The sequence below is a fragment of the Cyanistes caeruleus genome, chromosome Z (genome assembly GCF_971803275.1).
Source record: "Cyanistes caeruleus chromosome Z, bCyaCae1.hap1.1, whole genome shotgun sequence".
Taxonomy (NCBI): domain Eukaryota; kingdom Metazoa; phylum Chordata; class Aves; order Passeriformes; family Paridae; genus Cyanistes; species Cyanistes caeruleus.
Window position 1 is genome coordinate 6,482,842 of NC_141732.1, and position 110,850 is coordinate 6,593,691.

General features: G+C 45.9%; 4 protein-coding genes and 2 long non-coding RNA genes across 8 annotated transcripts; 4 read left to right on the forward strand and 2 right to left on the reverse strand.

Annotated features, from left to right (window-relative positions):
* Positions 1–2,277: 2,277 nt before the first annotated feature.
* Positions 2,278–3,460, forward strand: LOC147648040 (uncharacterized). 2 transcript variants are annotated; one of them, XM_086867852.1, is made up of 4 exons: positions 2,278–2,470; positions 2,570–2,752; positions 3,015–3,082; positions 3,215–3,460. In XM_086867852.1, the coding sequence occupies exons 1-4, from the start codon at positions 2,344–2,346 to the stop codon at positions 3,425–3,427; spliced, it is 591 nt and encodes a 196-aa protein (XP_086723978.1). In that variant the 5' UTR covers positions 2,278–2,343; the 3' UTR covers positions 3,428–3,460. The 2 variants fall into 2 exon arrangements, with proteins under 2 accessions (XP_086723978.1, XP_086723979.1); XM_086867853.1 differs by having other exon boundaries at positions 3,227–3,459.
* Positions 3,461–5,167: 1,707 nt separating this feature from the next.
* LOC147648041 (uncharacterized) lies at positions 5,168–7,829 on the forward strand. The gene is made up of 8 exons (XM_086867859.1): positions 5,168–5,212; positions 5,389–5,529; positions 5,724–5,900; positions 6,023–6,178; positions 6,338–6,439; positions 6,806–6,908; positions 7,178–7,234; positions 7,511–7,829. Exons 2-8 carry the CDS (start codon positions 5,527–5,529, stop codon positions 7,708–7,710), a joined length of 798 nt encoding a protein of 265 aa, XP_086723985.1. The 5' UTR covers positions 5,168–5,212; positions 5,389–5,526; the 3' UTR covers positions 7,711–7,829.
* A 16,457-nt stretch (positions 7,830–24,286) lies between these two features.
* LOC111943184 (serine/threonine-protein kinase PAK 3-like) lies at positions 24,287–32,783 on the forward strand. 2 transcript variants are annotated; one of them, XM_086867857.1, is made up of 12 exons: positions 24,287–24,461; positions 24,625–24,770; positions 25,217–25,384; positions 25,707–25,821; positions 27,210–27,273; positions 27,969–28,017; positions 28,768–28,880; positions 29,481–29,681; positions 29,849–29,963; positions 30,420–30,616; positions 31,958–32,095; positions 32,515–32,783. In XM_086867857.1, the coding sequence occupies exons 5-8, from the start codon at positions 27,215–27,217 to the stop codon at positions 29,653–29,655; spliced, it is 396 nt and encodes a 131-aa protein (XP_086723983.1). In that variant the 5' UTR covers positions 24,287–24,461; positions 24,625–24,770; positions 25,217–25,384; positions 25,707–25,821; positions 27,210–27,214; the 3' UTR covers positions 29,656–29,681; positions 29,849–29,963; positions 30,420–30,616; positions 31,958–32,095; positions 32,515–32,783. The 2 variants fall into 2 exon arrangements, with proteins under 2 accessions (XP_086723983.1, XP_086723982.1); XM_086867856.1 differs by having other exon boundaries at positions 24,287–24,770; positions 29,481–30,616.
* Positions 32,784–36,636: 3,853 nt separating this feature from the next.
* LOC147648042 (uncharacterized) lies at positions 36,637–41,416 on the reverse strand. The gene is made up of 2 exons (XR_015280352.1): positions 40,083–41,416; positions 36,637–40,011 (listed from the first exon to the last, which is right to left on the reverse strand). It is a non-coding gene; the product is annotated as an uncharacterized LOC147648042 (long non-coding RNA).
* Positions 40,527–54,999, forward strand: LOC147648043 (uncharacterized). Its single transcript, XR_015280353.1, has 2 exons — positions 40,527–40,867; positions 53,077–54,999. It is a non-coding gene; the product is annotated as an uncharacterized LOC147648043 (long non-coding RNA).
* An 11,934-nt stretch (positions 55,000–66,933) lies between these two features.
* Positions 66,934–81,156, reverse strand: LOC147648044 (RNA polymerase II elongation factor ELL2-like). Its single transcript, XM_086867832.1, has 11 exons — positions 81,041–81,156; positions 79,815–79,999; positions 77,600–77,666; positions 76,098–76,339; positions 73,913–74,037; positions 73,407–73,497; positions 71,759–72,080; positions 69,711–69,777; positions 67,896–68,067; positions 67,419–67,463; positions 66,934–67,281 (listed from the first exon to the last, which is right to left on the reverse strand). Exons 4-11 carry the CDS (start codon positions 76,110–76,112, stop codon positions 67,180–67,182), a joined length of 939 nt encoding a protein of 312 aa, XP_086723958.1. The 5' UTR covers positions 76,113–76,339; positions 77,600–77,666; positions 79,815–79,999; positions 81,041–81,156; the 3' UTR covers positions 66,934–67,179.
* Positions 81,157–110,850: the final 29,694 nt, after the last annotated feature.

Below are 110,850 nucleotides of genomic sequence, written 5' to 3' on the forward strand. Positions count from 1 at the left end.
CGCACGGGCTTTGCCAACGGGAAACTGCCCGCCTCCGCCCGTGCCACCCGCAGAACCCTCGGCCGGCGCCAAAAGCGCCACCGCCGGCCGCCGCAGAACCTGCTTTCTCCAGCGCCTCCGAGCTGTCCCAGCTTCTTCCTGCTGTGCCGCGAACAAAAGCGCAGACATCCCCGCTGCAGCCCGTCGGCGCGGCGGGGGAGGGGGAGAGAGTCAGCGCTCAGCTCCCCTGCGCCCGGCGCGTGGGCCACCGCCGCCGGAGAGGCCGAGCGCGGCTCCAGAGCGCGGCGGGCCACCGCCGCCGCGGCGGGGGGAAGGGAAACAGCAACCGCGTTCCCCCTGCGCCTGCCCGCCGCCACCAGCTGGGGTCCGGCCGGCCGCCGGCCGACCGTGGGCGGAGGAGCGGCGGGGAGAAGAAAAGCAGCAGCTTTGCTTTCCCCCTGTGCCTGCCCGCCGCCACCGGCCGCGAAAACCCCGAAAAACCCGAACTCAAACCCAAATCTAAGGCCGGGGCCAGGCCCGTGGCAAAGATCGCCCCCCCCCGCGCGTCCGAAACACCGGCGAGAAAGCGCAGGCGGGGGGGGCCGGCGACCTCGCTCTCCCCGCGCGTGCGCGGGATGGCTCGCCCTCACGATCCCCCCGCACTCCAGCAGGGAGGTGCGGGAGGGAGAGAGAGCGCTTGCCGTGCTCCGCTCCCGATCTGAGCTCTAGCAGCAGCCCCCCCGCACCCATAAAGGTGGCGGGGGGAGAGAAAGACAGCGGCAGGCCCTCCACCGGGACCTGCTGCACCAACCCAAAGAAATACCTCGACGAAGTCTGTCAACTCCAGCGGCCTGAGCCGTGCCAGCGTCCTGCAGTCCCTGCGGGACCCAAAACTAACTCATTTTGTATCTTTTGAATTTTGTGTTTACAGAACTGACAAACAGCCGTGAAGAGATGGTAACTTCAAGTTCCCTAAACCTTCCTGAAATTCATGAACTACTGTTCAAACCCGATGAACAATAACAACAACCATGAAAACTTTATAAATCCCTCAAAAATCCCTCAATTGTATTTAAAAAAAAAAAAAAAAAAAAAAAAAAAAAAAAAAAGCGGGATAAGAAGAGAGGATCAAATTGCATATAAATTGCATTGTGCATTGTTTTTATCACTTTAGTATTCTTTCAAACTACTCTATTGACATGTTAGACTGTCAATTCGAACAGACTAACAATGTTGTATATAGTTTTGTATAGTGTGTGTATTAATTCACTGAATTAGAAATATTAGACTCAACCATCAAATCCTTGCAAGAAGAACAAATCCTAAATACCAAAACATAAACCAAAATTCTAAATTAATTCTAAATCAGCATCCATTCCAATTTCTAGTAAAAGAAACCTCTTGTGCTGTGTTTGTTCCTTTTCTGAAGAGCCCAACAGAAAATTACAAACACAGTACATTTTTTTTTTTTCCTAAGCGAAAAAGGTGAATTATGGATGCTAAATCTGAACCAGAGTGCCTGTAGTTATTGCAGGCCACATAGCTCTCAGGCCTGACTGAAGCCTAGCCTGGGAAATTCATGAGAAGGAATTAAAACAATTCTCAGAGATACTAAACAGCCTTGCAGGTGTTGTTTTGCAACCTGTTGTTTCTCCTTGCAGGAGACAGTCAGGGGGGGCAAGTGCCCCTGACCAATGATGGTGGTGTAGTACTTTGTTAACCAATAAGAGTTTCCTTTCTGTACTTTTCCACGTATCTGTCTATAAGACAGGGCTAAAGCAATAAACTAGGAATTCTCCTGTCGTGACTCCCATGAGAGTCCATGGTCGTTCCTTTCTAGCCGTTCCCAATCGGAGCGACACGGTGGAATGGACAAGAGCTGGTGGTGACAAGATCACACCAGAGTGCTCGGTGCATGCAATGAGACAGGACATGCCAGAGCAGTGCTGTGAGGAGCCCCCGCACAGCACACTCATTTGTGTGTGACCCGGAGCTTCTCTGAGCCGTCATTCCTGCAGGTGACCTCGAGGCCAGACTGCAGGACTGGTGACCTGTGGCCTTGCCGAGGCTTATCTTCTTAAGGTGCCCTCGAGGGCAGACAGTGGGACTTGCTGCCTCGGAGCTTTTCTGAGGCATTGCCCATCCCTGCAGTTACTGCCCTTGAGACCAGGGCACAATCCTTGAGGAGGAGCCTCCTGTCCTTGTGGCAGGAGCCCTCAAGACCCGAGTGCAGAACTTGCTGTCCTGCAGTCTTGCCAGGACTTGAGTCTTGCAGGTGCCTTCCAGGCACAACTGCAGGACTCCCTGCCTCGGAGCTTTTCTAAAGGCATCTCTCTTGCAAGTACCATAAATCCAGGCACTGCCATGGAGCAGCGACCCCCAAGAGTTCCCAAGCTGGCCTGGGTGCAGGAGGAGGAGGAAGAAGACGGCCCTGGAGCTGCCCCAGAGGTAGAGACTGAAGAGATGCAGGAATTCCAGCCGCTGGAGGAGGGTGAGTTGCAGAGTTTGGCCTTAGGACTAGTGCCTGTTGCTAGCTTGGCCGCATCCCACTGCATGCCATGCCATCCCCTGGTGCTGTTCCTATGGAAAGGATGGGAGAGTGTTGGAGAAGATCTGGAGCAGCAACCCCCGAGAGTGCCCAAGCTGGCCTGGGTGGATGAGGAAGAGAAGGAGGAGGAGGAGGAGGAGCAGGAGGAGGAGGAGGAAGAAGGTCGTGGAGCTGCCCCAGAAGTGGAGACTGAAGAGGTGCAGGAGTTCCAGCCACTAGAGGAGGGTGAGTGGCAGAGCTGGGACAAAAGGCTGGTTGCCGCATCCCAACCCATTGCATCCCATTTCATCCCATCCCACCCTATCCTGTGGAGACACACCCAGGGACAGGACACAAGTGGGGCTGGGGCTGCCCCTCCAGCAGTGGCCGTGCTCCATCCCCTGGGGCATCTCGGGGCTGTCCCTGCCTGGGGACAGCCCAGGGCTGGGCTGCGTTCTCTGGCCACTCCTGCAGCCCCTCAGCTCTGGCTGCTCTCACTCTTTGCCAGATGCAGCCGTGGACCAGACACAAGAGCGGGACCTTGCCTGTGGCCTCTTCCACAAAACACCTGCACAGGTACCTGCAGCCATCCCCAACTGGGCTGGGCCTGCTGGCACTGCTCAGCTCAGCACCATGCTTGGAACACTCCATGCAATATCCCTCTCTTCCCACCCTTCCTTCTCCTACCCAACATGCAAATTCATCAAGCGCATTTGGCAGGAAGAGACCAGCGTCATGGGCACTGGGTCCATGGAAGATGGTGACGTCTACACCAGCGACACCAGTGCTGCCATGCTGGAATTCATTTTGGAGGAGGGTGTTTCCATTCCAGAGCAAGTAAGCAGCCTGTGGCCAGGGTTTGATCCTCCAGGGATCGCTTGGCCTCCCAAGCCACGCCTGCTGATCACTCTAAGCCTTTGAGGCCATTGCAGCGTGGTGACAAGGGAAGCACTTCTCTGGGGAAGCTGGGGGCATTCCTGACTCCCTCTGGCAGCTTTCCAAGTCTCCCCTTGTGCTTTCTCCAGGTACCTGCCATGGTGAGGTACATCCACCAGTGCCTCATGGCCAATGAGTCTGCTGACTCCAGGCTGGGCAGGACCCTGCTGGATCTGACCGAGGCACAGCCCGCTGACGTGGTCATTGCTCTCCTGCGTGTGGCCCCAACGTGTGACAGGTACGAGGCCCATGTGCCCAGAGGGCTCAGGGCTCCCCAGCACATCAGCTTGCACAGCCTGGCCCAGGTGTCTGACCAACAGAGAGTTCCAGGGTCCTGTGTATCTGGGACCTTTCCCAGCCCTGCTCCATTGGCCCCTGAGCCTGCTGCCATGCCATGTCCCGTCAGGGCCCTGTCCCCACAGGCTGGGTTGCCTGGGTGCCGCTGCCAGCGAGGGGCAGCGGGCAGAGGCAGAGCTGGCAGCCAGTTCAGCTCCCCCTGACACTGCTGCCCAGGCCACGGGGATGTGTCTGAGATCCCCATGAGACAGAACTGTCACCCCACAGAGCTGCAGTGACCATGTGGAAGACCATCATGTGCTCAAGCAGGACTGAGGAGCCAGTGATGCAGATACTCCTCGATGTGCTGAGAACCTGGCCAGAGCACAGCAAGTGCACCTCTGATGGGGACAACACGGGTGTCTTTGCTCTGACTGTGAGTTTCTGCAACTGGCCTTTGCTCACCCCATGGCTGACCGCCTCTCAAACAGCTCTGTTTCCTCCTTCCTGCACCGCATCTGCCTGCCTCAGGCACTGGGCTGAAACCTGGCCTAGGGGCAGCTTCAGGGGCACCAGGCGTGGAGCTCCCCAAGGCTTTCCCCTGGCCTTGCCCTGCCGCGCTCAGGCCCTGCCACACAGATACCTTGGCACTGGGCACTATCCCTGGGTGCTTTGTCCTCTGCAGGCAACAGTGGTGATGTGGAAGTTCCTTCAGGTGCCCTGTGTCCCACGGGTAGTGAATGTGTATTTCCCCCGCCTCTTTGTGCATCTGCTCTTCCAAGTGTTCTTCAGCACTTTGGATATATCAGAGGATCTCAATGCCTTCTGGAAGGGATGCCAGGAGCAACACGGCCTTGCCACCAGCCCCTGCAGGTGCTCCATCCCAGTCCTCCTGTCCCTGCCATGTCCCCAGGGCAGGAGCCAGTGCTCCCAGTATGACCTGGGCTTTGCTGTGCACACAGGTTTGCAGTGCAGACCCTGAAGTCCCTGCTCTGCCAAATGCGCTGTAATGAAGTGGTGTTGTCAATGGAACGCAAGTGTGGCTGGGACACGCTGCTCTGTGCCGACACCCACCACTATGCCGTGGGTCTGCTGGCCAGGTGAGACCCCTTCTCCCCACTGCCTCTGGCATTTGTGCCCTGTGCCCAGGCTGCCCTGTGTCTACAGTCCCAATTGTCGAGGGCCAAAGGGCCTCATCACCAAGGGATGACCAAGGAGACTGGAAAAGGCTGGGAGAGGAAGGCTCCCATGAGCAGTCACCTCCCAAAAGGCTCAGATCCCCTTGCAGGATCATGGTGAAAGATCAGGACTTTTCAGTCATTCCTGGGAGATGTTTGTCCCTCTGGCTCATAGTCTTGGTTACTTTTTCACCCTGGAAGGGAGATATCCTGTGTCTCCAAACGCTTGTGTTCCCGGATTGCTCGCTACCTGCTCCAGGTTCGTAGCACACAGGAGGCACGCTGGGATCTGCCTGCCCTGGCATTCCTTGTGGAGGTGAGCCCCATGGCCAGAACTGCCTCCCTTCAGAGCTGTCTGCCACCTCTCTGCCCTCTCATAGCTGCAGCTGCCTGGGACGGTGCCCATGCCCTGGGCTGCCGCCTGGGCCCTGTTTCCTGTGTGGTTCCTGCTCCTGCCGGCTGGCTCCCCTGTCACTGTCCTGTGCCTTTCAGATCCTGGACTACCTGGACTTGAGTGAACGTGGTGCTAACAGGCTCCTGGAAATCTTCTCAAGGCACCTGAGTAGCGAGTGCAGGGACAAGCGTCATCTAGCACTCAGAGCCCTTTTCAAGCTCAGTGATGATTCCTCAATGGTGAGAAGTGGGCAGTGGCAGAAGCTGCACTGGGGAACAAAGTCACTTGGGCTCGGCTGGGCTTTGGGCACCGAGGCAGCTGCTGGCAGCTCTCTTGCCTTCCGCTTCAGCTGCCTGAGTGCTTTGGGACAGGCCTTTGGCCTCTTGGCCCTGTGGCAGCAGGGTGGCATTTCACAGACTTGTCTTCCACACAGAATGAAAAGATGTGGAGCCTGACTGAAAGGCTTGTGGAGCTCCTGCGGGACGCAGATGGAGAAATAGTTAGGATGACAATCATGGTACTCAGCTCTGTAGTCTTGGACAAGGAGATGCTGATACCCAGCCCCATCGCCCTGCAGCTGGCTGAGGTGCTCCCACCACTCTTTGACCACGTAAGGCTCTGTGCCCCCAGCCAAGACCACTGGCTGCTGCCTGGACACTTGGTGCACCAGGCCTGTGCTCTGCTGAGCCCCGTGCCGACAGGGCTGAGGTTTTTCCTCTTCCTTCCATATAGAATAATAGCCAGGTGCAGCTGGTGTCCATACTGCTCTTCCAAACGTTGGTGATTGTTTTAGTTGAAATGGAAAAAGAAGCCCTGGAGACACAAATGTGCCAGAGCCTGCTGCCACTCTTCTTCCACTGCCATGACGAGAACCAGCGTGTAGCAGAGGTGAGGACTCCCGGGCTGCTGCTGTCACCCGGGCAGGGGGCTCGGCTGCCTCCTGCCCTGGCACCTTGCTGGCTGCAGCCTCCTGCAGGCCTTGGCACACGAATGCGGGTCCTGTGCCCTGGCTTGTGGGGCCATCTGCGGGTCTCTGCTGCTCTCCAGGCCTCTCAGAGAGCACTGCTTAGCATGGCCAAGTTCCTGAAGAGGAGAGATCTTGGAAATCCCGTGAAGAAGGAGAAACTGTGGAAGTTCGCTGAGGTCCTGGTAAGGACGGCCTGGAAGGCCCAGCCTTAGCCTGGAAAAGACCCGTCTCCGGCGCTCGGTGTATGGGGCTGGCAGCTGCGCCCCTGCCCAGTGTCGCAGCCGGGGGCCGCACGGCTTCTTCTCCAGGCTCCTGTGGCCCCGAGCCGGCTGCCTATGGAGCCCCGAGCCACTGGGGCTGCGGGTCGGGCCGGCACCGCGGCTCCCCGGGCAGCAGCCGGCCCTCTGCCCCCTCCAGAGCCCGGCACCAGCGGCTGCTGCCCGGTACCTCAGGGCTGGGCGGCCACGGGAGGCCGGGGCTGGCCGCAGACAGCGCCCGGCCGAGGGGCAGAGCCCGCGCCAACCCTTCCCTCCTGCCTCTCTCTGCAGCTGGCACAGGACGAGAGCCGAGCGGCCGAGCACCTGCACCGGGCCCTGCCATACCTGCAGAACCCACAGGAGCCCCTGCGAGCGGCGGCCATCAGGTTCATCGGTGAGCCACGAGCCCGGGCTCCCTCCCCGCCCCAGCTCGGCCCCGGCCCCGGCTGCTGCTGTCCCGGCAGCGGCCCCCGGGCCCGGCGCCCTGGAGCCCCGGCTGCTCTCGGGGCTGCTGCCGGCCTCTGGCAGCCGTGCTCTTGGGCTGAGTCAGGATGCGGCAAGGGCTGAGCCCTGCCGGGGCGGGAGGGCGTGTGGCCCCAGGGCTGGCAGCGCCGCTGGCAGGGAGCTGTGCCGCCGGGGCCCTGACAGGCTCTGTATTCCCAGGGATTGCCGGGCGGCTCCTGATGGGGCAGAAGAAAGAGCTGCAGCTCATTTACCAATGTGAGTGAGGGCAGCGGGCTGTCAGCGGGGCTGGCGGGGGGAGCTGCAAGTCCTGGCCTGGCTGCGGAGGGCTCTGCTCAATGTGCGGATGAGGGGCAGCGTGGGCAGAGCACACCGAGATTTCAGGGGCACGTGGGGTGCTCATGGTCGCAGCTTTGGGCTGTTCCCCTTGGTCCCTGCTCCCTCTTGGCCATGGCAAGAGCCAGCTGGGATGGCTCTGGCAGGGGGCTTTCCGGGGGCCCTTGCAGGTCTGGGATCTGTTTGTCTCTCTTCCAGCCCTTGAAGACACGATGGATGACAGCAGCCTGGAGGTCGGAAGCCTGGCAGTTCAGACGTTGTGCCTGCTGAGGGCAGGAGACCCCGCTCCGATCTCCACATTCCAGAGGCTGCGAGATCAGCTCCGCAGGGCATGGAGGTCACGGCCTCCTCTATCGGACCTCAGCTGGCTGTGCTGCTGGAGGTCTGCAGAGAGCTGATCTGGCAGGCTCTGTCTGCTGGGGCCACATGAGCAGGCAAAGATTTCCCTTTTTTTCAAGATTGTTCTTTTCTTCTTTTTGTTTTTCTTTAGTATATAAATATAGGATATGTTATGTTAGACAGACTCCCAGGAGCTTTCTTTTGCTGCCCATGGTGTACCAGGGTATAGCGGAAGAGGGGGAAAAGGGCTTGTGCTCGGCAAGCTGCCCAGGCGTGGAATGGTGCGGGGAAAATGGCCAGAAACCCTTGGCTTCTGGTGTTTTTGCTGAAGGCACAAGCCCTGTCCCAGCCAGGAAGTGCCATCTGTGTCCTTGTGTGTGTGCTGGTTGGTTTGCTGAGGGCTCTGTCATGATCTGCTAACACAGGTGGACCTCATGAGAGATTCGTTTGATCTCTCAGTGCAAAAGGACACAAAGGGATTTAATTTTAAATCACAGTAATGGTGCACTGCTGTGGCGGGGTGGATGTCGGGGGTGCTGCGACCTTCCTGAAAAAGGGTCCTGACAGGACGGCTCTTAGTGGCACTGGCATGTTCCTCTCCTGGCCTGGCAAGTGATGACTTGCTAAGCAGCAGCTCCTTCCCAGGCAATGCAGGGAGAAAAAGGACTAGAGCTCTGGCCAGCAATTACCACAGAGAAATCAGCCTTTATTAGTGCAGGGCCCCCTGCCAAGGGGGCTAGCACAGCAGCTCCACTCAACTGGGGAAAAAAAACCAAAAAAAAAAAAAAAAGAAAACAAAACCCAAAAAAACCCCCAGGGTTTATATAGGGAAGAGGCAGGGGAAACTTGGATACAAGTAGCAAGGTGGAATGGCAGGGAAGAACACCAATGGGGTACAAGAGTTTAACATGTAACACCAAAGGGTTTCTGGCCTATGATGAAGATCTGCAGGGGATCACCAGCACTCGATTCCTCGGCCCCCACAGTGCACTTTTATTTTAGTGCCAACAACAGGAGTTAGAGCTGCTATGGTTTTTTGAAGGAGAATTGCTCTAGGTTTAAGTGATTCTGGAAGGCCTCAAATTAAAGGGCTCATCATTTCACAAGTAATTGCATTGGTGATTCATAACCAGTAGTTGATTTTCTGTCATGTATCATTTGCAAGCAGGCAGCTTTGTGCATGTCTTCCAGTAGTTGGTCAGGGGTACCAACTATAGCTATAAGTCTCCTCTTTCCCAGGGGTTAAGCCCTGCTGCCCAATAAATTGCACGGTGAGTTAGGGACCACGGGTTACATCTGTCTCCTGCTGTTGAGAAATTGAGATGGCTTCTTCATCTGTCAGTTAAATCTGATCTCCTCCAGTGAGAGATAATCACAATACATATTTTGTCTCTGACTCGTGAGGGAAATGCTTGTACGCCTTTTTCAACTTAGCCAATTCAGTGGCAGTGTACAGGATTTCTTCAGTGGTTGTATGCGGATCAATATCTTCATCATTGATATCATTATATTCTGTTTTGATTAAAGGTTTCCAGCTAGGACAGCAGTGCTCCCCACAATTTTTCATCGGTTAGTTCTTTTTGAGGGTAAATTTGATTAATGAGAGGGGTTTCTCTCTCCTCTGTTTCTTTTGGTGAGTAAGCCCACTTTGAATTTTTAACACATCTCTTTGGGCCACTGGCAACAGGTGGATCTCATTCCTTTCCTCATCTAATTGTTTTTGCAAAATTTCAACCAGGTTTTGAAGGGAGTCTATAATAGTTCTTTCCTTGCTTCTTTGCTTAAAGCGAGTTTCTATAGCTTCTGTAAGACAAGCTCCCAAAACTGAGCAGAGTATATATTTTTGCCCCGTTTAAATTTTGTTTCATGTTGTAAGGAACATATTCTATCAATTACATTTCCCAAATTAAACCAGTTATTAAGTGCACACTCTTCCCCTCCCAGAGAAGGTCTGGCACTGTGTTTTGCTAATAGGGCATAAAATGCAGCTTTAACTTCTGCACTGCCATTTTCACTCATTTTTACAAAGGGAAAACCACTGCAGGGAGGTATCAACTTAAGTTATGCACACACACAGCTTTTGCTGTATCACCCTTTGCTTCCCTGTGTGGGTGACTGTCGCCCTGAAAACTCAGCTTTGGAGCTTGTTGACATAGTTTCTAAAGAACTTTCCCAGGACAGTAACTATAAACATAGATATGTATGCATTCCTTCTGTTACACGTCTCTTATGGCCAGTGTGGTTGGAAAGGTGTTATGCTGACTACCCAATCCCTGGCCATGGTCAGAAAGCTATAAATTGTGAGAGAAGAAATAAAGTTTGCTTCTTCTTCACCATCTCTTGAGCTGTGTCTGTGTGACTTATTTCGTGTCCGACAGTGACAGGTGATGAGACCAAATCTGCTTGGGAAGCACTCCTTCAGTTTAAAATTCTTGTTGTCTCTTTGCTACACCAAGCAGTCAAAATTCATACACAGCAACAAGAAAAAACAGTCCCGCCCTTTTGCACTGAGATCTTTTGCAGAAGTCTGAAGACAGAGCCCTCAAACGAGTGTGGGGTGATTTTCACCTAGGCGTGTACAGTTTGCGGGAAATTCGAGTTTCCCCCCTTTGTTCACTCTTTTGGGAGTGTCGGGCTAGGTGCAGCTGGAGCGAAACATCCTTCCCCTAATACAGACTGCACAACAAAACCTGCAGCCTCTTCTGTCTGTCAGAAATGCTGTCCATGCCACCAATTTAAATGTCATGATCTGCTAGCACAAGCAGGTGTCATGAGAGGTTTGTTGGATCTCCGAGTGCAAAAAGGACACCAAGGGATTTCAGTTTAAATCACAACAGCAATAATGCACTTTTATTTTAGTGCAAGTAACATGGGTTATGCGATAGATGAGAGGGAGAGAAAGAGAGGGGGAGAGAGGGATAAAGAGGCAAAGTGAAAAGCGAGAAAAAGGGGGGGTTATGGCTACCAACAGACAAGACGGGGTCACCGGTGTCGTCTTCTGTGGGGAGATCTCTCTCAAAGAAAGTAACTTAGAAAGTCACTTTTACAGTCTGTTTCAAAGCGAGGGGCAGCTGGCCAAGAGGTGGGGAAATTCCTATTAGGAAATTCCTATAGGCTATTGTGATCAGACCTGTTGCTCTGGGAAGCAAGTGTAAATACAGAATAGGCCACTCCTTACAAGTCCCTTGTTGAGGTTTTAAAGCAGCAACTAAAAAATCACTAGAAAACTTCCTTATTACTTGCTGTGAGATATGGATTAGAACAAGAGCAAAACAGGATTAGAAGTTAAAAGGAATAAAAGTTTATTAACAAAACTACAAGAATAACAGAACCAGAATAAAACTTCCAGAAAACCCAACTCTCTCACTTTTTTCTCTTTTTCTCTCACTACCCAACTATTCTCTTGTTCACATGACAACACAGAGACAAAAAACTTTGGTGTTTACAACAATCTCAATTCTTGCTATTGTGATAAGCAGAGACCCTTTTGTTTGTCTAAACATGTAGATACGATGCTTTGCAAAACTATGCTTTGTGGAATCAGGATGAGGTTGAAGGTTGCTACTGACGCTTGCATAAATCACCAACAGCCTTACGAGCTTTCTTGAATTCCAGAAAGTCACCAAAGATAAGCCTTAACAGAAAACAGTGAAGAAAGGTCAAAAGGATAAGATTGAGAAAGACCTATGATCTTCATCTCGCGACCACCAGAAGGCAGAAGAAAGACCCCCTAGCAACCGGAGACACATGCGCAGAGATGCCAGAGAAAGGACACGTAACCCGGAAGCCGGGTTAAAAGGGGGAGTACGGAAACCAGTTCGCGGAACAGGAACTCTCCTGCTCCCCTGTCGCCCACCGCTGATCTTTTGCTTATTGCTTGCTTGCTGTAATTAATAAAACTTTTCTCTGATTGAACCATATCACTCTCTTGAGTGAATTCATAACAAATTTGGTCCCGTGACTCGGATGCAATCTGTAGGACAGATTCTCGGCACTACCAGGGGGGCGCCCTGCTAACATTTAGCGGCTCGGAGGACCGGTTTCTGCCTCGGTTGCACCGACAAACCTAAATTTAAGGCAATAAGCAAATACGCAGGACTCGTGAGTATTACGGGAACTGTTCAGTCGGGGTTGGGATCCCGGAGTGTGGCAAAGTGGTGTGTGTGTGAGAGGGGGACTGGTAGCCAGATTCCCCAAGCGAGAGCGGACCCTCAGTAGTGCGGTTCCCATTAGCCCACGAGGGCGTGGGCCACGAACCAGGGGAAGTGAAAGAGGCTGTGTGATTTGAAGGCACTCCGGAAGAATGGGGCAGGGGAAGAGCAAGCACCCTGTATCTATTAAACTCCCACCGGTACCTAGAGATAGTCCATTGGGTTTTATACTAGATAATTGGAAGCATTTCCCGGGAACAGAAAATAAAGATAGGGCAAAAATGATTCACTATTGTGTAGAAGTATGGGGAGGAAAGGAAATTTCAAAGAATGTATTTTGGCCTATATTTGGATCAACCGAAGATTGGGCTAAACAAAAATTAAATTCCTGGGTAAATAAAAAGATCCCCTTTAGCTCAGAGGAAAGTGCTTATGCAGAGATCTGGGTAGTAAATCCCAAAGTTTTTATATTTGAGCTGACAGAGAACTCAGGGGAGGGGAAGGGAAAGAAAAAGAAACCCCGAAAAGAAGACACTTTGATAATACCCCCCCCTCCATTTGTACCACCACCACCACCACGAGCTCCTCCCCCTCCAAACCCCAAGGAGGAGGATTTAGACCTGCCAGAGGTGGGGCCTGTTACCAGGAATAGATCCAGAAGGAAACAGGAGAACCTATTCCCATTAAGAGAGATGCCAATGGGTGGCCCCCAAGCTGGAATAGGGTTTATATCTGTCCCTCTTAGTTCGGGGGATGTTAGAGACTTCAAAAAGGAAATGGGGCATTTCCTGGAAGATCCATTGGGGGTTGCAGAAAGAGTTGATCAATTCTTAGGACCCAATATGTACACATGGGAGGAATTACAATCTATCCTGAATATTTTATTTACGGCAGAAAAGAAAAACATTATTAGAAGGGAAGGAATGCACATTTGGGATGCTCAGCATGTCCAGGGACCACTGGCAGATGTAAAGTGGCCCCTCCAAAATCCCCATTGGGATCACCAAAATCCAGCGCACAGAGAACATATGCAGGATTTGAGGACTATTATAATTCAAGGAATTAGGGAGGCAGTCCCGAGGGGTCATAATATTAATAAAGCATTCAATGAGAGGCAAAAGAAAGACGAAACTCCTACGGAATGGTTGGAAAGGTTAAGAAAGTATTTTCAACTATATTCCGGAATGGATCCAGACACCCAATTGGGGCAAGCACTGCTTAAAGCACAATTTGTGGCAAAAACCTGGGAGGATATTCGGAGGAAGATAGAAAAATTGGATGGGTGGCAAGACAGAGGTTTGGATGAGCTTTTGCGGGAGGCACAAAAAGTGTATGTTAGGAGAGAAGAGGAGGCTCAGAAGCGGCAAATTAAGATGATGGTGGCTGCTGTGAGAGAGAGTAGAAATCAAAGCTGGAAAGGGAAACAACAGAGACCGATCAGAGATTCAAATGAAAGACAGAACACTAAAGTTTGTTTTTATTGTGGAAAGAAAGGACACTTTAAGAGAGAATGTAGGGTGAGGATCCAGGATGAAAAGATGTTCAAAGAAGACTAGGGGGGGTCAGGGACTCTTTATTCTGGGGACCCGAAAACACCAGAAAGAGCCCTTGATAAAGTTAAAAGTGGGTCCCCAGCACCAAGAAATAATATTCTTGGTAGATACTGGAGCTGAGAGATCAACCATTCAGTTTTTACCTAAAGGATGTAGTATATCCAAGGAAACTGCCACGGTAGTGGGGGCAAAGGGGGAACCCTTTGAAGTGGGGCTTATTAAAGATGTGGTGATAGAATCAGAGTCAAAAATTGGGTTGGGACATTTTTTATTAGTACCAGAAGCAGATGATAATTTGTTGGGACGGGATTTAATTATTGAATTAGGAATACATTTAGATACAGTTGATAAGGAGTTGAAGATAAGGCTATGCCCTTTAAGAGTAGAAGATAAAGACAAAATAAACCCAGAAGTGTGGTATACACCTGAGAGTGTGGGACGGTTGAGGATAACCCCATTCTCGGTCACTATTAAAAACCCAGATATCCCAGTTAGAATAAAACAATATCCCTTGTCACTTGAGGGACGAAGAGGGTTGAAACCAGAAATTGACAGACTGTTAAGTAAGGGACTATTAGAACCATGTATGTCACCTTTTAACACACCCATATTGCCAGTAAAGAAGCCAGATGGGACTTATCATTTGGTACAAGATTTAAGAGAAATTAATAAACGCACAGTAGCACGGTTCCCCGTAGTTGCAAACCCGTACACGTTACTAAGTAAGCTGGGACCCAACAGTTTGTGGTACAGTGTTATAGATTTAAAAGATGCATTCTGGGCCTGTCCTCTTGATGAGACTAGCCGAGATTATTTCACATTTGAATGGGAAGATCCAGATACGGGGAGGAAACAACAACTGAGATGGACAGTATTGCCCCAGGGATTCATGGAATCCCCCAATTTGTTTGGGCAAGCATTGGAGCAGATTTTACAGGATTATCAGACAGACCCAGGAGTGACCTTGATACAATATGTAGATGACTTGCTTTTAGCTGGGAAAGAGGAGGAAGATGTAAGGAGAGAGAGTATTAAGTTGTTAAATTTCCTGGGTTTAAAGGGATTGAAAGTATCCAAGGCAAAACTCCAATTTGTAGAAGAAGAAGTAAAATATTTAGGACATTACCTTAAAAAGGGGGAGAAAAAGATAGACCCTGAAAGGATACAAGGAATTCTGTCAATACCGGTTCCCAAAAATAAAAGGCAGATACATCAAATCTTGGGGTTAACAAGGTACTGTAGACAGTGGATTGAAAACTATAGCAGCAAAGTTAAATTTTTCTATCATAAATTGACACACGAGGAATTAATGAAATGGAGTTCAGAAGACACAGAAAAATTCCGGGAGCTACAAGAAAGTTTAATTCATGCTCCTGTCTTGAGTCTCCCAGATTTGAGAAGACCCTTTTATTTGTTTGTAAATGTGGAAAATGGAATTGCCTTTGGAGTCCTGACTCAGGAGTGGGCAGGGAGAAAGAAGCCGATAGGGTATCTATCAAAGATCTTGGACCCCGTGAGTAAGGGCTGGCCAACTTGTCTGCAAGTAGTAGCAGGATGTGCCCTACTGGTGGAGGAAGCTAGGAAAATCACCTTTAATAGCAATTTGAAGGTAATGTCCCCCCATAACATTCGGGGTGTATTACAACAAAAGGCGGATAAGTGGATTTCAGATGCTAGACTTCTAAAATATGAAAGAATTTTAGTTGAGGCCCCAAACTTAATATTAGAAACCACTACTTTACAAAACCCGGCTGCATTTTTGTATGGAGAACCTGAAGGCGAACCTTTGACACATGACTGTATAACTACAATTGAGGAACAAACCAAAATTAGACCTGATTTGGAAGAAGAGGAATTAGAAAGCGGAGAAAAGCTGTTTGTGGATGGGTCCTCCAGAGTAATAGAAGGAAGGAGGAAAACAGGCTATGCCATCGTACGAGGACCTGATTAGCAAGTCCTAGAATCAGGTCCATTAGACAAATCTTGGTCAGCCAAGCCTGCGAATTGTATGCAGTATTAAGGGCATTGAAACTACTAGAAGGAAAGGAGGGGACAATATGTACAGATTCCAGATATAGTTATGGAGTGGTGCATACGTTCGGTAAACTGTGGGAAGAAAGAGGTTTAATAAACTCCCAAGGGAAAGATTTAGTTCATCAAAAACTCATAATTGCAGTATTAAAAGCCCTGAGAAGGCCCAAAAGGTTGGCAGTGGTTCATTTAAAAGGACACCAGAAGGGAATGGACTTGAGGAGTAGAGGAAATAATGCCGCCGACCAGGAGGCAAAACAAGCGGCATTACGAACCATGGTCCTAAAAGAAAGAGGGGGGGCATGAAGAAATTTTGAAACATAGGGATAGTGACTTAAGAAGTAGATTTACTGAGGAAGAGAGGTTAAAACTCCCAGAGACAGGAGCAATAGAAAACCCAGAGGGGAGATGGTTTCTCCCAGATGGCCGGGAAGTACTACCAAAAGCCATAGCTCAAAGAATATTAGAAAAAATACATCAAAGGACACATTGGGGAGCACAGGGGTTAACAGACTATTTTGCTGCAAGGTATATGAGCACAGGTATTCAAGACTTAGCTAAGCAAATTACTAGAAGCTGCCTCCCATGTTTAAAAACAAATAGGAAAAATCTCAGAAAATTACCGTATGGAGGGAGACCCCTGGCAAAAAGACCCTTTGCAAATATTCAGATTGATTTCACAGAACTACCGAAGGTAGGGAGACTTAAATATCTCCTGGTCCTAGTAGACCATCTCACTCATTTCGTAGGAGCTTTCCCAACATCTAGGAAAACTTCACGAACAGTTGTAAAGGTGTTATTAGAAGAAATAATCCCTACATAAAGAGTACCAGAGACAATAGACTCTGACAAAGGTCCCCACTCTACATCAAAAATAACTCAAGAGGTGGCAGAAGCATTAGGAATAAAGTGGGAACAACACACCCCTTGGCACCCTCAAAGTTCTGGAAGGGTAGAAAGGATGAATGGGGAAATAAAAAAGCAATTTACCAAGCTGGTGATGGAAATGAAATTATCATGGGTTACGTGTGTTCCACTAGCCCTTCTGAATATTCAAACCCAGCCAAGGGCAGATTTGGGAATTTCCCCTTTTGAGATGTTATATGGTATGCCCTATAATATAGAGGAAGTTCAAACACATCCAAACGTGAGTGATCAATACATCAATAAGAACTTAATAAAATTAATGAAGTTCAAAAGGGCATTGTGGGAAAAAGGGACGATAGCTCAAACACCACCATTGGATTTTATATTACACCAGGTACAACCCAGAGAGTGGGTGCTGATAAGAAGTTGGAAAGAGAATCCCCTAACACCGAAGTGGGAGGGACCGTATCAAGTCCTACTAACAACTGATTCTGCAGTCCGAACGGCAGAGAAAGGCTGGACACATGCCAGTCAAATAAAAGGACCTGTGAAGCCACCAAAAGCTAATAACTGGGAAGTGGTTAGCCCGGCTGGGGATTTGAAACTTAAGATATCCCGAACAAAATAATATTTAAGAACTATTAATAGAAATTTATGAATAGTAAACTCCATAAAGGTTTTTATATAGAATATAAGATACCCCCATCTAGTGGTGAGGAAATATATAATAGAAGTGTTAAAATAAGCTGTGCTGTATGTCAGAATTGTCACCCTTTTGTTTGTTTTAAATGTATAATATGTGAAGAACATTGGTGGACCCACTGTCATAGAGGCTACCCACCGAGAGGGGTGTGTAGATTTTGCTACATTGCCCAGAGGAGACTCACTGATTGGGCCCTAATAACCAGAACACGGGCAGGAGAATTTGAAACAGGATCAGAGAAGTGGTAAGCCATCTACTCAAAAGGAGTCAATTCCTTGTATTATTGTTACCATCCAAACAAACCTGCGCCTTTTGTAGCAAATATAGTAGGTGGGTTGTGCAGACGGTGGCTCCAGGAATTGAGGTGTAATACCCCTTTAGTAAAGCATAAAAGTTAGGAAAAATACATACAAAGATTCAATAAACGGAGTAATCTCCCTCCTGAAGAGTACTCTTGCTGCCGAGAAGATGGTACACCCCATGTCCTGCGGAAACCGGGCTGACGACGGGAGAGGCAGAGGAATAACGAACTGTGGAGGGAAACACTCCAATATACATGGGACCAAAAGGTCATAGTACTGGAAATGCCACAAGAATGGGAATGAGACAACCCAGCGAAATAATTTCTGGGGAATCCAAATTAACACTTTACAAAAGAAAAGCCTCTATTATAGTAGGGGAAGACAATGCTCATTAAAGAAGTCAGTAACATTTATAATCTTAATCAGCACATTTAACATTTGCACAAGTAAGACTCACGAACCCTTCAATTGGTCCTTAATCCGATGGGAGGACCAGGTTATTATCCAATCACAGATCACCTCTGGAGACCCTAGCTTTCAAGTTACACTGGACTCTCTCATTAAGTAGAAGGGTATTAGTTATTTCCCGCCCAGGCATAAGGTACTATATATGTGCCCAGCTTCTAATCCAAGCAGAGGGTATTGTAATTATCCCGGCGAATTTTACTGTAGATATTGGGGCTGTGAGACAATTTCCATGAGATGGAAAGTACAGAACCCAGATAAGTATCTAAAGGTTGAACGAGGTCCACATGGATGTGTAAAGCCCTGGATAAGCCCCTCAGGGGAAATAACATATATTAGAACTTGCAAATTTCACTATATTAATATCACACAATCCCAAGATCCTGGGTGGTTATTGAGAAGAACCTGGAGTCTCAGAGTATGGGAACCCATAAGGGATCGGGGAGTGCACATACTCATAAAGAAAGAGGTGGTTCCCCATGATTCGAGATCTGTTGGACCAAATCCAGTGGTGTGGGGAGCAGAAGACCCCAAAGTAAGGGATCAGAATAACCATTCAGAAAAACTAGAAAATAGCACCCAAGTATTAACCACGGTAGAGACACCCCAAGAATATGGAAACGAGGCTCTTTGGAAAATTCTGCAAACTACCTTTAAAGTGTTAAATGATACACACCCAAATTTAACTAGAGAATGTTAGTTATGTTATAACATTAACCCACCCTTTTATGAGGCCATAGGCTCCATAGCAGAACCAAAGAGAGTAAATGGCACCTATCCTGCTGCTTGCTTATAGAAATTGGGAAGGGAAAACACCCCAGGAATAACATTATCTCGAGTCACTAGAAAAAGGAAATGTGTGGGAAATGTGCCCCCAGATAAGGATTATTTATGTCAAACAAAAATATTGATTAATGACCCTCGCAAGCCAGCTCAGTGGCTGATTCCAGCACCTAATATTAAATAGGTTTGTAACACTTTAAGAGTAACCCCATGTGTTTCTATAACAGCCTTTAATGAAACCTATGAATTCTGCATACAGGTTATAATAGCTCCCAAGATTATTTATCATTCTGAAGAATATATGTATACACAATACCAAAACCCAGAACACCATTTGGTGAAGTGAGAACCCCTCACAGCACTAACAGTAGCCATTTTGCTAGGCATAGGAGGGGCTGGATTAGGAACAGGTGTAGCATCCTTAGTAAATCAGCACCAGGGGCTCAGAGAGCTTAGAATTTCAGTAGATGAAGATTTAAGAAGAATTAATAAATCTATAAAAGACCTCACAGACTCCCTAGACTCACTGGCTGAAGTGGCCTTGCAAAATAGAAGGGGATTAAATCTATTATTTTTATGACAAAGAGGCCTTTGTGCTGCCCGTAAAGAAGAATGCTGTGTATATGTAAATAAAAGTGAAATAGTAAAAGAAACCATAGCCAAATTACAAGAAGGACTGGAAAAGAGAAAGAGAAAATAAGAAATGCAACAGAGTTGGTATGAATCTTGGTTTAGTTACTCCCCCTGGTTAACTACTTTGTTATCCACCATAATAAGGCCGCTAATTTTACTAATTTTAGTACTTACTTTAAGCCCTTGCATTCTCAATAAAATTATTAACATCGCAAAAAACAGGTTAGAAGCAGCTCACCTTATGTTAATACAAGCTAAATATGAAGCCTTAAAGGGAGAAGAAACAGAAGATTATTTAGAATTAAGTAAAAGAGAACTACAAAGATTTAGCAAACAAAAGTAAGGAATAGAAAAAGGGGGGAATTATGATAGACAGAAACTCTTTTGTTCACCTAAATATATAGATATGATAGGATGCTTTGCAAAATTGTGCTTTGTGTGTAAAATCAGGAAGAAGTTGAAGGCCGCTAAATCGTTGAGGCTCGCATAATAATTAACAGCCTAGCAGAGATTCCTGGAATGCCAGGACAAGATAAGCCTTAAAGGGAAAACAGTGAGAAAAGGTCAGCAGAGTAAGATTGAAGAAGACTTGGAGCCTTCGTCCCACGACCACCAGAGAGCAGAAAACGACCCCCTAGTAACTAGAGACGCATGCGCAGAGATGCCGGAGAAAGGACACGTAACCCGGAAGCCGAGACACTTAAAAGGAGAAACACGGAAGCGAGAAGCGCGGCAGTTCCGTGGACCGGGAATTCTCCTGCTTCCCTATCGCCCAGCGCTGATCTATTGCTTATTGCGTGCTTGCTGTAATTAATAAAATTTTTCTCTGATTGAACCATATCACACTTTTGAGTGAAATCATAACAGGAGGGACTTAGAATCCCATTGCTATCAAAGTGGATGATTTGTCTTTAGTTGAGCTGGTTGTAGAAATAGAGCTGAATAGAAGTAAGGTTATAAATGATAGGTAGCTGCCTGTCCCTAACACTACTATCTGTGCACAGAGCCCAGAACCAACAGCAGACTCTTCTCTGGCTCCCTCTGCTCCTGGAGAAGAGGCCAAAAAGGAGCAAAATGACCAAGAGCCTCCAGCTCGTCCCTAACACTACTATCTGTGCACAGAGCCCAGAACCAACAGCAGACTCTTCTCTGGCTCCCTCTGCTCCTGGAGAAGAGGCCAAAGAGGAGCAAAATGACCACGAGCCTCCAGCAGTGGTCACACCCCAGCCTGAACATTCGGAGACTGTAAGTGCCACTTCTGGCTGGTGTTGTCTTTAGTACAAGGTAGAGCTGCAAGTTCCTCAGCAGCCGGCACTTGCTGTTGGTAGCTGAGGCTGCTGAGTGCTGGAGTCGTGCCAGCACCTAGCAAGTCACCCCAGGCAATGGCAGCTGAAAAATGACTTTGGATCTGTCATGTTTAGGCCCCCAATTGCTGGGATTCTGAGAGGGGCCAGCCTGAAGCATGAAGGCTCCCTGTGCCCAGAGGAGGGAGCATTTCAAAGACACTTTGCTCAGCCATGTCACATTCTGGAGAGGACACTATGGTCTGGAGAGTCCTGTGCCCTACAGACTGGCCAAGTAGCTGCAGGCACAAAAGATGTGGCTCTGACCACACAAGTGCTTTGGGCTGGTTTGTCTCCATGGCCTTCTTGGGTGTGCTTACCTGGGAGTATTTCAGAGACACACTGGGGATGTGAAATTTCTGGGGAAAAAAAAAATCAGGGATTTTGATGCCTTTGTTGCTGGGTTGTTGTTTTGCCTCTTCAGGCAGAGCAGTCAGTAGCAGAGCTGACAGGTGCTCTGAGCCCACGTCTCTTCTGGCTTTTGATAAGCTGCAAAGAGATGATTTTGTGGTCCATGAATCCATGTGGGGCCACTCTTCTCTTGTGTGGCAAAAGACACAAACTGCACAGTTCTGAACCCTTCTTCTGAGGCAAAACCAGGGACTCCATATGTCTGTTGAGACTTTTCTTTCTGAAGTCTGCAGCTTTGAAAACTCCCCTGGAGCCTGGAGGCTGGGATAAAGCCGCAAGTCCTTGAGTGCTGTCTTGTGTTGCTAAGAACAGGAAAGGCATCTCCAAATTCTGGATGGTGTCTTGAAAGTCAAATGTGCAACTTGGTGCCTGAGCAGCTGCCTGGGACAAAGCACCCAGGGGTGTCGCTCAACAGCAGCTGAACGTGAGCCAGCTTGGGCCCAGGTGGCCAAGAAGGCCTGGGGCATGCTGGCCACGTGTCAGCAAGAGTGGGGCAGCAGGAGCAGGGCACTGAGTGTCCCCCTGTGCTGGACAGCGCCGTGGTGCTTCAAGTCTGCTTCAAGCAGACTTCCATCAATCCCGATATGACAGTGCTCACCACTTGGGCCACTTTCCTGCCAAACATCCCCTCCCTGCAGCCAAGAAGATTAGACCCTGGAGTGGGTGACAATTTCATTTTTTGCTTTGTTTATTTGTCTATTGGTTTGATTGTAAAAAGGACTCTGTGTAATTTCTCCTTCTGCAGCCATTAAAGGTGCTTTGGCTCAGCCCTTCCTGCCCACTTGCAGCACTGGAAGAAACTCTGTTAGAATTTGAATTTGGAAGATGGCAGTTCTGGAAAATGCAGTATTTTTGCAGGAGAACACATAGTTTGGGGTGGGGATGTTGGGGCAGAAGGAGCTGTTCTGGTGCCAGGCCAGACAGCAGGGCTTGCACATCACTTTCAGGTGAACAGTGCCCATGCCTTTTGGCAGCCCATGGTTGATCAATAGGTGTTGTGTTTGGGAATTGAGCAGGAAATCAATGGCCTTGCATTCCAGCTGGTGCTGAGAGATCAGAGAGGCTGGGAGGGGCTGGGCTTCATTTCTGGTTGCAGCCACTTCAGCACCATCAGTGTGCTTGAGTCCAAGAGAAGAACTTGTCTGAGCACAGATGCACAAAGACTGCACTTCCCAGAGCAGTGCTCTGCGTCTGACAGCAAAGCACCAACACAATCCAGATTCTCCAAGAGTGTGATTTATTGAAGCAACAGGAGAGCAAGTTCAGCACTGCTGCTGATGGGGGCACTGGCTACCGAGTGTTGATGTGTGTAAGGATAGAAAATATAGTAAGAGAGTTTATAATAGTGAGATCTAGCTGTCTATCTATCTATCTATCTATCTATCTATCTATCTATCCATCTATCCATCTATCCATCTATCCATCTCTCCATCTATCCATCTACCTATCATCTATTTGACAGATATCAAATATTCCATTTGAATTTTCCCATCTCTGCTCCAAAGCAGTTGGTGGTATAAAGGTCACCTAAAGGTATCCCTTTGAGGAGAGGAGGACAGACAGGTTCCATTAACTGATCTGGAGCAGGCAGAGATGATTCCCCCTGCAGAGATGGTTGTTTTTTCCCCTCACAGCTCTTTTCCTCCTCCACTCTCTTCTGCTGTGAAACCTTCTTTTTATGCAACAAATTGCTGTATGTCCTAAGGGAGTGGAACAATCTCAAGCTCTAGGTGGAGTTTGGAGACTTTGGTCATACATGGATTACATTACACATGGTTTCCTTCACTGGCATCCCTCGGGGTGTGTCAATTCATTTGTTGATGGGGCCTTTGGAGGATCTCTGTTAGTGCTGTTCAGAATTCTCAGCTGACAAAAGAGGGAGGATAAACACCTTGGTCCTCTTCCATATACTCAGGTGGCCATAGGGGCTCCCTGACCTCCATCAGAGGATCAAATTGCACACATCCTTATCTCCTGAACGAGCAGGATTTCTAACAAGAGTGTAGATGTCAGAAAGGCAGGAATGGTGGTGCAGGCCTGAAGAGAACATGAAGTCCACAAGTGTCTCTCACAAGGGATGAAATCACACAGGAAAACACCTGCAGAGCCAGGGTGGAACTGTGGGACAGGGCTGAGTGTGAATGACTATGGAAAGACAAAGAGGACAGAGCAGAAGGGGAGGGAGGCCCTCAGCAGACCCTTGAGAAATGGCACACATTTCCTGTCAGCTGCCCAAGAGTCTGTTGGGGACTCAGACCAAGCTGAACCCAGATTGTACTGCCAGTATCACTTTGGAATCTGTGTCTCCCCATGGGCAGAGAACAAGCCAGGAGAGCATCAGCACAGTGCTTTGGGAACGTGTGAGCCCATCAGTGTTTGAGTCTTGGCCCACAAATGTTGTGTGGGGAGTTGAAGGCCATGTTCTCTTGCTTTCTGTGCAGGTTGTTCTGGAGAAAGAGCAGGAGCAGATTGATTTGTCAGAGATGCCATGCCAGACTGAGGGAGAGCTGTTCCCAGGCCGAGAGCAGGAAGAGCAGCTTGGGCAGCAGGTGGAAGAGGCACTGGAGAATGGCCAGGTAAGCCTGACTCAGCAGGTGACAGAGTGCAGGGCAGGAAGAGGGGCATAAAACACAGCTCTTGGGACTGAGGAGGCCAGGAGTCCTAGAAGCACTGAAAGCACAGAGCCTTGTAATCTGCAGAGATCAGCTCTGGGACAGGAGGGTTACAGTGGAAGCAGAGGTGATTAAGTAGGCAGAAAGAAGCGACTGAATGAGTGTGATTTTGAGGCTGAAAGAGGGAAAAGCTGAGCCTGATGGCAGCTCCCAGTCACTTGTTCTCCATTTGTGTATACAGAATATCAAAGCAGAGCCACAGGCAGAGTTGCCTGAAGCTCAGAGTGCCATTATGGCAGTGAAGAGGAGGCACCAGGAAGACATGAGGAGCACCGAAGAGGAGATGAGGCTCCATGAGCAGAGAGGAGATCAGCAGAATCAGGTGAGTGAAAGTGTTGCCGTCCGTTCATTTTGTTCTGGTTATTAATTTAAATGGTTTGTTCCTGATGTTATTCCCCCCATGAGTTGTAATGGTTTTACCCGCTTGTCAGTTTTGTAAACCCCTCCCCTTTTTCCTGAACCTTCCTTGTCCATCACCCTGTTCCTGCCCCTGAATCCCATCAATCTATGTAAACCCCACCTCTTGTTCTAGCTCCTTCCCTGTCATTTATCCCTCACTCGAAGCCCCATTGGCATTGTGACTTCCGCCCCTCCCACGTGTTATTCCTATTGGTCCCCAACACTGTAAACCCTCCCCCCAACTCCTCCCCTGAGATGCCCTGATTGGTTCCTTTGTTTGTGCCCTCCCCACCTTAAATTAGAGCGCACAGAGGTGCTCCTTGCTCAGACCGTCCTACCCTTGACCTTTCCAGTCCTTCCCCCATCCACTGCTCCCGACCCTGGAATAAAACCTGGTTTCTGGAGAGAACCTGGGACTCTGAGCCTCCTCCTTGCCTTCACTGGGCACCCACGACGCACCTGAGACCGCAGAGCTTGGTGGCTTACAGGCTCTGAAGGTTCGGTCTGGGACAACGAGCTCCCAGACCGTTCCCCACTCCCGGCGCTGCCAGCGGCTAGGGAGCAACAGCTAGCCAGGGCGAGGAGAGCCGCGGCAGGGGCAGCGTCATGAAAGAGTAGAAGTCACTCCACTCATCAAGCTGTCTCTCTCGTGTTTTTTAGAGGACATCAAGGAAAATCTCCCGGCAGAGCTGCAGGAAACAGAGGCTAGGATCGACACAAAGAAGAAGAGGCTGGAGGAAGAACTGAAAATTGTCATAGAGAAAATTAATCACCTGATTCAGAAGAAGGATTCTCTACAAAAACAAGTGAGTGAAACAGCGATAGCCACTGCAGTCATTGCAGTCTGGTGGTTTCAGCCCCTCTTGCCTTTCCTCTGCAGAGCAGCAGGGAGCTGGGGTGATGCCTCTCAGTGCCATCCTGCTGTAGTGTCTATCCCAGCTGCTTTGAAGGAAACTTCCTGGTGTGCTGAATCCCAGCTGCTGCTCTGGACAGTGGCACAAGTCGCTTTCCCCTTTTGCCAGCACTCGTCTGAATGCATTCCTGCTGGCCTCTTCCTGCTCTCCTTGTTTCTTCAGGTGTTTTTGCAAGTGAACACAGTCACCCAGATAGACGTTGAACACAAGCCACAAGCTGTCTGTATCCCTTGGGGAATCTGCTTCTCTCCTGCTCGTTCCCTTTCCTCACAGTCAATGAGCCTTGGCAGAAAGGGACAAGCTGTAGTCTCTGACTGCTTTGTTCTGTTTGACTTGAGGTTGGAGTGTTGACATCTCACCTGGCAGCCTGGGAAGGCTTCCAGCAAATGACTGGTGATGAGGAGCCCCTAGGTTGGCGTGAGGCACAGCAGCTGTCCCAAGCAGAGATGCTGAAAGTTGAGCATGTCTCCAAGATGGTGGAGGAAAAGTGGACTCATTGTTAGGAGGTACACCATTTGAACAAGGATCTGCAAATGTGTCTGCAGTCTTTGGAGGGGGAAAGGGATCCTTGGGAGGAAATGGAATGGTCATTGTTGCAGTCATCCTTCAGAAAATCCATGAAAATGGAATATGAAACTGGCTATGAACTCAATTAAAACCAACTTCTGGTTTTGACCATTTGGTTTTAGAAGTGGGTATCCAAAATAATCCAGTTTATGAGCTTGGCATATGGCTAAGAGCAACTTCTTACGGGCTTGAATTTGAAAAGGGTACTCGGGGTAATCTCTGCCATTCACTTTTCTGACACCAACTCATTTCTACTCTCAGAGCTACCAAGAAGCCTTGGTTCCCCTCCCTGAGAAGTGGAGCCTGTGCAATTTCTTCATCTCCAGCACTGACACAGATGCTGCTCAGCCACAGGAGGATTTCCCGGAGCTACTGAGTACATCTAGTTTATTTCTTGTCTGAGGGATAGTGAATTGTGTGCATGTGCCAGACTTAGCTGTACCAAATGTTCCTCCTCAGTTTGGTGTCACAGGGACATTTAGGTCTCTCCACAGGAAGTGCTCTGCTTCGAGGCAGGGAGAGAGCACTCTGCATGTTCCTGCTGTCCCTGAGGGCAGCCTGGACTGGTTAAAGTTTACCTGGGCTTCTCTTTCTACTGAAGAAAGAAGCAGGAATTGTTGCTGGAGCCGTTGCTTGAGTTCTACCCATTGGCCCAACCCCTGCTCAGATCAGTCTCTAGGAAAACACATCAAGCCCTTTGTGATTCTGCAGCACAACCCATTTAATCTGCTTCTTGCCCATAAGAGCTGCCAGTGTTGTGCCCTCCCATAAAGACCTGGTGGGGCTGAGAAAAGATCCCAGTTGATTCTGTGTGTACTTTCACCTGTTGAGACAAAAAAGGGCATTGATCCACACCTCGGTGTGTCTGATGCCTAAGCCAATCCCATTGTGTCCTGAATGGGGACAGCAGCTTGTCAGGGGCTCAGGCTGGCTGTGGCTTGTGGCCATGGCTTGTCAGTGCTCATGCTTGGCCTTTGGCAGCCTTGCTGTGTGCCCTGGCCCTGAGAGCTGCTGTGACTGCAGGGGCTGGAGCCTTCCTTAGCTGGGAGAGTGGCGCTGCCGCCCGGCCAGCCGCTGCAGAGCCGAGCTGGCCCGAGGCAGCAGCCCCTCGTCTGGGCCGGCTTCTGCACGGCACAGCCTGGACTCCCGAGAGGGACAGCATCTCTTCTGGGCAGCTGTGCGTGTCACAGCGGCGCCTGAGCAGCACTGCTGTCCTCGCTGCCCTTGCCCGCTGTGCCCACTTGGGAAGGTGGGGGGGACGTGTGCGGTGCTGAGAGGCCGAGTCCAATGGCAGCCACTGATCCGCGCTGTCAGGGTGAAGGGAAGCACTGGGGTTCTTCCCATGGGCCACGGGCAAGGGCATCTTGGAGCTCAGCCTGCTCATACAGGGTGAGGGTCCTGATGCTGAAAGCCCCCTTGGAATGGGTTACAGCATCAGCTGCTCTGCTTTACAGATGGAAAGCCATTCATTCCTTTAGCAAACTGCTGCAAGTTGGAGAAGATGCCCTCCTCTCCTGGGAATGCATCTCCCTGGGCTTTATTTCCTGACAAGAGAAGTCTTCAAAGGACTGGACAAAACCAGTCTCTCTGCTGGCCATTTGGACTGCAGAACTGCCTGGCTTGTTGCTCTTGCTCTTGTTGTTGTTGTGGTTGCTGCCCAGCTGACCACAAAGGGTTCAGAGCCCCAGACAGTGGGGCTTTCATATCTCCTGGAAATTGGAATTTCTGCTTGAAAGTGAGAATCTTGCATTTTGTTTCCCTCAGGGAGAATGGTGAACGTGGAAAATCCCATACGAAAATACATTGAACTGGAAAATCTCGGCAGCGGGTGAGTCCACAGATACTTCTACACAGCCTTGGGCCAGGTGTTTCGCTGGTGGAATATCCATCAAGTGGGAAGTCAGACAAGCTGCAAACATGTTCAGACACCAGGGTTAGTCTGCCCCATCTCTCAGTACTGGCCAGAATTTGTAAGTGAGCTCAGAGGGCATTGCCAAAGACCTCCCCATGCTGCCAACCAAGGTCTTGCCTGCAGCAAGGAACAGAACCTGGTAGATCTCCTTGTCTCTCAAGTGTGGGACAGCTCTGTGGTAATTTCCTTAGCATTTGTCTCAAGATCATAGAATTTTGCCACACAAATGACAGGAGAAGAACCTTGCTTACCTGAAAGAGCAACCTGCCCCCTTATGATAGCTGTCAGATGACACTTCTCAGGGACCTTTTTTTCCAAGAGTTTGCTAAAGGAAATTCTCCGTGCTCAAGGTTAGACCTGCCCAGTTTGGAAACTGATAGCTGAAATGAAGGAATAAGCTGTCTTTTTGAGCTGAGGCAGGAAAGCCCAGCACTTCAGGAACAGGCCCAGTGCCCATGCACTGGAGGGGAAAATGTATCATCTGCCTTCTGGCACACCCCTCCTGCAACCTGCAGCTTTTAGGTATTTACAGCAGAGATCTCCTGTCTGGACTGGCTTTCACTGCAAGATCTAAATGGCTTCTCCTTTCTTTGCTGCTGTTTTGTTTCTAGGGCTTTTGGAGAGGTTTCTAGAGCACTTGACATTACCACAGGAGGAGAGGTAAATGTCAACAGCCCCTGCAGACTCTGCTGTTCTCAAGGCCTTTCCCTACGGGTGACATCTGTGCCTGGAGCTTTGGGTAGAGCTGTGCAGCAAAGGCACAAGAAGCACAGACTTCAGACTGGTGCCAGCCTGCAAATTGCACTTGGGACAGTCTTTGTCCTTCTCAGCTGCCAGTAGGAAGGCAAGGAGGGCAGCGGTTCCTTGCAGAGAAGGACGTGCCCACTTGCTCTCATTTGCTAAAACCAAGGTTTAGCATCTCACTTAGAGCATCTCACTGCTCTTTGGGGCTACAGCTTCAGAGTCCTGAATCCTCATTTCTGGTTGACAGCAAATACATCTGAACGTTACTGGTAGCTCATTAGCCACTTGGGAGCTGTACGTAGGGAGAGATCTGCAAGGTGTCCCTAAAAGCCCAAAGGCCTGCCTGTATCCACAGAGTACCAAGGCACAGATTACTTCTTTGGAAGTGCAGGCAGAGCAGCAGAGGGTGTGGTCAGAGCTTTGTGGGTGAGAGTTGATACACCTTTGTTACCAAGTGGACAAGGCAAAGTGTCAGTGGTCAGGTGTCATGTAACTGTCCCCAAGGGAGCAGAGCAATGGGCTGTTGGATTGTCACTTCCTAATTACTCCAATGTCTAATCACAAGGTGCTTTGGCACAGCTTGGCTGTGCCATTCCAGAATCACTCACTCCATGTGAGAAGCTCCATGCCAACTTCCAAAGTTACTCATTTTCAATATCATTTTAGGTGGCCATAAAGAAAATCAATCTTCAAGGACTGAGGAGGAAGCAATTAACTGTTAATGAAATCATGATCATGAAGAGTTATAGGAGTCCCAATGTTGTGAATTATTTAGACAGGTGAGTGGTCATGGTCTTATCCCATCAATGTTTGTTTCCGTACTATAAGCATGAGAGGTTAAGAACCTGCTTTGGCCACTGGCAGAAAATAGAGCTCTTAATTATTGGTTAATTATTATTTCTCTACTTATCTCCAGTGGGTGGGAAGAGACTGCATTTTGTCTGCATTCATCTACCTTGGTAAAGGCAGTTTGAAAATTGTTCAAAAACCTGCATCAGCCCTATCTTAATAATTCAATACCCTGTAAGTTCATTGCGTCTGCATTTTCTTGGGATTGAGTTTTTCAAGTTTCTTTAATGCCGATGATCCATCCTAGAGAGGATTTCCCTTGGATTGTTACCCCTCTTTCCCATTGCTGTGCATGCCAGGAAGACTAGGTGCTTATTTCCAGAAATACCATGCATGGCAGCTTTTTTATCTGGGCTGTTACATACATGCGTTTCTCCTTGAGACAGCACAGACTGCAAACACTGCACAGTCCAGAGGCAATTTTCCTTTTATTCTGTCCTTGTCTCAAATGGACCCAGAAACAAGCAACAAGCAAAAAACAAGTAGTCATGCATGTTCATCTGCATGGCCTTGTTTCTTTCTTCTTTCAGCTACCTTGTGCATGAGGAACTCTGGCTGGTGATGGAGTACATGGACGGAGGCACTCTGACTGATGTCGTCAGCAAGACTTACATGTCTGAAGGAGAGATTGCAGTTGTCAGCTGCAGTCACTCTGCCTGGTTTGCAGGGGACAGTCTACAACAGCAGTTGCTGCTGCTGTTGTAAAAGCTGCCATGCCTTTCCTGACAAAGGTCCTGCTCTGCTGCTGTTGCAGCAGCAGGCTCTTCCTCTCAGTGGCACTGTGTTCTGCCATTACTCCCCATTCCCCTGCAAAGGGAATTTTTACAGCTGTTTCCTTGCTTGTGTGATGAAATCACATCACTCATTTTTGCCCCCCTGTTTCTGTTTTTTCTCTCAGTGCCTGCAAGGACTGGATTTTCTTCACTCCAACCATGTGATCCATCGAGATGTGAAGAGCTGCAACATCCTTCTCAGAACAGACGGCTCTGTCAAGCTGGGTCAGTGTATTCTTGGTCAGGTTCAGCCTCCCGGGGATGTGGGGTGTGGGGCTGCTTTCAGTGGCTGCCAGCTCCCCAAAAATGGTGCTGCTGGCAGTGCAGGGGCCCCTGCTGTGAGCTGAAGGCACAGTTGTGATGTGCACAGAGATATGACAAGGTACCACAAGCAGTCAAGAGTGGCATTGCTCTGTGTGTGTGTGTGTGTGTTTGTGTGTGTCCCTTCCAGAGTGAGGGAGCTACAATCTAAACCTTCAGGGCAACAAAAAGTGCTGCTGGAGGAAGTGTAAAAACTGTGGGGATGTTTTAAGTAGCCAGTGCCATATTTCCTTGGATAAACCCCATGGAAACAGAGCAGGGACTGCTGTCCAGGAAATGCAACAGCACATTCTCCAACTTCTACTGGGCAATTCTTTAGCTTGGTTTCCTAATTGACAGGATCCAAATAAAACTAGTATTTTGCTTTCTCCTCAGCTGATTTTTGCCTTTCTGCTCAGCTCACCCCTGAGCAAAGTCATCGTCGCTCGGTGGCCGGGACTCCTTGGTGGATGGCACCTGAAGTGGTGCTGTGTCTACCATATGGCCCCAAAGTGGACATATGGTCCTTTGGAATTGTGGGAATTGAAATGGTGGAACGACAAGTCCCTCATGACAGTAGAAGTTCTCTCTTGGTAAGGAGCAAATACTCTCTGATCCTGCTCTCTTTCTCACCTGTCCCATGTTCTCTGTGCCATTGGACAAAATCCCATTGCCATCTGCTGCAAGTACTTCCACCGTGGCCCCCTTCTAGAAATGTCCCTGCAGCACATCAGCATCAGCTCTAGGTTTGGTTGCATCAGTGAGGCAATTCAAGCCTTACCCCAAGCAAACAATCTCCATTCTCAGGCAACGTTTTGCTGTGGGTTATCATTCCAGCTCTTTTGGCTGTGTAGATGGCCCTAATAACAGGAAAAAAGCACCTCAGAACTGGTATTATCTTTCCAGCAATGAAGGAAAGAAACTCAAACCAAACAAAGTTTCTAAAATAGTGGTTTTGAGAGAAGAAGTGTACCCCCATTCTTCTCACAGGGAAACTTGCCTGCAACCTGGAGAGGATGGTTTAAAGGCACAGAGTCCCTGCTGCTTCTTGTGCCGTGCTGCTGAAACACTTAGTGACCATATTTGTTCATAAGCCAAGCCACTTTCTCCATATCACCAAGCTGGAGCCTGGTGATGGGGAGAGCCTGCCAAAACCTCCAGTTTGTTTCCTGCCACTTTCCGGAATGGGCCCAGCATTTATGCATTGACTTGAGTATCCAACGAGCAGAGGCTTAGCAAAGGGATGACACTTCTCTTTCTTCAGATTTCACCAGGAATGTTTTCCTATTTCCACATAAGGGAACCTGAAATTTTCAGACTGCAGAGAGACAAAGCTGCAGGTGGCTCCTGTGTGCCCAAACAGGCATTTTTATCTCAATACATTTGGGGAGCCATCTTAATGTATCTGTGTTGAATAGGGGATCCCAAATGTTTGTTTCCTTCCCTGAAGAGCACCTGGGGGATTTCCTTTCTTTTCTTCCAAATACCATTGTTTTCAACAACAGGACAAAAAGCTTGATGAGTTTTGTTTTATGGCAGCTGTGCTTAAGGGACAAACAAGCACTGCAGAGATGCCTTTTATGTAATAATCCTTGTAAAGAGTAGAGTTAGTTAGAATAGCAAAATCCCTCTTCCAAGAGGCCTGTCAAGCTTGTGTGAATCCTCAGAGAAGGAAACATGCATTTGCATGTCTTTATTTTCCCACTAACTAGATCAGTCCATGAAATCAGCTGCCAAAGCCAGACCTGCTGGATGTTGGAAAAGCTGGGGCTGCTTTGGGGCTTGTGTTTTCTGATGATACAGGGAAGTCATCTCTGCCTCTCTGCCAGGGCAAAATCTGCCACTGCAGAGTGGAGCTGAAACAATGGGCTCTGGGAGAGCAGTTGCAGATGGGAAAGGAGCAGGTGGAGCCTCTTGTTTCCTTTTTGCTCCAGGTTCAACTCCTGATAGCCAAAGGAGGGACCCCACAACTGCGGCAGCCCAAACTCCTCTCAGCTTTGCTGCGTGACTTCCTGAGCTGCTGCCTGCAGACAGACGAGGCACAGTGCTGGTCTGCTGAGGAGCTCCTGCAGGTAAAATGCCAAGGGGCTGCAGGTGAAACAGTGGCTGAGGCATGGTGGCTCCTTCTCCACTGAATTCCAGGGCATCAGATGTGCCCCCCTCCTCCTCCCTTCCAATCTTGGTGCTGTTCAAGTGAGAATGGTGAGGAATCCTAGACTGGGCAGGGCTGGTAGGGACCTGTAAAGCTCATGTGGTCTGAGTGCCCTGCAGAGAGCAGGGACATCCTTAAAGAGAACAGGATACTCAGACCTGAGCTGTTTCCAGGGGTGGGGCACCTACCAGCTCTTGGGCCAACCTATGCCACTGCTGCCCCATGCTACTTAGACCTCCTCTGACTCAATCACCCTTGCATTTAAAAAATACTCCCCTGCTTTGAAGCTCTTAGCTTGGAAAATCATGCTTTCTTCTTGTTTTCTTTTCCTTTCTGCAGCATCAATTTGTAACATCGGCCAAGCCTGGCTCCAGCCTGGTGCCACTCATCCTTTCAGTGAAGCATTGGAAGGAGAGAACGATAATGTTCTAATCCATTTAGAACAGTTTTTGCCATGGCAGCTTAAAGTAGAATTGTAGAGTAGGAATTTAGAGAAGGATTGTGGAGTAGGAATGTAGAGTAGGAATGTAGAGTAGGATTGTAGAGTAGTAATGAAGACTAGGATTTTAGAGTAGGATTTTAAATCAATAAATATTCTCTAACCTCAACTCTTTTGGATGATTCCCTCCCTTCTGACCCTTTGAGAAAGCTCAATGTTTCCTTCTGAACTGCCAGTTTTTCCTTAGAGGTGAAAAGTGACATTGATGGCTTCTTTGGTATGATTTGTAAGTGGGGAAGGCTCTTCTTCATGCATCCACTCCAGATCACACTGCCTTTGGAATATGGCCCAGTGGCCAAATTTTGCCCAGCTGTGGCATTTCCAGTTGAGGCAGAAACAGCAATGGCATTTGCAGGAAAAACCAAAGGAGGAGTGGTGCAATGCAAACATCCCGTGCAGATGCAGGCTGTGCAGATGTGACTTTAGAGTATTTGGGTTCCTGTCACTTGGATTTGTGTCTCAAATGCAATCTCTTTGGCTGGAGGAGAGTCTTGCTCAAGTGAGAAAGCAGAAAGATCAGTGAGGGTACCCTGCAAGGTCTCCTCTGGTGCAGAGCTGTCAGCGACTGGGAGGTGAGAGCGGGCCCGACCTTGGCCAGGCTGGAGCCCCAGCAGAGCCCTGGCAGAGCCCGGAGCAGCCTGAGCCTCGGCAGAGACAGGCTGGAAGGAGGCCCTTGGAGTGGCAAGAAGCAGCAGCCCGGCCCTGGGTGCCTCTTGCTGGGAGAGGGCAAATCCTCCACTCTCAGAGCCAAGCTGGCAGCTGGCTGCTCCTGAGGGGAAGCGTAGCTGTGCTGGGCACAGCACACACTGGTGCCATTGGCCATCTGGAGTCTGCACAGGAGGAGAGAAAGGCAAACAGCAGCTGAGGGCTGGTGCCCTGGCTGACCATTGCTGCTCTTCTGCCGGCTGCCCTGGAACTGCTGGCAATGGTCAGCAGTGTGTGCAGCACTCTGGCACAGGGGGAGGGAGCCGGGCTGCTCCGCAGGCTCCAGCACAGGGCAGTGTCCTTCAGGCATGGCATTTCTGCCACGGGAAGCGAGGCCAGCGTGAGGCAGTGACAGCAAGTCAGGTCAGATGTGCAGGAGCCAGTGCCTCTCACAGCTCTGGGACAAAGTGCCTGCAGTCCTGGAGCTCTGCACTGAGCCACAGCAAAGGTGTGAAATGCAGTGTGTTTTACAGAAATATTCAGGGGCACGAGGCCAGCCTGCTTTGTGCTTTCTGGAGCACAGCAAGCACTGTGCAATGCAGCTGGGAGCTGCTGGGAGAGAGAGTGAGGATGTGCCTGAGGCTTCTCCTTCAGTAGTGATTTGGAAGGGAGCAGAAGGGTCTCAGTAGGCAATTTGTGTTTTCTTCCTTCATTTCTGAATGAAAGACACAATGTGGCTTCATGCAGCAAGAGCATTTGCAGAACTTCTTGACTATAAGCTTGTGTTTGATTCCCAGAAAAGGAAGGAGAGGTGTTGGGAAAATGTTGACGTGTAAACAATAGGGCTTAATCTTGTGAATTCTGTTCATTTTAACAAACAGTGCTGAGGCCTGTATTCCTCCACTGCAGTGATTAATGTGTGCAAGTGACTATCTTAGCCTTGAGAATAAAGAGAGTGGTCCTGTTAAGAAGGTAGCTGGGAGGCATTCAAGAGAACAAAGTGGTTTTAGGAGTGTCTTGACATCCAGAGGAGAAGATGAGGAATGGGTGTTTCCAAAAGACTGTGTCAGGGACCCGAGTCAGGTTTGAGGCCCTGCCATATTTGATCCATGTTTGAGCAGGTCAACAAGACAATGAAGAAAACTGTATCATTTAAAGGGTGGGAACTTGACCCTTGCAAGAGAAACAATGGATTGGTCAATGGGTGGGCAGTTAACTTTTGAAAGAGGAACAGTGCATAATGGAGGCATTGTTGGCATGGAGTCGGTATTCTGAGCCATCGTGGTCTCATCTCACGTGCCGGCCATGTGGGAGCTGATGCTGTCACTGGGAAAATTGCACTCCTGAGCAGGAGATCTAAGGCCTGGCTCTGGCTTGGAGGGGTGAGAAGGATGAGATGCAGACGGATTTGATGCTGGGGATGTCCTGAAATTGCACTGCCTACCTGCCCCTCCCACCGAGTACCATGCTTCATCTCCTTCTCCTGTTCAACAGGTTTCTGGGAATCCAGGGGTTGGTATGTATTATTTTCTACTGCAACTAATAGAATAAATGTGCTTTGCAACCCCAGTTGTGTCTTGACTTCTTTTCTACATGGGTCTCCTCCTGAAGCTATGACAATGACTACCAGAGAGCCTCAGGTCAACCCTACTCTCATGTCAATAAATTCTGAGAGGTGATTTAAATATGTCAAATAATCCGGAGAAAGGTTTAGTCTGTGAGTTTCAGCAAAGTATTGAATATGGCTTTGTTCTAAAAATACAAACTAGTAGGTGAGATTGCTGGGAGTGCACCTTTTCAGGAAGGGATTCCCCACACACCCAGCACTGGAATAAAGTAATGCCTTCTTTCTAATCCTCAGCTGGCCGTGGGGATCAGGCCCTGCTTGGTAGGAAATCACTCTAATTTTTCTCTTGAAGCATTGAGAAATGTATGTTGAGGATTGATTTTAAGCACAAGGACTTCATATGCACAGAGGTTAAGTGTATTACAGAACAGTGGCATGACTGGCATCTGTTCCCCCTTCTAATTTCCTTTTTGCTTATTTTATTCTTTTCCATGGATATTTTTGGCTGCTAAACTGAATCTGTTGAAAACAGGTTTTGTAAACAGGTTTTGTAAATCTGTGTATAAGAGAAGCATAGGAGTACAGTAGCAGTAGAGCAGGGAAGCTGAGAAGCCAGGTGATAAATTCTTCATATCCTTCAGGATGCAAACATTTTCTGCAGCATTTGTTAGTTCACAATAGAAAGGGTAGGATTAAGAAGCAATGGAGTTACTGTTAATTTATGACATCAGAGAAAGCCTGTAGTTCTGTCACAACACTATGAGTAGATCTTTTCATTCCAGAGGAATGCCTATGCATCACTATGTTCTTTAGTGTCTCCAAATATCTAAAGAATGACATCATTTTCCCTCCTATTAAGTAGGAGAAGAAAGCCTGCTGCAACAATCTGCAGAACACCTTTGTTAGTGTGCTCATATTGTATTTTTCCCCATCAGGAATAAAGAGAGGGAGATAGAGCATGTCTCTACGGTACTGATGGCCAGGGAAGAAAGGCAGAGGGGTCAACAGCCTTTCATGGGCTTTGAGCAAAAAACCTCACTAGCAGAAGTGACATTTTTGGGAAAAGTCTGTCTGGTAATCATAATCATTGTCCCCACAATACCTGGCAACAAAAATCTTCGATGTGCTGCTCATGGAGGAGGTGATGACCCTCCCAGATTTGCTAGTGCTGCCAGGGATATTGACTTTTGTGGTGGGACTTTGAGCTCAAACCTCCCCAGCGGGGACTCAGTTCAATTTTAGTTATCATTGTGTGCTCATAAGCTACACCCCAGGAGACAAACCTAGCTGTGGATGCTTTCTGAGACATAAGAGAAAACCCCAGAATTTTATGACTGGCATGATCCTTGCAGATGCTATTTAGCATTTTCTTGACCAAAAGAACTTGTCATGCTGCTGCCCTGGGTGTACACTGTATGTGCTAATGCCAAAATGAACCCAGCCTTTACCTGAGCATAGGTGCTCTTCTAGAAGCAAAATCTAATGAAGGAACTCAATCCCTCATGATCACTCTTGTACTTTCAATTCTGCTTTTTCATCTGCCTTTGTAATTTGGTATGTAACTGGAGACTGTGGCATTTCTGCCACATCAAATGTACCTGGAAACTGCACTTGGGAGAAAAAGGTGGGAAAACAAATTGCTGGAGATGAATTTTTTTTTCTTTTAGTAAGGTATCAAAATTGTTATATTTTTCAATATAGTTTTACAGGTAAATTGTTCTTTTCAAATTCCATTCTAAAGTCATAGACATTTTTATTATTTTTTTGGTGATACTTTTCAGTGTAAGAGGTACTTTGGGGTGTGGGCGGTCTGGGGCACGGCAGAGACATCTATAGTTGAGTTAGATGTTAGTAGTTTATTTCAGGGCGTGGGCGATAGAGCCCTGCTAGGAGCCAGCAGATGAAGCTCAAAGCAGGCTCAGAGGGAACAAGACAAAAGGGGGTAAAAGATGAATACATGATTGTGGAGACTTTTGTGGCAGAATGGTTAGGCGAAAAAGGCCATGACTGTACAAACTTGCTAGAGATAAAACACCACTAGTGCAGAAGCAGTCTCAAGGACGGATTGCCCTTGAGATATGGGGAGGAGAACAAGAATGTGGTAGACAGAACGAGAAAGAAGAACCAGGGACGGTCTGGTAACCGCAAGAATGCAGAAGCACATAGCTATGTACTGCAGTAACATAGATAGCAGAATAGCCAATGATGAGCTATACTTTTGCAATATGTATGAGCTAATTAAATCATGTATTTAAACACGAGTGTAATAATCAATAAAGGAGATTGCTTGACGACCACCTGGTGTCTGCGTCTCCCTTCTCCGACACATGATTTCAAGATTTAAGATGGCTAAGAAAGAGAGTAAGAGAACAGAAGTGAGAGAGGTGGGAAAAGAGAAGCAGGAGAGTAGCAAGAGCAGAGAAAGAGAGCAGCAAGAGAGGCAAGAGAGACAAGAGAGTAGCAAGAGAGGCAAGAGAACGAGCTCTCCTTTACAATTACTTCTATAACCTCTACATTTGAATATTCTATTCCTTTACTAACCAATCTTTGAAAGTATACTAATACAGTAACATTTGTGTGCGACCTATAGAAATCGCTGCTTTTGCATATTTTTAGTTATCTCAGGGGTACTTCGGACTTTTCCTTATGAGGTTGGGGAGAGGGGTCTCAGCTTAGTTTTACTGGGGGAAAGAATGTGTTCTGGCATAGCAGACTGGTTTCTTTGAATTATTCAAACCATGCTTTCATTTGTATTTCTTCCTTAGCCTTTGTTGCTAAGGAGTCATATTTATAATTCCTTTCTGATTCTACCTTTCCAACATTTCAGAACTTGAGATGGTGTTTCCTTCCTTATTTTTGTATACATACATACAAAATAAAAAACAATTTATGACTCAGCTGACTGCTGCAGACTCAAAATTTGATGGTTAGTTTTAGAATGATTGATTTCTTAAAAAAACTTGGCATCTGCAGATCCTAAAGTTCTTTAGAAGATGAATATAATTATCTATGTTTTGCATATAGGGAGTCTAAAATATAGAGCATTACATTGCTTTTTCAAGATGATGAAAGAAAACTGAAATTATTAAACAAAAATTAGTAGGGAATAATATTGATGGAACTTACATGTGAAAAAAGTAGTTTTTATCATTCTATAGTTATCAAAAATTAAAGCAAAACTTAAATTACTGGATAGATGTGAATAAAATGAATATTTCTGAAGCTCAAACTCATAGAAAAATTTGTGCCTACAGCTAAACGATGGCTTGTCTAGACATTTGATAACATCCTTGTGTGTTTCTACCAGAAGACAGCTCAAGTATCAAAAGTGGGGATTAAATGCTTCACCATGACGTGCTGTGCAAAAGTGACACAAAAGGTCTGTGAATGTTAGTCTAAGCTGCCTGTAGTCCTGCATTTTCAAGATTTTAGAAGCTTCCCCAGTTTCTTTACTAGGAGTTAGTCTGTTGCCAATGATTTCTGTATTTACAACACATAAGAAAGTACTGGTTTTCATTTTCTTGAAATGTTTTATAGGTATTCAAGAATAGGCTTTGTGGAAAACATGATATCCAAACCAGAGCAATATTTGGGCAGTATGCATTTTAGACAGTGATAGGCACAGGTTTTATACAGAGAATTCAGGCAGTATAGAGATACTTATTATTTCTTCAGAGATTTATGCTTACTACTCTTCTGACAATAAACCATGTTTCCATTTTACTCGGCATCCCCATCATGCTGCCAGTATCAGGTGCAGATGTGCTGTACTTGCAGACATAGACTATCTGATAAATTTTAATTCTTAGAAAGAAATCTGGCTAGAAATTTTATTCTCATTCTCTGTACTAGTTTAGATTTGTCAGTGTTCATTTCCCAGCCTATGCACCAAATAATGGGGTGCGTTTTAGCTCTAGCTAAAAGCCACCAGAGTACTTACTCATTTCTTGCTGTGAGATATAGATTAGAAGAAGGGCAAAAGAGGCTTAAAACTTACAAGGAATAAAGGAAGTTGATTAAGAGGACTACAAAAATAAGAAACCAGAATGAAACCTCCAGAAAGTTTCCCCCCACAACCCCGCAATCTTTCTTTTCCCACCTGACAACATAGAGACAAAACTTGGGATGTTAAAGCACTACCAACTAGACAGTACTTGTCTTTTCATCAGTCTCTGTAGGGAGAGAAGGAGATTTTTCTTGTCATTCCATGGAGAGTTCTCTACAAGAAAACAGTTTTCTCATGGCTTTTCATTTCCAGGACAGGCAGCTTCCCAGGAAAAAACTCGGCCATCCTGCCTTCCTCCCATTTTCACACCACTCAGAGGTGTGTTCATGGGCCATCAACTCAAGGGGTATTTTTGAAGGATGAGTTATTCAAAGGCAAAGGTTCTCTTCATCTGTCTCTGTGATCATCCCTGGGAGCAGAGGTTTTGCTCTTTCCCTGGGGGCCAAGGGTCTTTCTCAGCTCTCTCTCTCTGTTCAAGCATCTCATGGGATCACAGTTACTCCACTGTCTGCTCTGCTTCGTCAACGGATACCTTTGCTCAGATTTACACTTTGAATACTTCATTCTCCCCAGTACTCTTTCATGAAAGAAAGGAGTTATTTTCAGAACATTATTGTCCATCTCCATGGCCCCACCAAAAGAATATTTCAGCTGATAAGAGCATCTCCTCATTCTCCTTCCATCTGACGCTTGAATTTCTTTTACTGACCATGATGCTTTATGGTTTCTCTCTCTCTGTCGATTACTCTGACTTTTCTCTCACTAGAGAGGCAATTAAAGTCTGCAGGTCTCATCTGTGTAGTGAAAGAGTTAAATTTTGCCCAGGCCACGGCTAGGTATTCATGGTGTCAGATTTCAGCTGGGCAGCCCCTGGAAGGCAGTGGATGGTTTTCAGCCTGGAGCCGTCTGCGCGGGCCAAGAGGGGCGAGATGTCAGCAGCCGTGGCCCGGCCCAGCCTGGGGCCAGGGGTCCCCCTGGAAATGGCTTCAGCCACCCCGCTGGAATGGGAGCTGGAGGGTTTCCCAGGAGGGGCCAGAGCAGAGCCTGGCCTGGCCTGGGCGAGGGGGTCCCTGTTAAGAATAATATGTTACAGTTGCTGTTTGTAAACTCCTTACTTACCTTGTACCCCTGTCCCAGGATATTGTTAAGAATAATATGTTACAGTTGCTGTTTGTAAACTCCTTACTTACCTTGTACCCCTGTCCCAGGTTTACTTACCTTGTACTCCTGTCGCAAATTGCTGTACCCCATATTTCTTGTTCCTTGTTCAGCCAGGCCCTGCCCCCTCTCCCAAGTTGCTGTACCCTGTGTTTCTTGTTCTGTGTTCAGCCAGGCACTGCCCCCACTGCTCCTAGACTCCCACATGGCAACATTGTATCCCTTTCCCAAGTTGCTGTACCGTCCTGCGGAGGAAGATGACATACTGACTTTTATGCAAACGAGAGAGACCAGAGACTTATGGGATGCACCCAGACTGGAAAAGACCCCAAAACAACGAGCCACGCAAAAGGGAAGGAATAGAACCAGCACCATCTAACAAGGAAGACCCAGAGGAGTCCCCTGGCTTCTTTCCAGGGGCCGACATAACCTCGAGGAGACTCGACTAGCCTAGACTACGAGCCCTAAAGAACGACTCTTCCTGGGGACTCCCGTGAGGAAGGAAGGCTCAGCTCTGCCCTAGTGACAGAGCTGCACGGATCCTCCTCTTCTGCGGTGTCCAGTGGGAGCAGTGGCGGTGTGCGCGACCCCTCGGGCCCCCACCCCAGAGCTGTGCTGCTTAATAAAGGCCTTTTTAAAAGGAGCTGGTCTCCTGGCCCGTTTATCACAGCTTGGGGGCTCGTCTGGGATAGCCACGCCCTGAAGAGGACCAGGGACAGGATGGCCGCCCACCCTATTGGGCCTCCGGGGGACAGCTGGCTATACTGGACCCAGAAGAACAGCCTGGGATCGACATCGCAGAAGAGCGCCGGATTGGGTAAGCCACTGGTGGCGGGAGTAGGAGGCGAGTGAGTGGATGTGTGAGTGAGACGGGGGCTGGCAGCTCAGACCCCCGGGGCGTGTGGACTGCCCAGTACCGCGGTTCCGGACTCCCGCGAGCGGGCCGGCCGGGAATGGCAGGAAGCGAAAGAGGCTCACTTGGGCCCAGAGAAACGAGTGAGGCGTCTCCTGGGGATAAAAGCCCCCCCTCTGAGTGCGCAGAGGGTACCTAAGAGAGTGAGTGGTGCACATAGGGGTAGGCCCCTCTACTGAAAAGGGCTAAACGGCCTAGGCTGCTCCGGGCATGTGGAAGGCCTAGGTGAGTGAGAGTCACACGCAGGCAATCTAGGTAACTCCCGGGGTGGTGTGTGGGGGTGCCTAGGTTCGGTGTGAGTGAACACAGCCCCCCCGCTTGGGTACTCAGACGACCTGACCGGGGAATTGGAATTGGGGGTCCCTAGGCCCTACCGGCACCAGGTGGTCAGCGAAGGGCCCTCGCTTCCCAGGGTCTGTGACACAGGACGTGCTGAAAGGCTCTAGTTGTCACGGCTCAGTCTCGGCTCAGGGGGTTCCTGAGAAGGGAGGTCGTTAACCTGCTGCCGGAGAGCACAGGGGCAGGTAGTCTGCGCGGGCGGGCGAGGCTAAGGGATGCGTGAGTAATACACTCACGCATCCCTTAGCCGAAGCCATTCCCTGGTGGGCGGAGCGGCTAGGAGGCAAGGGGGAATTCTCCCACCACTCACTTACAGTCAGCCCTCGCGCAGAAGCTATTCTCACTGGGGAAGGGGGATAGTCAGGGAGCGGAGGGGCAGGGGGTTCCGGGGTGAGCCCTGCTGACCAAATCTAGTGGACGGCACTGAGACAGGGACGGGGGAAGGTCCCAGGAGCGTCTAGTGCTAGGGTCCCCTCGACGTCGACCCAGGAGTGCTCATAGTCTTCGTTGGCAAGGGGGTCAGGGAGGCGAGGCGCGAGGGGAATGGGATTGGGGTGTAGGGAGGGGCAAGCGGAACCTGCAAGCCCCGCTGGGACCTAACCCCCGGGGCAAGCGGAGACTGCAAGCCCCAGAAAATTCAAAGTGTGAGTGGAAGGCCAGCCGAGTGTAAGAAAGGGTGTGGATTCTTGTGTGAGAAGATTGAGTGTATTCCCTAGTGTGAAAGGAGAGAGTGAGTTCCTAAAGTGTGAGTTTTTGTTGAGGTTTGAAAGGTTAGTTGTCCGTCATTAGAAATTTTCAGTTTGAGTAGGAGCACCTTTATAAAGTTTAATTTAAGTAAGAGCCAGTTTTAAGTTGGTTAGAAGTTGTGTTGTCTGCCAGTTCCAGTTTTATTCAGGAAAAGGCACCGTAAGTTTTAAGTGAAGGTCCAGAGGTAGGAGGAGCAATGGGACAGTGTTTAAGTAAGAGAGTAGGTCCCAAGGGGAATGAAGAGGCCACCAGAACCATTCCCCCCGATAGCCCACTAGGGCAAATGTTAAATTGCTGGGATGCACAAGAGGCCACCAAGGGCCTAGACCGGATCAAGACGATCCATTACTGTATAGAGGTCTGGCCCAAACTAGAGATACAAGGACAGTGGCCTTGGTATGGTACTAAAGATCCTTGGATGTCCTCCCAACTGTACCAGTATCTGAAAACCAGAAGAGGCTCAAGTCCAGAAGAGATCAGTTATGCAGCCTTGTGGCTGAAACAAAGAGCAGACACAGAGATGGTGAAAGTATGTAAGTTGAAGGAAGAGAAGGGGGAAGGGAAAGAAAGTAAGAAGCAAGAAAAAGAAGCTAGCGAAACAGGTAGTAAATGGGACCCCCTAGATCATCTACCCCTCCTCCTACATACCCAACAGCACCCCAGACTTCTTCACCCAATTCCCCGACCTTTTCCCCTTCTGCATCACCCCCACAAAACCCTTGTACACCCGATTCAAACCCTTTCTGCCCAAACCAATCCCCCTCCACATCTTCAGCTTCCTCTACTATCCCGATACCCTTTTCCTCAACCCCACCACCGCTGGTGGCCCCAGTCCTTTCTAATCTACTTCCTACCTCCCCCTTACCTCCAGAAACCCCTACATCAGACCAAGTTTCTTCTCCCTCGCCTAGTACTGTCCCTTTGCCCCCTCCCAACTGGGAGCTGAGTACCCCCAAATTTAATACCAATCCTCCTCCTCCTAACAACCAGCAGCTCCCTAGGACTCCCACCCCTAGTCAAGAACAAGATTTTGGAGATGGACCCTACTGTCACACACGATCTAAGACAACTAAGCTCCTTCCTGTTGCTATATTTTATATATTAGTAAAGGCCTGTATGCACAAACCAGCCTTTGAAATAAGTCGTGATATTAAGGGCTAAAATCCTTGAAACTTGCCTGCAGAAGAGAGAGTAAAGCAAAACAATATCCTTGTGTACAAGGATAAGAATGTAAACCTGTGTGTGTTAGCCAATAGTAGCTTGCTCTGCCCGCAAACCCTGTAGACCCTATAAAAGGTGTGTTAATAATAGAAATAAACGGCATTCACAATTACTTCTGTGAAGACTGGTGAACAGCTCGGGGGTCTTTCAACATCTGGCGCCCGAACAGGGACACCCCTGCGGGCAGAGGGGCTTTGGAGTCAGCGGAGTGGATCTGGGCATTAGACGTCGCGGGCTTGGATCGGCACCGGATAGACAGCCTGAGCGCGGTGAAACGCTGAGCGGTAGGACGTGGAAAGTCAGGCTGCTGGGGGGGGCCCAGGAAGGCAAGGGCGTGGTAGAAGGGTCGCAACCTTCCCCCTTGCTGGTGGCCGTCAGCATGGAGGCAGAGTTTGCGGCGGTTAAAAAACTGCTTCTTGGTATCCTCATTAAACGAGGCGAAGCAGCCCAGGAAAAGGACCTGGATATGCTCATTATATGGGCTAATTGTCATGGGCATTTGCAGTGCTCACACCACTTTTTGCGGTGCAAGAACGGACTGATATGTCGGCTCTGATATGGGAAATGGTAATTACAGAAAAGAGCAAGGACACTGTGTCTCTCGGTTGAACTTGGCAGATTGCAATTAATACCTTAAAAGACAGAAAAGTGAGATATGCTGAGGCTGTGAGCCCCGTAATTCTACCTGCGTCACAGCGGCAGATGCCTCTACCTCCCACTGCTGGACTAGCACTCCTATCTATGCTGCCCATGGAGAGAGGGAGGGAGAGTCAGAGAGAAGAAAATAAAGAAAAAAAAAAAAAAAAGGAAAACAAAAAAAAATAATAAAAAAAAAAAGTTCCACAGCGAACGCTGAAACAATGAACAGAATCTGTTCAGTTATGGCAGGATGTGATACATCCAGAAATATTTGCTTCACTTTTGGAGTCACTTTTAGCATTACAATCTTATTAATGTTCCATCTTTACCACCCTGGAAGAAAAGAAGCCAAATTTAGTCTGGTTTCCACCCGAACCAGGGGGACATGGGGGAGCACAGAGGTGTGCAGAGAACAAAGGCACCCTGGGGGCAGAAGCAGCGCAAGGAAAGTTCCAAGGCCACGCTGATGAGCTGCAATGATCGCCGTTGTTAGCACCTGGCCTGAGAGACTTTTCGTGTAACATCGCCTGCTTTTGTAAAATCGTGCCCTTTTTTCCTCTATCGGCAAACAACACGAGAGATTGAGAGAAAAAACTGCATTTGTTAAAGTTAACTTTGTGAGGTTTTTCTTTTCCTTTCTCTCCGTTTTCCTCGCTGCAAGAGTATGTAGAGAATGTGAAGAATAAGAGCAGAGCTGCAGCAGCAGCAGGGTGGGCAGCTCACCCCCCTGCTCCCTCTCTAAGAAGAAGCACCCAGATAATACCCAGTTTGTTAAAAAGTTATAATTTATTGGGTTTTCAAAATGTTTTTATATGCCATTGTAGAGTTAATTTTGTGTTTTAAGTAATTATGAGTTCATGCAATTGCAGTTTTTAGGATTTCACTAGAGAAGTTATTGTGATTCTTTGAACGTTTAAAAAAAAAAAAAAAAAAAAAAAAAAAAAAGAGAGAAAAAGTGTTTAACAGAAGTTGCCTTGCAATAATTGGTTTTAGAACCCAAGGTTAAAACATGGTATGATTTACAGCTTCTAGGAAAACCTTCCAATTAATGTTATCTACAGAAGAGGTTTATGGTTTAAAAAATAATTAGTTAAGAGAACTTTACTGTACAAGACAAAGTTAAGTTAAAGAATATATTATCTATTTGCTTGTTTTTTCCACAATTTTAATAAGGTAATTTTAATGTGAGTCCTTTTGTTATATAAAGCACATATAACTGCATATACACCAATTTGGATTTTGGGTTTTAGTTTAAGAATTGGACTTGATGTTTCTGAAAAAATGTAAATGTAGTACTTTTGAAAAGTGCTACAAAACCTAGATGGCAACTCACCAAATCCTGTGTTGTGGTTTTTCTCTAGAAAAGCTGCACTTTCAAATCCTAACCAATTTAAGCATATACTAGGCAAATTCCTGTTATGAATAAGTACTTTTAGTAACATTTGCAGTTATTGTGGGTTATTCTCAAAGTTAGATGACATAGAATTGTGATGTATTTGTTACATTCTTATAATCTTGATAGTGAATTCATGTTACTGTTATATTGTGTTTAAAAAGTATATATCAAACTTTTAGTTGCTTTTTGTACTAACAGAATAATATTAAGTTATGATTTTATTTAATATAGGTTACGTGTTAATAGAATTAAGGATAGTTAAGTTTTATAATGTTTAGGCTTGAATGTTTTTAAGTTAAGTTTTCTAACTTAGATATTCTTTTAAGGTTAAGTTTGTTATTTCCTTTTATCATATATAATTATTGTTAGGTTTAAATATTGTTTAATTTAAATTGTTTTATGTTTTATTGGAGACACTTGTTTAAACTGAAAAGTATAGTTATTTTCCTAGAGATATGAAGACAGCGACAACTGAAACAGCAGTGATGGAACACTGGTGAACACCTGCTTGTGGATAGAAGGGAATGCAGTCTGTGACACCCTTGACTTCATCAGGAGTTCTATTGGTTGTTGCAATCTCTGCAGTTTTTGTTTGTTATAGCTTTTTTATTTTTCAGTGTTTCCAGAATTTTAAGAAGATGTATCATTGCTGAGGATCAGCTGCCATAGGAGAGGCTTCAGATTAAACCAACTGCTGCATGGTTTAATTGGTCTGGTACCTGAGGCTTCTGATCATTTGATTTGTACAAATGTATTTTAACAGTTTGCTGTGCTGTGAGCATCTCATAGCTGCTACTATTGAGAACCTTGTTCTAGAAATATGTTAAGAGGCATCTTTCCAGTTTAAAGCCAGGCCCTGGCCAAGCCTTGACTTTACCTGGAGGGAACGTTTGCCAACAGATCCAGATGTTTTCTGTACCAAATCAGTATTTGAGTCACTTTTTGACTCAGCAATTTGACCCTGTTGATATGACAGCTGGATCAGTTTTGAAGTGGGCTTGGAGAATCATTTCCGGAGGTGATTACCCAATTCTTCACTGATTGTTTTGTTTCTGTTTGTTTGCTAACTATGGGATGCTGGTGCAGTGTTTTAGTAATTAATAGTAGTTTTATATTACATGTGTTATTAATAATGTTTATGATTTAATTGATTTTTAACCGGTATAAGTTCTTATTAATTGTGTATATGGTTTTGTGTTGCTGTTGATGTTTATAACAGAAGTACATCTCATTTTATTTTTTTTTAGAAAACGGGGGAAATGGATGCCCTAAAAACATTTGATTAGTGTAATTCATTAACTTCAAGGAGAGAAGTGCCTGTGTTTTGTTGGCAGGTTCAAAAAGGTCACCTGTCCATCTGACCAGAGTGTCTGCCTCTGAACACATGAGATCCAGTGAACAGAGAAGTCATCACACGGCCTTGGTACTCCAGACATGGATCAGAAGTGGACATGTCAGGACACAGTTGTGTCTGAACACTACACAGACAGTTGCCAACAGAACTTTTATGTCGTTACTATGATGTTATATCTCTACCAATTTTTCAGGTATCCTTTGTTTCAAGATTTAGAAGGATCTGAAGAACAACTTGAACATCAAAACCCTCAGTCACCCATCAGCTGCCAGCTGACATCACAGGAGCAGTGAACGTTCCAGGACTGAATCGTGTTAGAGAAAAATTCTGTAGAAGATCTAAGAAGTGTAGAGACTCCATTTAACTGTATATAAAGCAAATTGTAGTTGTGTGTTTACCCTTTCAGCAAATTGCTTTCACGCTTAGACTGCATATATACCAAAGCACGTGTGTTAAAAGTAGTCATATAATAGGTTAAGATAGTTTAGCCTGTGTAGTAATTGTTATGTTAGTATAAAGTATAAGTATTCCCCCTTCAAGAGCTAGTGTAAGCATCTTTGAAGGTTCATTTAACGATTGGAGTTTTAGCTGTAAGTTTGCAAATATGGTGTCATTTGCATGGAACAAACTGCTTATGGTAATTGTGTTGTGTATAGTCCCAACCAACTGTCTGCTAACTAACATCCAAAAGAGGCAGAACATGTGGGTCACTGGCACATTGAACTGGCCAAAGGTCAATGTGTCTAAGCCTAGCCACACCTGGAGATCCTTTCGCACCTGTCTCGTAGGAGTCCCTGAATGGGATCCTCCAGCATTTAAAGATTTAATTAGTAATGAGACTCAACTGAATCAACTGGCAATGTTGCAAGAGTGCAATTGCACTGTTGGCTTCACATTAAGACAACCTGAAGCCTGTTGGCAAGCAAAAAATTACCAAAGTTCTCAACGTTACAACCCTCAGAAGAATTAGATTTGTTAAGTTCCACCAATACCTCAGGTGGATGGATAATGTTTGAACCCCGACAAAAAGTCATTCTAACAAAGTAACGTAGCCCTGAGCTGCAGTCAACCCTATAGCTGATCTCGTTACTACCATAGAAAGTAAAGCCTTTGTTCGTGGTGCAATCTCACAGGACAATTACCAAAGCGATTACCTAGTTCCATGTTCCTAATCTGTGGGGATAGGGCATGGAATGGGATTCCTGCTAGTCCACATAGAAGACCCTGTTATCTTGGGAAACATAACCTTGTTCCACCCAAGCTAACACCAATTGTTGAATATAACTAGCAAAATGAAGAACATCAAACAGTCAAAGCGAAGCCTGAATGAATTAAAGTTTAGCCACCCTAAAAAGGCTCGCTTGTTGGACTAAGGAAGGATTGAACTTAACATCCACAATGTTAAGTGAGCTTTCAGCCAATGTGAGTAGTGTACATCCTGCAGTATTATGAAATCGAGCTGCAATGGACCTTTTGCTCTTGGCACAGGGACGTGGTTGTGGGGAGTTTGAAGGCATGTGCTGCTTGGATCTTACTGATCATCCAGCTTCCATCCATAAGCAACTGCAACAGCTACAGGATGAGTTACATGCCCTGGAGGAAGATAGTGACCCCACTGGAAGTTGGTTCGCCAGCTGGGGCAACACCGGATGGTTGAGGTCTCTTGTGCTAGAAGGGGGACGGACTTTACTTATAGTGTTAATTGGGATGACAGCCTAAGTTGTGTGTTATCTTATCCAAAGCCTGGTTTGTGCAAAAAGAGAAAGGGGGAATTGTTGCTATATTTTATATATTAGTAAAGGCCTGTATGCACAAACCAGCCTTTGAAATAAGTCGTGATATTAAGGGCTAAAATCCTTGAAACTTGCCTGCAGAAGAGAGAGTAAAGCAAAACAATATCCTTGTGTACAAGGATAAGAATGTAAACCTGTGTGTGTTAGCCAATAGTAGCTTGCTCTGCCCGCAAACCCTGTAGACCCTATAAAAGGTGTGTTAATAATAGAAATAAACGGCATTCACAATTACTTCTGTGAAGACTGGTGAACAGCTCGGGGGTCTTTCAACACCTTCCCCTGAGAGAAGTCCCTATGGGAGGAGTAGCTGGAGGGTTAGGGTTTGTCAATGCCCCATTGACAGCTTCAGAAGTCCGGGGATTCAAGAAAGAGCTAGGGAACTTAGTTGAAGACCCAGTAGGGATAGCCAGCCAGGTAGACCAGTTCCTGGGTCCAAATACTTACACCTGGGGGGAGTTAAACTCTATTTTAAACATCTTATTTAACCCTGAAGAGGTAGCCATGATCCGTACTGCGGGGATACGAATCTGGGAAAGGGAGAATAGATCAGGACTCCCAGGAGAGTATAAACTCCCACAAGCAGATCCAGGGTGGGATCCTAACAGGGAGGAGGGAAGGCGGAACATGAGGGACTACAGGTCCCTAATAGTGAAGGGTATTAAGGAATCAGTTCCCCGGGGTAATAACACAAAACTAGCCTTTGATGGGACCCAGGAGAAGGACGAGACTCCAGCCACCTGGTTGAATAGGTTGAGGAGAAATTTTCAGCTGTATTCAAACATAGACCCTGACAGCCCTGAGGGCCAGGTGTTATTAAAAGTGCAGTTTGTGACTAAGTCCTGGCCTGATATCAGGAGGAAGCTTGAAAAACTAGAGGACTGGCAAGAAAAGGGGATCAATGAGCTATTAAAAGAAGCTCGAAAAGTCTACTTGAGGAGAGAAGAGGAGAAGACGAAGACAAGGACAAAGCTCATGGTGGCGGTGGCCCGGGAGATTGTTAGGGCAGACAAGGATCAGACAGATAGGAATCAACAAAGTGATGGAAAGCCAAAGTCCCAGTTTGAGGGAGATAGGAAGAAATCAGTTATGTCTCCATGGACCAACCCTAGGAACTCTCGAGTGAGTGGGAGGTGTTACTACTGTGGAGAGATTGGACATCTCAAAAGAGACTGCAAGAAATTATCCCTGGATGAGGAAATAGCTAGAGAGCAGGATGTCATGGAGAAAATCTTAAGGGGAGAGGAAAGTCGTGATTAGGGGTGTCAGGGGCTATATGTAATAGGGGACCCGATGAAACACTGAGAAGAGCCCCTGGTAAACCTTGAGGTAGGTCCCCAGAGTGAGGAACTTGAATTTTTAGCAGACACGGGAGCAGACCGTTCAAGTTTGAACAAGCTCCCAACTGGAATGTTTTTAAGCAACAAAGTTTGTGAAGTGTCAGGAGCTGAGGGAAAACCCTTCATGGCTCCTGTGATAAAAAATGTTGAAGTGAAAGGAAATTCTCGGCAGTCCTATGCAGACTTTGTGTACCTACCAGACTTAGAGACTAATTTGCTGGGAAGAGACTTGCAGGTACAACTGGGAGTGGGAGTAATACCAGTGAACGGAAAAATGGTGGTCCATATGATGAAGCTAACAACCAAAGATATAGAAGAGATTAACTCTGAGGTTTGGGCGGAAGAAGGGAAGTTTGGATATTTAGATATTTCCCCAATAAAGATTGAAATCCAGAAGAAAACCCCTCCTATCAGGATCAGGCAGTACCCAATGTCCCTAGATAGCAGAAAAGGATTGGCCCCAGTTATTGATCACCTGCTGACAGAAGGCATTTTAGAGCCATGCATGTCCCCCCATAACACCCCGATTTTGGCTGTTAAAAAAGCAGAAGGGAAGTACCGGTTAGTCCAAGACCTGAGGGAAGTGAATAAGAGGACTGTTACCAGGCACCCAGTGGTGTCGAATCCATACACCCTCCTGAGTCAAGTACCCAATGAACATGTTTGGTTCACAGTTATTGATCTAAAGGATGCATTCTGGGCATGTCCCCTAGCAGAAGAATGCCGTGATTGGTTTGCCTTTGAATGGGAATATCCTGAAAAGAAAAGAAAACAACAGCTAAGGTGGACTCGGTTGCCTCAAAGCTTTACAGAGTCTCCGAACCTTTTTGGGCAAGCGTTAGAAGAATTACTGAGCCAATTTGATCCCGAAGGTGACATCCAAATTTTACAATATGTTGATGAGCTCTTGATATCAGGGGAAGATCAAGACAGGGTAAGAAAAACCAGTGTGCGGCTGTTAAACTTCTTGGGGACCAAGGGGTTAAGGGTGCCCCGGAATAAATTACAGTTTGTAGAGCCCAAAGTCATTTACTTGGGACACATAATAAGACAGGGCAGTAAGGAACTGAGCCCAGAGAGAGTATCAGGCATTCTAGCCATACCTGCACCAAAAACAAAGAGAGACATAAGAAAACTCTTAGGCCTTTTTGGATATTGCAAACTATGGATAGAACAATATACCCAGAGCGTCAAGTTTCTTTATGAAAAGCTGGTTGATTGTGAACCCATAAAGTGGACAGCTGAAGATGAAGCGCAATTAAATCAGCTAAAGGTTAAGCTGTCCACAGCACCAGTTTTAAGCCTGCCTGACCTAAGGAAAGAATTTGATTTGTTTGTCAACTCTGAAGAAGGGACTGCATATGGGGTTCTGACCCAGGAATGGGGAGGATGTCGTAAGCCCATAGCCTATCTATCCAAACTGCTGGACCCAGTAGCTCGTGGGTGGCCCACCTGCGTGCAATCAATAGCTGCTGCTGCCATTTTAATAGAAGAGGCCCAAAAGCTAACCCTACAGGGTAAGATCAGAGTCCACACACCACATGATTTAAAAACAATCTTGAGCCGAAAGGCTCAGCAGTGGCTGACAGATGCCAGGATATTAAAATATGAAGTCATCCTAATGGATACTAGCAATTTGGAGCTAGTAACCTCCAAGGGCCTGAACCCGGCACAATTTTTGTCAGGGGAGCCTCTGCCTGAATTAGAACATGACTGCTTAGAGTTGGTAAATCTCCAAACCAAAGTGAGGGAGGATCTGGGAGATGTACCCCTGCCCTATGGGAAGGTACTATTTACTGATGGTTCCTCCAGGGTGGTGGAGGGGAAAAGATATTCAGGGTATGCAGTGGTCATAGAGGTAGGGGAAGGAAAACTAGAGGTCCTAGAAAAAGGGAGACTACCCCCCAGTTGGTCAGCTCAGTGCTGTGAGGTTCATGCTCTAAAGAGGGGTCTGGACTTGCTAGAGAGAGAAAAAGGAACCATCTATACAGATTCAAAGTATGCCTTTGGGATAGTCCATACCTTTGGTAAGATCTGGGAGGAGAGAGGCTACCTGAACTCCAAAGGGAAGAACCTGGCACATGAAGGGCTGATTAAATCAGTATTAGAGTCCTTGACCAAACCCACAGAGATTGCAGTGGTCCACATGAAGGGGCATCAGAAGGGAGACTCCTTAGAAAGCAGAGGGAACCGACTTGCTGACCAAGCAGCTAAAGAAGTGGCCTTAGATCCAAAGGAATCAGTGAAAGTTTTTAAACTGGATGAGGTAGTAACTGAAGAGGACGGAAAGAAGGAACCAATATTTACCAAGAAAGAGTGGGAAGTAATAAAAAAATTAGAACTGTCTCAAGGGGAACAAGGGGAATGGTTAACCTCAGATGGGCGAAAGTCTCTGAACAAGGCTTTAGCCCGGAAAATATTAAATGAGATACATGAACTGACTCATTGGGGAACCCAAGGGTTGTGTGATCATTTTCTGAGGGAAAACTTATGCTTGGGAGTTTATGATCTAGCAAAGGCCATAACAAAGGGGTGTGTAATATGCCAGAAGGTAGACCAGAAAGTAATGAGAAAGGCTGAACCTGGGGGAAGAGAGTTAGCCATGAGACCATTCCAGAGTGTGCAAGTAGACTTCACAGAAATGCTTCCTATACAGGGATATAAACACCTATTGGTGATAGTTGACCATCTAACCCATTGGGTAGAGGCATTCCCCACAAAAAAAGAGACAGCAGAAGAAGTCGCCCGGGTAATACTGGAAAGTATTATCCCCAGATATGGGCTAGTGAATACCATTGACTCAGACAGGGGATCCCATTTCACCTCCCAAGCCTTACAGGCCATTGTAAAGGCTCTAGGAATAAAGTGGAGACTGCACACTCCATGGCACCCCCAGAGTTCGGGTCGGGTGGAACGCATGAACAAGACATTGAAAAATGTGTTAACAAAACTAATAGCTGAGACCCAGATGAACTGGTTAAAGTGTTTGCCTCTCGCCCTCCTGAGAATCAGAACCAGGCCACGATCTGACCTTGGTGCCTCCCCATATGAAATGATGTTTGGACTCCCCTTTCTAATGACCCCTTACAGCACTGGAGATTACATAGAAGGGGAAGAAATAGCTAAAAAGTACCTAGAGACAATTGGAAGGACCCTAAATAACCTAAGAAAGAGAGGATATCTCCCCCAAACCTTCCCACTTGACACAAACATCCACCAGATCAATCCGGGGGATTGGGTATTGATTAAATCCTGGAAAGACACCCCCTTAACCCCGAAATTTGAAGGTCCCTTCCAGGTTCTGCTGGTGACCCATGCTGCTATTCGGACCCAAGAAAAGGGGTGGACTCACGTCTCACGTGTAAAAGGACCGGTATCGCCTCCTCCTGACTGTGGACAAGGCACAGAAAAATCCCCCACGAATTCTCCCAAGTGGACTGCCATTACAGATCCTACCAGTCTAAGAGTGACTCTTAAGAGGCAGCCAGAAACAGACTGAGAGAGAAAGAATATAAACAAAGACTGCAGAACTCTGCTGAGTGAGTTGGTTTAAGTGGGAGTGTTCTTAAAGTTCTTGTGGTTGTTGCTGTAAAATATTTTGATGTTAGCAAAGTTGGTTGAATGAAAACCCCACCCATTAACTTCTCCCACAGGACATTCTCCAAAAAGGCAACTAAATTAAAGAAGAAGGTGGGAGGAGAAGGACCATACCATCTCTCCTGATCCCCCAAAAGACCTAAGAGGCAAGACCGGGTGAGGCTAACAGGGAAGGTGAGCCATGAAGCTCCCTAAAACAAAACTAGCTCATACCGGACTCTTAGGTGGACTGATGTTGGTCCAGCTGGTGAGCATTGGGATAGGGGACAGTGGAGAAGCATGTACAAAGTGCTACTATCCCCTATATGATGGAGAGGATCTAGGATCACTGATGAGGGTCCACACAAACATCAATCCCACCTGTTTTGATCACACCAAATTGGAAACCTGTCAGGAGGAAGGAAAGACATATTGGATTACTAGAAATACTGCCTCATTTAGGCAACGTCTGCTTGGAGAATGCCCTGTAGGAGAATCCTGGCTCTGCTTTGAACAGGAGGGACTGAATGATGTAATAAAAGAAAAACAATTGAAGATAAGGAAAGGTGATCTGGATGAAACACGAGGTAAGAACCTATTCATTGACCTGATGGAGAGAATCAGCAGAGAGTTAAACTTAACCAATTGTTGGGTATGTGGGAACACCCAGATGTCAGATATTTGGCCCTGGGAAGGGATCAGCCTGGCACCTTTAGACATTCTAAGGTGGAAATTAACTGAGCAAAAACCCCAGACAGGGAACAGGGGATGGGAACAATGGGATCTGAAAGCAAGAGTGATTGGGGAAGAATGCATTAAAAGGACAGGAAGAAGATACAAAACCCCTGTGGGAAAAATGGCCTGCAAAAGATACCTGACGGTGAAAGACTCAGGTAGCAGGTGGATCCCCCAAGAACCAAACAGGTATTGGGCCACTGGGAGAAAGGAAAGGGGGTGTATTTATCATGAGGGGTACAAACTGTATGAGTGCGCAGAAAAAGGAATAAACCCTTTTTGGGGGTTAAGAGAACTCTCAAAATACTGGGAACATCCTACAGACACACAGGACACTTTCTGGAAGGCCCCTGAGTATTTATTTTGGATTTGTGGGAGCACTGCCTATACCCACCTCCCAGGGGATTGGGCAGGAAGCTGCACAATAGGGATAATAAAGCCTGCTTTTTTCCTCCTACCTAAGAAATCAGGGTCATACTTGGGAGTCCCCTTGTATGATGACTTAAAAAAAGGCAGTCGAAAGAGGAGGCATGTAATGGACCTAGGAAGCAATCAGAAATGGAAGGGGAAGATCTGGACCCCTGAAGAAATAATTAAGACATATGGACCGGCCACGTGGGCCCAGGATGGATCCTGGGGGTATCGTACCCCAGTCTATATGTTAAACCGAATCATCCGTCTCCAGGCAGTATTGGAAGTGGTGTCAAACAGAACTGCCCTTGCTTTAGACCACATTAGCACACAATTAGCACAAACCAGGGCTGTAGTCTATCAGATTCGGCTGGCGGTAGACTACCTATTGGCAGATGAAGGAGGCATTTGTAGAAAGTTTAATTCCTCTGAATGTTGCCTGGAGATAGATGATAAGAGTGAGGTAATCAAAAACATCTCAAAAGAAATACGAAAGATAGCTTATGTGGGCACCCAGGAATGGACTCCTCTGGTGAACTCAGACTGGTGGAATGACCTTTGGTCCTTCAAAAGAGGGTGGTGGAAAAAAATAGTCTTTATTGCTGTCTGTGCATTTGCAAGTTTCTTGTTCCTACCCTGTTTACTCCCCCGCCTAATCAAGACAGTGACTACCACAGTACAAGCAAGCATCCAGATCCCTGAAATAAAAGATAAGAAGCAGGCCAGGATCATGTTAATGGAAACTCAAAGTCAGGATCGAGAGCACAAAACTGCCAGGGAAATATATGAGCAATATCGAGAATTAAGAGATAAATATTCCCAAGAGCCAGAAGTTAATGGTTGATGCGGGCTAGAGCCCGATCAAAATATAAGAGGGGGGATATTGTTAAGAATAATATGTTACAGTTGCTGTTTGTAAACTCCTTACTTACCTTGTACCCCTGTCCCAGGATATTGTTAAGAATAATATGTTACAGTTGCTGTTTGTAAACTCCTTACTTACCTTGTACCCCTGTCCCAGGTTTGCTTACCTTGTACCCCTGTCGCAAATTGCTGTACCCCATATTTCTTGTTCCTTGTTCAGCCAGGCCCTGCCCCCTCTCCCAAGTTGCTGTACCCTGTGTTTCTTGTTCTGTGTTCAGCCAGGCACTGCCCCCACTGCTCCTAGACTCCCACATGGCAACATTGTATCCCTTTCCCAAGTTGCTGTACCGTCCTGCGGAGGAAGATGACATACTGACTTTTATGCAAACGAGAGAGACCAGAGACTTATGGGATGCACCCAGACTGGAAAAGACCCCAAAACAACGAGCCACGCAAAAGGGAAGGAATAGAACCAGCACCATCTAACAAGGAAGACCCAGAGGAGTCCCCTGGCTTCTTTCCAGAGGCCGACGTAACCTCGAGGAGACTCGACTGGGATGACAGCCTAGACTACGAGCCCTAAAGAACGAGTCTTCCTGGGGACTCCCGTGAGGAAGGAAGGCTCAGCTCTGCCCTAGTGACAGAGCTGCACGGATCCTCCTCTTCTGCGGTGTCCAGTGGGAGCAGTGGCGGTGTGCGCGACCCCTCGGGCCCCCACCCCAGAGCTGTGCTGCTTAATAAAGGCCTTTTTAAAAGGAGCTGGTCTCCTGGCCCGTTTATCACATCCCGCATTCTCCATCCCACGCCCGGGAGCTGCTGGAGTCTGGCCCAGCCTCCCCCAGGCCGCACAGGCCGCGGGGGAACCGGGCCAGCCGCACCAGAGCTCCGATACCTTTCAAGGCTGCAAACAAAGAGACAAGAAGTTGCCGGGCTTGGCTTTCAAAGGTGGTATTCACAAAGGTGAACATAGTTTTCAGTGCTGCAAAAAGCTGTCAATCTCAGAAGTGGCCAGCTGTTGGCCTGGTATCAAGTAGAGAAGAAACTCCCAGCAGCCTCTCTCAGAGAAATCCTGTCCATGGATGTTTTCCACTTTTTTCCTAAATGCCAAACTACCGCATTCTCTAAGGTGTTCTTCTGTAGAAATGTATGTATTTTAAAATTATTTTTAAAGCAGCTACTTTTAGTATTTAGAAATATGACTGAAAGTAGATAATGATGCTTTGTGAGTTGCTATTCTTAGCTGGTTTTAGTGGAGGCTGTGATGTATCTATCACAGATATTAGATTAATAATAAGAAGAATTAGGTATTTATAACTGTGTAAGGCATAAAGGAAAAACTGCTATGATATAAACCCCCCACCTTATATCGCAGTAGAAAGTAAAAATCAGAAACCAATTTGTAAAATAAAGTTATTTAAGGAAGTGGTTTTGAACAAATGAAATGTTTCTGGAATGCTTCCACTGGTTCCAACACCTCCCAGACTGCCCTGGCACTGGCAGCATTGGGATCAAAGAAAGAGGTCAGTGGTGAATTTGTATGTGCCTGGACAGTACCTAGAGCATTTGAAATTATATCTTCAGGCTTAAGTTGAAGTAGAGATGCAATTCCTGAGTCCTTCATTCGAGATAACTCTCAAAATTAACTTTTAGAAAATAATGCTTTGAAAAACAGGTTACACCCCTCATTCTTGCAGTCCTAGATAGGTGTGTCCTTTTCCCAGAGTAGCACTAAGCTTTATAGAGACTGAGAAAAAAAGTTTTCAGCACTAGTAAAGTTTTCCACATGAAAGTCGGAAAACCTTGGTTATTGTCCTTAGGCCATGGTGTATTGGTTTTGAAAAAAAACCCACTAGAAAATAGGAAACAGAAAGTTAGAAAAATTGAGAAAAGTTCAAAAAATTAGGAAGTCAGAAAAGAAAATAGAAAGTTAGAATAAAGAATAACTATTTAAATAGGCATGTTCTGAAACATTTGTATGTTTTTCTTCTAGTGTACCTTGACTAAATGATGTATTTTTTAGATTGAATATGTAAAATTTTGATAAAAAGAAATAAAAAAAAACCCCACTTCTCTAATCAGTCTTGCGTGATTACTTATGGATATATATTAGCATACTTGTTTGTTACACTGGAGATACTTTTTGTAGCTTCTTAGAATCATAGAACCATACTGCCTTGGGTAGTATGCTCCTACTTTGTTCCCCTTGCAGAGTTAGATCCAAGCTACACCAAATGCCCTGAGCTCATACAATCATTTTTAACAGGTATATAAAGCAGCTTTCCAGCAACTATCATTTACTGAATTGGTGTCATTCTAATTGTAAAATTCAGAAGGTCTTTTTCCATATAAGACTGTCGCATTTTTTATTTCTTCCTGTTTGGAATAGAGCGTTTTTTTATTTCTCCTTTGGTTTTTAGGGATGTGGGCAGAAATGACAGCCAGAAACACACAGGTCTAAGGAGTATGTGGACATTACACATGCTAAAGGCAGTTGACAGCAAGAGTGAAATGTGACCCAGAATAAGGAATAAGGAATAAAGAATAAAGAATAAAGAATAAAGAATAAAGAATAAAGAATAAAGAATAAAGAATAAAGAATAAGGCCTGTAAAACCTCTGTCTCAGCCCACACTCTCAACAGCAGCACTCTTGCATGCTCCATCCACCAGAAGCAGTCCCCAAGTGCCCAAGGGAAGGCACCCCAGCAGAATTCACCCTGTGCTCCCCATGTCACCGTTCCTTGTGCTGCTGTACTGACGAGCTGTAGGAGCAGCCCCTGGCCCTGACAAAGCAAGACCTAAGTCTCAGGGTTTATAGAAGTGACATTTTCTTGAACTTCACTTGAACAGAAGGGCAACAATCAGGCGTTCAATCACCAAACACCCCAAGATGTCTCACATACAGGAGGCTTAACATCGTCAGCATGCAGACAATTGAGGAATTGGTGAAACAGTCTCCAAGAAAGAAAGGGGCATTCACAGCCCCTTTGAATTTTCCCAGATATTGTCCTCCCTCAGTCAATTTCATATCCTTCCCCAAAAGAAGGTTATGACATTGCTGGCCACACCTCTACCCTTTCAGCTGAAGAAATTAATGGCAGGAGACTTAGGCAAAAGACAAGACTTCAAAGTCCCTTTAGGTCTGTGCAGGAATCAACATCTGTGTCTCTCTAGAAAGACTGGTTGTGACCTATTATGTTGGAAAAAACTACAAAACAGACAGAGTATTCATAGGGATACATTAAACTAATTTCTCTTTAAAACCCCTTGAAGAGCCCTGCCTCCAACACTTCTCCTTGTGTTTTATAGAACACTTGCAAAAGATCTGGATATTCCTTGGCTCACTGACAAGATGAGGCCATGATCTCCAAGCAGTCCTGGCAGCTGCTTCAGCTGACAGCTTAGAGCAGCCCATAACACATTCCTCTGTAACCCTCCCAAACAAGCTGACTGGGGGAGGGGGTTGTCCAAACTCCTACTCTTTGGACCACTTAAGGCAAAGAGTGTGCATTAAGGAGAAGGGTTGGAAAACACCCCTATATGTATCATAAAGAATTTCCATTTCCTCTAATATTTTCTTAAAATGTGGGCAACCTCATAGTAGAGGTACTCGACCTCAACCCTTTCCTGATAAATTTATTTCAGTGGACAAATGTCGGAGAAGGGAGACGCAGACACCAGGTGGTCGTCAAGCAAATCTCGTCTATTGATCATTACACTCGTGTTTAAATACATGATTTAATTAGCTCATACATATTGCAAAAGCATAGCTCATCATTGGCTATTCTGCTATCTATGTCACTGCGGTACATAGCTATGTGCTTCTGCATTCTTGCGATTACCAGACCGTCCCTGGTTCTTCTTTCTCGTTCTGTTTACCACATTCTTGTTCTCCTCCCCATATCTCAAGGGCAATCCGTCCTTGAGACTGCCTCTGCACTAGTGGTGTTTTATCTCTAGCAAGTTTGTACAGTCATGGCCTTTCTCGCCTAACCATTCTGCCACAAAAGTCTCCACACTTCCCCCGTTTTCTTTTGGATTACGAGGTTAGCATGTTTTTCTAACAAGGCCGTAGTTAATGCAATTAAGCGGTTCTGAATGCATTGTAAAATACATGGTCCAAAAAGCAAAATTATAACAACAAGCAAAACTGGTCCAGCCAACATCATAAGTACATTTTTCACCCATCCTCTCATACCCCAGGAGTCTAACCATTCACCTACTGGGGCTGACTCAACGGTGATTTTCTTCATATTGTCTTTCAGTTGTTGTAACTGCTTGTGAATAGATTCAGAATGATCTGACAAATTCATACAGCACATCCCTTCAAAATCCTGACACCCATGTCCTTGAGCTAGTAATAAAAAATCTATAGCAGCACGATTTTGCAATACTGCATGCCTAACACTACTAACATCTACAGCTAACTGAGATAATGTATTTGTGGTTACATTTATTTGTTTCTCGGTCCAACAGGCAAGTTTTCCCAACTGATTAAACGCCTGTGCTGCTGCAACTCTGGGGAGAAGTATAGAAACAATGGTATTTGCGGGTTTGTCCCATAGCTGTACTTCATCCTGACAACCTTCTCCCAGCAGCTTAGTTGATCGCCGCTCCCTAACTCGCTTCTGATTCCAAGTACCATTAGCATGTAAAAGTTGTTGAAAATCGGGGGCAAACATCGTAAGTTTTCCAAGATAACAGGGACCTCCCCAAGGTTTTGATGGTATACCTGCCCATGCCCGATCCCCACAAATTAAAAAGATTCCGGGTGGTAATTGTTTCGGTCTTCGGTTAATATCATCAATACTTGCAATAAATCTAGACCCACAATAAGTGCCTTTCTGATATCTATGATCAAAAAGAGACACAATAGTACTGCCATTACTGGGCCTGCTAAGCGGGTCTTCCCATGGGTATTCTCCGGGGTGTCCAAACTCGATACAATAGTTTCCTGCCTTAGATCCCAACAGCTGCAGTTCTTGAGGTTCTGTTCCTGTTCTATTTAACTTCATCGTAATATTGGCCATTTGTTGTGCAAACGTTGTTGGCATAAATGATCCTCTTTGACAAGGGGGGCAAATTATTTGGTTACACTGGCTATTAAGAAATGGTTGTACCCTTGGGACCCTAGTTGATAAAAAGGCCGCTATGCATGCTACCGTATGATTTCTTTCTATTTTAAATTTAGTCCAAGCATCAAATTCTTCAAAATCCATTAAGGGTAGTCCAATGAGACATGTTCTAAATGGATCACTTGGGGTAGCCATGGGTAAGCAAAAGGAATTAACTCCTGTTGCATTGGCCCATGCAATCCACATATTAGCTCTCGGGTTGATGTCCAGGATTGCTGTGGTAGTTATGAGCTGACTGCTCAACCATAGCCCTAGTAGCCAGTACTTCGCCCCAGTTGTTATCTTCCACTTGCCACCATGGTGGGATAAAAATGTTACCCACACACCGAACTCCCATAACGCTGGAGTAGTTTTGTTTCTCAATCTTAACTGCATGTTGCTGAATCTGAAAAGCCCTTTCTACCCACTCAAGTTCTTCCTGCGTGGGGTCTAACCCTTGTGTCCTCCTATACGCGATGAAGGACCTTACTGCATTCTCTTCCCTAACGCTTAGCCATTCATGGTAGCATTTCCTACACCAAGGTGATCTCAATAACCCTTTTGCAATCCACACAATCTTACCACATCCCCCACATAACAACCTGACCCACACAGCACACGGCCCAGGGCAGCTTTCACACTCAATATCTGGTATGGTAATTTGTTTACGGTATCCACGGAGCTCGGTAATGATTGATACCCAGTCCTGCGGTGTCTCCCAATTTAATTCGAGTCCAGTCAATCCTCTTAGTTGCTCGAGGGCTGTGTTCACGGATATGGAGAGCTGCTCAAGGAGGTTACTGGCCATTGGCTGTATCAATCCAGGGCTTCACCCATCTAGCTGGAATCCACAGTGTTCCTGAGGGGGTGGAAACACAAACATAACCTCTGCCCCAATACAAGACTTCCGCAGGACCGTTCCATAGTCCTGTTTTCGGGTCTCTATATCGAACGACAGCTTTTAGACTCTGTCTCTCCTTCTGTCCTTCCCTTTCTGCATGCTTAACTGCTGGTGGTTCACTTTCATCCCCAAAAACACATAAATGATTTAGAACAAAAAGAGTCCTGGCTAATTTTTCCTGCGGATCTGTTATTTGCTCCTGCTTTCTTAGATACTGTTTCAAGGTTCCATTTGCTCTTTCAACTATGGCTTGCCCCGTGGGTGAGTGAGGAATTCCTGTAACATGTTTGATTCCCCACAATCTCATAAATCGACTGACCTTCTGACTAATATATGCAGGTCCATTATCAGTCTTTATTTCTCTTGGCAGTCCCATTACTGCGAGACAGCTGGTTAAATGCCTAATCACCTGATTTGCCTTTTCCCCCGATTGAGCTGTGGCCCAGATATATTTGCTATATGTATCTATGGTGACATGCACATACTTCATTCTGCCAAATTCAGAAACGTGCGTGATATCCATCTGCCAAATGTCATTACTCTTCAACCCTCTAGGGTTTACACCACAACCCAACCCTGTACCACTATTGTGATGACTGCAAACTGGACAAGCTCTTACTATAGCTTTTGCTTCTTGGATTGCTATTCTATATTCTCGCACCAATCCTTTTGCATTCTGGTGGAATCGAGCATGCGACTCCTTGGCTTCTGTTATTTTGTCATCAACTACATTCATTACTAATCTATCTGCCCTTGCATTTCCTTCTCCTAATCCTACATCCCACTTGTGGCTTCGAATGTGAATAACACAATAGGGTTCTGTTCTAGCCCTCACAGCCCGTTTTAGTTGCAACAACAATTCATATAGTCTTTTGTTCTGGACTTCCTTGACTGCTGCATCCTCTATTCTTTGTCCTACCCCTGCTACATAGTAAGAATCTGTGACTACATTTAAAGGCCCTTGTAGTTTACTTAATGCCCACACAACGGCAAGAAGTTCTAATGTTTGCAGACTGTCTTCTGGAGCCGCTTCAATCAGGTGATGTTTCCATTGGGACCCTTCCTTCCAGGTTATGGCTGCTTTCCTTGACTTTTTCCCGGCATCTGTGAAGACCGTAACGGCTTCTAGTATAGGCTGGTCTGACCGCAACGGTTTTGCAACCCAGTCCCAATCTTTTAACCATAGGAAATGTCGTGGTATTAAAGGTCCTGTACAAACAGATGCTCCTGATCCCAGCAACGCTGTCTGTAACTCCTCCGAATTATGCAGGTACCAGTCTAGGTCTTCGTTTTTTATAGGTATGTAAATTGTTGTAGGTTCAGTTCCAGTAATTTCTATTATCCTGGTACGGCCTTTACATAACAGGGTGGCCATCTGTTCAATTTTTGTACTTATTGTTCTTTTTGCTTGTAGTGGTGGGGATAGCCATTCTAGGACCCTCATTTCCCCCGCTTTTTTCTGCAATTGGGTAAGAGCGCTGAGAAGATGTTCTGAGGTATTCCATATAGTAAGGTCAATGGGCAAGTCAATATCGCGACGGGAAACAAAACTTACTTCTATACACTGGAGAATATCTTTGATTGCTTTGTTCTGTTGAGGGGAAATCGTGACAGGCGAACTGGGATCTGTTCCTTTCAACAGTGGGCGAAGGCAGTTTAGTAAGGTGTTTGGGATGCCAACTATGGGTTTCAACTATTGAAGATCACCAAGTAGGCGTTGCGCGTCATTTAAAGTGACAATTTTTGTTGAGAGCTGCAGTTTTTGTGGACGCACAATTTGATTGGTAATAGTCCATCCCAGGTACTTCCAAGGTGCGGTCTGTTGTATTTTTTCTTGAGCAACCACAAGAGATGCTTTTGCTAATGTAGTTTGGATCTCTCTCAATTGATCAGAAGTGAATTGGGGCTTTTGAGCAAAAAGAATATCATCCATGTAATGATAAATTATGGTCTCAGGCCACTTTTGCCTCAAAGGCTGTAGGGCTGCATCGACATATAGTTGACACAAGGTAGGGGAGTTACGCATGCCCTGAGGCAATACTGTCCATTCAAATCGCTTATCAGGTTCCCCTCTGTTAATTGCAGGCAAGGTAAAGGCAAATCGCTTTGTATCTTGTGGGTGGAGGGCGATAGTGAAAAAACAGTCCTTTAAATCGATGATCAGACAGGCCCAATGTTGTGGGAGCATAGCTGGATTTGGAAGACCTGGTTGCAATGCTCTCATAGCTTCCATTTGATCATTTACTGCTCTCAAGTCATGCAAAAGACGATACTTTCCAGATTTCTTCTTAATCACAAATATAGGAGTATTCCATGGGCTAGTAGACAATTTTAGATGACCTTGTTGAAATTGTTCTCTGACTAGTTGATGTGCTTGCAACAAACTTTCCCTTTTTAGAGGCCATTGCTTAACCACCACTGGTTTGTCGGTTGTCCAGGTAAGTGGAATAGGGAAAGTCCAAGCAATGGCAATTACTCCAAAGGGTGCTCATTAGATAGAACAACTCCAAGCTGGACTAAAATGTCCCTTCCTATTAAACACTGTACTGTTGGAGGTAAAGGGACAACGGACAACACAGCCACTAATGTTTGCCCATCTATGATCACTTGTATAGGGGGTGTTCTTTTAGCTAGCGTGTATCCCCCGACTCCGGTCACTGTATCCATGGTTTGTCTGGATGGCCAACTGCTAGGCCAATACTCCGGAGATACTATGCTGGTGTCTGCTCCCGTGTCCAACAAGCCCCAAAGTTCTACTGATTGTTCAGCATATTTCAATGTTATTTTCTTTTTTGGTCTGCTGTTTAAGTCCATTGTGAGCATGGCTATCCCTGATGATCCAAATCCTTGATTATTCCGAGGGCCTTGCATCAATGTTTGAATGCCTTTAGTTGTTTGTGGCAGTGGTATAAATTGGGCAATGCGTTGACCGGCTTCAACAGTAATTGGAGGGTAGAGCGTATATGCCATAATTTGTATCTCTACGGTATAGTCCGCATCTATGACTCCAGGTAAAACAAATAGGCCCATCACAGAAATCGAGGAGTGCCCCAATAAAAGTCCTCCATATACTTGTCCCCTAATCTTTATTGGGCCGTAAACTCCCGTAGGAATTCGAACAGGGTGTGTTGTCATCAGCGTTGTTTTTATTGCTGCTGCCAAGTCAAGTCCCAAGCTCCCGGCAGTGGCTGGTTGTAGACACGAGGTGGCGCTGACGTCGCGGCAGCAACTTGTGTCTGGGCGCGGCCGCCATTCGCGCTCCGCCGCGAGTTTCCCGAACGTCGGCGGCAGGCAGAAGAGTTGTGCGTATTGCTTTGACAATTTTGGCACCAGATCCCAGTCGCGCGGCATTGTTGTCTCATGTGCCCTCCTCCTCCACAGCGGTAGCATTTCATGGAAGGGGGCTTCTGGGTCGCCGCCGCGGTTGCTGCTGCTTGAGCGCGGAGCGGAGCAAGAGCAGCTAACACTTGTGTCTGTGTACTTTCTGCCTGTTTCTGTAACCCCTCTCCTAATGCTTTAATGGCATTCACTAGGAATGCTTGTTGCCCTGTTGGTTGTAATGCCATTCTTTCTAAGGCTTCCTCAATCGTCCAATTAGCCCCCAGGGTCGACAGAACTCTTTTAGTAGTCTCGTTACTATTCTGCAAGGCACACTGTTTAAGCAAAGCCCCTCGCATATACTCAGGGACCCCTGCTCATTCTATAGCGGTAGCAGCCTTATCAACAAAGTCTCCAAAAGACTCCTCTCTCCCTTGTTTGATTCCCATATACATGGGAATTCCTGAGCTATCTTTCACCTGACTGATAGCAACTCTAACCAGACGCATAGCTTCCCTAACTTTGTCTGGTCCGGAAATCATCTGAGCCTCGGTTCTTCTATAATTTCCTAATCCCATCATCTCTTCCACTGTAATTCCCTGTAACGGATCACCGGGTCCTCTTTGAACTCCAACCGACTCTTGAACTAAAGCTTGCCAATGTGCGTTAAACAGCAGCTGCTGATGTTGAGTAAACATCAGTTTCACAATGCTTCTACAGTCATTGACAGTTAGCAAATGCGTATCAAATATGTAGTCTATCATTTGTTTAGCTGGTTCACTCTTAAATCCAAATTGACTCACTGTCTGTCGCAGCTGAGCTAACAACTTCCAATCAAGAGGTGTATAGGTCCCTAACTGAACAGCTTGTCCTTGTTGGTTTACCCCCGGAGTGTAAACTACAGGCAGAGCCCACGTCCTCGCCACCTCCACGGTGACTTCATCCCCACTCTCTAGCCCATGCTTAGCCAATGCGTTCCATGCTTCTCTCCTCTGTCTAGCCATTTCCTCCCACAGGTCACTCTCTGCCCCAGGGACTGGATCTGGCTCTGGCGGAGATTGTGAACTACGCATTCCAGGCTTAACAGATTGGGCTGAAGGGTCCTTAATATCAGAGGTGGCTACGACAGGCACTTCAACGTCCTCTGTGGACTCATTGAGAGGGGGCGCCGAGGGCCAAGCACAATCATCTGTGCCCAAACTGCTAGAAGCAGGTATAATTACTTGAGAGACACTTGGCGCTAAAGGTTCATGATCTCCATACCGTGCATTCCTTTTATAGGCTTCTACTGCTTGCTGAGCCGCTCTTTTTTCTGCCTGATGTTTCAATAGAGTATTATGCACAACTCGCCAAATTTTTCCTAACTTTTTTGCTGTTTTATCTTCTTCTAAGACTGCTTCACACAACACATCTCCTAACTTACGCCACTCACTCAATTCATGTACCGTGTGCGGGTTGGAAAAACAACCCTTCGCGTGACCCCATGCTAGCAATCCCGGTACGTCTTTTCTAGGATTTATGTCTCTAACCCCCAGCTTATCTAATAACCCCAAAAATAAATCATATGCTGCTTGCCTGTCCATTTTTGTCATCAGCGCTGTTGCACCTCTCCGGCTCCGGCAGCACGTATGGCTCAAGACCACCGATGTAGTCCTTGAGGGTGCTTTCCCTTCGTCGTTTAGCACCGACCCGGGTGCATCGGGCCCCAACACTACTTCACCGACCGTGGCATGTTCTCTCCCCGACTTTCTTCTCAGCAGGGGGTCTACGTCGGGGTCGCCATTTGTCGGAGAAGGGAGACGCAGACACCAGGTGGTCGTCAAGCAAATCTCGTTTATTGATCATTACACTCGTGTTTAAATACATGATTTAATTAGCTCATACATATTGCAAAAGCATAGCTCATCATTGGCTATTCTGCTATCTATGTCACTGCGGTACATAGCTATGTGCTTCTGCATTCTTGCGATTACCAGACCGTCCCTGGTTCTTCTTTCTCGTTCTGTTTACCACATTCTTGTTCTCCTCCCCATATCTCAAGGGCAATCCGTCCTTGAGACTGCCTCTGCACTAGTGGTGTTTTATCTCTAGCAAGTTTGTACAGTCATGGCCTTTCTCGCCTAACCATTCTGCCACAAGTCTCCACAGACAAACCTACATCTTGGAAAAAATAATTGGCCAGAAGAAAAAAGCCACTCCAATATGATACAAGTAACAATGAGAGGAGTTGTCACAAGGGAAATTTCTTTATTCTTAAAGTTCAATACTATCATATTTGAAATTCTTAAACTTAATAAATTTCTTTTAATTAATCCTATATTTTTTGGAATTAACCCACTCTTTATTGCTAGCAGAACCTACTGTTCAACACTAATGTAAATAATCCTAAAAACCTAATCTTCTGGTTTAAATCAAAAATCCAGAGTTCATAGATATTTCTGGCTGAAGCAGTTGCCTGGTGCCAGGACTCCACTTAATGCTTGTCAAATTCAGATATGAGGCTCTGATGAATATGTGACAGCTTGTTGTGGAGGTACAGGCACCTGTTCTTCATTTCAAAGTAGCTGGGGCTACCCTATGAAGGAGAAATAAAAAAAAAAAAATAGGGCAGGCAAAGACTTCTGCAGAGTTTACAAGATGTGCTTTGCTTTAAAAAAGCCTTGAGCCAGACTCAGCAGTAACCAAGCTCTGCAGATCTGGTGTCAAACATACCTGTTGTATCTGCTGATAATCTGCTAGGATTCGATGAAGCAGCATCTTCAAGAAAAAACACACAAAGAATGTTTCACTACCACCATAAAATGCAAACTTTACTAAAGCACTACAAATGCACTCCGTTTGACTCCTGAGATTTTCTTCTCTGTGAGCCACCACTCTTCTGGGAGGTTTGCAAAAACAAATCCCCAACCCCCAGTGTCACCCAAGATCTGCAATTGAGCCTCTCAACAGGCACCAGAAGGAGCACATGCTCTTAGACTCTGCTTGGGACACCTCTCACCCTACGGATTGTTCTCAGACAGTTCAAACAAGCTTTTATGGGCAGGGTCTTGCCAAAATCTGACCAAGCCCAAGCAGTGTCTGAGCATATATGCCAATTCCTCAGTTTCCCTGCATCTCACTGAGCAGCTCCAGGGAATCCAAAGGACTGCTCTGATGAAGCACAGTCTTCATGGCTTTATCCTTCTCTACCTGATGGGCTTCAGAGCCTGCGGTCACAGACTTCCGTTGTTCCTGAAGCTGTGTGAAGTGCTCTCTGATCTTGTCAATCTGAGTATATAAATTTTGGTATTCCTCATACTCTGCATTGAAGTCATCCTTGTAGCGCTGGCATTGGTCCAAGGAGACTATGGCTACATATTTTCTAATGGAAAAATCAGACTATTTTTCTAGGAGTGTACTCTAAGAGAATATTCTGATATGTTTCTATTCCAGAAAGCACACTTGTACTGTTACACCAAGCACGTGGTGAATGTCAAACACAGACCCCCAAACTCTCAGTCAGTCACTCTGGGACTCAATGATTCTACATATAAGCTGATGTGCTTCAAGAGAATCAAATCAGGTAGCTCTAAAAATCTGCCACATTTCTATGACACCTAGTAACTTCTGTTTTATATTGTAGAGATTCTCTTCATTAGCAAGTGGATCACATTTAGGAAATATCAGCACTGATTTCCAATGTCAAAGGACTAATAAACACAGCATCTTCAGGGAGAGAAGAAACATTGCCTAATTTTATCTTCTTTCTTTCTGGGTAGGAAAACTTTTTCATTTACATTTCTTTTTGAAAATCCATCTGCAATACTATTTTGGCAGGGACTGCATTTCTGATGAACTGGGTGCAGAGTTGGACTTTTGAGCTCCATTTTTGTCTGTCTAACAGCAAAGCAGAGTTAAGCATAAAATTTCATTTTTCTAGTGAGCAGCAGTTACATCACTGACCATTGAAAAGAGGCACTTGTATTACAAGCACAAGAACAAACTGCAGACTGGTCTGAAACCAAACAACTAAACCCCAAATCATATCACCTCTTAAGGAGGGCAGAACTCATTAATGCTTGAAGCCACTGATGGGAGTAAAGCCTTCTTCATTCCCTTCTCCCTCAAATCAACACAAGTGCAGTTCTATCAAACTCATGACACAAATCCAAGATGAAGTGGCAATGAGAATAATAGATATCACTTCAACACTGCCACACCAGTACTTCTGCTGCTCTGGCCCTGAAGACTGGTTTCTTTTTGGATGACAAGAACTCTTTCCTCATGGGAATGAATCCTTCAAAGCATCTGAGATTAATATTTACAAGCACAAAATCTTTAACAACTTGAAATTCAGTACCAAGACAGACAACATATACAACAGATGCACCCCAGGCCAGCTGCACCTGACTGGTGTGCTGCATGGTTTTGAAAAGAAAACTGCAGAGGCCTTTCAACATTTTGGGCGGTAGCAGAAAAGCAATAGCCTGGACTACTGGCTTTTGCCCAGGGACATCCCCTAGCAAGAGCCCTACCACAGGCCTCCCTCAGCTGCTCCCCTGCAGGGCCCGCCTTGCCCTCAGCCTCCCCACGGAACATCCCTGGCTGTATCCAATATGAGCCAGGGCCCTGCCACGCCTGCTCCAAAGGCCGCAGCTGCCCCAGAGCCCAAGGGCTGCAGGAGGCCTGACTGCCCTTGCCAACATCACAGCTCTGACAGAAGCTGAGAGCAATTCCCACTGCTTTATACCACACACACACACACACACACACACACACACTTCCCCCTCCCCTCCTGCACTGCAAATCCCATGACGGGATGCAGCACCACTGCTGCAGCTGGCCCTGGGCACCTGCACTGCAGCAAGGAAGGGCCTTTCCAGGCCTAACCCACCTCGGTGCTCATCTCAACTCGGAGCCTTGGAGGCCCAGCCAAACCTTCCCCAACTTATCCTTTCCACACAGGAAACAGCTTGACACTGCACCCCACTGAGAGTGGCAAGAGTTAATGGCAATTTTACTCACCTCAAGTCGTCTGGTTGGTTGGCTGTTGCAGAGCATGTAGAGGCAATGGAAGTATCTTTTGTTTCGCCTGCAGAAAAGTAGGATCTTGATTATATAATCTTAAATATCCAAAAACACCCACTGTATTGGCTTGAACAAGTCCTTTTAGAGCTTCCTTCTCACAGCATTTTATCATAGGAGGGCACATGTGATCTTCTCCACAGTAGCCAGTCCCAGGGTTTAGAAAGAGGATGGCCACTTTGTTCTACAGGTTCTGCATTGCTACATGGTGTAGCAGAAGTATAAACAGAAGTGTCAAAGGGTTAATTAAACTGGACAGAAATAGCAATAGTCACAGTATGTTCAATACAGCTGGTAAGCTTTGGGGTGGGCATTTCATTTCCAAAAGTGCATTTGCTCTCATGGCTCAGTCCACACAAAAACTTCAGCCTAAGCCCCAACTTGAAACACAGTACAGATTTTTCCAACAGCAGCTGGGCAGAATTTTCTAACTTGCTTCTGAAGAACAATGCTCACATCTTTAGAGACTCATGCAGGAATCTTTCCAAAAGACATCTCAAGGTTTGCAGCTACCATGTGTATGTGCAGAAGAAATGTGCAAAGACCATCTCAAGGCACCTGTCTCTACAAGCACAGCACCACTTGCAAGAGCAGACATGCCTCCAGGCTAAAAAACCCTTGTCATTTGCAAGCTCAACCTCCAAAAGGGACAAGACATAGATTTAACAAAGCAACTGAACTCTGCCATACTGGGTGTGTCCCTCTGATGACAAATCAAGTGCTCCTTGTGGATTTTCCGGTTAGCTTTTCAATGCTGTTTTCAGTCTGTACCATTTCTAGAGCTTTTGAAGAAAGAAATTCTGCAGCTAGGATGGAGAGGAGCTCCCAGGCCACTTCAAACTACAACTCCAGCAAACCACAGGCCAGGTTTTGTAGCTTCCATGGAGTTGCCATGGAAAGGCTGAGTTCAACAAACAATGATGAAATCATTGAGATGCTTACATGTTTCAGTAAACTAGTCTGCAGTAAATGTCTGACAGGTTTCTATCTCCAGCATGCAGACTTGAAAAGCTGCTGGTGGAAAAAGTGGTGGCTCAATCAACTGTCTGAGTCAACTGTGTGTTTACTAGAAATCAAATGAAAAGAAAAAATCCAATCCCTGTGACTTTCTAATGCCTGGCTCTTCCTTTTAACCACGTTCTCCCAACAGCAATCTATTGGACATTTCTTTCTTCTTGATTGGTTTTGCACTACAGAGGGAGAATTTCTAAAAATTAAGGTAGTTTTAGATAAGGTTGCAGCAGCACAGATTCTGGCCTTTGCTGCTGCTATCTTTTAAACCAAGAGTTACAATGGAATGCAATGGCAGAAAAAAGAGTCTTGGTTTTTCATGACCATCAAGCAAGGAATAATGGTAGAGCAGAAATGTAGAGCAGTGCCTTCATGTATGCAGCCTTCAAAGCTGCCTTTTCAGCAGGTGCAAGAACACAATTATCTACTTGAGAACACTGTCCAAGAAGGATGTTCCCATAAGAGATAAGGCAGCACAAGGGGAATTTGAGAGAAGCACAGATGGCATGAAGGAAAGCACCAGCCTTGGCCTAACAGTGCTGAAGGTTTGCAATTAGGACACCAGACAAACATTCCACTGTGGGTAAGGGAATAAACACTTCCATCACTTCTAGCCCAAGGTGTGGGAACATTTGTGAGCACCCTGTGGATCTAGTATAAAGGTGGTACTTTCAGAGCAACTTGGGAACCCCCACCACCAAGAAGACCAGAGGGAAGAAGGACCAATTGGACAACAGAGAATCCACATGGTACTGATATCTTCCTACTTAATGTCTCTCTCTTCCCCCCACCCTGCCTCTCTTCCCTAATTTCTTTTTATCTCCCAAGTTTGTATTAATTGTTAAATAACATTTTTCCTATTGACACTGGAAAAGGGCTGCACTTACACCTTGATTTGGGCAGAAGCTTCTCTTAATAACCACATCTTTACACCACAGTTATCCACCCAGAGCTTAGGAAAGGCAGCACATTAATACCTTCATCGAATTCCCAGGGACACAGCTGCTTCAGCCTCCCCAGTTGGTTTTTCTTTCCATTAGAATTGGGGATCTCCTCCTGCACCCCAGAAGGCTCTGGGATGCTAGAACTCTGAAATCTGTCTTGTTCTTGCACCTCACAGGTGCAGGGGGAAACGGAGCCAACACTTGGAGACATGTTCAAAGTGGAAGTGGATGTGGAAGGCAGCAGCAAGGAAGAGAAGTGGCCATCAGCTGCTGGCTGGTTGTAACTGAGCTGGCGAGCAATTCTCCGCTTCTTGCTCATCACAGGACCGCTAAAGTCAGAAGCCAGAGGCCGTTTCTGCAACAATAACAAAAGAACTCATTCATCTATGTCCATATATTTATCTATCTAGATCAGGTTTCTCTCCCATTCTGAAAAAGTAGCATTTCTGAACTGGCAGTGCTTGAAAATACATCTTAACTGAAAACAGCATTGAAACCAGGAAGTACTGCAGGTAAATACATTCTCTATCTCACTCCTACTTTCTCATCTTAAGACTTAGCAAGTCTTTCTCCAAGTTGTGGGAGAGAGACACTCCCTTCAGCAGCTCTATCAAAGGTTTCCCCAAAGAGGGGGAGGTCTGGTCTGTTTTGTCTAGTTCTCAATTTCCACTAGTACACACCAGGAAGAGACTCAGCTTTTGCTGTCACACACCCACATGATTTACTAAAGAGGCATCTGACTGGCTTCAGGTTTTATGTGGTAAAGACGGGATTAATCTTCACTGCCACAATCTGTCAGTACAAGGTGGGATGGTTGGTTGTGAATTCTCATCAGGCTGAACAAAAACCTCAGTCACATGTAAGGAATTCCTGTGCTTTCAACAAGAGTGACCTTCACTCCAGCAGCCACCCCACACTTTACACTCAAAAGCTCATAGCTGGGAATCTTGAAATTTTTATAAGAGAGTTTCACAAGTGGTGACTAAGGAGCCCTCACTTTTCCTCAGTGCCCTTCAATCATCTCTCAGCACCTCCCAAGGACCTTCTCAAAGGTGCTGGATTCAAAGCCACAGCACACGGCCACAAGCTCCCCACTCCCACTGCAAACTTCAGGGCCGAGGATGGAGTAGAACAGGACAGCCATGCTGTGCCCAGGCAGAGTGAGACAGGAGAAAAATAAAGGCAGAGAAAAGAGAGACACAAGAGAGAATATCAAGGGTCTGGAGATCCTGCATTGGTCCTGACATGTGCATAGTCTGGAGCTGAAGTCAACAAAGAGAGTGAAAGAGAGAGAGGGGGGAAAGAGAGTGAGAGGGCCTCATCTGCTCCACCATGGTGCAGCCTCTCATGTACAGTAGATTTTTCATCTGCTTCTGTCACATATGCACAGCTAATCCTTTGAGCCCTTCTGCAGGGAATGAGTTGAGGGCGGAGACTGAGCTCAAGGCTCCAGGCAGAGCAGCAAGTTGGCTCAGGATGCTGCTGCTCGAGCCCTGCAGGAGCTTCTCTTCTGATCACAACCTTCCTGTGCCAGCAGTCAGAATTACTGACTAACGTGCTTTGGCCTGGTCCTGCACATTCCCAGCACAGCTTTTACACCAGCAGCAAGTGTGTGAAAGCTATTTAGCAAGTGTGCTGCAACTTCATACACACTCCAGAATGTTAAAAATGCACAAACTACCTGAGCAGGCCTTGCTGAAGCATCTCTCTTAGAAGCTTCCAGAGATGGCTCTTGGCTGGTGCTGCTTGTGTTCTGAGATGGAGCTGTTTTTCTGGAAGGATGGTGCAAGAGTTCAGGCTACAAGCTCTAAATGGTCAACATCCATAAGTCTTTCCTTGCCGGTAAATCTGACCTTCAGTGTCACTACTCAAGAAAACAGCATGAAGATGAGTTGAGGCAACTTTAGGCTGGATGTCAGCAAAACATTCTTGCCCCAAAGGGTTCTTGAGCCCTGGAATAGGCTCCCCAGGGCACTGGTCAGTGCAGCAAGGCTTCAAGAAGTGTTTCAACAACACTCTTGGGCATATGGTGTGATTCTTGCAGTGTCCTGTGCAGGGCCAGGAGTTGGCCATTAGTTGGATCTCAATGGGTCCCTGCTACCTCAGCGTACTCTAAGAATCTAGGCTTCATTTCCTAGGGCCTTCTTCTGAAAAGACTCTTCTCCTTCCCCTAAAGACTGAACTTACCTGGAAAGTATCAACTTCAAATTCTCTCTGTCTTCATCAGTATAACCAGGCCAATTGTTCTGAATGCTTTCCAACAGATATTCCTTCAGACTGTAGGAATTATCCTTTAGATTCAGGTTGGCTACCTACAGGCAGACATTTAAGAGAACAACCATTCATGATGGGTGCTGTATGTAAACTAAAGCAATAGGATTGGTCCTCAGCAATGATTTGTGAACACCCACTTTGAACTAAACAACATCTTTTGGTAGAGAGATGAATGATTCCCTTATTGCATGAGTTTTCAGCTATATTAAAGTTTCACCAAATAGAAACAACCACATAATTCTATTTCTATCTAGCAAGTGTTCCTTGGAAACCAACATGTAGTGCTACAAGACAGAACTGTGGTCAGGCCCAGAGTCCCTCTTCATGTGGCAGAGCCAGGGTTCATTCCAGCAAAGTGCTGCCATGAGAAGGCCATGCACATGCCTTGCTGTATTCCTTTGAAAACCAGCAAGCTTCATATCTTCCTGAAGACAACTTCCAAGTCTACTCAAAAAGGTATAATGCAGGAGTAAAACCTCAAGATCACTAATATCAAAAGTGCTGGTTTAGGCTTCACCACTTCACACCTGCTCAGAGTTCCACAGAAAAGCCCACAGGAAAGTTTGACCACTACAGCACACTGAATACATGATCAACACATCACCACCATCTGTAAAAATTTACCCTTTTTTTCTCCTTGAAAGCATGATAAATATTGCTGATTTGGGTCAATGATGATGTCTGTCTGTCAACAGCTTAAAAAAATGTAAAAGTAACAAAGCTACTTTGAATTAGGAATTCCCCTCTTAAAATCAGAACTAAGGTTGTGTTTGAAGGGAAGCAAGAGTGTGTGTACCACATCTCAGCCAGCTCAGGCTGCCCATTTTACATTTATACAAAAGAAACTCCCACTTGCTCTGCTATCTGGAAAAGCCTGAGCAAGGCATTTGAGTGTGCAGTGCTCACACAGCCCTTTCAGAATGCAAACCAGTACCTTGAGGCAGTTCACACCTCCTACAGGACATTACCTCCAAAGCAATCTTAAACATTGCAGTGGAACAGGAGAAAATGTTTTCACCCTCTACCTTCTAAGGAGCCGAGCTTGGAAATTTTTCTAATCTATTTGAAATCTAAATGGGCTTCCTCACTTGGGATGGTAGAATATGGCTCTCATGAAATTGTCAATTTGTGTCTTCAGCAGGCAAAAACCCTGCCACTGCCCTGAGCAACCACAGTAACAAACTTCAGAATGACAAGGAATGAAATTCTTCAATCAAGTTCTTAAAAAGTCCCTGTGGGATCAACTGAAACTGTGTCCATGCTGAATTTTCCTGCCTTGACTATGTTCCAAAAAATTTTTCCTACCTAAAAAAGAAATATTCCTACTTGACATATAGCCTAAGGGAACAGGGAATATTTAAAACAGAAGGACAAAACTACTGCATCTTTCCATGGGTGTGCATCTTCTAACTGGCTATCCTAAAGAAATAGTAGTAGAAGATAGAGCAGCACTGGAGAAGGCACTGAATAACATTGTTCCAAGCAAGATGAAGACTCAATCTACATGACAGGAAAGAAACCCTGTGCTCAAATTTAGGCTACCACCTTTATCATGGAGATTTTGCCTGGAACACCTTTTCCTGGCAGGCAATCCTCACAGATCCCAGCAGAAGCCAAGTACCATTGAGAGGTCACCAAGTCTGTTAAAAGGAAATGCTGCCCTGTGCCCTTTCCAAACTTCTCTCCTCTCAAATTTATCCTAGGAAATTTTAGGTACCACTACAAACCACTTCATAAAATCAAGGAACCCCTGTGAAGTTACTGCATGAAACAGTTCAACAGTGCTAGGAAAAGAGAGAGGATTAAAAGAGGCATGAGCAGCAACAACGCTACAATGTGTTACTCATTGCCAGCTATTCTAGCAAAACACCAAGACCTCAAATATTTTGAAGTTTTCTTTCTTTTTCCTCACATGGATGCAGCTTGAGGCATCTGGACTATGTTGATGGACAAACTGAACTTAGGTGTATGGAGCATTCTATAAGCCACTGCTTAGTTTCTAATTTCTAATTGAAAGAGGGTGAAAGAAACAAGTGAAAATGAGGAAGAAGAGAGTAGTACTGTGGAAAAATTGCTGTCACAAACTCCACAATCTCACCTGATGGAGGATCATTCCAAGGGTACCCTTGTCCTTTTCCTTGATTCCATCTCTCTGCAAGCGAGCGAGTAACTCTGGCTTCTTGTAGGCCCTCAGAGCAAGTAAGTGAATCACCCTGTCCTTGTAGGGTCAGTGATAAACAGCAGTGCAAGGATTTTGTTCACTGTCTGCAGGCTTCATGGGCTTTGTTTTTCTTTCCTCTGGTTCAGGACATGAAGCGCTCGGTTCAGCTCTTTTGACATCTGCTTGTTTTCCCAAAGGAAAGGAAAAGAGATAAAGAAGTGTGAAATGGGAGGTTGGGAGAAGTCAAGAAACTTGATTTCAAAGGATGATGCAATTCTTTGGGACAGAGCTGGACTTAAATATCCGTGTGGATCCCTTCCAACACAGCGCATTCTCTGATTCTGTGACAAATCCCACTCCCTAACTGATACTGCATGGAGCATGCTGCAGAGGCACCCTGTAGCCTACCAGCAACCAGTTCTGTCTCACCTGTGTTTCTCAGTGCCAGCCCAAAGCAAAAGTGGCCCCAAGTTCCATGATTGTCCCACCACTGCCAGTCCTCAGACCCCAGTCACTAAATGTTAAATATGCCCTTAGGATCTATGTAAAGCACCACCAAGAATCACACAAATCATCATTCACATGTGAAATGGAACATCCCCAATGAGAAATTGGCAAGGTGAATTTTGTCTCTCCAAAAAGCCAGGATGATGCTGCCATAAAATGCTCTAGACTGAGCTAAAGCAGGGCAAGAGCTGCCCTTCCAGTGGCAGGCATGTCCCTGCAGGCAGGGGACTGCAGCCACAGCCAGGTGAGAGCTCCTTTTTCTCAGGGCAGCTGGCTGTGCCTGGTTCAGCTCACTGCTGAAGGCAGCACCACTGAGTGCCTGCAATGGCAATGTCCACCTTGTGTGTGCCTGGAGCCAGGCTCCTTGGGGAAACAACACTCACAACAGATAAAAAACAAACGACACCACCTAAGCACATTGGAGTGTATTTTTTGTGGGAAATGACAAAATCCATGGGGAAGAGGACATCATGACTTTCCTTTCACTTGCCTTGAAAAGAACCCAAGAGGGTATTGCGGCAACAGTCACCTAATAATGACCAAGACAAAAAATGAAATCAAGCAAAGTTTTGCATATTGGCCTGATGAAATTCTCTATGCCACTTCCTCAAAGTCATTTTCTTTCAATTTCCACTTAAGGTGAATGGTTTAGCCCAGTGTGCTTGCAGTGGTGCAACTCTTGACTTCAATGCTCAAAATTCCAAGCCGTCAATCAGCATGGGAACAAGGAAGAACGAGCAGGCTTCCTCAGGGGAAAACAGGCCAATGGCTGAATGCCATTGTGACAAGAGATTGCAAAGCTGACCTAAGAGCAAAGCACCCACAGTTGAGATCTCTGAACACACCCCCTTGTCTCAAGAATATGCTGCAAAAATGAGTTACCATGTTTCAAGTCTTACAGACATGGAGCAAAATATGAAAAGCAACCATACCTCCAAGTGGGTTAGACAATTTGACAACCTGCGCACTTCCAGTGTGTGATGCCTCCCCGGTATTTGGCTAAAAGGAAAAAGAAATCTTCTGTAAAACGTTCAGCCCGCACTCCATTCCTGCTGACTAAGCAGGTCCCTAATTTTAAACAAGAGCTGAATTTGGAAAGGTTTGCTCTCCTATGAAGTACAAAGGGCTGCTTTGACACAATTCTCCCTCTGAAAGCAGCCAGCTACAAAACTGCCCTGAGAGAGCGACCGTCACTTAGCCTCTAATGCAACCAAGCATTCAAGTACCAAGTCATCCTTTCCCAGTTGCTGGAATTTATGGGCACCAGCTTCCCTTGAGATCAAGTGCCTGAGTGCAATTGAACTGGCCAGCGCTCAGCTAACAAACCTGGCAAGAGTGGTTCACAGAAAGATCACAAAGTTGGGGCAGGAACCCACACTGGGATTTATTTGGAACTTAGGAAACCCATTCTGGAGTCAGCTCCAAGAACAACTTCAACTGCAAAATATCAACTTCATTTGTAACAGGCAGGAAAACCCTTGTTCTTTTCCTCAACTCAAGATGCAATTATTTGCATAGATGTTAAAATGGAAACAGTTTATCCTAAGTTAGTCAGATGTGACAAAATTTGGCTTGCTTGGCTTGAACTCATCACTTAGTCCTGAATGTGCTGCATTCCACTGGAGCTTAAAAATCACTAAATGTCTTTTGGCATAATCATATTTTTTAACAAAAACACCTGACTGCCATGCAAGGGCTTCATTCTGAAGGCAAAACTGGCTGTCAGTGAAGCTAAAAAGCTGCTCATCTGAAATTGGCTTGAACTTTTCAAGAAATAGGAGGATCACTTGCAAACATCTGTGAAAGCAATATTCAGCAGTCTTTTAGAAATCCTTCTACATTTTGCTTGTGAGACTGTTCATCCTTCATCCATGTCACTTGCACAAAGTGCTGCCTCAACACAATTCCATTAATATTTCTGTTTCGTTCATCACTACTGGCAGAGCTTGGGACAGGGAGAGGACATGAAAGGGAACAGGGAGCCACCTGAACTTCACATCCTTTTACATCAGCTTAACAAAGGACTATGCTCTAAGAGCATCTGTGCATTTTATAGAAGAAGGGAAACCAATCATGTAAGTGACCAAAACATGAGCTTGAGTTACTTATGCAGTTGTTCATTGTTTGTTTAGCCTGCATTTTTTCCTACCTAATTATCTTAATTAACTTTGTAAGTAATTGTTTAATTAATCATAAGCAGTATATTAATCATAAGCACTGTATCAGTCTTAAGCACTGTCATTTCCCACTTTAGAGAGCAGGTAGCTAAGAACCTTTTGGCAGTCAACTGTCAGAACTGGATTGTTAGATCACCAGAAGTTGTCGTTTTCCAAAACTAACCCTGATAAGCTTCAATGAACAAAGCCGGAGGTGTAAAAGGCTGGACACCTGGAATCTACACTTCATTGCCCTCCAAGAACATGTTGGAGTAACCAGGAGACAAACACTAATAAAAACATTTCTGCCTCAGAGCTCAAAACAACTCGTCTGGGAAAAAGTTAATCAACAGTCTGAAAAATGTGGGCTAATTGAAATGAGAAAGGTGACACCAATATCCAAGCCAATACAATAGAAAAGTAGTTAATGAGAAGAATGATGTCATTTAGAAGCTATGAACAGTAATTTCTTGGTTTGATAAAAAGGTATGAATAAGTGGAAAAGCTTAGGAAGTGGCATGAATGTGGCAGAAGTTCTCCACTATGCACCAGAGCCAGGAATAAAGTAATGCCTACACGTAATATAAAAAAAAAATTCCTGTTCAAGGGCCTCTTTTGTCTTTACATTTTCAGTGACCCCATTAAAAACATGGGACAATGAGAAATCCATGCATTTGGGCCAAAAGCCATGCCCAGAGCATGAGGTTACTGAATGTCACAGCATGGGGTACTTCCAGCTTCCACTGGTACCTCCTCCATGTCATCCTTGAGAGCCACTTCCATCAGGGAACCTGTGACTTCCACTGGCACCTCCTGGGTGTCATCCCTGTGAATCGCCTCCAGCGGGGCGGCTGCCTCAAAGGGGCCCTTGGAGCACCAGTGGGGCCCCAGCCCTGCACAGCAGGACCCGCAGGGTCAGCAGCCCCTGACACCAAAACCACGGCCAAGCCCCCACGGTGTCAACGCCCAGAGCCCGACAGCCACCCCTCACCTGCTGGTCCTGGGACCTCTGGGTCACCCTGATGGGCATGGCAGTGGTGCTGGGGGCCCTGCGGGGCGCAGTGTGGATTAGAGCCCTGTGGAACATGGTGGATCGTGCCCAGGCTCTCTGCTCGGCCATCCGGCTCTGCCTTGGCTGCTCCCGCTCCCACACAGCCACTGCTTCTGTCGCAAAATCTGGGAAATGTAAACTTGATGTTAGGAAAAGGTGTTCTTTGCTCTTTGGCCTTTATGGCTTCCAAGGCTCATCAACAAGAAGGGAGATTATTTCCATGAAACAGAAAGCAGCCAACAAGCTCTAAGTGATGGCCAGGTGTTGGAAAGGCAAATTACTTCTTGGCTGAATTGCCTTTTGAAGGTGTAGGGCTTGACAGGCAAGAGTTATCTCCGACCTAGGGGTGTCGCTCCGATTGGGAACGGCGATAAAGAACGACAATGGACTCTCAAGGGAGTCACAACACGAGAATTCCTAGTTTATTGCTTCAGCTCTGTCTTATAGACCGATACGTGGAAAAGTACAGAAAGGAAACTCTTATTGGTTAACAAAGTACTACATTACTATCATTGGTCAGGGGCACTTTGCCCCCCCCTGACTGTCTCTTGCAAGGAGAAACACAAGGCTGCAAAACAACACTTGTAAGGTTGTTTAGTATCTCTGAGAATTGTTTTAATTCCTTCTCATGAATTTCTCAGGCTAGTTCTCAGTCAGGCCTGAGAGCTATGTGGCCTGTAATAACTACAGGCACTCTGGTTCAGATTTAGCATCCATATAGGGGAGCTTAGCAAGGCTTGGGAAGAAGTTTGTACCACTGATGGTGGACACAAAGAATGCAGAACTTATGGGCACAAGGACATTTGACAGAACCCCCAAGACAAGGAGCCAACTACTAAAGCCAAAGCAGCAACTGTGCTGAATCAGCTCTGGTGGGGTAAAAGGGAATTGCAGCAGGGCAAACCATGGCCACTCACTCCAGAAAGCTCTCACTAAGAACAGAGAGACAGAACATGCAGACTAATTAACATGAGAAGTGACAGGATCATAATCTAACAGTAGAGGGAATAGTGATTATGAGAAGAACTAGGTAACTTGGAGACAAAGAACACTAATTGCTTTAGTTGATAAATAGTATAAATACTAAAACATTCTGATTCTTGTGGTAGTAGCTTTGTGGATTGACCACTGAGCCCCCCTTTCTGCACAGAACTGTAAAGAATTACCTCCACTCAGTGCGTGGATTGGCCTCTTGATCACCTTGTGCTAGAACCAAGCAATTTGGAGCAACACTCCCTAGCACTGTGACACCTCCGCTCTCGCTGCAGCCACGGAAGGGTCTGAGCGGGCCTGCTGTGTGCCGGTGACAATGGCCACGTGTCCTTGGAAACGGGGAGTTCCATGTTCCAGGCTGGGTGGGATGTCACTGAGGAGCGGGATGTGACACGCTCGGGGCAGAGGGAATTCCAAATGGGCAAATGTGGGGAATTCCCAGCCCTGTCCCATGAATGACTCAGTTGGTTTCCAAGTGCAGAAAGGGGCACTCCAACCATCCCAGTTGCTGCAGCAGTGCAAACCAGGGCTAACAGAGTGTTTCTGCACAAAAGTGTTGTACTTGGCTGTCTCCGAGGTGAAGGAGCAGCTTAACACCTCTAAGCAGGGCAGCAAGGTGCAGCCCTCCCAGCACTGGTCAGTCCTGCCATGGGCTGGTCAGTCTGTGAGCCTTTGAGCACATACATGGTCACTCAAATATTATCTCCTTGACAAAAAACCCCAGAGCCTTCCTCATCCCAGCCTCCTAAAAGAAAGCAAGCCAGCAGCATGCCCAGGCCCCCACGTGCCCTGCAGGAGGAGCTGACATGGAAGAGCCTGCACTGATCCTGAACACAATTACAGGCTGAAAGGTGTGCTGACTACTGGTGGCCATTGAAGTTACTGACACATCTGGAAAAATATTTTACACTGGGTTTATATTTGCATTTTCCCCATACACAAGCTTATTCCTGATTTAAACCACGCACCAAAACCCTTGTCTTGTCATTACAGGGGGAGGGAACAAAAGCATGTAATTGAAAATGTGTCCTGAATTACTTTCCAAAGCTCATTTCCTAAGAAATCTTGTCTTTCCTTTTTTTTTTGTGTGTGTTTTTCTACAAGACCATGTCCATATCTGTCCATGTCAGGTCTCCTGGCTTCCAAACACACAAGAACAGGGTAGTTTGAGGAACAGAAAGGAAGAAAGCAAATTGTCCAACACCAGATCTAGAACTGTGTCCTTTTTTGTGATTGACAGGATGGTGTTGATTATGGATCCCCAATTACAGACTATTGGAAAAGCCTTTGTATGAAACATCAAAGGAAATCAAGGAGGTGTCACACTGGACTCCTGAATGTCCAACAGGCTCTTCATATCTTAAATTTCATGACTTCTGCTCTGGGGTTACCAGAATTGACTGAGCTCTTGGCACTCTTCATACATGACTGCCTTCATCTTGCACAGTAGATCCATTTTTAGCTCAAAGACTAGAAATGCAGGAAAGAACCAGTGGAAAGGAGCATATTTCTCAAAAAAGAACTGAATAATGTACTTGAGGGATGGCCTGTGTGCATCAGAGTAGGAGGGCCCATGGTCCTGACTGATTGAATAGGTCTGAAAATTAATGGGGAAATAAATGTCAATTTCTGTCCTTCACTTGCTTGTGTCTGGTTTAGAGCAAAAAGGAGGTCACTGGTTATCCCTGAGCAGAATCTTAAAGTAACAGGCAGTACTCCTGGAACTAAAGACATGGCACTAAAGACACCTACTGCCGTGAATCCTACTATGTTTCTTGATCCTTCTATAAGGAATCAGGATCTCCAATCAAATATGGAAAGCTTTGGGAGTGTCCAGTTCCCTGCTAAAGTACCAATAATGCACTGCAAAGCTCACCAGTTCAGACAAACACCAGCCAGCATCAGCTACTGAGTAGGAGACAAAACTGCTAGAGAGGTGGCAGAACAAAGCAATTTTTCCCTAAGTTGTGAACCTTTCCAAACCAGTCACAAAATACCATGATGCAGATAATCAATTGGCAAAAGCTTTTAATGCCTGATTGAATCCTGAAGGGTGGTGGGTAGCAAGAAACCAACAAGTTAGAGTGCCACAAGCAATGAGATAAATTGTAGAAGATAAACATAAAGAAACTCATTGGGGTATTGAAAGCATGGTAGACAATTTGAAAAGGCAGCTACTTAGCGCTAGGCTGACAGGGATTGTGACAAGTATAGAGAGAAAACGTAAAATCTGCTTACAGAGCAATGCACAGTTTTACAGAAGACTGCCAGTAACTATCACAAAAAAGGGAAGTAGTGCAGGAGCTTAATGCCAAAGAGATTTTCTTGAGTTACCTCAATAAGAGCCATATAGCTATTTATTAGGTTTAGTAGACACATATTCTGCATGGCCAGAGGATTTTCCTTGCCACACCAACAAAGCTAGAGAAGTACAAGAAATAATACTCAGGTTGGGGATCCCATTTGGAATGTCACCAGATAGAGATTCTCTTTTCATGCCTTAAATTCTACAAAATCTATGCAAAACATTCCCAGTTCAATGGGACCTACTTAGCCCATGGAGGTCATACCCCAGTGGCCAGGTTGAGAGACCAAATCAGAGTCTAAAAAGACAAAGGAGTAAAATTGGTCAGGAAAACTCACTGGCCACAAGCACTTCCCCTTGCCCTTCTGAGAACCACAATTCAGATGGCTTCTAAAGAAAAAGTCAGCCTATATGAAGTGCTCTATGGAAGACCTCACCAAGTTGCAATCCTTTCTGGAGAAAATAATATGATAGGAAATGAAAATTTAAGACCATGTCTATTATCTCTGGGACAAGTGCTCTCATCTTTGCACAGGTTTCTGGTTTGACCATCCCTGATGAATCTGCATGCTCAGGTACATCTCATCAACCTGGAAACTGAGTCTATGTCAAAATGCAGAGCAACGAGGCACTTAAAGAAAACTGGAAAGGAGCATTTTAAGTACTCCTAAGCACTGCTGCAGCAAAAAAAGGGGATGGAGGCAAAAAGGCAGCTGGGGCAGGGGCAGAGGGGGAATGTCAGTGAGTGAGAGGTTGTCCTCAAGTCCCTTTTGCCGGGGCAGATGCCGTGGGGGCTCTCATCCAGAGCAGGAGCCAGGACCCACAGGGCAGATCCTGTGTCCTGGATCCAGCCAGGACAGGGGTAACTTTTGCAGCAGCCAGGAGGAGCATGGACAGGACCTTGGGGTAATTCCATGCCACCTCCCACATGGCAGGGGGAAATGGAAGGGATTTGTTCTTCTTTGGCCAGTGTGCTGTAAGTCATGGGGCATGTCAAGTCCTTTGTGGTCCTATGTGACTCATTCACCTCTTGTACACTCTGCTTTTAGTGTTGTTGTTACTGTTTGTGTTCTTGTTTCACTGCTGTTTCTAGTAAATTGTTCTTATCTCAACCCATGATCTTTACCTACTTGTGTTCTCCTCTCCATCCTGCCACAGGGAAAGTGGTGGGGAAGTCAGTGAGTGTCACATGGTCTGAGGTGGTTCAGTGTGAGCACTAAACTGGGGAATACCATTCCTACACTGCAACAATGTGGAAAACTCAATTTCCCAAGTGTTATAAATGAAATTAGAATTTCAGACAACCAGGTCCCTTGAGTTAACACCAGTTTAAATAAAAATTAATAGAATTTAATAAATTAAATATTAATTTGATACAAAAGAATACCGTTTAATAAACAAAAACAATTTAATAAAAAATACAATTTATATATATAACTTGACTGTAAGTAGTAAGTATGATTAAAGCATAAGCAAAACCAACCGGGGTACGGGGAGGGCTTCTCACCCCACCTCACGTACAAAACTGACCAGGGTACAGAGGGGGTTTCTTACCCTGCCTCATGTACAAAACAAAGCACTTCAAGCTAAACTTACATACTGTATGCTTGTACATATTCATTAATGTTTCCCCTAAGTTTCCTCCTATTTCTCATTTTTCTGACTTTACATCATTTTTCTTCATGGCTCATGCCTCACTTGGTGTTAGGGGGTCTTCAGTCTTCTTTTGGGGTATTTTGGCGAAGGCTTCTCCTCTTCCTCATTGTCCTTTGGATAACCTTACAGGTTTACATGTGTGTACCAAGCATTATGTTATGTAAGTCTCGTAATTAGTCTTATATTTAATGATTTTTAGGCCCAATGCCTAAAGTTGTTCTAATTTTGTCTATTTCAAGGTTGTTTTCATCTCGGGACATCACTTATCTTCCAACTACATCTTGTATCTCAATTTCAATCTGTAACATCTGTCAAGGGGTACATCTGCCTTGTAACACTGATTCTTTTGATTGCTTCTAATAGGAACTTTCCAAATAGTTACAAGTTAGTTAGCACAAATCAATTCCATTTATTATGCAAGTGATTACTTTCCTTGTCTAGTCCTACAGGAAAATTAGCCAGCTGAAAAGCAGCTGCTGTAATTGAACTGAAAGCCTGCTAGGTAGCGCTTGTTTTAAAGTGCAGACTTAATAAAGCTACAAAGAAAGCAAAAATTAAATATTGCCAAATAATCTTTATAATAAGATTTTAAAATATTTTAAAATATTTAAAAATCTATGGTGGGAGAAAAGTCCTGTGGTCTTTTTCCAGTCCCACACTGACAATTCTATAAAGCAAATTACAGTTGAATATTTTCAGCTCATAAAAAAAAAAAAATTTAAGCAAAAGAGCAGAAACAGTTACATTTGAGCTGCAGATGATTGACTTTAATGCTTAAGGCTAAAGAAGGAAAAATGAGAGGATCTGTGTGTTGAAAATAAAATTTAAAAATTGAATGGTCCAAATGCATTCTGTTCCCCCCCTACATGGACTTTCTCATATTCAAAATATCATTGACAGTTGAGGCCAAAATTCCAAGTGATTTTATGTCAATCAGCTGTGTTAAATCATTGAAGAGAGCATTATTGGCCTGGCTTCACAGGTGTCTGAATGAATGATGAACAGAATTATACTTTCTTGAATAAGTCAGATTTTCCAGGTTTGGTATTTTTCTTCCTCTAAACAAAGACAAAAGAGTTCATGCCTTTGCTTAGTCAGTTCAAGGTTCTGAAGGGTCACTCAGCTAGTATTGAGGACACAGACAGTGGGTTCTGAGCACTTCCAAAAAGATGTGCATGTTTTGCAGACTTTTCATGGACAAAATGTCATTTTACAAAAAAAAAAAAAAAAAAAAAAATTGAAATCAATTGAATTCAGACACCCCTTTGCTCTCCATTAAACCACAAACCTATACTCTTATCTTTCTGATTAATACAAACACAGAAACACTGACAGCCTTGGTTGGCAGAAAAAGGAAAACTCTCACTTCCAGACAACTCATTGAGAGCAGTTCATGTTAAACCCCCTGCTCAGGCTTTCACAGCCACTCTTCACCTGTGCCCATCCCTGCAGGGCAGGACCAGCATCAGGAGGACCTGTGGCAAGAGGGGCTGACAGTGGCAGGTCCTTCTGCCCAGGGCAGAAGGAACAGCACCTCTGCTCCTGGCTGGAACAGGGGCCACTTGCCCAGGTGGACCTGGTGCCCCAAAAGGACAAGGGACCTTAGCCCCAGGGCTCTCCCCAGCCCTGCAAGAGGCCAATCCACCAGCAGCTCTAGCAGGGCATTTGGAACTCTTCATTCAACCAAAAGGACATAAATTGTTATTTCCCTCACACGGTCCCTGGACACTGCTTTCTCTCCCTTCTAATGCCCTTCCCCTTCTGCCCCCCCGTGGCTCACCCCCTGTGCTGGGGGGCACAGCCATGGGCCCCTGGACTCTCAGGGCTGTGTCAGCAGCGCTACCACTTCCCCCAGGAAATCCTGCTGCACCTGCATACCTGCAGCATAGCAAATGCCAAAGCCAGAGTGGGCAGCAGGAGCAGCTGCTGACACAGGACCATGTCCTCAATCTTCCTTTCCAGCCACCTGGATATGCAGTGACTCCACAACACGAGGTTGGGAATCGAACTGGGGGCACTCCCCTCTGATGTTTCTGCCCAGAAAGTAGAACTAATTCCAATCTCTTGAGCTTTGCAATTGGGTAAAGGAAAATGAGTTAACAATTGAACTGACCCAAAATAAAGTTTTGGAGTGGTACATGCAAATGGGACTTCTGGAAAGAAAGGGACCTTTTGACATCTCAAGGCACATCCATCAAAAACAGAAAACAAATCTTGGCTCAACTTGAAAGTATCAAGAAACCAGTGGAAGGTGCCATCAGGCATTGCAGAGCACACCAAGTAGATAAGACCAAACTGGACCTGGGAAATATTTAGCCCAATGAGGCTGCAGAAAAAGACATGTTAGAAAACAAAGTTTTAACACTCTTGTCAGAGATACCTCTCCCAGTAGAAAAAACAGAGTATAGTGCTAGGGATTGTCAAAGAATTGAAAGTGTAGAAGCAAGGTTTGATCCATAAGATTGGCAGTTATCCTAACTGGGCAAAGAGTAGTCCTAGGATCACTCTTGTGTGAAATAGCAAATTGAAAACACAGAGCCATTCACTGGACTACTGAAAAACTTTTGAAAAATTTGCAAAAAATCTATAATTGGGTCTGAAATGGCTCAGATTGTACAATCAAGACTCAAAAAACGTATAGTTTGTAATAGAAACAAGCCTAATGTTCACTATGCAGTGCTAAGAGCCATAAAATCTGGAGGTGTTCCAAGTGAATAGCGGCAGATGGATTTTACTGAATTTCCCAGAACACGGAGGTATAAATCCATCCTAGTTCTGGTGGATACCTTTTCTGGCTGGCCAGAAGACTTCCCTTGTCACACCAACCACTCTAGGGAAGTGGCTAAAATACTGTTGAACCAAGTAATACCTAAATTGAGGTTGCCTTTGGGAACGTCATCAGACAGATCTTCATGCTCATTATAGGCCCCAAGCCAGTGGCAAAGTGGAGAGAATGAATCATACAATCAAACTGCAGTCGGGCAAATTATGTTAGGAAACCTCCTTGGCATGGGTCCAAGCTTTACCTGTTGCTCTACTTCAAATTAGAATTCAACCATGGGACACCAGCAAAATCAGCCCCTATGGGCTGCTGTATGATCAACCCTACCAAGTACCACACATTTCAGGAAACACACACATATAAGGAGAGGTTGATCTGAATAATTACCTCATTTCTCTTAGTAAAACTTTACAGGATTTACAGCAAGGAGTGGTGATCTCCAGATGTCGTGGTTTTGAAGCAGCAACTAAAAAATCACTAGGAAACTTAGTTATTTTTTTGTTGTGAGATACGGATTAGAACAAGAGCAAAACAGGCTTAAAACTTAAAATGAATAAAGAAAGTTTATTAACAAAAACTACAAGAATAAGAAACCAGAATAAAACTTCCAGAACAACTCTTTTCTCCCTCACTACCTAGCCATTCTCTTGTTTACATGACAACAGAGAGACAAAAAAACTTCGGTGTTTATAACAGTCTCAGTTCTTGACATAGTCCTTTCATCAGTCTTTGTAGAGAAACAGAAGTCTTCTTTTGCTAATTTATGGAGTTTCTCACAAGAAAACTGTTTCTATTATAGCTTTCTATTTCTCTGATGCCAGCTGCCCGGAAAAAAACTGCCATCAGCTGTCTCTTCTTATTTCACATCATTCTGAGGTATGTTCTAGGTTAAATGAGTCTAGGGATGTTATTTTTAAGAATGAGTTATTCAAAGGCAAAAATTTTCTTTATCTGTCTCTGTGAACCTTTCTGGAAACAGAAGGTATTCTTTGCCTCTACAAAGGCCCCAAATTTTACACTATTACTTCTCCCCCTCTGTTCCAGCACTTCACTGTATCACAACTACTCCACCTTTTGCTCAAAATCCACACTTTGAAACACTCCATTCCTCTCAATATACTCTGTCATGAATTAAAGGAGTTTTTTTCAGAACACTATTGTTCATCTGCATGGCTTTAACAGAAAAATATTTCAGCTTATTAAAGCATCTCCTGATTCTCTCTTCCCCATCTAAAACTTAGTTCTTTTCTTCACTGACTTTGATGGTTTTATCATGTCTTCTTCATGTTGATTATCCGCCCCCCCCCTCTCTCTTACCCTCACTCTGGGCAAAAAGGATTAATCTGTAAGTCTCATCCAGGTAGTAAAAGAGTTCAAGTCTTGGAAAGCTGCAGATGTTCATGGAGTCAGGTTTCAATTCAGTGGCACAAACTGCAAACCAAGTCAGGCCGGCCGCCTCCGCTCTTCTCCTTCCCCCCACCCTCCGCGGCCTTGTCCGGCCTGGTTGGGGAGGAAGAGGCTGAGCCGGAGCCGGAGCCCTGTGACCTGTTCAAAAGCCAGAAACCAAAAGAGAAAGAGAAATTCCTGGTCTTGAGTCTTAAGGTAGGTATTCACAGGTTGATCTCTCTTTTCAATGGTCAGAATCACTGGGAGTTCTCAGAAATGGCTAGTAATTGGTCAGGAGAAAAAAGTCCCATCAGCCTCCAGCAGCTTCAACTTCCCCCCAGCTCCCCAAGCTATCTTCAAAGTAAAGTCACCCCAAGACAACAGATCAACAGGACTGGACATACCAGTGAACAAGTTCCAGCCAGGAGCTTGGGTGTGCTTGAAAGACTGGGGAACTGCTCTGCTACAGCCAAAGTAGGACCTTTCCAACTTCTGTTGCCAACTCTTACTGCATTCAAATGGACAGAGCAAAATCGTGGATACATTATTCCAGTGTCAAAAGAGCCAAAACTCCTTAGCTCAAGATGACATCTGGGGATTTGGAGAAATCTGGACCAAACTTTACTCACCTGGACTTTGTTAAAATAGCAGTCTATACCTGTTATAAGGCCTTATGCTGTAAAATGAAATAGAAGTATTAAGAAACAAGTTCCCACAAGGAAGTTTATCTCAAGAAAAGGCGGGACTTGGTAAGGACCACAGAACAGAGCAGCACAGCCTTGAAGAAGTGGATGAAGGATGTAACTTAGGCAAACAGAAGTCGTGCAAAACAAAAGTAGGATGCCAGCTCCGCTCTGCAAGGCTGACAAAGCAGAAGTTATTGTGCAAAAAATTATATTGTCCTTACTCAAAAGTGAGGGGCGAAGAACAGACACCTAAAAAGTACACTGGATATTGAAGACAGAACCCCAAGAACTAAAAGGACTTCCAATAATGGGTGCAAATTTGTAAAATAAAGTAATAAATATACATCAAAGTAAGAAGGGATAGCGAATGAACATGTAATCAGTGTGTACGATAAAAACTCTGTTCACCTGACACTCGGGGCACTCAATTAGAGGAGGGATCCTCTGAGTGACCAGCACAGTGTAATAAAGAATGCCTGCTTTCCAATACTCAAAACTGTGTTAGAAAGTTTCTATTTGGCCAATTTCACTAATGCCTTCTGGCACAGCTTTGAATTATTTCCCTGTGCCCTGTCAGTGTATCCCAGGGAGAACTTTAAAAGCATGATGAGACACCTAGCCACAGACACACGGTGCAGGTGACCAAGGAGGGAGCAATATGGGAAGGTAGAAGCTGGAAACAAGAATTTATATTCCTTTTTTTCTCTCTGATGCCATGTACCTACAGGGATGGAAGGTCTGCTCTGTGACATCACCAGGTGGAGGAGGCTGATGTGGCCAACCTGTGGACTGTGACATCCCTGAGCAATGGGTTGTGACCTTACTCCCCTCACTGCTTATCTTGGGGTGACCAGAAGGTGAAAGGTTTAGCTGTCACTGATGAGTGGGGACTGATGTCACCAAGCAGTGGACTGTGACATCACAGAAGGAATGGATGACAACCTTGTGTTCCTTACTGCTTCTACTCAGTTGGCAGAGCTTGGGCCAGTCTGGCTGCAGCCTGAACTCCATCCAAGCAACATTGTGAGGACTGGAGGATCAAGCCAGGCTTCTCTAGTGCTGGGTGGTGCCTGTTACTGGCCCATCTTGGTGCCAGCCTCAGAGCCATCACTCCTGTTTTCCCTGCCCTGCCTGCTTCAGGCAGCCAAGCACTGCAGATGCAGCACTGAGGGTAAGCTGTGCAGGAAAATGTCCCACTAGGGCGGCTGTGGGGTGCATGACAGGACTCAGAGAGCTGGGAGGGTGGCCTTCCCCAGGAGCCTGGCCATTTCTTCCTCCCTGCCCCAGAACAGCTGATGACCATGGCCTCTCCCTCCTGCAGGAGGTGGCAGCAGTGAGGGAAAACAGCCGCTGATCCTCATCTCTCCCCAGTGTGCTGCAGAGCACAAAAATGTCCACAGAGACTGACAGCAACTGCCCCATCTGCCAGGACACTTTTAAGGATGTGGCTTCTACTTTGCCCTGTCACCACCAGTTTTGTTTGGGCTGTATCCTGCGGTGGACACAGAGAAATCCAGTGTGCCCACTCTGCAGAGGAGCAATAGTGACTGTGCGATTTTCTGATCATGGAGAAGACGACTATCTGGAGATACCCATCACAGTCCCTGAGGAGCTGCCAGATGGCAGCAGCCAGGCAGAGAGAGCTCCTGGCTCTCTGGATGAGAACAGCTCCCATCCTCCTGTGGTGTCCCCTTCATCTTCTCCACAGGGGACAGTGTCTCCAGCAGAGCAGGAAGGTTCAGGGCTGGAGTTTGTGGGGAGTGTCCTGCCTGAGGTCTGGGCAGAAACTTTCCGTCAACAACAGCATCTCCTGGAATCCGTGCGGCCCTGGCTGCATGAGAGGCTGGCAGGAATATACCAGGGCTGGTGGTGGGTGGTAGATGCCATAGAGAGCAGCATCTTGCATGGCCTTTGCATCCACGGGCCAAATGCTGGGGTTCTGGTTGAGGTGCTGCAGCCTCTCCTCGAGGAACACACAGCACCACTGGTCCATGATGTCATCAGCATCATTATGGGCCAGCACCGTGAGGAGGCCCAGAGGCTTCTGCACACAGAAGATGGGAACAATGGCCCTGAGGCCAGCTCCAGCTCCAGCTCCACCAGTTCCAGCTCCAGCTCCAGCTCCAGCAATTCCAGGATCTCCAGCTCCAGCAACTCTAGGAGTTCCAGCTTCAGCAGCAACAGCTGCAGCTCCAGCTCCAACAGCTGCAGCTGCAGCTCCAGCAGCAACAGCTGCAGCTCCAGCAGTTCCCAGCAAGGGACTCCCAACAGCAGCCCCACAGGCTCCGATGAGGAGGAGGAAGCTGGTGCATCAGAGGCTTCCCCCTGTCCAGGGCATCAATTGCATCTGCTCCCAGGGTAGGGACTGATTGTGCACTGGGCCCCCACATGTCTGACAAAAGGAAGAGCCCGGGCCCTAGAACCCTCCCCAGGCCTGCCAGAGGCTGCTCCACCAGTAGCTCTAGCAGGGCTCTTGCAAACCTTTTTCAAGGAGAAGGAAATAAATTGTGATTTCCCTCAGAAAATCTCTGGGTACTGCTGTGGGCGGCACTCAGGCACTGGGGGGCACAGCCATGGGGTCCCAGAGCCATATGGCCATGGCAGCAGCACCTCTTCCCACAGCTTCTGCTGCAGCTGCACACCCACAGAGCAGCAGAAGCCATAGGCACAGCAGGCATCAGGGGCAGCTGGTCCTGCCACAGGACCATGCCCTCAGCCTGCCTCTATATTTTCTCTTACCTGCCCACTTGGCAGAGGGAAGTGATAGAGTGGCTTTGCTGGGTGCCTGGACAGGGTCCATGCAGGGTCAGTCTCTTGCAGCACGGGTGGCTGCAACAAACCTTTTCAGGGCAGAGGGTGGAGAAAATAAATAGGGATGGGTATGATTGTGTGACCCAAAAAAAAAGATCTCTAATAAGCAAAATAACAAACACATAATCCAAACACATATGGGGATGCACACAAGAGTCGAGGGACAGGGTAACACAGTAATTTATATAAACTAAGGTAGGGGCGGCATCTGAGGGAAAGGGACCAAAAAAAGCTGAGGATTAGGAATATGTAAGATAATGCATCAAATCTTAACCAGTGATAACAAAGAAACTATAGAACTTTCTGGCAACATTTACATAAAACTAAACAAGGGGCAATGTGGGTGATACTTTACTCTCCACAACTACATGGCCTTCAGTCAAGGTTTTTACCCACCCCAACATAAATCCACCAGATTTTTCACATCTTGTCCTGTATTGACTACCCCAAGGGCTACTGCATAAACAGTTTAATTTGTTCAGGACCCCACTTAAAATTATTCCTCTAAGTCACATCTGACTCTACTCTGCAATATGCATTCTCCAAAAACCCAGGGGGCCTAGGAAACTTCCCTCTTGCTCGGTCAGTGGGGACAGATCTGTTATTTTCTTGACTGAATTCATTGGAATTGCATGATATCCATCTTCATATTTTACTCCCAGAAGATGAATTTCCTGGGAAGCTCCCTTGACCTTACTTTGTTTTATGACAAAACCAACTTTCAGGAGGATCTGGATTATCTTCTCTCCTTTCCAAAACTTGCCCTGCTGCGCTGCCTCATACAATGATGTAATGGATGTACTGCAAATGTTCTAGAGCCTCACCCTTTTCCAGTGTCATGATAAATACTGGGGCTGTGTTTCCAGCCCTGGGGCTATACTGGATTCCTGTGCACCTGCAAACTGCACCTGCACTCTCCTGATGAAGTAATGGAGAAAAATGTGCCAGTTATGTCTATGGTGCTGTGGACTCCAGTTTACACTGAACTTTGTGCACGCCCAGCATGGCAGCACTCGGTGATGGTGTGTCGTGGTTTTAAAGCACAAGCTAAAAATAAAATGACTAAAAAACTTACTTATTTCTTGCTGTGAGATATGGATTAGGGGAAGGGCAAAACAGACTTAAAAGGAATAAAGAAAATTTATTAACAAAACTACAAGAATAAGAAACCAGATTAAAAAAATCTTCCCACTATCAACTTTTTTTTGTCCAACTGACAACTTAGAGACAAAACTTGGTGATTAAAGCAGTCACAACTACATAGTATATAGTATCCTTTTCATCAGTCTTTGTAGAGAAAAAGAAGTTCTCTTCTGTCATTCTATGGAGAGTTCTTGACAAGAAAACAGTTTTCTCATGACTTTCTATTCTTCTGATGCCAGCCATACGGAAACTCTGCCATCAGGTTCTCCTCCCATTTCACACCAGTCTGAGGTGTGTTCATGGGCCATGAACTCAAGGGATGTCATTTTAAGGATGAGTCATTCAAAGGCAAAGGCTCTCTTCATCTGTCTCTGCGAGCCTCTCTGGAAACAGAAGTTTTCTCTTTTTCCTCTTGGGGGACACAAGTCTTCGGCAACTCTCACTTCTCTTTCTCTGTTCCAGCATTTCATGAGATCACAACTGCTTCACCATCTGCTCAGCTTCATCAATGGATTACTTTTGCTCAGATCTATGCTTTGAAATACTTCATACCCCTTTGAAATACTCTTTCATGAATTAAAGGAGTTTTTTTCACTACATTATTGCCCACCTCCATAACCTTAACAAAAGAATATTTCTGCTTATTAGTGCATCTCCTCATTCTCTTCCCATCTGAGGCTTGATCCTTTCTTTTACTGACTTGGATGGTTTATGTTGTCTCTTTACATGTGAATCACTCTCACTTTCCTCTCTCTGGAAAAGGATTAAATCTGCAGGTCCCATCTGGGTAATAAAAGGGTTAAAATCTGGCTCAAGCCTTGTGGGTGGCTACCTGATCTCTGTTGGGCAGAGGCTGCGGCTGTTTGTGATGGAGAATTTTCAGTGGCTGCTCTGGGGGAGTGTGGTCAGCATCTCAGCATGCTGCAGGCTGATGACTTTCCCTCCCCTTCCTCAGCAGTCTCTGGTGAAACTCAGCAGTGGCAGAAACTGCAGCTGAGCCAGGATCTGGCCTGGCCCGGCAGCCCCCCTGTACAAGGCTCAGCGAGCCCTGCAAGGGGTTCAGCCCCTCTGAGAAGGGGCTCCTGTCATTTCACAGTCTCCATCCCCCACTGGGAACCGCACAACTCCGGCCAGCCCCGCTCCCCCCGCAGCCTTGTCCGGCCTGGGGGGGAGGAGGCTGAACCAGAGCCCTGTTACCTTTCACAGCCGGAAACAAAGAGAACAGAAATTCTCAGGCTTAGGTTTTAAAGGGTGGTGTTCACAGGTTGATCTCACTTTTCAATGGTCAAAACTACTGTCAATTCTGAGAAATGGCCAGCTATTGGCCAGGAGAAAAATACTCCCATCAGCCTCTAGCAGCCTTAACGTCTGTGGGTGTTTTATACTTTTTTTCTTAAATGCCAATTCGTCACATGGTGTGACTTCATTCAGGCCATGATACTCCACTGTCAGTCTCCACTCTCCCTTAGACTTATTCACAGGCCATATGGGACTGCAAAGGCTCGCAAGTCTTGTTGACCACTCCTGGGTTCTCCAGTTCACAAACCATCTCATGGATGGGGGTCACACAGTCCCAGCTGAGGTAGTATTTTTGACAATGCACTCTTGTGGTAGCGATCAGTACCTGTTGTTCTTTGACCCTCAGCAGCCCCACAGCAGAAGGGTCCCCTGAGGCACCAGGGACCAACTCTCTAATTTCCTCTGTCTCCACAGCAGCTATCCCAAAAGCCCAACAATGCCCTTCTGGGTCCTTGAAACATCATCTCCTGAAGTACTCTATGCCGAGGATACACAGGGCCTCTGCGCCAGTGGCGTTTTATCATTTGTGGCTGTTTGAGCTGAAGGCTCTCCTCAGCTTGCAGTGCAGGCAGCTGTTGGGATTCCCTGTCACCCCAGGAACAGAGATGGATTCTGCCCCTAGACAGCTCAGTGGCTTCAGGGTACATTTTGCACTGCTGTTGACCAAAGCCACTTGCTCTTGTGGGTCCGATGTGCCAGGCCATCAATCCACACAGTCCAAGAGAGCTGAATGTCCCTTTCCTCCACTCAGGTGGGCACAGAACCCCTCTAGTCCGGGTCATAGTACTCATTTCTCACTTCTAATGAATATGAACTGGAAGTGCCTACAAGAAGATCAAAGTAACATCAGCCCTTCTATTCGGAGAACTTGCCCACTGGAAACTAGAGCAGATTTATCCCTGCAGAATTTCCTGTGCCGGTGTCAGAGACTGGAAAGATCGATGTCTTGAGAGCTTCTGGAGAAAAGGTCAGGCCTTCCCCGGGCAAGGCAGTGAACTACCTCACATCTGCCAAAGGGCCTGTATCCCAGCCTGGCTGAGCTGCCAGGCACTGGCACACTAGAGGAAATGCCCCACCCTCCAACCCTGGAGCCCCTGACCCAGCTTCTGTGTGGCCAAATGACCAGAAGTCCCACCTGAGGGGTGGGCCCATGGAGGCTGAAGGATGTTTAAGGCTCAGCATGAGGCCACATGTCCTGGTACTACTTTCATCTTGAAGTGTCTATCTGAACACCACTGGAACTCAGGAGTTTGTATCTTTATGCGTGCTTTTATGTATCTTTTTGTCGTGGTTTTAAACCACTAACTAAGAAAATTACTTACTTCTTGCTGTGAGATATGGATTAGAATAAGAGCAAAACAGGCATACAACTTAGAAGGAAAAAAAAAAGAAATTTTATTGACAAACCACAATAATAAGAACACCAGAATAAACTTCCAGAAAAACCTTTCCATCTCCTATCTACCCACTATTCACTTGTTCACATGACAACAGAGACAAAAACTCTGGAACTCTGATGGTTAAAACAGTCCCAATTCTTGCTAGTCTTTTTACCAATCTTTATAGAGAAACAGAAGTTTCTTCCTGTTAATTTATGGAGTTTCTCACAAGAAAACTATTTTTGTTATAGTTTTCCATTGCCATAATGTTAGCTGCTCAGAGCTGCTATTATTAGAGTTCACTCTTCCCATTTTCACATCACTCTGAAGTGTGTGTATGGGCCATGCGTCTAGAGATAGCATTTTTAAGGATAAGTTATTCAAAGGCAAAAAAAAAAAAAAAGTCTTCTTCATCTGTTTCTGTGAGCTTCACCAGAAAACAGTTTTCTCATGGCCTCGCAGGGCTTCAAATCTCTCAATAGTTTTCTCATTGCCTCTCAAGGCTTTTAATCTCCCAGCACTTCACTATACTATAATTACTCTTTACTCAAATTTACACTTTGAACACTATTCCTCTCTAGATCTTATATCATGAATTAAAGGAGTTCTTTTCAGGACTTCAGTGTCCATCTCCATAGTTTTAACAGGGAGATATTTCAGCTTAATTAAAGCATCTTCTTAATTCTCTACCTTTCCTGAAGCTCCTTTTCTTTCTTGTCACTGGTAGTTTATAAAGTCTCTTTTCATGTTGATCTTTCTTTCTCTCTCTCTCTGGATAAAAAGATTAATCCGCAAGTCTTATCTGGGTAATGAAAGAGTTAACATCTTGCCCAGGCTTTTGTAGATGGTTCGGAGATCTCTGCCGAACAGGAGCTGGAGCCGTCTGCGATGGAAAGTTCCTCATGGCTGCTCTAGAGCGTGTAGTCGCTGCTCCAACCCGCTGCAAGTCCAGGGCCTCTCTCTTTCTTCACTGGGCAGTTTCTAGTGAATTAGCTACAGCAAAACCTGCAGCCGAGCCAGAGATCGGCTCGGCCCGGCCTGGCCCGGGGAAAACCTTCCCCAGGCCCCCCCATCTCCCGGCCGGGAGACGGGGCAGGCCCGGCCCCATCCCCGCCCAACCGCATGGCCTGGGCAGGGACGGGAGGCCTGGAGCTCTGCCACCCTCCACAGCCAGAAAACAAAGAGAACCCAGAGAGCTCTGCTTTTACATTTTAAGGTAGGGTTCACAAGTTGATCCCACTTTTCAATGGCTTAAACTGCTGTCAATTCCCAGCAATGACCGATAATTGGTCAGGAGAAAAGACTCCAAGCACTTCCCAGCAACTCCAACTCCCTTAAAGGTAAAGTAACTCCATGACACTTTTCTCTCTTTTTCTTCTTCTAATTCCCTCTTCTTGGAGTAACATCATTTTGAGTAATTTAACATCAAACAAATTTGAAGTTTGCAAAGTAGAATGGGTCTAGTTAATGCTCTGAGAAGTGTTTAATGTTGATTGGGTGCTGTACCAAACCTTTTGCCAAAGCTCACTGATTTTCTGAAGTTTTCCAGTAAAGTTGTTTGGACCCCTCAAGAATCTATTTTTGTTTCTTCTCCCATGCATTTAACCCAGAGTACAAGAACCATTTTAACATAATCCCTTTTAAAATGCCCTTTTAGCAAGTTGCTTGGGACTTTACAGATGGTTGTTCTTCCTCTCAACCCTCTCAAAATACCTTTCTTCGCTTTTTCTGTGGAATTCCAGCCTTCAGCCCTCGTTTGGTTACCCTTTTGCTAAGGACAGATTCAGCATTAAAGTCCAGCCCTGCTGGGAAGATGAATATATACCTTTGAATCAGCTCCAGCCAAGCTCCACAAGTCAAACAGGCAGATGTATTTCACCAAAAAAGAACATCTCAAAAAGCAAAGGAACGTTCACTTTTCTTCATCTAGATTAGGATATACATCAGACATGAATGCTAGTTTCTTAAGATGAATTCGGTTATAAGATATGAACTTGAAATCAACACTGCCACCATGTCATGGAGTTACTTTACCTTTAAGGGAGTTGGAGTTGCTGGGAACTGCCTGGAGTCTTTTCTCCTGACCAATTATCGGTCATTGCTGAGAACTGACAGCAGTTTAGGCCATTGAAAATGGGATCAACTTGTGAACCCTACCTTAAAGTGTAAAACCAGAGCTCTCTTGGCTCTCTTTGTTTCCTGGCTGTGAAGGGTGCATGAAGGCCATGTGGCTGGGCGGGGACGGGAGCCGGGCCTGCCACGTCTCCCGGCCGGGAGATGGGAGGAACCTGCGGAAGGTTTTCCTCGGGCCCGGGCTGGGCCGATCTCTGGCTCGGCTGAAGGTTTTTGCTGTAACTAAATTCACTAGAAACTGCCCAGTGAAGAAGGAGAGAGGCCCCGGACTTGCAGCAAGCAGAGACAGCGACCACACTCTCCAGAGCAGCTATGAAGAACTTTCCATCGCAGACGGCTCCAGCTCCTGTTCGACAGAGATCACCAAACCATCTACAAAAGCCTGGGCAGGATTTTAACTCTTTCATTACCCAGATGAGACTTGCAGATTAATCTTTTTTATCCAGAGAGAGAGAGAGAGAGAGAGATCAACATGAAAAGAGACTTTATAAACTACCAGTGACAAGAAAGAAAAGAAGCTTCAGAAGAGGTAGAGAATTAAGAAGATGCTTTAATTAAGCTGAAATATCTCTCTGTTAAAACTATGGAGATGGACAATGAAGTCCTGAAAAGAACTCCTTTAATTCATGATACAGTATGTAGGGAGGAATAAAGTGTTCAAAGTGTAAATTTGAGTAAAAAGTAGATTAATTATGGTATAGTGAAGTGCTGGGAGATTTGAAGCCTTGAGAGGCAATGAGAAAACTGTTTTCTAGTGAAGCTCACAGAAACAGATGAAGAAGACTTTTTTTTTTTTTTTGCCTTTGAATAACTTATCCTTAAAAATGCTATCTCTAGACGCATGGCCCATACACACACTTCAGAGTGATGTGAAAATGGGAGGTGTGGGCTCTGATAACAGCAGCTCTGGGCAGCTGACATTAGGGCAATGGAAAACTATAACAAAAATAGTTTCTTTGTGAGAAACTCCATAAATTATCAGGAAGAAACTTCTGTTTCTCTACAAAGACTGGTGAAAAGACTGTAGCAAGAATTGGGACTGTTTTAACCATCAAAGTTCCAAAGTTTTTGTCTCTGTTGTCATGTGAACAAGGGAATAGTGGGTAGATAGGGGATGAAAAGGTTTTTCTGGAAGTTTATTCTGGTGTTCTTTATTATTGTAGTTTGTCAATAAACTTTCTTTTTTTTCCTTTTAAGTTTTATGCCTGTTTTGCTCTTGTCCTAATCCATATCTCACAGCAAGAAATAAGTAATTTTCTTAGTTATTGATTTAAAACCATGACACACCATCAACAAAAAGAAACTGCATTCAGGAAGGAAAATGTAATTGGTTTAGAAGCACATACTGTAAAGGCAGAACAACATCATACATTAACATTTCTATGTATTTCACACTCAGTATTAACCTGTAGTCCCATGAATGACTATGAAGGGCCTGAAATAGGATGCTCAGGTATATAAGCACTGAGAATTGTAGCGGTTTTCTTCGTGTTGCTGACTTTACTGACATTAAGGCAGAACATTCAGTGTTTACAGTGACAGTACAGATCCTACTGCATAAAGGGCAGTGACATGGAAAAAGAATTGTTTACAGCAAGACTGGTTAGAGGCTGTTCCTTAAAAAGTTTGTTTCAAGTGCCACAGAAAGAAATTCTGACTTAGTACAGAAAGTGAAACAATTAAAAATTTTGGGCAAAAACTCCCATCTCCTATGCCTCAGCCTCAATGTAGAACGTTGTCCATGGGGATATTTTAATGTGACACAGGGATAACTGCTACAAAATGCTGATAACTGAATGACCATTGCATCTGAAGCATATGTTGATCCAGCAAGCTCACACCACATTGATGGTCTGTAAAGGATGCCTGTGATTTACAAGCAGAACACCATTTACCCGCTTCCCAAAAAAGTCTACAGATTTGTCAAAATACAGACTACAAATCTCTTGTTTATAAGCGTCTCTTGAAAGACATCTGGCATTTGCTTTTCACAGGATTCATCTGTAAACCAGCACTATATTATACTAGAATTGTTATGAGATTACACTTGCACAGACCCACATCAGCTATTTAAGTATTGGACTTAGAGCAGCAAACAGTGCAGCTCTTTGTGTCAGAGACTGCCCTTAAGTATTTTCACACCACCATTCATAGCAATTCAATCCTGATAGCAGTGGCTCAGCTTTACTACAGCCTACAACATAAAGACAAGATCACTGAAACATTGAGACTCAAATAAAACAGTAAGAAAAGCAACCCCAAATTGAAAACAGTAAAAATTAGAAGCAAGAAATAAATAGAGATCCTTGATGCACCAACTTCAGGACACAGAAAATCTTTTTAGTAATGGATTGCCTACACCTACAATACGTCTTTCTTAATGCTATATTAACTGGATATTTATACACAAAAGTGACTGACTACATCACTAAATCCATTTTTATGCTACTACAAGAAAAACTCCAGCTTCCATTATTTCATGGAATCTTTTCTATTTTAAAGCAGCACAATGACAGTCTCCTATTCAAAACTCTATGCTAGCTATTCATAAACCATTGGGAAAGAAAAGTCTCAAAACAAAACTAAACTAAACTGCAAAGCATAGATTTAATTTATCCAAACAACATTTTGGAAAGCCACTGCTGTTTGGGAACAAAAGATGCTCACCCTCTCAGTATTATTTTTTTATAGCACGCTACTCAAAATGATTCCTATTCAGCAACTGCTCTGATTTGCTCCAATGCTGAGCTAAGAGTCACCTCAGACACTGACTCAGTGAGGTAGGGATTGGCTTTATTCGGCGCCGGGTACATGGGGGTCGCTCCTCCTAACACACACACTCAGCACTTTACACAGCACAGTTTATGGTTCAATTTCATGCATGTTCATTACATTCCTTGGGATAGGACTGGTTATGCAAGTTACTTCTTGAAAGTCATTCATATCACTAGCATTACTGACTCGCCCATGCAGTGTCCTGTGGTGATTGCTCTGAGGAAGGCTGCGAGTCTTCCACAGGGGTCATTCCGATGAAGGCTGGCAGTCTCCCTCACTTTGCACTTTTCACCTTTCTTTCTGAAGCATGAACAGTCCTTCATCAGCAGTTTCTGCGCCAGTTTCAACAGGTTCTGCTCCTCTTCTCTTCTCTTCTTAAGGTGCATTCTGTTTATGTTGACAAGGCTAAGGTGCATCCTGCTTCTTAGGCTTGTGATTAATATTTGCTGACTCTTAATAGTTAATTCATGCTTACATGAGTAAACTATTGATCAACTCCAGCAGCAAATAAACCCACAAGTCCATCAGAGACTAATCAAAATACAATAGAACCACCACTGAAAATGTAGCTTTGCTTCCTAGGAACTCCATAGAGAAATAGACCCAAGGTTTCTTCACTTAAAAGCCTGGGTAAATCCAGGCTCATACTCACTGTTACAAATGAAATTGAAATTTAGTCAATTTACGTCTATTGAGTTAACAGCAATTTAATAACAACAACAACAAAAAAAGATACAGTTTAGTGGGATTGAATACAAGAATACAATTTAATAAAAGAATATAATTTAGTGAATTGAATAGCAATTTGGTATAAAAGGAATACCATTTAGTAAAAGAATACAATTTAATAAATATATTCATGTATATATATATATATATATATATATATATATATATATATATATACATACACACACACACACACACATATATATATATATATATATACACACACATATATGAATATAGCTTGCCAGTACTTAAGCATGATTAAAACATAAGCAAAACCGACCGGGGTATGGAGAGGGCTTCCCGCCCTACCTCACATACAAAACAAAGCAATTCAAACTAAACTTATATACTGTATGCTTATACATATCCCTTAATGTTTCCCGCAAATCTCATCCTATTTCCGATTCTCTAATTTTCCATCACTATTCTTCACAGCGCATGCCTCACTTGTTGCTAGGGTTCTTCAGTCTTCTTTTGGGGGGCTTTTGGATGAAGGCTTACACTCATCCTCATTGTCCTCTGGATGGCCTTACAGGTTGCGTGTGCACACTCAGCGTTGTGTTATGGAAGTAAGCATTTTCTTCCACTAATTAGTCTTACATTTCATAATTTCAGGCTTCATGCCTAAAGGCATTCCAACCTTGTCCATCTCAAGGTCAATTTTGTCTTGAGACATTACTTAGCTCAAAACTACATCCTGTACCTTAATTTTAACATGTAACACCTGTAAAGGGATACATTTGCCTTGTAACACTAATTCCCTTGATTGCTACTAATAATAACTTTCTAAATAGTTACAATTTAGTTAACATGAATCATTTCCATTTATTACACTCATGATATCCAAGAATTTGCTGCCAGGGTGTCACAATCCCCAAGATGGGATTCCTGATGTGGTTCTTTGATTTGATCTTAGAGTACAAAAGATTATCAGGAAACCAGGGACTTAAACAGCAAAACACACTTTATTGAGTGCTCATCAGTACTAATATGTGATAGAGGGAAAGAGGAGAAAGCAAAGCAGAAGGAAAAGAGTAAGTAAGGGGATTATAGCTACCAACATCGAGGTCCACTCAGCCATCCATCAACGCAGGGTCTTCTGTCCATTGGGGAGATCTCAAAGGAAGGTAAGTTTGGGGTGTAATTTTATAGATATTACAAAGCAAGGGGCATAGGGCCAAAACCAGAGGAGACTGATGATCATTGTGATGAATTCCATTGTGCAGGGGGCAGGGGTAGGGTAGAGAGCAAACCACGTCTTGCAAGCCTTTGTTCACCAGCAGGAACGAGGGCAGTGTACCGTGCAACCACCGGCAAACAATCACTGAGCAAACATCCACCTCAGCTAGGCCCAAACCCCTAAACCAAGTGCCTTGTGACATTCAGGGTCTCAGTCTCTGTCCTTGAGATGGTTGTGAGACAGATGAGGGAATCTTCATCTCTTACACAGGGTGAACACATGAAGCTCCAGCACCCAGGGACACAGAGGCAGAGACAGACACGGACACAGACACGGATGCAGACACACACCGTTGGATGCACACACATCCATCCCTTGCACTCACGCTTGGAACCATTTTCCAGCTGAGCTGAGGACAAGAAGTGACCATAATATCCCGGGCTCTCCAGCTTCACTGCAAGGCATCCGACAGCCTTGAAGGTCCAAAGTGAGCACTGGTCGGAGCTCTTTTTGCCCGGAGTGAGCCTGGAGGAGCTCCAACAGCCCGCAGCCCCTGGCCAGGCACAGCCCGTGGCTCAGCCGGGGCCGCTCCGCCTGCGCGGGGCCGCTGCCGGGGCGGTGTCGCGGCTCCTCCCGCGGCTCGGAGCTGACGCGGCCCCGGCGGCCCCGGCCCGGCCCCGCTGCGCTCCGAGCACGGCACCACCGCAGCCAGGGGGTCCAGGAACGGGCGGACATCCCGGGAGAGGGGAGAGAGACCTTGGCAGAGGGAGAAGTGACCAGCAGAGGGGAAAGATGCTGGCAGAGGGGAGGAATCCTGGAAGAGGAAAGAGCGGGAGATCCCGAGAGAAGGAGAAGCTCTCGGGATAGAGGGGGAGACCCAGGGAGACGGGGTGGAGCTCGACAGAAGAGAGACCCTGGCAGGGGGAAGAGCCCGAGAGCAGAGCAAGAGCACGGGAGAGAGGGAGAGTCCGAGAGAGAGGATCCCGGGAACGGGGGGAGAGCCCTGAGAGAAGGGGAAGAGTCCAGGGCAGAGGGAGAAGAGCCGGAGTGAGAGGGCATCCTTGGGAGAGGGAAGACGGCCGTGGAGGGAGGGGAGAACCGCCTTGGCAAGCGGGGAATCCCCGGATCGGGGAGTCCCGCAGCTGGGCTGAGAATGGGCGCGGGTCAGCGCGTTTTGGGAGAGCGCTGCTGCGGGGATGGGTCCGGAGCCGGAGGCACGTGGAAAGCAGCTGCTCGCAGCCCCGGCGGCGGTGAGAGCACGGCCTGTCCGGAGAGGCAGCGCGATGGGCACCGCTCAGGCTCCCAGCGAAGCAATGGCACCGCTCGGGTTCGCCGCCGCATCCGCGACAGCTCGGAGCATCGGAGCCTCCTTGGAGCCAAGGCTGACCTGCGCCAAGTGCATTGGAGCATCACCTCTGTCTTGAGAATCCACAGCGAGCACTGCTGGGCAGGGACTGCAGATCCCCATTGGAGGCAGGGAAAAAAGAGCTTGAGGTGGCCCAAGACTCTGGAGGTTTCACTGAGGGAAAAGCCTACTCCCCAGGGATTCGCCACTCCTGGCGTTCGCCTGCGCCGGAGTGCAAAGACCACCGTAGAGCCAGCCGGAGCTCCGGTGCAGCGTCACCCTGTCCCTCTCTTTGAGGTTTCTGCCATGCAAACAGGGACAGCTGAGTGGGACTTGTCCCTGCCCCATCCTCAGCCTGGCACGGTCAAGCAGACAGCAACTGCCCCAGGGTTACTGCCAGGTTGTGTGGCAGAGAGGGAACTGCAGGACCCAGTGCCACTCGGCTGTCCCTGCTGGGAAGGAAGGTGCCATCCAGCACTGGAGGAGCAGGGCATGGAAAGGTAGACACTGCTCGGTCTGCCTGTGGAAATTAGCACAGTGCCTGTCTTTCAAAGAGAGGGGCCTATGTGAGGCTTTGGAGTTTCCTGAAAGGTAGAAACCCCAGGGACAGAAAACACCATTTCTAGAGCACTGGCGGGGAAAACGTCCCATCAAGTTTAGACACCAGAATTCACGGATGAGTGGGACTCTGGCCCAGGTTTGCCTGCGATGGCAAGGCACTGCACATGAAGATGGAGGTGCAGATGGTCTCATCTGCCCCATTTCTGGGTCTTTCCAGGAAGCAAAGGAATCCTGAGTGAGCCTGTGAAGCACAGAGCTTGGAAAGTCATGGTTTAATGGTTTTTGTTCGTTTTTTTCCTGTGGACAGCATCCATTTGTAACATCAGCCAAGCCAGCATCCACCCTGTCACCACTCATCATTTCACTGAAGAAAAAGAAGATGAGAAAAATATGACAGAAGACATTATTTTCATAACTAGTGTACAGTAGGACTGTAGTGTGGGACTGCCGAGCAGTTTTATAGGGTAACATTGCCAAGTAGTAAGACCGTAGTGTAGGATTGCCGAGCAGTTTAGTAGAGTAGGATTATAGAGTAGGATTGTAAATAAATAAAGTTTTCTGAAACATCAACTCAGTTGGAAAATTCCCCTCCTTTTGACTCCTTCAGAAAACTCAAAGAAGACCATATTGTTTAATGGATGGGTGTTGCATTCTGTTTGTTGATTTTGTTTGTTTAACTTGTTGGTTTAACTTGTTATTCCCCCATGGTTATGTAATGGTTTTACCCCCCTTGTCAATTTTGTAAACCCCTCCCCTTATTCTTAGACCTTCCCTGTCCATCACCCCCAGCCTGCCCCTAACCCATGTCCATCATTGTAAACCCTACCCTTTGTTCTGGCACCTTCCATGCCCTTCACCCCTGGCTCAGTTTGTGAAATTTTTGAAATTTTTTTTTGAGTTTTTGAAATTTTCCTGCTGTTTCCCTCTGGTTTACCTTTTTGGGGGACAAAGCTTTCTGCTACAGGTGCCCTGAGTGTGTGCAGAGTAATGCAGCTCCCACACACTCCTTGGTTTTCCTCCCAACTCATCATGACTTGTGTGTCCAGATCTGGCAGGAGAAAGAGCCCACAGCACAGTGGGCATTTGAGCATTGCAAAGAACCAGGCAACCACTGTTGCCATAACAGCTGAAATAATTCTTAACAAATCTCTCCATATATTTGTACATTTACTGGATGTGCCCAGGGCTCCTCTGTTTGTCCATCTCTACCTCGGCCTTTAATCCCATTTGGAAGCAGTCAAACTGGCAGGATCTACCCAGCAGCAGCAGCAGCTGCTCCAAGCTGGGAACATGAGTGGCAGTGCTGATTTCCAGAGGCTTCTGTCCCCCAGGTGAAGCCAAGGCAGGAGCAGATTGAAAAGTGCTGGTGCTGCTGCTGCTGCTGCTGCTGCTGCTGCTGCTGCTGCTCAGTGCCAGAGAGCTCTGGCTGGGCAGGGCACGGTGCCCACTGTGCTGTGGGCTTTTTCTCCTGTCAGATCTGGACACACCTGGGAACAAGTGATAATGACTTCTGGGAAAAACAAGGGGTTTTTGGGAGCTAATTACTCTGCACACACACGGGCCTCCTGCAGCACAGACCTTTGGCCTTCAAAAAAGGTAAACCAGAGAGAAACAGCTGGAAAAGGTTTTGTTTTGATCTTTCTTACCTGTTCAAGAGAAATGGCCAAAATAAAAGTGACCAAGAAGTGCCAGTTCCCCATGGCCAGCTCAGGGCTTGAAAGGAGGCATTAATCTATTTCTGTGCAGGGTGTTTGGAGAATCCCTTCCCTAAATTGGGCACATGTAGCAATCTCACCTACTAGTTTGTATCCATATAACTAAGACATATTGAATACTTTGCTGAAATTCACAGGCAAACCATTTCCCCAGATTATTTGACATATTTAAATCCCATCTCAGAATATATTGAAATGAAAGTAGGGTTGTCCTGAGGCTTTCTGCTAGTCATTGTCATAGCTTCAGGAGGAAACACTTTTCTTAGAAAAGAAGCCAAGACACAACTGGGGTTGCAAAGCAGATTTATTCCATTAGTTGCAGTAGCAAATAATACATACCAACCCCTGTATTCCCAGAAACCCACTGAGCAGGAGAAGGAGATGAAGCATGGTGCTCAGCAGGAGAGGGAGGTAGGCCGTGCAATTTCAGGACATCCCCAGCATCAACAGTCTGCATTTCGTCCTTCTCACCCCTCCAAGTCAGAGCCAGGCCTTAGATCTCCTGCTGAGGAGTGCAATTTTCCCAGTGACAGCATCAGCTCCCACATGGCCGGCACGTGAGATGAGACCACGATGGCTCGGAATACCGACTCCATGCCAACAATGCCTCCATTATGAACAGTTCCTCTCTCAAAAGTTAACTGCCCACCCATTGACCAATCCATTGTTTCTCTTGCAAGGGTCAAGTTCCCACCCCTTAATCAATACAGTTTTCTTCATTGTCTTGTTGACCTGCTCAAACATGGATCAAATATGACAGGGCCTCTGTCACGATCCTCTAACACAAGTTAGAGTTGTGAGAGGTTTGTATGATCTCAGAGTGCAAAAAGGACACCAAGGAATTTCAGGTTAAATCATAACAGCAACAATGTACCTTTATTTTAGTGCCAGCACCATGGGTTATGCAATAGATGAGAGGGAGAGAATAAGAGAGAGAAAGAGAGAGAGAGAGAGAGAGAGAGAGTGAAGGGAGGGATAAAGAAGCAAAGTAAAGAGAGAAAAAAGGAGGGGGTTATAGCTACCAATGGACAAGATGGGGGTGCTGGTGTCTTCTGTGGGGACATCTCTCTCTCTGAAAGTAACTTAGAAAAGTCACTTTTATAGTCTGTTTCAAAGTGAGGGGCAGTTGGCCAAAAGGTGGGGAGATTTATAGGCTATTGTGGTGTGACCCGTTGCTCTGAGAAGCCGGTGTAAGGCACAGAGCAGGCCGCTCTTCACAAGTCCCTGCTCACCAGCACCACATCACTCTTGTGCTGTGACCTGTTGCTCTGGAAAGCTGGTGTCAGGACAAGCACACCTCCAAACAATCACTTAGCAAACATCCACCTCAACCAGGCCAGAAGCTCTGCACAAAGTCCCTTGTGGTCTTCAGGGTCTCGGTCTCTGTTCTTGCCATGATTGTGAGGCAGATGAGGGAAACCTGGCACCGTCTCTTACAGCCTGCTCTCACCTCCCAGTCGCTGACAGCTCTGCACCAGAGGAGACCTTGCAGAGCACCACCACTGATCTTTCTGCTTTCTCACTTGAGCAAGACTCTCATCCAGCCAAAGAGATTGCACTTAGGGATTGTAGTGGTTTAGATTTGCTAATTTCAGCTTCTTGGCAAACACCAAGAATAATAAATTAATTTGTGTAGTGGTTTAGATTTGCTAATTTTGTTTCCCGGCCAACACACCAAATAAATGTTGTGGTTTTAAAGCAGTAACTAAAAGAATTACTAGAAAACTTACTTATTTCTTGCTAGGAGATATGGATTAGAACAAGAGCAAAACAGGCTGCAAACTTAAAAGGAATGAAGAAAGTTTATTAACAAAAACTGTAAGAATAAGAAAACCAGAATAAAACCTCCAGAAAACCCTTTTCTCCCCCACTACCCAACCATTCCCTTGTTCACCTGACAATATAGAGACAAAAAAACAACTTTGGTGCTTGCAACAGTCCCAATTCTTGCTATAGTCTTTTCATCCGTCCTTATAGAGAAACAGAAGTCTTCTTCTGCTAATCTATGGAGTTTTTCACAAAAGAGAACTAATTTTCTTCATAGCTTTCTATTTCTCTGATGCCAGCTGCCTGAAAATCTGCCATCAGTTGTCTCTTCCCATTTCACATCACTCTGAGGTGTGTTATGGGTCAAATGATTCTAGGGATGTCATTTTTAGGGATGAGTTATTCAAAGGCAAAAGTTCTCTTCATCTGTCTCTCTGAGCCTCCCTGGAAACAGAAGGTTTTTCTTTGCCTCTACAAAGCCACAAATCTTCAACTATTACTTCTCCCCCTCTGGTCCAGCACATCACGTATCACAACTACTCCACCTTTTGCTTAAAATCCACACTTTGAAACACTCTATTCCTCCCAATATACTCTGTCATGAATTAAAGGAGTTTTATTTTCAGAACAATATTGTCCATCTCTATAGCTTAAACAGAAAAATATTTCAACTTATTAAAGCATCTCCTTATTCTCTCTTCCCCATCTAAAACTTAATTCTTTTCTTCACTGACTTTGATAGTTTTATTGTTCCTTCTTCATGTTGATGATCCCTCTCTCTCTCTCTCTCTCTTCCCCTTCTCTGGGAAAAAAGGGTTAATACGTAAGTCTCATCCAGGTAGTAAAAGAGTTCAAGTCTTGGAAAGCTGCAGATGTTCATGGAGTCAGGTTTCAGTTCAGTGGCACAAACTGCAAACCAAGTCAGGCCGGCCGCCTCCGCTCTTCTCCTTCCCCCCACCCTCCGCGGCCTTGTCCGGCCTGGTTGGGGAGGAAGAGGCTGAGCCGGAGCCGGAGCTGGAGCATTGTTACCTGTTCAAAAGATGGAAACCAAAGAGAACAAGAAATTCCCAGTCTTAAGTCTTACAATAGGTATTCACAAGTTGATCTCACTTTTCAATGGTCAGAATCACTGGGAGTTCTCAGAAATGGCTAGTAATTGGTCAGGAGAAAAAAGTCCCATCAGCCTCCAGCAGCTTCAACTTCCCCCCAGCTCCCAAAGCAAACCTTAAAGGTGCAGAACTCAAGATATATAAAGTCACACCAGGACAATTATTTTTCTTGTAATAATTCTATTTTATAATTACTAAATAATGTGGTGGGTTTAGCACTGGCTAAAATCACCAGTGCACTTACTCATTTGTTTTTGCTGGGAGATATGGATTAGGAGAAGGGCAAAACAGGCTCAAAACATAAAAGGTATAAAGAAACTTTATTAACAGGACTACAAGAAAGAGAAGCATCAGAATAAGACTTCCAGGACTCCTTTCCTCCCCCTGACTAACTTCTTTCCTTTCCAAACTGACAGCATAGACATAAAACATGGGATGTTAAATCAGTACCAACAATACAATACTCCTCTGTCAGTTCGTGAAGGGAGAGAAGATTTCTCTTGCCATGCCACCAAGACTTCTCTACAAGAAACAGTTTCTCATGGCTTTTCATTTCCACAGATAGCATCTGCCCAGGTTAAGTTCTGCAGTTGTGAAATCCTTCCCATTTTCACAGCCCTGCTACAAGTGTCTTCATGGGCTACGAACCCATGGGGTATTATTTTAAGGATGAGTTGTTCAACAGCAAATGTTCCCTTCATCTGTCTCTGTCATCACCTCTGGGAACAGAGTTTTTCTTCTTCTCTCCCTGGGGGCAAAAGGTCTTCCTCACTCTCATCTCTCTCGCTCTCTGTTCAGACTTCTCATGGGATCACAGCTATTCCAACATCTGCTTGACTTCTTATCAATGCATGCCTCTGTTCACATGCACAGTTTGAATGCTTCATTCCCCCATCCTCTCTCATGAATTGAAGGAGATATTTCTGTGTATCATTTTCTATATCCATAGCCCTACCAAAAGAAATTTTCAGCCCAACACTGAGACATCTCCTCATTCACCTTCTTTAATTCTTACTTTAATGACCCCAGTGTCTTCATGTTGTCTTCTACGTGTCCCCTCTTTGTCCTTTTCTCTTGAGGGGAGAATGGTGGTCTGCAGTTCTCATCTGTGCACTAATAGGGTTAAATGAAAGGCTTAAATCTTGCCAGGTCTGCAGATGGTCGTGGGCAGTGGCTGCAGCACTTATGATGAGGATTTCAGGCTGCCCTGGGCCCCTCT

What these genes read in the sequence shown, in the direction of transcription:
- LOC147648040 (XM_086867852.1), top strand. Translation starts at nt 2,344, where the DNA reads ATGGAGCAGCGACCCCCAAGAGTTCCCAAGCTGGCCTGGGTGCAGGAG. An exon ending in GTTCCAGCCACTAGAGGAGG is followed by an intron (nt 2,753 to 3,014) that starts GTGAGTGGCAGA and finishes ACTCTTTGCCAG; the next exon opens with ATGCAGCCGTGGACCAGACA. An exon ending in TCCACAAAACACCTGCACAG is followed by an intron (nt 3,083 to 3,214) that starts GTACCTGCAGCC and finishes AAATTCATCAAG; the next exon opens with CGCATTTGGCAGGAAGAGAC.
- LOC147648041 (XM_086867859.1), top strand. An exon ending in TCCCACCACTCTTTGACCAC is followed by an intron (nt 5,901 to 6,022) that starts GTAAGGCTCTGT and finishes CCTTCCATATAG; the next exon opens with AATAATAGCCAGGTGCAGCT. An exon ending in GGAAGTTCGCTGAGGTCCTG is followed by an intron (nt 6,440 to 6,805) that starts GTAAGGACGGCC and finishes CTCTCTCTGCAG; the next exon opens with CTGGCACAGGACGAGAGCCG.
- LOC111943184 (XM_086867856.1), top strand. Translation starts at nt 27,215, where the DNA reads ATGGTGAACGTGGAAAATCCCATACGAAAATACATTGAACTGGAAAAT. An exon ending in ACATTACCACAGGAGGAGAG is followed by an intron (nt 28,018 to 28,767) that starts GTAAATGTCAAC and finishes ATATCATTTTAG; the next exon opens with GTGGCCATAAAGAAAATCAA. An exon ending in GTTGTGAATTATTTAGACAG is followed by an intron (nt 28,881 to 29,480) that starts GTGAGTGGTCAT and finishes TTCTTCTTTCAG; the next exon opens with CTACCTTGTGCATGAGGAAC.
- LOC147648044 (XM_086867832.1), bottom strand. An exon ending in TTGAAGTTGATACTTTCCAG is followed by an intron (nt 73,498 to 73,912) that starts GTAAGTTCAGTC and finishes CCATCCTTCCAG; the next exon opens with AAAAACAGCTCCATCTCAGA. An exon ending in AACCAACCAGACGACTTGAG is followed by an intron (nt 68,068 to 69,710) that starts GTGAGTAAAATT and finishes TTTTTCCATTAG; the next exon opens with AAAATATGTAGCCATAGTCT.